The sequence below is a fragment of the Mastigoproctus giganteus genome, chromosome 3, assembly GCF_048544385.1.
Source record: "Mastigoproctus giganteus isolate SK-2022 chromosome 3, ASM4854438v1, whole genome shotgun sequence".
Lineage (NCBI taxonomy): Eukaryota > Metazoa > Arthropoda > Arachnida > Uropygi > Thelyphonidae > Mastigoproctus > Mastigoproctus giganteus.
Genome location: NC_143577.1, coordinates 234193515 through 234319797, shown reverse-complemented (window position 1 = coordinate 234319797; position 126283 = coordinate 234193515). Strand labels below are relative to the sequence as shown.

The window sequence follows — 126283 nt, the reverse complement described above, 5'->3', positions numbered from 1 at the left end:
TCTTAAAATGAATCTCTTCCAGTCATGCAATCAAATAATGACATCTATATTAGCCAATTTTCTGACTGTTCTTAGGTCATTTAAATTAACATCGCCATTTGTTTAGCTGCAGTCAGCATGAGGATGAAACTCCAAAAGCTCTTCAGTCAAGCCCCTGACTTTATTTCATGGTTTCAATTGGATGTTAGTGGAATGACAATCCACTGTGCAAAGGTGCACACTGTCCATGGAGGGAGAGGCTGGTTCTTGTTCTTTAATTCTCTACATTCTTGCATCAAACCAGGCCTTGTTTTAGAAAGTATTGACTGTGTTAGGGTTAGATTCTCACAAAACTTGAATCTTACAGCTAAAAACGATTTAAGTAATATTAAAAATTGACTAATAATAACCTCTTTAGAGCTGGATGTAAATTTAGGTGGTAATGCAAAGTTGTCATAAACTATTGGGAAAATGGCATAAATTGAACTATTAAATTGTAAAACAAAAAAATGCATAAAGAATGACTTTCACACACTACTGATCAGAATTCACATATTCAAGTCAAAAATGAATTAATTGAATTAAAAAGCAAGGCTAAATTTTTATAAAATACCATTGATTTGCAGCTTTCATTTACATTCTGTAAGAACACAAAGACAAAAGAAAATCAGCCACTATGGTATCAGCTGGCAAACTGTGACTGAATAAAACAAAACCAAGAAGTGGTAACAATATCATATTCTCAGGTCTACGTGCAAAGTTTAGGAATTCTGATTCTCTCTTTTGGTATAAAAGTGGGTGGTTGATAGTTGGAACAAACTTCCATCTGTTGTAGTGGAGGTCAACAACTTAAATAACTAGACAACAACTGGACAAACATTTGGAGAGTGAATGGATGGGTGAAATGGGAGTTTTTTTTTTTTTTTTTTTTTTTTTTTGGCTGATGCTATATAAGCTTGCTGTCTTGCATCATATGCCTCTACTAATGCTAACTTCAACTGTCAACCACCATAAGGGAAGAGTAACATTTCATTTTTGGAATACCTCCATTGAATACAACACACAAGATGTCATGATTGCTATTGCTTAAGAAATAAGGGTGTACTTTCAAGTTTCTCTGTATATATATTTGTATTTTATCAGTTTTTATTTTATAAAACTAACACTTTTTAATTCTATTTGTCACTATTCCTTGGTTTTGTTTCTGGCACTCACAGTCTATCAGCCAATATAGGAATATGAAAAGAATGAACTTCGATATGCTATGAATTATTTTTTGTTTGGTGTTTAACAAATGCCAGATGAGCAATAGCATCTACGTTTCTTGTCATCACCACCCACTCTCACATAGCATCTGTGAGATGCCAGGGACAGCTGTCTAATCTTTGGTTTTGCTAACTTCAGCAAAATGAACACAAGCAGCAGACAAAAACATGTCTAGCAGTATTTCAACCTGGGAGGGAGGAATGATCTAACATTCTAAGATATACAATGAAAAAGTTCTTTATTATTGGTTTTGCTCATGACTTTTTGTTTGATATTTTGTAATTGAGTTTTGCTAATCATATATTGACCAGTATAAAAATTAAAAATTTTTTTTATAATTAAAACAAAAAAGGTATCTGGGATGCCACATGAGTAATTTTTTAATATTAATATAGCATTAATATTAATTTGTAGATTTAATAATATTTTTCCTGTAGTATTTTTCCAATGGGTTATAACAAATAACCTGGTTACTATTAGAATTTATATCCAGCTAAGTTGCAAAGCATCCTATAAACAAAGCTATCATTAACCAGTTTTTAATAGTTAATCCAATTAAGTTAAGTGTTTACCCTATTAGCTCCACTGAGCTAATAGGGTAAACACTTCACTTTGGTCTAATGTTTTATGATATTTACTGTTTTGTATTATTACAGTTGATTAAAAAAAAAAAAAAAAAAAAAAAGTACATTTACTGAACTCTTTAAAAGCTCATTTTGTCTTTTTTCTTTTATGTAAAAAAATTAAAAGTGTTTTTGACCATTTAAGTGTATTTTATTTAATTACCACATTGGCAAATTAAAATATATTTTTGGAGAAACTTTAAATTATACACATTTCAAGTTGATACTGTAACCAATATACAGACACTTTTATTTATTAATATCACTGAGCCAAAAAATTTTTATTTTCCACTGAGTAACTGACAAATTGTTTTAGCACCCAAGCAAACTTGGGGTAGTTTTTTTTTTTTTTTTTAACTTTTTTTCTACTAAAAATGAAATAAAAATATATATATATTTTTAAGTGTACCTGTATAGAGCTACTCAAAAGATAGTACAGTCAGTCCTTGTATAACACGTGTTTACATTACACGAATTCGATCATACACAATTTATAAATAGGGGAACGATATCTTATATAACACGAACCGAATTCGCTTATGCACGATTCGCCTTTGTGTTTACAAGAAATGGCAGTCGAACGCAGAATCACCCCAGCTGAAAGCAACACAATAGGAATGAAGAGAAGATTCTGAAAATGTATTTGTGTTTTATACCAGTGAAGGGGAAACACATTTCACCATAATAACGTAAAAACCAACACAATTCCAGCTATCGGTATAATCGCAAATGCAATTAGATTGAGTTTACTACCAGTTTATAACAGATTCCACTAGCAGAAACGCAACTGGAAATTGTTTTTATTATTTTATGGTAGTAACCCCTAGAAATGTGCTTTAGTAAAATGTGAGGTGTTAATAGTGTATCTCTGCCTTTACGGTGTTGTTTATTCAGTTGCTACACGCGCGCAGCTTTGTTTGTGTATCAAGCATGCCTCCTCGTTTTGTAATTGTGCTTTATTCCCTAAAAATGAGTAAAATACTTAAAAGGTGTGAAAAGGAAGCATACTAGTGAAGACACTGCAGATTCAGAGAGAAAAAGAAATGCAATATCGATAAACAGAGGCGGACTGGATCAAAAATTCTTACCTGGGAAAATTTCTAGTGGCCTCATACTATGGTTTATGGCCAAAATCACACCGGGGTTTCCCCGGTAAGGCTTATGGCCAGTCCGCCACTGTCGATAGCGAAAAAATATGAAACTGTAAAACGCTTTGAGCGAAATGAAAGACCATGTGACATTGCACGTGCTACAGACCCAAATGAGGCAACGCCGAGAATTACAAAGAATGCAGAGAATATAAAAACAACTTTCATAGCAGGAACAACTCAAAGTGTAATTAAAATCCATTAGATTAAGACACAAAGAATTGGAAGAGATGCAACGGCTGTCAACTGTTTGGATAGAAAATCAAACAAAAAACAAGTTTGCTTACCATAGAAGCAAAAGCATTAGCAATATTTTATTACGTAATAGTCGTAATTAAAATACTTACGTATTTTATTACGATTATTTATTGTGTTTTGGTAATGTTCTGGTTACAAATGTGTTCAATCTTGGGTGGTCGGCACCTAACCCTATTTTTCCCATAGGGCCTGTTGTTTATATTGCACGATTTTGCATTGCACGAGGGTTTCTAGGAACACAACTATCGTGCTATACGAGGACTGACTGTATGCATAAAATTGTCCCCAAGCGGATCTGAAAATTGAACTGGTTACTACAAGTACTGGTGCTACAGATGTTTACTGTAACATCTAGTGGTATCCTCCATCACAACAGTAAGTTGAAGGGTAATATGATTAAGTCTAGGGCAGAAGCCTCAAGCTATGTAAAGCTATAAAAAAAAAGTTATTGTACTTATCAGTCAATCTCTGTACACAGCTTTGAGCAAACTAGGTCTGATCCTTAGTAGTTCATCAATCTCATATTGGAGGCCCTTCATCACGAATTACCTTAGTATTGCACTGCTCTAAATAAAAAGCAATTCTCCACAACTGATTTTCTTAAGTCCTTAAGTGTCAACTGCTTCCCCAATTGCTCTGATACTTGCTTTTTCCAAGCCTAAACAGGATTGTGGGTGTGACCTCCCTTGGGAAAGGATATACAAGTAAGTGACTCCTACAGTTGAAAGGATGCCAGTCAACCACTATGTTTAATGGTGAATTCCAAGGCATATGGGTCATTATGTGGGCCCCAAGTGAATTGTATGATCACAAACCATTACTAAGAAATACCAAGGTAAAATCAGACGGGTGAAAGGATGACTGGGAAACTCAAAATAAGTAACAGTCAGTGACCAAAAACATTCACTTGACTATGATACCAGTAGTGAATGTTTGAAATCAGGGAATCTGTGAAAGCTGTGCAATAAAGAATGATCATAATTTTTCATCAACAACTGTACTGTTTGCTATTTCTAGCTGAATTGTGGAATTTAAGACCAAACCAAGCTGCACTGCATAGCAACTGTGCAGTTGACTCATGCACACAGTGTGACCTTGGCAGGTGGTCAAGTTTATGCTTGTTCAGTTTCCCTACACAACAATGGACAAGACATGCAAGGAACAGTATGCTGATCTCAAAATTTGTTTCCATCTCGCAAAAACCAGTTGAAGCATATGAAATGTTAAAAGAGGCTTATGGTGAATCTGTGCTTCCATATAGTTCGCAGGTGGGTTAGAATGTTTAAAGATGAACATGGTTCGATGTTAAAATCAGCAGTACTGGAGCTCTAACCACTGCTGTCACCACAGAAACCATAAACACTGCTTTTGTAATCATGAGGAGAAGTCATATAACAGTAAGGAAGCTGGCAGAGATGTTGAGAATTTCAGTACTAAGCATGCACAGTATTCTCTGTGACCATTTGCATATGACACATGTTTGTGGTCAATGTTCCAAGACTACTCACACCTGAGCAGTGGCAAGTTAGCATGGAGATTTGTCAGCAGCTGCAACAAATGGTTACTGAATGTGGTGAGGTGATAACAGTGGATGAGACATGGCTTTATCGTTTCAATCCAGAGAATAAGCAACAAAGGTTGTGGCATCTGCAGGAAAGATTATGGTCATCTCTTTTTTGACATTCAAGGAATGGTTTGAGCATGCTGTGCTACATCATACAACTGTTAAGACATTGGAGGCGATTCTCAAACATGTCAAAAAAATGGCTTCCACCATGTTTTTGAAGAATGGCAGAATTGTTGGAGTAAGTGCATTTCTTCAAATGGAGACTTTGAAAGGGATCATCAAAACCTTCTTCTTTATCTTTGCCTTCTTCCCACGTTTATATGGGGTCGGCATTTCCATCCTTAATTCTTTTCCTCCATTCCTGCCTATCCTGGGCTTCCTCTCTCCTCCATCCTCTCTTTTAAATCCTCTGCCACCTTGTCCTTCCATCTCAGCTTAGGTCTCCCCCTCTTCTTCCCTATCACCTCCAACTTTTCACACCTCTTCCCCACATACTCCTCACTTCTTCGTTCCACATGTCCAAGCCACCTCAACCTAGATTCCTGCATTTTTTTACTCAGAGGCCCACCTTAACCATACCTCTGATGTAGTCATTTCTTATCCTGTAATTCCTCGTCACACCCCACACCCATCTTAGCATCCTCATCTCCACCACTTCCACCTTCTCCCGGGCCCTTGTAATCGCCCATGTCTCAGCACCGTACATCAATGCGGGTCTAACCAGTTTTATACACTCTTCCCTTCATTCTACAATTTACTTTCTTATCACACAGCACCCCACTCATCTTTCTCCAGTTCAACCATCCACATTGCACTCAATCCTCCATCCATCTCGACGTTCGATCCCAGATACTTAAATTTCGAAACTGATGGTAGCTTTTCCCCCTGCAGTTTTATAGAACTCTCATCTTCTCCATTCAATACCATATATTCTGTCTTTGTTCTACTTATCCTCATGCCTCTCTTCCATTGCTTTCCTCCAATTTATTCTCTACCTTTCTTTGGGATGGTTTGCACAGTACGATATCCGCGAACGGCATACTCCATGGTGCTACACTCTTCACTTCTCTCACCAACACATTCATTACCAGCTCACAGATATGGGCTAAGAGCTGATTCCTGGTGCTGTCCAACTTCTACAGAGAACCCCTCAGTCATACCTACGCTACTCTTAACCTGAGTCACCGCTCTCTCATACATTTCCTTCACAAGCCTTACGTACTTTTCTGATGCACCCTTCTCCTTCGTGCATCTCCATACTTCTTGTCTGGGCACTCTATCATATGCTTTTTCCAGGTCTATGGACACCATGTGCAACTCTACTTGCATCTCCCTGTATCTTTCCATCACCTGCCTTAAAGCAAAGACCGCATGTTGTTCCTCTTCCCGTCATGAAACCAAACTGTTCCTCTCCTATTTCCATCTCCTGCTGCCACAGTTTTTCCATAAAGTCCCATAGGATATTAATCCCTTCTTCTTCCTACCTCTACTGGTATCTGATCAACACCTACTGCTTCCCCCCCTCTTCATTTTTCTGAGTGTGCTTTCCACTTCTTTCCTGCTTTTGCCTTCCACTACTCTTTCATTCGTCTCTCCATCCTCGCATAATGCTCTTGGGTTTTCCTCATTTAATAACTTCTTAAAATAGTCTTTCCACCTTTCCTTAACCTTCTCCTGGTCCTGTATAACCACTCCCCTCTCATCTTTTATCTGTTTTATTGATGAAAGGTCCTTTGATGCCTTGTCTCACTTTGGCTATTCTCATCAATTGCCTATTTCCATCTTTCCTTTCCAGTTCCCCATAGGCCTCGTCCACTGCCCTTGCCTTTACTATTGCCACAGCCCTTTTTTCTTCCTTATTTGCTAATTTATATGCTACTTTATCTTCCTGGCTACCTGTTAAATCCCATCTTTTCTTCATCTCCTTTTGTTTTATCACCGATTGCACTTCCTCATTCCACCACCAAGCCTCCTTTCCTTCCGGCACCCCCTTTCCTGATGTTTTCCCCAACAACTCTTCACCACTCTTTAACTTTATTCCTTTTAGCACCTTTTCCCTAAACTCCTTCCTCAAACCCTCCTCTCAATCTCCACCATTTTATCCTTTTCTCCCTATGTCTTGAGTATTTCCTACTTTTGTCCACTGCAGTCTCCCAATCGACCACAAGCAATCTATGTTGTGCAGACACACTTTCTCCATTTATCACCTTGCTGTTCCTCATTTCCTTTAGATGCCTCCTATGGCACGTGATATAGTCAATCTGGCTTGTCCTTTCCCCACTCTTGTATGTTATCAGCTGGCTTTCTTTCTTTTCGAAATAGGTGTTAACTATCACCAGGTCAAATGCCACTGCATGTTCTACTATCTTCTCCCCTTCTCTGTTTCTTTCCCCAATACTCCACCTTCCATACACTCTTCCTTCTTCCCAAATGTCCATTTAAATCGCCCCAACAATCAACCTCTCTTTCTCGGGTATTGCCATGACCACTTGATCCATTTCCATCCAAAAACTGTCCTTTTTCTTCTTCCCCGCATCCTACTTGCAGAGCATAAGCACATACCATTGTGGTCAAGTGTCCACCCACTTCCAGTTTGATGCTCATAATCCTATCACTCCTCCTGTTAACCTCACACACTCCATCTTTTCTTTTAACTCCTTATCAACTACAATACTTACTCCATTTCTTCCTCCCTCATCTGCTCCCCTAAAGAACAACTTGTACCCTTCACCGAGCTGTTTTGCTTTATTTCCCTTCCACCTTGTCTTGTAGGCATAGGATCTTCACTCTTCTTCTTTGCATCAAATCCACAATCTCTCTACTCTTTCCATTCATCGTCCCAATGTTCCTATTCTAACACTTTTCATCCTCCTCTTCTTCTTCTTCTTCTCTAGCTGGACTAACTTCTTTAACCGAATCCATCCTTTGTTCGGTAGCCCTGACCCTTTTCTCACAGTTTTCGGACGACGTGACTGCGCGTCGCTTATTGGGTATGCCCTAGCCATTCCACATCTATTTTCCATCATTCTGTCATTTTCTTTTGTTTTGGCATAGTTTTTTTACGGCCGGATGCCCTTCCTGACGCCAACTCTCACCTACTGAGGCTGGCTTGCCCCCAGTAGGTGCCGGGGCAAGAGGACCATAAAAATATGGATGATTAATAAGGTATGTTGTAAAAATAAATAATTATGATCATTCTTTATTGAACAAGCCATCATAAATACCACTTGGTATAAAGGGAAAAAAAAAAAGCCAACTGCTGCTAAAGACATAGACCATGTTTAGTTCATTACATTACAAAAGTACCATAAAATCCCATTTCAATGAATGCCTTTTAATGAAAATTTCACTATAACAGAAATATTTCTGGTTTTCAGATGGAGTCCTTGTTTATGATTGGTCATTCAATAACCAAACAAATTTACTCACCTATGGTACCAATAATAAATGTTTGAAATCAAAGAGTCTGCGTACACAAAAATCACTGGCTATTAAAAACATGGAGACCATGTTTAGTTCAATACAAAAAGTGTAAAATCCATTGTGATGAATACCATTTTAATGAAAATTTCTATAACAAAAATATTTTTAGGTTTCAGATGACTTCTGAGTCCTTGTTTATGATTTAGTCAGTCATGATCAAATGACTAAAATCCTTGAGTCAATCATACTTTGCCCATTTCTAAAAAGTAAGAATCCAACTCCACCTTGAACCTTTCCAGGCCCTTTACCTTTGGAGACAACTTATTCCAGTGATTGGAAACACTCTCTTCAAACATGAACTTTATGAAATCTAACCTTTTGTTCCTTCCCAAAATTTTATTTGTATCCTCTTGTTTTTGTTTCAAATAGCAGAAGACTACTATAAAGAGTTATACAAGGAACGAGGGAATGATGCCAGCAGTGGGGAAGATGGATCGCAAATTAGTAACACATACAACATACCTGATATCCTTCCTGATGAGGTAGAACATGCGTTGAAGAAAATGAAGAATCAGAAATCTCCAGGGGAAGATGAAGTTACTGTAGAGTTGTTACAATTGGGAGGAAGAGACAACACAAAACTGGCAAGACTCTTCACAAAATGCATTTTTAGAAAAGGTGTAGAATAATGCAATCATTGTTTTTCTGCATAAGGAAGGAGATAAATCAGAAATTGGAAATTATAGACCAATTAGCTTGTTATCTCACATCTACAAGTTGTTCACAAGGGTCATTACTAACAGATTAGAAAGAATACTTGATGAGAATCAGCCAAAAGAGCAAGCTAGCTTTAGGACAGGATTCTTAACTATGGATTACCTTCACGTAATATCACAGCTAATGGAGAAAGCAAATGAATATAAAACACCATTATTGCTGGCATTTGTGGATTATGAAAAGGCATTTGACTCCATACAGCATAAGGCAATGGTTTGGGCACTGGAAAGACAAGGCATAGATACCCCATATATTATGATTGATTTTGAAGAAAATATATGAGAATGCTACCTCCTTTATCAGACTAGACAAAGACAGTAATAAATTTAAAATTGAGAAAAGAGTTCGACAAGGAGACACAATATCTCCGAAGCTGTTTACTGCTGCCCTTGAGGAAGCTTTCATAAGATTAGACTGGTCGCAGAAAGGAGTCAATGTAAATGGAGAGTATCTAAACCATTTATGATTTGCAGATGACATTGTGGTCATAAGCCACGATCCCAAAGAATTAGAGGAAAATCTTAACCAGTTATGCAGAGTTAGTAAGGATTTTGGACTAAAGATGAATATGGCTAAAACAAAAGTAATGGTGAACAAGTATGCCACAGAAAGGGATATAATGATACAGAAAATATAGATATAATGAGACAGAAAATATAATACAGAAAAATATAGATTGAAGGAGCAGTAATTGAAAAGGTGGAGTCATATACTTATCTGGGACAAGTCATTAGCTGTAATAATGATAAATGGATGGAAGACATGAGAAGAATAAATTTTGGATGGATAGCATTCAGGAAATATAGTCACATCTGAGGAGCAATATCCCAATTTGTCTGAAACGTAAAATAATGAGCCAATGTATACTCCCCACTATGACTTATGGAAGTGAAACTTGGATACTCACCAAAAGAATGGAAGAGAAGCTGAGAACTACAAAGCGAAGAATGGAACGAATTATATTGGGAATCAGACTGTTAGATAAGAAGAGAAACACATGGATTAGGCAGCAAACTCAAGTAAAGGACTACTTATCAAAACTAAAGAACTAAAATGGTCTTGGGCAGAACACATAGCTCGAAGACATGATGACAGATGGACTAAGAAAATAACAGAATGGTACCCAAGAGGAGTTAAGAGAAAACCTGGAAGACAACAACGGAGATGGACAGATGAAATTCGTGAGTTTTTGGGTAGTAAATGGATGGCATTGCACAAAACAGAAGGAACTGGAATGTTGCTGGAGAGGCCTTCATCCTGCAGTCAATTCAAAATGGCTGATGATGTTTTTGTTTCACCTCAACAAGAAAATACTTACCTCCAATTGCTTCTGCTTATTCCTTTAAAAGCTTGAAACACCTTTAGCAATCCAAACCAATCTAATTGCCCTTCTTTGACCCTGTCTAGAAGTTATGTCCTTGTTTAGGTAAGATCTCACCATTATTTTATAACAGGAATAACATCATTCTCCCTGTTAGTAAAGGTCCTATTGATCAGTGATAGTAAACCTTGAACCTCCTGGCTGCCTGTAGCTAAGAAGTAGCTTACACTTTAAGGAAAACTTCATATCTACTTGTTTTGTAACCTCTAAATCTTTCACATCCTGGACCACCTTTAATTCCTTGTCTCCTAGTTTGTATTCTGAGCAGCCCTGGATTTTTTTTTCCCCCCAATACAAAACCTTATATTAAGAAGGATCAAATTTAGTTACCTTCCCTCAGATCATATGTGTCACTGATCTAAATAATTCTGAAACAGCATACTCTGGTCCCAATTATTAACCATCCTGCTTATCCTGTATATCTTCATCAGTATCACTGAGGATTACTGGAAACAAGAGGGACCCCACTTGTTACATTGCCTTTTTCATAATGTGGCTGAGTTAGTCGTCTTGGGTGAGGGTAGCATGGTTTTTTCTCCAGCAAACACTCAGAACACACGCAATTTACAGACAATATACACAGAGCAATATGGCCTTAGTCGCTGATGCTCCTAAAACCCTATTCCAAAAACTTGTTACATTAGTCGAAGGATGCCTATTAATTTTTTTTTGTCCCCTTCCACTTGGCCAGCCTCTGATCTGCTGCACATTGTACAGTAGTCTCTGTTGGAGAATTGAATCAAAAAGTTTACTAAAATATAGATATACAATATCAAAATTGAGATGCTTTGATTTAAACTTAATAATTAACAAAGTTTGTTAGTCAAGACTTTCTCTTTGTAAAACCATGCTGTAATCAGGTTAAGTACTTCCTTCTTATAAAGATGGTTCTGTGTTGCATCATTAATCACATTGCATTCTTACCCACTGCAGAAGTCAAATTTGCCAACTATACTTACTCATTTCCTTCCTTAAGAATGGACCAGTCATTTGCACTTCTCCAGTTCAGAGGAATCACCCCAGTTAGTAGAAGCCCTAATTGTCATTATATGATACATGTGGAGAAAAATACTTATATACTTCCATAATAAAATATCAAATATACAATCTGAATTGCACCACCTACTATAGGAAGAAGCAACTGGCATATACACAAAACAAACCTACCTAAAAATTTCATTTAACTCAGCTGGACAGGTATTTTGAATGAAGTGGAAGTGGAAGTTTTTTTTTGGCTGATGCTACATAAGCTTGCTTTCTTGCATCATATGCCTCTACTAATGCTAACAACCAGATTAAAATCTATTTGCAATGATTTGGGGTGGAGCCTATGTCCTGGGACTCTAGAATGACAGTTTAGTCAAAAATATTGTGGTTTTTTAAAATTCTGCTTGTGCTATACTAATGTATGACATTTTGTGAATAGATTGTATTAATTATTATATGTAACTTTATTCCTTTTATTGAAAATTTTTGAATTTTATATTGTTTTCTTATATGTTATTTTCAATTACACTTTTATTAGTTCTGCTCAAAATAAAAAAAACTTCACATAAAATATAAGCATCAGTTAATTCCATTTTCCAGTTTATAAAACTGATAAGGGCACAAAATTTAAAAATTAAATTTCCCACCCTTATTTCTACTTTTATCTTATATACAGAATTTTTTATTAATCCTGCTGAAAATAAAAAACTGTATAAACAAACTATTAGGCACTTCAATTTTAGAGTTGATTAAAGTTAAGCATGCCAAATTTCTAAATTATGCATGTGCACATTTATGCTTATACAGTATGTATATAAGTATAAATATGCAGGAACTTTTAATTCTGCTGAAAATAAAAAAGAATGCTGGAAACAAGAGGGACCCCACTTGTTACATTGCCCCACTTTATAATTATACTTTATAATTATAAAGTATAGATATTTCTATTTTTGTGTTGCTAAAATCGTTAAATGTGCAAAATTTCAAAATTATGCACACGCACGTACAAGAAGTGGCACTGAAGTTCCTGGACCGGTGCAATCATGTTCAACGAGTTTGAAAGTAAATGGAAGTGGTATGTTAGTACAAACTTCCTCTGACAGATGGTGGTAGAGAGATTGTACAGGTTACAAGTAACAACCAGTTTTGTTAGTAGCATTAACGTTCCATGTAACGATTTTGCAATGGAGCAACAAATAAATATGAAATTTTGCTTTAAACTGGAAAAAATTTGCAACAAATGAAATGTTAAAAATTGCTCATGGTGATGAAATGTTAAATCATAACAGTGTGTTTGAATGGTATAAACAGTTCAAACACAGATGTGAGGATGTTTGCAAGGATGAGGATGACCCAAGAAGTGGGTATCCATCAACCTCTCAAAATGAGGACAGAGTTGGAAATTGTGGAAATCACAATTGACCCTCATCATCATTTGACCCTCAGAATGATGGCTGATGAGTTGGATATGAATAAGGAGATGATTTATTAAATTCTGCATGTAGATTTAGGGAAAAGGAAGGTCTGTGCAAAATTTATGCCATACGGCCTCACAGATGAGCAGAAGCAATGAAGAGCATCATCAAGACAATCCTAATTTTCTCAACCGTATTATTACTGAAGATGAGTGTTGAAAGTTTAAGTACAACCCAGAGACAAAGAATGAGAGCATTCGGTGGACTTCAAAATTATCACCAAAAGGCCCAAAACGTTTTGTTTACAGAATCCAGGATCAAGACAATGTCAATCACATTTTTTGACAAATGGTGTGATTCACAAGGAATGTGTACCTGAAGTCAATGCTGCATTCTACATACAGGTGTTTCAAAGACTACTGAAGTTCATTTCCTGGGTGAGGCTGTGACTTTAAAAGAAAGGTTCTTGTTGCACGACAATGCCCCCACATTTTGCACTTGCGAAGACATTTCTGATTAAATGTGGCATTGCACACATCAACTATCCACCCTACTCTCCTAATCCAGCACCAGCAGACTTCCTCTTTCCCAAAATGTGAAAACTGTGCTCAAAAGGAAAGATTTCAGGATGTTGAGGACACAAAGAAGAACATAACTGCCGAACTGAACATTCTGTTTGGATGCCTTTGCTAATTCTTTTCAAAAACTTTTAGAATGGTGTGATAAATAAATTCAATTAGATGGCGATTACTTTGAATAAAAATAAAACATTTTTGAGCTCCTTCAATTTGTGTTCTTTTTATTGCACCAGTCCGGAACTTATTGTTACATCTCGTATTTCTGCTTATATATTACTTATATACACTCAGTAATTGCTGAATTATGACCATCTCATCCATAATGGACTATGCCACATAGCTAACAGTATAAAAAGCCAAACAGTTTTATATGCTAGAGGAGTGATAATTTGCATTTGGTCATGCAAGTCTAAGTGATAATGTAATGGTTATGGAAGTTATTAGGACATTACAGTTTCGAAAGGCATGATTGTGGGTAGAGTTCTTGCATGTCTCGTCAGTTGCTCACAGCCCACTGTGGTTAAGGTGTACAAAGAATAGTGTCAAACCACCTCCAGCTGACAGAACTGTAAGGGATTGCACAAGGTGGATGTTTGTGGTGAGTGAAGGGTACGGTGCATCATACTGGCTCAACAACAGGTCATTGTGGAACAGCTAACATTGCAATACAATATGGGGAATAAAAGAATATCCTAAACGACTATGCACCACACACTGAGATATATGGAGTTCCACATCAGATATCCGAGAGACCCTCTCTTCATTGATGGAAAATCTTGCAGTGTCAACACATACACTGGTTGGAAACAAGTGTGCTGGTCCGATGAGTCCAAATACCTTGTGCAACATGACGATGGATGTCTTTGTGGGTGGTTCAAGCAACACTGGGGTTTGAGCCCATGCCCACCAAATACGGAGGATGCGAAAAGGTCAGGGAATGACCACCGCATATCCCCGGAGCAATATGGCCTTAGTTGCTAATGCTCCTAAAAACCAAATAACAAAACAAACAGTACCCCTGGGGGCATATGGACTAACATTTCACTTGTAAGGTCTATCAACAGCACTTTGGAGATCAAGTCCACCCTGCTATGTTGCATTTTTTTTTTCCCAGACAAACGGAATCTTCCAAGATGATAATGTGCTATCATCAGGCCTGCACTGTGCATGAGTGGTTTAAGGAACACAATGAAGATATAATCCATCCTGATTGGCCTCACCTCAATCCAATTGAACACCTGTGGGATGTTTTGGAACAAGAAGTGAGGTATAAGGACACACAACCATTATTTATTCTAGCACCGTGAAAAGCCTTAAATGCAACATGGCTGCTAATCCCTATGAACATCTTCAAACATAGAGTGGAATCTATGCCTAGGCAAATAGCAGCTGTTATCCAGGGGTCATTTCATGTCAAGTTGCTTAGGGATCCCTGCTCGATCATCTTCAATTTTGTTGAAACTTAGTGTGGATGTTTAAACAGGTTTCAAATGAAGCTGTGCAAAATTTCAGTTCAAAATATTGTATGCTTCAGGCGCCAGCACATTTTTTGTGGAGGTCACTTGTGTTATGCAGAATAAATCACAAAAAATTCAGTTTTAAGTGTTACTGTTGCACAACGGTGAGAGGTAGTGCTCTGAAACTTGGTATACCTAGTTAACTTTTGGTAGAGAATGCAAAACTTTTGGTGTCCAGGCTCAAAAATCTTCACATTTTTTACAATGCGGTCTAAAACTAGCACCAAAAACACAAATTTAAGCAAGACTTTTGAAAGTCATAACTTTGAAATAAAAACATTTGGTACTTTCTTCTTTGGACGTTCCACTTATCAACTGCATGAATTCAGCCCAACTAAATATCAGCTCTTATACTTGTTTTCTGGCTGAGATATTTTCCTTCGAAAATTGAAAGTCAATTTTGACCTATATTAAGGGACAAATATCTTAATGTGGGACACCTTCAATTCTCTCGTCTTTGCCACCATTGGAAAGAGCAGTTTCAGCTACAAGGATCATGGTTTATCTGTTTTGTGTCTTTGCACTTAAGGCCTTAAAATTAAGACCAGGCCACTTGACATGGAATCACCCACAGGCAAAAGGTGGCCCAACGTGGTATTAGGTAGGTAGTCATAATTCAGTGATCACTGAGTATGTGTCCCATATTTTATGCTAAATTCTTGCATTACTGCTGTATTTTCTTTGTTCTTACAATCCTCAATAGTCATACATGACCAAAAATATCATCAAGAATGTTTTTTCAAATAAATAAATGATAATTGAGACAAAACTATTTTGCATGTAATAAATCAAACAGAATCTGACTTTAGATTTAAAAAAAAAAAAAAAAACTGATAAAGCAGAGTGCTTATTCAACTAACCTTGCAAAACTCAATGTAAAAATAATTATAAGAGGAGCTACAAGGAACAAATCCTATCAAGAATTCCTGTGTTTTTAGCTTGAAAAGGTAACTGACAGGTAACCTTGAAATGGAATGTGCAGCAACTCACATGTGCTGCCCACCTGTGAGTTGCCTTTTGCCGGCACAGCAGGAAAAAAAAAAAACAGGCATGCAGAACATGTCCGGTTTTTGCAAAAGTCAAAAATATGTTCTGTAAAACTAGATCTGTATTTAAGAAGGTAGAGAAAGTTTGTCATTAATGTTGAACCAACAATTAATGCACAAAATGTTTTGTCATAAGGCACCCAACAGGTCCTGCAAGCATGCTTCTGGGTTAAGTCTACCACCAATAAGATACCTTCTCCACCAGAGAGAGAAAAGCAATTTTATGTACTGTGCCTGTCTCCAGAGGTAGATTTCACTACCGATAAGCATTTTCTAGTGTTTAATAATTCAAACAGCCTTAAGATTTGCCATTAATCTTTATTTAATATTTGATGGCACACAAAAAAGCTGCACAAAAAAAAAAAAAAAAGCTCCATTCTCCAAATACCTGAGCTTTGAGATACTTTACTTAATACACTGCAGTTGTAAATCTGCATTTGTAACACTACTCAGCTAAAATTAAAAAAAAAAAAAACATTTCACTGTACAAACTACTGTCCTAATTTCAGACATCTGTAAAACGTGCAGTAGATTATGTCTACATCCATCAAGAATATACAGAACTGTATATATACAATTATATGAATGTTTAAAAAAAATTTTTTTGTACTCTTACTAAAAGCATATGTAGAACAGGTGTAAACAACGCTGTCTACAAATACTTCCTCCTTACCCAAAACACAGTCATCATTTCACTTGACTAGGAATATAAAATATACATCTGTTGGATTTTGAGCATAAATGCACAATTTTCATGTTTATTTGTAAAAATTCTTTGGGAGTTGTATAATTAAATAATAAAAAACAATTTATAACAAAAAAAAAATTAAAAAGGTTGGAAAAGCAAAATTATTCTGTACATTCCATAAATAATTTTTTAACCTCCAACCCAATGGTAGGCATGCAGAAAGGGATGGTATTCAAGTCCATTATTTTTAACTCTTTTGCAATAAAAAAAAAAAAAAAAAAAAATCAATTATCCACCTGGTGGTAACTTGCTACCTATCAAGAAAAGTTTTTTCCCCTGATTAAAAAATTTTTGAAATTTCCTTTAAAAATGACCAGATGCAACATGCTTGTAAGCATGCCTACTAATGAGTTAAATGACACCTTTACTTTTATTTCACTGTTTACATTGGCATTCAAATTGCAAGTTACACTGGAAAAATCATATTCATATTACAGTCTATTGACAGTGTTATTTTGTTTTGTAAAACTATCTTCATTTGATAATAAATAAATCTAGAATGACGTACAACACTAATTCACAGAAGCAGTCTCGTTACCATTCCAAATTGTATAAATATGCACTTTAAAATACAATACTTAATTATTTCATACAAAATGCATTTGAAATACATCTAGTGAACAATGAAAACAATTAGATGAAATTCTTCTATGGCTAGATTTATTAATAGGTTACTTATGAATAACAGAAACTATGAACAGTTTCATATTTGGCAACATTAACACAAAAGAAACACTTAAGTTTTACTGAACACATTATGTAAATGAGGATTATCTCGTGATGGTGAATCACTATTCCTGATCCATGCAGTTTTAATACTTGCTTCCTGAACAGGAAACTTGTATCTCATGCCAGCTTTTTTTTTATACTGATATAAATATTGCATAAACATTTGTGGATACCATTCATTTTGAATAATCTGTCCCCATGTGATTACTCTTGTTACTAGCACTGAGGACCATATGACAATGTCCCTTCTAAAATTTCTCTATTTAATATAGGTAGGGAAGGACATTATGTGGTTGTCTGCCATGAAGATCAAGTACTATAATTAATAACCACTCTTATACCACATGAAATTAATAATACAGTTTATTAAACTTATAGCCCAAACCACTATACATTTAAGGTGACATTTCAGGCATCTTACTGATAGCCATCATCAGACCATGCTGCTGTCAAACTCCTGCTTGCCGATGCTACTAGAATATGTATGCACATCAGGTTCTGGCAGCATCAGCAAGCAGGAGTCTGACAACACTATGGTCTGATGATGGGTATCAGTAAGATGCCTGCAACGTTACCTTAAATGTAGTGGTTTGGCTATAAGCTTAATAAACTATATTATTAATTTCATGTAGTATAAGAGTGATTATTAATTATAATAATTAATTTTCTTAAGCAACCAACCAACATATTGTGGTTTTTATTACAGTCATTTTATTTCAGGGATGGGCAACTTGCAGACTATAGGCAGCTTTCGAGTTGTTTTTGTGCAGCCCACAAAAGCATTCTTCCAGTTCCCAAAAAAGACGACACATCTTATTGAAAATGATTTATGAAAAGTTTGAGCTTGAAAAATTTTACAAAGTGGAATGCTCATCAGGATAATACATGTTAAAGGCAGCTAACAAGTGTAAGTGATATTACAGATGTGTATGACAAACTGGATCAGCATTCTGAGCCTTGCTAAATGTTATAACTTTCAATTGGTTTCACAACTTCTCATAACTTTTTGTCAAAGCAAATTCATTAAATTTGTCTAATTTTGGTACAAATGATATTTAATTCAGTGAAATTTGAAGGGAAATTATGAAAAACCCTTTCCAACCCAACGAAAATCCATTGCACAATGAGGGAGCATCACCATTTGGAATCACAGGAAGGTAGATCAAATGGTAACAGTGAATGCATCATAATACATTCTTATTGATCAATTATTGCAGAAACTTTTACAAAATGAAGTACAAGACTAGGACTAAACCAGAATGGTGTTTATTTCCAATGAGACAATATATAACAGCCTACACTTCTTGTGCCAATATGCAAGTCTCACATAACACATTTCCCAATCTTGTTTCAAGATTTGGCCTCCTAGTTAGTTCTCCTAACCTCAATTAAAATGATTTTTACCTGTGGGGATATATGAAGGAAAGAATTTCTCACCCAACTGCCCTTCTACTATACATGAATTAAGAGGTTGCCACAGCTGAGTGGTCAGGTACGAATAGTAATAGAGACATGTGATGCAAGCACATGAGCTTATGTAGCATCAGCCAAAAAAAAAAAAAAAAAAAAAAAATTTTTTTTGTATATCAATTCCCTCTAAAAATTTGTCCAGTTCCTCCTTGAATTTATTTAAGCTATCAACTTGCACAACAACAGATGGAAGTTTGTTCCAGCAATTAACCACCCGCTGGCTAAAGACAACTTGAATTTATGCCCCATCGGGTTCATAATCTGAGCAAGGACAAGAATCCCATCACAATTCAGCATGCTCAACCCATTCAAGGCCTTATACACCTCAATCAGATCACCGCGCAGGTGCCTAGTCTCAAGCTGCTGCAGTTTGCAGAACTTAAGCCTTTCTTGGTAAGAAGACCCCTTCATTCCCCTCACCAATCATGTTGCCCTTCTCTGTACATGCTCAAGCAACTTTACATCCTTCCTAAAATGAGGCCTCCAGACTTGTATGCAGTACTCAAGACATGGCCTGACCATTGCCTTATACAAAGGGATAATCACCTCCTTTTTCCTACTAGCAAAATTCCTGTATATCATTGATAATACCCCATGACCTGCTCTGGCAGCCTGTCTGCATTGCTCAGAAAACTTCATATCTGACTGCACAATTATTCCCAGATCTTTTTCATTTTCTACCACCCTAAGTGTAGTATCACACAATTGGTATGTTCCTCTGGGGTTACTTCTACCCATATGCAGTACTTTGCATTTGTCAATGTTAAACTTCAGTTGCCACTTCTCAGCACATTTGCCCAAATTTTCTAGATCCTGTTGCAGTAGGTGGGAAGGTGTAAGGATGCCCCAACCACTCAGAGTACATGTGGTTTGAGTGACAATGGTTCAATCCTGCATGACTACCAAATGTGCTGTTTATTATATTATCTCTGTCTTGCAAACTCTTCAGATTGTGTGGTTATCCTAGAGTATAAACAGAAAATTTATTTATATATTTAAATTAAAGAAACTGACGAGAATTTGTCATGTCATGGAAAAGTTTCAGCATAGATTAGAAAGCTGTGTAATGAAAGAGAGAACACACTTACACGATCAGTTATTAAAAAATAAAACTGAATTATTCATACTATTAAAATTAAGTTTTTTGAACAAAGTTATGTTAATTTGCTCAAGCGATATTTCAAAATAGAAATCTCTAGAATGGTTCACAATTCTATATCCCATATAAAGAATTAATAGTTAAGTTTCATCCACAGGATAGCATCATCCAATTCATCCATTTGGGAAAGGTTGTATGAAGCTACTCTATAGAAATTATAAAACTACCATAAACTAATCCTGTTCATAAACAGGTAACAAAGCAGCGAACGTGTTGTTGCCATGTGAAAGCAGAGATATTAGCTTGTCCTCGAGTCAGAATAATGAAAACTAAATAACAGAACATAATGTAAATAGTTCTTAAATAATTTGTAAGTTAGTGACTTCTATCATAATTTCAATAAGTATAACTAGGAATGAATGCCTGGATGAAGTTAACGGGACAAATAAGAATGGCATCTACTGAAAAGTAACGAACTGTAGTATGAGGTTTCCAAATATATAGGCTATTTTTTTTTTTTTTTTTTTTTCATTGCATGACTTCAAAAAAGTTTCTTTAAAGGCTAATCATCAATGCTAGTAACACAGTAAATAATGATAAAAATGGAAAGAGGAGGATATCAGCCAAATCAGGAACTGTTCGAGAGGGATAAAACCAGTTCAACCTACATTTGGGTTGTTCAGTATATACTCTTAAATTACTCATTAAAATTAATCACATTTAATAAATTTTAATGACCCACAGCACAAAATGCATCAGTGACGTAAAACAATAGAAATAAACAATAAGCAAACCGAAAGAGAACAGAATTTTCTTGGATGAATGTACAGTTATTATTCTGCATGGAATTTAAAAAATGTCAGCAATTCAAATAAAAAAATAATTTGCAATTTTACCATTATAATTTGCAAATTAAGCACATAAATATCACATTATAGGCAATATTCAGCTTATGCAACTTTGCACGTGTCAGACATATATAAAACATATCAAGCTGATAACAAATCTGCTGCAGGAAGGTTTACAAAATGCTATACAAAGGACCTGTTCAGAATTTACCACATTATGAATTTGAAAAACTGCATTTCACATGCACATTAAACAGCATAAAAATCCTCTAACTTTAATAATGTTATATTACAGCAATAATAAGTCATTGATATCTACAGTTGGTTAAAGCAGATAAATAATTAGACAAAATAATTAACTAACATATCTTGATCAATATGGAAAGATCTGCTAATCTCTGTTTCCTAATTATTATATTAGGAATAATGGCCAAATAAAGAAATTTCAGTCCTGCTTTTTTGGGATTGGAGCCCAAGTAGTCCGAACCACCTTAGCTCCGGCCCAGTCACCATAAAGCTATGTATTCACAAATTAATACATAGTGTTTGTTTTCACATGAGAATTTCACCTACCTGTAAAAGTTAAGGATAGTTTTGTATTCACTATAAATAATCAATGTTGGTATTATGCAAGTGATTTTCTTTTCCATTTGCTTGTATATATGTAATTTACTCAACCAACCTTCATCTCCAAATCTTGAAGATACTTAAAATCTTTAAATGTAAAGTTTGATTTTTTTCTAACCACACATTTTTCATACTACTTATTCACTCTGTGCAACTACCCACCCTCTGAAGGGAAGATAAGCATAAGATTTTTGGAGGAAAAAGGTAAGGTAACAACAGTGGGTCTTCATAGTGTGATGCTGCTAAAATGTAGATGAAATAAAGCTGCACAGTATACAAAAGTTAACTATAAGGATGAAATTGTTGTTTCATTGGCTACAAATGCAAAGTGTTCAGTGTAAACAGGAGATTTTTTTATCTAGTTATGAATAATATTTGATAATTATCCAAGTATGTCTTTAAGACCCTAAATATCTTTCTGGATTTAAACATTTCACCAAAAGAGAATTGTTGGAAGCGATAATAAAGCATGGTTATTTTAATAATAATTAAAAATATATATAATAATAATAATAATAAAAAAAAAACCAAAAGCAAAGAGGCTATAGGTAAAGCAAGCATAACAGCTCCAGATGCCATCTCAACTGATTTCTTTATTTAGGCAATAGTGTAAAACAGAATCAGTTGTATTATTCTCCTAAGCAGCTGTCTACTTGGGGGGGGAGGGAGATACCCATACCAATAGGAACACTTGAATAGGTCAAAAGGGATATGTAGCATGAATGAGAAAAAAATTACAATAGACCCTTATAAATTTGGCAACCTTGCATAACACATAAGATTTTTTGAATGCCAGATTTGAGGTTCCACTGTACTTTGTTTTAAAATTAACTTTATTGCACAGTAGCACCTGATTATCCAAGGTAAAACTTTATCAGCTAAGAGAATCTCAACTTTTCTGCCTTTTTTTATAAGTTTTGGATACATTTATTACTATAATAATTGCAATAAAAAGTACTTACTAAACAAAATGCAACACATAAGATAAACAGTATATTTAGTATTCACTAAATTAATAAATTTGTAATTCTATAACATGTTTATTTTTTCTTTTAACTGAAGCACAAGATGTTCCAATTGTTACACTTGAAAAAAAAAAAAAATCCAAAACATGTTAAGGTGGCAAACTGCCAATTATAAGTTTAAGTGTGCACACAATTAATTGTGGCATCCAAATATCAACCAATGAGAGATTGTGTATATTTGCTTGTGCTGGATAAAATTTTGACAAAAAATATATTTAACCCTTTGCTGTCTGATGCTGTGGTTAGCTCATCAGACGTTTCTGATTATGGAATTTATTTTCCTACTGTGCTGGTGCGATTATTATACTACTATTTACATTTCATATAAACAATCTGAATAGCCAAATCAATGCTATATTCAATTGTGAACAGCAGGGTGTAGTTGTCTTTTTTTCAGTTCTTTCCTCGTCAGATGTTGTGGCACCATGATCTTCAGTTCCAATTGTAAAATTTGTTTACCCATAGTACTAGCTCAATTACTGTTCAGCCATTTATTTATACTTCATATAAACACTCTTAAAAACTAAATCAATGTTTACATTCTGTTAATGGCAAACAGTGTTTTTTTTAATTATTATTTTTTTGTCCACCTGAAATCAGGTGGACAAAAAATACTTCATATAAATGATCTGAAAAACTAAGTCAATGTTTACATTCAATTGTTATTGGCTGGTGGCACTGTTTTTTTTTTTGTGTAGAAGTCACAAAGTAACTTATACCCTGTGTCGGAGTATAGTATTTAGGCATGCCATCAAGATCTTGTACAGCAATTTCTGATGGCGAAATTGAGAAACTGTTAGACCTTTCTGAAGAAAGTGAAGGGCGAAGAAAGGAAACTCTTATAGATAAATGTTTCTAACTGTTCCTATGGTGTAACTGGGTTTGGTTTCATTAAATGAAAAAATGAGTTTTTTTGGAGTTATTATCAACATTTATATCAACTGATATAAAGAAATATTGGTCTGAAAAATGGACAGAGAGACTGGTCAGACAATGAACAGAGAGAATTCAATTTTTCAAGAATGTTTTTAGCAGGAAGAGACTTCTGCAGATATTCTGGTTTTTGCATCTCTGCCCACTCACCAAATTCAAAGTAGGTGCTCTTAAAGTAAATACAGTGCAACTACGATATAATGCACCTCTTCATACCGGTTCCCTGACAAAATTCCGCACAGAAAAAACCCCACCATCATAAATGCTCAAGAAAAATACCCATACGGAAGAATTCTCACATTATTTTTACAAATTATTTCATATTTCAAAACGAAACAAAATGTTGAATTTATATATTTTATTTCTACTTCTATACAATGTATTTTAATATAAAGTAGAATATTTGAATGTAAATGTTTGTAAGGCAAATTACAGGAAATAAAATGCTCTGTTTTTATTGCAACTAAAGCTTTTTATTTTATTTATAAAAATAAATCATTTTTTCTCTGTCTTACAAAGTGAACAGTCAACACTTTTTGGTTTTTTATCAACAAACAACTAATTCAGACATATTTCAGTGATTTATTTATTTGGTAAGGATTTGAATAGAATTTTCATTACTGTAAGTTAGCCAATCTCTGCAAGTATTTCAGTTTGTCTTCTACCTACTCATATTCCTGCACAAAAGTGGCAACCAAGTCATGCAATGCATCATATCTTCTCTTTTTCACCTCTAGATGGACCTGCCTGTGCATTACCAGTGGGAATTAAGTGCATTGTGAAACCCCTCACAGCAGTTTGTAGTTTTAGGCGACCGTTCAAGAGATGCATCATGATGATTCCATATTCTTATTGGAAACTGGGGATCTCTACCTGCTGCACCCTCAACTGTCATTCAGTTATGACAACAAAAGATAGCAACATAGTACAACAACAAATCGACATTGTCGTGATGCCTGTCCTCAAAAAGCAGAAGCCAACGTTGCCAAAAGAAAAATGAGGCAATACATGAGTAGTTAGTTCTACCCCTTGCAATGTGATGGGGAATATATTGTCAGAGTTGAGTAACAATGTCTGGCCCATATGCCCAAACGATCATCCCTTGCAAGAAATCTCAATCACAGAAAAGACAGTCATTTGCCTAATCCACAACAATAAATTTTGACATTCCTGAGAAGTACCATCAACTGATACTTCATGATTCAGACAGAATTCTGGTTTTAGGTGATAAAGAACTCTTGGTTGAATTGAACAAAGATACAATTTATGGAGATGGCACCTTTGATAAAGTTCCAAACATGTTTTACCAACTGTATACGTGACATGCCAAGGTGGGTAACTCATATCCACCATGTATTTACATTTTGTTACAGAAAAAGAACTTGGATACTTATAATAGAATGTTTGAAATCATGAAGCTGTTGGTTCCAATCTGGTGCCTCAAAAGGTTTTAGTGGATTTTGAGATGGTTTGCATGAATGCAGTGAGGATTGCCTTTCCACACACTGAGGTCAAAGGATGCTATTTCCATCTGTGTCAGAGTCTCATCAGGAAACTCAGCAATGTTGGCTTGAAGACTGAATTTGAAACTGATATAAGTATAAAACTCAAGCTGAAGTCTCTTGCTGCAGTCCCAGTCCATGATGTCAGGAGTGTCTTTGATGAGCTTCCTGCCATATTTCCAGACGAAGATAGCTATAATGAGGTGCTCGTGTACTTCTTTTCCACATACATTGAGGGTACAGCAAGTAGAGATCCCCAGTTTCCAATAAGAATATGGAATCATCATGATGCAGCTCTTGAACAGTCACCTAAAACTATAAACTGCTGTGAGAATTTCACAATGCACTTAATTCCCTATTCCACTGCAGTCATCCCAGCGTGTGGTTTTTGTTTGATGGACTGAAGAGGGACCTGGTTTGCCACAGATTGACACTGGCTAATGCACAGGCAGGTCATCCAGAGGTGAAAAGGAGAAGATATTATTCTATTTTATATTAAAATCAAAAGATATTAAAATACATCGTATAGAAGTAGAAATAAAATATACAAATTCAACATTTTGTTGCGTTTTGAAATATGAAATAATTTGTTTTTTGTAAACTAAAAATAATGTGAGCATTCTTCCATGTGAGTATTTATGACGGTGGACTTTTTTTCATGTGTGCATTTATCTGGTCACCCTTCATACCATGGTTATGATCACATCTCCCAAAACGAATTATGGAAAAAAATAATAATAAAAATAGTATGCAAATAACTAGCAATTTAATATGGGGAAACTGGAAAAAGTGAATACTGTATATACTAGTATCCCCTGTACATCCTACTACAGTATTTCCAAGAGGGGAAATTAGCTAAAAATTGGCTGTATTTCACTTCGACATATTCAGTATCCAGTTACACAGTAATTTTTGTAAACAGGACTAATTACTGTAGACACCCAGGTTTCTCCCCTCAGCTAAAGATACAATAAAAGAGTATATGAGTGGAATGCTAATTACAAACAGCTACCTCAGGAAGGGAATATGGCCACTGTTCATCAAGTGTGTTACATTAGTTATAAAGTAAATTTTTGTAAACAGCATATGACATCCTTTCTTCAACTAGAAGTTACACTTAGGATAGCAAAAAACTGACAAGGGCTAAACTAGACAAAAATATACACAAACTGACAATTTATGGAAAAATCACGTGACTTCACTTCAGCACTGATAGACTGGACAGTTTGGTTTTGATTTAGTTTTCCCAAAATAATGGTAAATTCTAGGCCATCAGAAATAGATACAAGGCAAATATTAGAAAATCAGTAGGACTGAAGTAATGGATGCCAAAAGAAAAAATAACAGTTGAAGAAAAGTTAAATATCATCAAAAGAGTTGAGAGTGGCAAAAAAATGCAGTATATTTCAGAATATGGAATTCCAGAAGGAATGATCCACAGTTGGATGAAAGAGGAAGAAAAATTACGCCAATTTGTAGACTCTGCAGAAGATGAAGTAGGCTGCCAAAGAAAGAAAAGTAGACTTTGTGAATACCAATAAATGGTAATTTTGAAATCACAGGCATTTAAATATCAGAAGCTACTTTGATGGAGATAATGATACATTTAAAGTTTCTGAAGGATGGCTTTGGAGATGGAAGGCTCACCAAGGTTAGCCCTGTAGACAAATCTGCATTTGGTGACATTACAAGAGCAGAAGTGTTCCCTGAAGTTCTGTGTAATTTTATTCAAGATGGTGAATTCACATATGAACAGTTGTACAACTGTGACAAAAGAGCACTTACTATAAACTTTTCCTCGACAAGTCGCTGTACATTAAAAAGGCACCCAAAAAAGTAGACATGAAAACTAACAGAAAATTACTGTGTTACTAATGTGAATTCTACCTGTGATTTATAAAAATAGTTCCAAGCTTGGAGATGACAAGTGATATTTTTGCTTCATAGTTTGAAAGTCGATTTGTACCATCGGTGAGATGCCACATGTTTTCCAAAAAACTTGAAGAAAAGGCTCTGCTACTGCTGGATCACTGCCCAGCTCATCCTTTAGCTGATATCTTGAAATTTAAAGATGAAAGATTAGTCGTGTTTCTGCCAAGGTACACAACTGCACTAATTCAAACTATGGATTGGGACATTATTCAAGCCTTCAAGGTTAATAATATTCAAGGTTATCACTAATAATAACCTTGAATTAGCAACATTTTCAGAACAAGAAACAAAGGCTGCTTGTAACACTTGGTAGTAGTAGTCTTAGAACAAATGATCTGGCTTCATGGATTCAGGTAGATTCGGAAGCTCCAATTGCACATTACCTGAGTAAGGAAGAAATTGCAGCATCTGTGAATGGTGGAAAGAATTGACAAACAGGTCAGTGACAGGGAGTGACTCAAAAGATAATGTGAATGATGCATGTAAGGAAAAAACACCAGAAATTAACAGTGTGCTTGAAAATATTAATGAGGTGATGGCATGGTTATCAGAATGATAGTGAACATCTTCATTTATTGCCCCTGACCACTATTAAAAGTTATGCACTGAAAAAATGCTGTCATCAGTTCCAGCAAACTAAATTACATGGCTATTTCAAAATGGATGCATAAAATGTAAATCCATAACAGCATTGTGTATTAGTAGAATGTAAAGGGAATGATATCGCCTGTAATACATTGTCTTTTGGTGTGTATATGCATAAAACATTAGTAAATAAGTTATTTATTTACTAAGTAAAGTGTACTTATGTTAAAAAACTGGGGGAAAATAGTAAAATTTTTTTTGGCTATAAAACACTTCACTAATAATACAGGTATTAAAGTCGTTGCCTGACATCCACATTATATCAAGGTTGCACTGTATTTTCAGTTATATGGATGGAAAGTTTTGTGAATATTTTCTTCCAGGAAGAAATATTGCATTAGAACTTTTAAACTGTTTTGTCATGCTGTTTTCTATATTAGATAATGGATAGGAAAAACAGTTTTTCTGCATGAGAAAGACAGTGAAAATAATGCTAGACTGCAAAGGGTTAATCTTGTTTTTATTGCCAAATAAAAATGGGTGGTCTGGCTGTTAATATTTTCCAATTCAAACACTAGTTAAGAATAACATAACTCACTGGCTCACGTTGGCTAATTCTTTAAACCATTTCAAAGCTGGCGCTATTGACTGCATAAAATCTCATTTCTGGCTTTAGTTGTACATTCTTTTAATTAACAATTCATATCATACTATTTTTTTTTTTTTTTTTTTTAGCTTTGGCCAGCTGGATATTGTTGGCATGTAATATATGATTTTAAATGAAAAAGAGCACAAAATAAAATAATATTTTAAAATGTTTCATGCTTTTTTCAAATAAATATTTAACACAAATAAGCATTCCTTGGGCCTTTGTGGCTTTTTTAATGATTTGCATTTAGAAAAAATTCTGCAGTGATCAGGTTCAGCTGGCTATGGAGAACTTCCTCCCCCAGCAGTTAGTACTCTTATTTAATTGAATGGCTTTACTTGCCTTAAATTATACAGCATTTGAATCTTTTAGCATAACAATCTTTGGATATCCTCATTAAAAATACTCGTGGCAGCTGAATTTTTGCTAATTATGTGGATAGCCAATAAAAATCAACTAAAAGAACACAAAATAAAATACTTCACTTTGTTATTGGAGAATCATTCATCTTGTGAAATCTGATAAATATCTGGTGAGGCAACTTCATAGGAGTTTAACAAAGTAATCCTGAATAAGTTTTAGAGCAATTTTATTAAACCCCAATCACAAGAAAATTATTTATATTTGTCAATTTTTATATAAGGAACTGATTTACACTTTGCAGATTGTGTGCTGGTTGGATGAGAATTCTTCAGTTGAAATGAAGGAAAAGGTTTGAACAGTTTAATGTCAATGATTATAACAAACAAAGAATGCCAAGTCAGAGTTTTATGTCTCAAATAACAATTTTATGATAACAGAAATCTAAAAACACCATCTTTTCATCAGACAGAACAAAATGAGTTATAAATTTTTTAACCAATGTCTAAGAACAGTGACACTGATTACATTAGATATCTAATGGAATTATCATGTGATATTGGGTAGATGTGATTTACGCATAGTACTTTGTCATAAATTGTTTGCCGAGACTAACTGAGGTAAGACATGATTAGTAACAATTAAATGTTAGATGATACAGAAGTTTCAGTTATGTTCTAGTTAAAATAGAGTAAGTGATCATCTTTTTATTTTTTGGAAGGGTATTAAAAAAACTGAATAATAATCAACTAATCATATAATAATAATAATAATTTCTAAATTTATTAGGAGACAACATGATGGGTAAATTCCCTTTACGGCATGGTGGCTGGGCAATCAGATATTAATTCCTGTTCCGTTTTTGAGGAGAAATTTATATATTAATTTGCTCCAATAGAAGAACTAAATGAGCTTAGTCTTACAGATCAAATAAAACTGTAAATCAGTGTGTCTATGTACACATATACAAAGTTTGATCAAATCGTCTGAAATTATTTTCTCCAACGATAAACATTTACGTTGTTATTCAGTAAAATCTCCTTCTGCAGCTATCCACTTTTTCCTTCATGCCTGATACTGATAAAAAGATTTTTGGAAGTGTTCTTTTCTGATTACTTTTAGGCAACCCATCATGTTTGACTGGATTTCTTGAACAGTTTTTCTTTCATGTCCTGTTTTAATTTTGGAAATAGCCAAAAGTCACATGATGCCAGATCAGGAAAATAAGGTGGGTGTGGCACAATGGAAATGTTTTTGTTGGTTAGAAGTTTCTGGCTGAGTGGCAAGTGACACATAAGGTGTACTGCCACATGTCATTGTGCAAGGTGGTGAAGAAGCCAACTATATTGCTACTTTTCAGGTTGTTTATGACAGATTGTGGCTCTTGACTGTGTTAAAATTTTTTGATAATACGCTGCATTAACAGTGACACCTCATAAAATAAATGCTAATATAATTTGGAAATGTTGCCAGGGGTACAGTTCATTTCAAAAGGGATGTACTTTATTTATTTCAAAATGAATCTATGAAATAAATTCTGATAACAACATCCATTCATTCTTTGTAAAAAAAATACGATCAACATGACCTTCACATGCGATTTTTCTGTTTTTTTGTTTTTTTTTGGCTTTCATAAACTGTAATGAGCATTTTACATTTCCATGTCTGAATTTCCAAGTTTACAACAAAATTAAATGTTTGCAAGTATACATGACAAATGGAAAAAACAAGTATTCACTCAAAGAAATTTTTCACTAGACTGGCATGTAACAAGTTAAAGCTTGGTGTGTGCATGCTCAAAAGAATGTCGTAAGCCCTGTTTGCAAATCTTTTAGTTACTTCTATGCATTCAAGAATTATTAAGTCACTCACCAAACTCTTTGACCAAATCTATATCTCAGAAGGATAGATAAAGAAAAGAGTTAAGCTGAAGCTTAGGACAGGCACTTTGTTTATAAAGAGAGTATTATTTTACCTGCAAAAATTGATGCTTTAATAAGCTGAAGCTTGCGAGAGTAGATTCCAAGGCTTTTTCTTACACTTAACGTAGAGAAATATAAAAATATTAAAGCAATAAATAAGAACCTAAAAGCATCATATAATCTTACAACCACAGAGGTAATACAGAAAATAAAAAATAAAATCAAATTGAAAAGTTCTAACATTAAAAAGAATCATGAGGATTAATTTTAAGAGAGATTCTTAAAACTAGAAAGAGGCAACAAAAAAAAATAATAAAATAAAATAAAAAAATCCAATAAGATGTTTTAAATGCACTGGACTGACCATTTTAAAAAGGAACTATCTGCACTATTACCACTTTCAAAATGGAAGAGAAAGTTATAGTAGTGCAAAGAACTGCTGTTTTATTCTTTTTACTAGTTATGCAAGTGAAAATTTAATCTTAGAATCATAAAAATCCTCACAATACACTCATATAGTGAAATCCAGAAGAAAGCACAATATATCTATAGTTATAAAACAAATACAAAAGCGTGAAGTATCAAAGTTCAATTAATATTTTATATGAATGCATTCTTGATTTAAAACTAAATGTTCCTTGTATACATATATGCATGCAGTTAACTACATAAAAAAAGAAAAACTATTTACGAATATACTATTTCATATGAAAAGGAGTTTGTAACTTCTTGTACATAACAGTTTATGTTGAGCTACTAAGAGATTAAACTTCAGTTACTAACTATTATACTACTTAAATATCAAAATATTTTCTTGCTACAATGTGCACAGCAAACCAGCAACCAATGTGATTTTTACACTGATCTTTACTGCATTAGAATTCTGATGCAGCAACATAAATTTCATTCAAAAGAACATTTACAATTTAGTTTTAAAAATTTAAATAATATTAATAGAAAGCAACAATTCTAAGTGAAAAACAATTTGGTTGGATTAGTTTCAAATCCAAATATCTTTTTCCTATAAATATAAAATGAAGGCAAGAGCTGGTATTCTAAGTCATACTGATGCATTTAAGTTCATAGAAATGCTGACATTGTCAACAATAATTCTAAATATTAAAATGTAACGAATTAGAATCAAACATGCTTCTATTTCCATCAATTATCTTCTATCCAAGTGGATAATTATCTGAAATGCATGTTACTAAAAACAGTATATATATACAAATTGTATAGACAGCTGTCTAACTTTATTTTTAATACAGTTAGGCAACTCCCTCCCACCAACTTCTCATGATCCAAGAGTCCAGACGCCCATAAATTTCTGGTTGGATGGAAAGTGATGTGTGGCAAGATAAACTGTCAACATACTATCGTGCAAGGTGGTGCTGGAGCCAACCATTTTGCCATTTTTCAGGCAGTTTATGCAGATTACAGCACTCAACTGTTTTAAAATTTCTTGTTGATTGACAAGACATTTTAAAATTTCTTGTTGCATTAACAGTGATGACTCAAAATAAATCCTGATAACACCATGCCATCACTCTCAAAAAATGTAACCAGCAAGACCTTTGTATGTGATTTTGCCATGCTTTTTTTGCCCTTTGAAACCGTTTTGTGTTCATAGTATCATCTCTGTAAATTGTAATGAACATTTCATATTTCCATGGCTGACTTCCAAGTTTACAACAAAATTAAATGTTCATACATTGTTCAAATTTTGTCATTTTCAGTATACATGACAAATGGGAAAAACAAGTATTCACTCACAGCGGCTTTCCACTAGACTTACAAGTAACAAGTTAAAACTTGGTGTGCACTCAAAAGATGTTGTTAGCCCTGTTCACAGTCCTGTACTTTTGACCTTGTAATATCATCATATGGTGTACATTTTAAAAGTAGTTATAGATCTTATCAGTGTTTACCTTAATCCTTTTCAGTTATTCAATAATTATTCTTAATACAATTTATCAAAACAATAACATACTCTCCTCCATATTATGCAAACTGAAATCATTAAATTTATACAGAGACTACAAAGTCAAAGAATCAGTAATTTTATACATTGCCACTGTTTGGATTTTTCTGAACTAGTTTTTACATAATAAATTACATATGTCTAAGTGTTATCATATATTATTTTCATGCATTTAATTATGTTATTAGTAGTTATTTTAATGTTTCAACCATGTATTTAAAATGCTTCTGTCTATCCACACTGCATTTAGAGCTAGCTTCCACACTACTGTAATGCAGTAATGATTAACCAACTGCTGATAATGACAATATTTAAACTTAACCTTCCACTTTCATGCAATTGCTACAAAAATCATACTACATCCCTACATATTGCATTATCCTTATCTTTCTCTAGTTTCCTTTCTGATATGTTAAATATCCATAAAAAATTCACACAGTACCATGCAAACTGGTATATTACATGAAATAAAAAAAATTTGGTGCACTATGCCTAGTGTAAAACAGCAGTTAAGAAATTAGTCCTGCAGTGAGTAGTGCTAATTACAGAAATCATCCTGTATCAAACTGAAATGAACTGATTCTGATGCTACTCATGGAATTGTTTAGTATGAAAAAAAGCCTTGAAAGTTGGGATTATATTTCAAAATATATTCTTCTAGACACCAATTAAACAGATGAATAAGAACTTTAATATAATATAAAAATTGCTGTATATATAAATTAAAATAAAATATACAAGTATAATATAAAATTTTGTATAAATAAAATAAACATAATATGAATAAGCATAAAATAAAGACAAATTATACAAATATCGTAGGCTTTCAGCAGCACACACTACCAAAAACTACCATACTTGTATGCGTATGTGTGGCACATATCTATTTTTTTGATATGTGGAACTTTTTTTTGTAATGTGCGGCCCACGTTTGTATATATGTATATACATACATACCAACACACAATGTATAGAACCCCCATAAACTGAAAAATTCCACAATCAGCACCAAGCTAGCTGCAAAATTACAGATCTGGGGTATCTAACTGCAGTAGTTTTGTTCATATGTCAATCCTGAAAAACAGTACATTGTTATATATTAATAATTATAATAGTGCTAAAATTATGGATCTGACATATTTAGAATTAGCTCTTTTTAAATTGAATCTTTATCAGCAATACAAAATTCCAACTACAGTTAATAGTTATTTGGATTTGATCTTTAACATTTAGATTATTTATAGATGTAGATTCATTAATATCATGGTTATCAAATGATAGATTTTTCAACTTTATGAACAACCAAATGAGTCCCATTACAGAGGCTACTTAAAAAGGACATGTAATATCAACATCACAAATATATATAGTAGATGCAAGACCTTCAAGAATCTCTGAATAAATTATATACAGGTTACAGATAATTTGAGATGAAAATTAGTTACACAAAAATAAAAGTTATAAAACTTGGAAGAAAAAGATAAAATTGGAACAAGTAATTTTGTATGCCTTTAGAACCGTGTTTAATAAAGATGGTAAGTTAGACATGGAAATATAAACAACAGAATAACCAAAGCAAAAACTGTAGGTCAGTCAGCCAAAGAAACAAAATTACTTGCTTATATATAATACATTTTCTAAGCTTACTGATCTGAGAGCTGGATAAGAATGGAACTGATCAAAAATTAGGATCTTCAGAAATGAGTTTTAAGAAAAATAAATGTAACTAATAAATGGAAACAACTGCAATACCATATTACAAATGAATAAATAAGAAAAAATCTTGGTGTAACGTCAAATCAAAGGTAAGTAAACATACTTAAGGTAGTATGGACATATAGAGAGGATGAGAGAATGGCATTTAGCTAAACAGATATTTGAAACAAAAATGAATGGTAATAGGCCTAAAGGCAGACCCAAGAGGAAGGTGTATTGGTGGTGTAAACCAAGCAGTAGAGAAAAGAAGGCTTAGTCTGACTAAGGCTAAATATCTAACAGGAAACAGAACAACATGGAGGAAAATGGGAAATGGAAGTCAGTTAGTCCAAAAAGACAGAATTTTGTTACTATAGTGACCAATACACCCATAGGTACAACAGATTTGGATGATGATGTGGCTGTTATTCTAAAAAACTGAAAATTTTGATTATAAGAAATGGGTACTATCTGCCAGTCAATCTCAAACAGCCAATAGTTTGCCATCACTACTAAAGGCCAATCCAGAAGTCCTAAATTTCAGTATGACAGTTGTGCTATCCTTTATATACGTTTGGAGCATTTTTTATGCTGTTCTCATACAATGAGAACATTGTATGAGAACAGCATTGTAATGTTATACAATGCATAACAGCATAAAAAAATCATTTTTTATGCTGTTCTGTTATACAGTTTTGCTGTTGTTCCGTACTTTCTGGCATATTTTATCACTTGTAGTTTCATCTCTACAGTTTAGGAAAACCACTTACATTTTGTGACCATATTTTTTTTTTTTGTTTTATGTAGGTAAATCATGGTAAAACAAAAAAAAAAAAATTATGGTCACAAAATGTAAGTGGTTTTCCTCAACTGTAGAGATGAAACTACAAGTGATAAAATATGCCAGAAAGTACGGAACAACAGCAAAACTGTATAACATAACAGCTACATGTGAACTTATATCATTTTATAACGCACCTCATTTATACCATTGTTCTGAAAGCACCAGAAAATTTTGTATGTATAAAGTATTTGGAATTAAAATGCTTTTCCTGAATTCTGTCTTTAGTTAGTATAATGAGGTTACTGTCCAAACAATACGGTATATTCCAATTAAATATATAGCATACTTAAATTCCTTTTCTATATGTGCAGATTATACCAAAATAAAAGTTAAATTTTTGAGATCACATTCAGATATCACTTGAAAGCAAGTACAGCAAATCCTGCTATAATGCAAGAGCATATCATTTGAAAACAAAACATAGCTGAAATGCACACAATAGCAAACACATTTTCATATAACAGTCAGGGATAGGTCCCATAAACATTATAAATTGTCATTACTTACCCAATTTTTAAATTTATGTTTATCAATACATATTGTGCTATGATTGGAAAATAACATTATTATTTACCAATCATAATAAGCTTGTTTTTTTTTTTTTTTTTTTTTCCTCTTTTAAAATAAATCTCTAACTGAATATCATCCAATTTTCTCTTGAATGTGCAACTTCCTTCAATGTCCAGATCCACATCAGAACCAATTTTTTGTAAAAACTTTATAAAACTTCTATTTTTATTTCAATATTTAATTCTTTTTGTTTCATTGAAACATTGTCATTTGCTTGCTTTTTCTTTTTGCACTCATTTATTTACAGTAAAGGTAGTAAGAATGCATAGTAGGAACACATTTTTCACAACTTTTCCTCCTGGCTGTGAAAGCTGCTGCAAAGGTTTTCTTAGAGATGTATTTAACCCACTGGTGGATAGCCAAAGCAGCTGCGTATCAGCTAAGAAGAGTTCTTGCTATGAAGAGTATCCTTCATGGTTATTTTTATCCTTTGATTGAAAACAACCAAAAATCCAAAAGTCACTAGGTACAAGGTCATGTGAGTATAGAGGAGAATGTGGAATAACTTCAGTTTTGTTTTCAGTAAAAAAAACTTTGCACCTTGGCAGCACAATGGAACAGAGCATTGTCATGGTGACATTGAATATGATTCAATCTGTGTGGACATTTCTTCTGAAATCCTGGGAGAAATTTTTCTTCAGAATCTCTTCATATAAGTCTCCTGGCACTCCAAGGATTGCCAGGATATACTGATAATCCTTGGAGTGCCAAAGATTATTCCATTGATATCCCAAAAAACAGCAACCATCATTTTCTCCACACCTGCAGCAACACAACTTTAGGCAGTGGTGACCCAGCAAGCTTCCACTGTGTGAACTCCATACCTTGCCCATCATTACAATTGAAGAGAAGAAGGATACTCTTCATGGAAGAAATTTTTCTAGCTGGCATGCAGCACCTTTGGCCATTCATCAGTGGGCTAAACACACCTGCAAACAAACTTTCATAACAGCCTTCACAGCTTGAAAGAAAAGGTGTGAAAAATGTGTGTTCCTTCTAGGAGATTATGTTGAAAAATGATATGCATCATTTCTGTACCTTGTTTATTTTATGAATAGTAAATTTGAGACCTTATAACTTGAATGTACCTTGTATATAAACTGTATATAAATTTTTACATACAAAATACACAACAAATCAAAATATGCAACGTATGCTCATTTATAGCAATAACTGAAATTATGATAGTGGAAAAGAGTGTAACATGGTGCTGCATGGGTTTTGTGTGCATGACTTTGAATTTTCGTGCGAATAATGGCAGATGAGATGCCAAATAAATATGCATGTAACTTAAAATGCATGCTATAAGATGGTGTGTTACAGCAAGATGAGCTGCATAGTTTGAACATACGAGAACATTTTGCTATTTCCAATCTAATAGCAAATAAAGAATTCTAATCCAACCAAACTATACCACCAGGATCTTGGGAGTAACTTTTTGATCCTATTCAGCTTCAACCAAAAAGCACTTAGCTTTGTATTCACTGGTGAACACTGAAACTGAAACAAGCACAAGGTAGTGGGACCCTCATATGAAACACAGAAAAAAAACTTCCCTTTAGAAAAGTTGAACCAAAAGCCACTCACTGTGCAACACCTATATACTCACAACTGAAGTTAAGCTGACAAAAATGTCAGAAAGGGAACAAAAGGCAAAATATTTGTTTTAGACACAAGTTGAAAGTGCATTTTTACATTTAGTTTAGAAAGAGACAAAAGATCCTCATCCAACCCAACTTTATTGTATCACTGACTGGAAGCATTTTTAGCACTTGGAACTATTTGAACATTTGAAATTTTGCAATATCAAATGTGGGCGGGGGAGGGAATGGTTAAAAAGAAACTAATAATACAGGGTGAGACACTGCAAACTAGCAGTTTTTATTTTGCAAACACCATTTGAAAAAAAATTAAAACTTCATGAAACACATGAAATAACACATGAAACTGTTATTTAACAGCATAAATAGTAGTTTCAGTTTTTAAAAATTAATTTCAGCAAGTGTGCACCTCTTTTAGTTACACAACTTTCTTTTCTATGCTAAAAATATTCAGTGACATGATGTAACAAGTTTTCATCAATCAATCCAATTTTTGCAGAATCTTCTCTTTTAACTCAGTGGTTTTCTCCCCAGAAAAAAGTTTTAAAATTAGGGAGCCTTAGAGGCCATGCCACCAAGTCTTGAAACAATGCAATTGTGAAACATGTTACATAACATGTAATAGCACTGGTTCTGGTTCTGAGTGTTGCTGCATCGTACTTAACCTTAGGACTATGCAACAGTTTTTCATATACACTTGGTCGTCGACTTACGACCGGCTGCACTTACGACCACAAAAAAAAAATAATAATAAAGGAAGTCACTAATGAGGACACCCATAACCCAGGTGAGGAGGCACATTGATGACGGGAGGCCTGAGGACAGCACCAGGCACATACACTCAGTCGCTCTCTCTCACATACACCCAGTCGCTTTCAAGCATCTGTTGCGTGTGGTGTATTAATTAAAATTCTACTGAAATACGCATAAAATGTTTAGTAAAAGGAAAATGCCTTCATCTACATATACGCCAGCTAAGAAGTCAAGAAAAACTATTGATTTACAGTGTAAAATGAAAATTATCCAGCAGTATGAAGGCGAAAAGAAAGTGAATACGATAGCACGTGACTTGAAGTTATCACATTCCACGGTATCGACGATACTTAAGGACAAAGAAAGAATTCGGGACGCTGTGAAAGGTTCTACACCTATTAAGTCTACAATTTTAACCAAACAATGACAGGAACCCATCCATGAAATGGAGAAACTGTTGTTTGTGTGGATGGAAGATTTAATACAAAAAAAAAAAAAAAAACCCATGAGTCTTTCACACAGTGCAAGCAAAGGCTGGAAGTTTGTTTCAGAGTTTAAAATCACGCGCCGGAGACGATTAGCAGAAGATTTTCAGGCTAGTACTGGGTGGTTTAAGCATTTTAAAAAAAGATTTGCTTTGCATAATGTCTCTTATAAATAAACAACTCCTACCTCAACCCAAGAACATGACCCTGACGATGCACAACCCAGCACGAGCAAAGATTAAAAATTGATTTACAGTACATTATGTACAGTATTATTTTTCACATTATGCACAATATAATTATAGATTGTAGTTTTGTTTTTTTATAAACAGTATGAATAATAAACCAATTAAAATGTAGAGAATATTTGAATTTAACCTCAGAGAGAGAGATAGCCTAGGCGTAGAAACGAAGTATCGAAACGAAGTATGTACAGTATCGCTAAATAAAAGATGAAAACATTACTGTATTTAAAATGAAAAATAAAAGATGATAAAAATTTAAAAGATTATAAAAATAAATTATAAAGATGATAAAAAGATTAGAAAGGTTAAAAAATACTGTTAATAAATATATGGCCGACATGCGACCATCTGGTCGTATGTCGACGTACGACCTGTCAGTCAGAACAGAAGTCGGTCGTAAGTCGACGACCAACTGTAGTTCTCTAGGGACTTCTTTGAGATCAAATGGAATGATGGGGATATTCAAAAGAAAAATTTTATATGACTGTCCTTCCAATTTTGCTGAATTAAAAGAGAATATTAAGAAGAAATAAAAGTGATTGGAAAAAATGTATTAAGCCATGTCATGGAAATCTTCAGCATATTAGAAAGCTGCATGGTTAACTTTTACTGTGTGATTAGTTTGAATGTATGAGAACATTTTGCTATTTGCAATCTAAAAGCAAATAAAGAATTCTAATCCAACCAAACTATACCACCAGGATCTTGGGAGTAACTTTTGATGCCTTTGTTTTTAACAATTAAAACTGCATTATTTATACTGTTAAATAAAATTATTTTTGCAAAGTTATGTCAAAATGTTCAAATGATGTGGCACCCTGCAGAAATATTTAGCTAAATAAATTGAATATCATTCTTACTACAGCAAACTACTCAGCAAAAAGAATCCATCTGTGCAAAATCTAACCCAGATTAATTCAAAAATTTTCCAGTTTCATTGTTAATTAATATAAGCATTATGTATATCCTTAAATATTATAAAAATAACAAAAGCCATATAAATAGATAGAAAATACAGAATATATTTGAACAGCTGCTTTTTTTATGAAAAATGTAAACTATTTTTTGGTAGCAATTCCATATCAAAATCAAGTGAAACAATTTTTTTTTTATTATAGTTTTGATGAAGTTTACTATGCAAACCTCATCAAGATTATTTCAAAATAAGATAATTAGCTGCAGTACAGAAATATTTCTGTACTGACTACAGCAAAAACTTTTGAAACATTTAATTCTCCCTACTTCCAATAAAAAATGGAAATTTATTTAATCAAGATGCTGATAAATCTCCCATATGAGTAACTAAAGCAAGTGCATTCAATATGATATGAAAATTTCTTAAGCAATTCAATAATTAACATTGGCTTAATGGTTTTTAATAAAGTTGAAATGACATAATAAAATTAATCCTTTGCATACCTTATTTATCACAGCATAAATCAAAATTTTCTATAAAATTTATAAATGAATCTACAAGTCTTTAAAGGAGAGAAATGGAAAACAATACTGTTTTATGCCTATTTAATAAGGGATTTATCAAACTCTATGCTGCAATGAAACAACTTCAATGAATAGCAAAGAGAAAAGAATCTTATATCCAAAGGAGACTTTTTCAACTAACCTGAATTTTGAATTCATGTGCTAGTTAAAAAGTTAAAGGGAGGGAAAAAAAAAAAAAAAATTGGAATTCTGTGATGAACAACTAAAAAAATTACAATACTAGCTAATAGCAGATGAAATTATAATAGTGAAATGTATAATATGGTGCACCTACAGAATCCACCTATGATGCATGCTACATAATAGAACAAACAAGGATGAAAGACAGTTGTGCCATGCATATTACGCAAATTAGATACATCTAAACATATATGACTCTAGAACAGAGGACAATAAGAAGCCATAAAAGTCTAATAAAAAGAGCTAACCTGTGGAAGAAAGTGGCAGAAACATGCTAGCACACATACACGTGCATACGCATAGAGCCAAACTGTCGTGAAGGTTTATATGGAAGTTAGGCTTATTAGTAAGTCACAATCAGGAAAGGTGCTGGTGGCCATCTGTGATTTGCTATCTGTTAAAGAGTAGGTTCACATCAGTTTAGATGCACTTGCTAAATGAAGAAACCAAGTTGGTTGGTTGGTTGTTGGGTTTTATTGGCACATTAGCAACTAAGGCTATAATGCGCCAAAACCAGGTGAAGAAACCAAGTATTCTGTAGTCAGTGACAAATTAATGGATGGAACTCTTGTTATCATATGTCAAATTATGTAACTGCAGCCTTGATAATATATCTACGTCCCAGTTATACCTATAGTAAAACTAAGAAAGACATATCAGAGCTGGAACGGAAGTTGACAGTCAAGTGAAAAGGCTCAACTGTGAAAACTGACAACCCACGTAGAAGAAGCCATACAATAATGCATGCAAACATGTAAAAACCATTGCCACATATATATGCACTCTCCTTTTATAGTAACCTTTATATTATATAATTGTAAAAATCACAATAAGAATTATTAAGCCTGTCAGTGTCAGTATGTACACATTCAGTCTACTATGGTTGCATCCAGATTTAGAGACAAAAAAAAATTATATGTCATGGTCTATCAGTTTTTTTCTGTTCAACTTTTAAGTATATTACAAAGCAGACAGATTTTCTAAGAAAAGCAGTAAGCATACGGTGTATATGGCCAGATGTGCTGCAGCCCTTACTATCACACTGTAGTGTTATTTAAATTTTTGAGATGTATTTAACAGTCTATAGAAGTCCTGATTAATAGTTAGCTTACATTCAGAGGTTAAACATCTTGCCACTGAAATGTTACCTAAATCTGGCTATGTAAGAACTATTATTGTGCTAAATTCATCAAAAATTGAAAATAAGAAAGTCAGGTCTAATCTGTGCTTAACCTTAATATATACATCTCTAGATTAATAAGTAGTATTCTGGACAGGACACTAATAAGATTGGGATGATAATAATAATAATAATTGAGTATGCAAAAGGTAATATAAAAAGTAGGCTAGAAAAACATAGAGGATAAATGTAAAAACAAGCAGGGATCATTCTGCATAAAGTGAAGTGAAAGTTTAAGGGATTATTTGTTCCATTAATTCAATTAAAAATAACAAAAATACAGAAATATTTATGTTTAGCATGAAACTTCACAGATATATGTGAAGTACAGATACCATTTAATGTCATAAATGTCCTTTTTTATGCAAAATATCAACTTCTATCACCAAAAAAATTTTTTAAAATACATGTATACCTAAGTAATCAAGTTATTTGCTTTTTATTTTAACTCTTGTGGTTTTTGATTATAGTCCAGTTCAACCAAACAATACAACAAATATCCAATACTGTACAGAGAAACTGTTACCTAACACTTAATATGTCAAGAACATCTAATTAAAAATATACAAGAATAAAATTGCAAACAAATATAATCTTAGCATATTTCTAAATTTCTTCCTGTTTTGCTAATAAAAATATTTCAGATAATGTGCGCATGCTACAAAAAAAAAAAAAAAGTGCTTGAATGCTGTAAATTATATAGCATTAAATAGAATAAAAGTGCTGTGTGTTATAAATTGCTGAATTTACAAGCAGCAATTTAATTTGTACGTCAAAGTGACTAGAAACTGAAATTTAAAAAAATAAAGAAATATTTTATACTCATGTGCAATAAGGTAAAATAATGCAGTAATTGAAGGTATGCTATATACTGCAATTGTAGCATTGTACAGTGAGCAAATAGCTGGGTAAATGTAAAATAATGTGATAATGCATACTTTGTTATTTGATCTTCACATTTGTTCTCTCCATCATACATACTATTGTAATACAGTTATAACTAAATCTCTAAAGGCCAGTAATAATACATAAAGCTTTACTTCACATTTCATCTGTTGTTAATTCAGTTGTTGTAGATATTGTTGTCCATAACATGGCTTATTTGTTACCATAATCTCAGGCAGTGTGACATTCCAATATAATAATATAGATTTGTAGATTATATGAGACACTGATGCAAACAACAATCTGTGACAGTCCAGACAATGCATGAAATGTTGGATCATGTTTTGGCAACTACAAGTAGTCTTACATAAGTATTCTTGCCATAGGCTCAGAGATATAGTCAAGATTTTTATACAGCAGTATCGACTTAAAACACACATACAATTAATAACTGATAATAAAGTACTGATCCAAGCAGTGAATGTGAATGGCACATTTGTGAAATCACTTAATATTAAGTTTGGATGGACTTAAAAGTTTTTTTGATAGTATAAGAGTTGTTATGCAATATTTAAATTATGCATACGACAGCACCATCAGTGCAAATTAATTATTGAATCACCCTGAAATGTGATCTAACTCTGCAGTTAGCAGAGATCTTAATGAAAAAACTACTTTATTAGTTCTAACTCTGATTCATTTGAAAAAGAAGAAAAAAGTTTTTTGATTTTCTGACAAACAAAGCAGAAACACATAGAATCTCAGATTAACATCTTTAAAAGTAACTTGAAATGCACTCATCTGTAAACATTCTGCTGATCAATGTGCAAAAGTAATTGTGAATGTATAAAAACAAAGAAATTAAGTGAGAATAAAGATTAAAAAAACTATGCATGCAAAGCTTAAGAATATTTTCTGCAAACTACATCACCCATCTTTTTTTGCTTTTAAAAGCAAACAAATTTTTAAAAAATCAGAAAAGTACTATATTGCATGCTCCCATAAACTACTCAATCAATAAATCTAAAAGACTATATAAGGAAGACAAGGATTTCCAAATGTTCTGAGATAATTCTATCTATATATCACATGTATAGAGATATATCACAATAAAAAATAAAAACTCGTCTAATTCTCTTTTAAGTAGAGAGTAGCTTATAATTACAATTTAAATGTGTTAATGCTATAAAATAATATATTATGTCTTATTTCAGACATAAATGGGTTACTGCCAAACATATACCTAGATAATTTCAGTTGTTGTAAACCATGCCTTTTTGCATAAAATTAATAAAAAACAAATGCTACAGAATACACAAAATATTTCATCACTACTTATCAGGGTTACAAACATATTAAACTTCTGCAATATCACTGCTACCAGCACTGATGCATTACTGACAACATTGCTCGCATCATCCAACTGAAGTAAAAATGTATAGGTTTCCCAACAGTCATCTTTTCAGTCATAACATTTCATGTTTAAATGGTTCTGCACTTCTTGGCTTATCATTTGAACCTCCTGCCTATAAGAAAAGTATAATAATATATCATAATAAAATATAAATAATGCATCACATAAATATTAAATGTAGTTGTTAATAAAGAGCAAACCTATAAGCAAATACATATTTCATATTTAAAGAAAATATTCCTTATAGATAGTATTCAGTTTAAAATAATTCACTTGAAAATTTTATGCATTTCTACATTCAATTTACTTTTTAGGAACAATTTGGCCCCTCTGATGGTGCTGGCCATCAAAAAATGGGCTTATAGTTACCTCAGGATTGTCATAAGCAGGTCAACCTAAGTTGCAATCTTGTAAACAAATAGCCTCACCAAAAAGAGGTTCCACCATTATTCTAAAAAAGCACCACTAATATTAACACAGCTGTTTCAAAACTCCTGGTTTCCCATCAAACGATGCAATGACTTCAAGGTAGTGAATTAAAGACGTGTCACACTGTCATGATAACTGCTTCAAAACTATAGATTTTCCTTTATGTCCCACTTATTTTCATCTTTTGGCTATTGCATCCATGACCAATAAAATAAACCAATACTCATATGTCCTTTTGTCTCGATATTATGTCTAAAGGTGGTGGTGCTGGTGGCACCAGCTGTATGCTAGCTAAATTTGTGCTCATATAAAGTTGATTAATAAAGAAGGTTTTAGGAAATGTTGCTCAAAAAGAAGTTATGTTTTAGATAAAATAAGTATTGTTGAGCAACAGGTTAAAAATTTGGGACCTAAGGGTGGTTTCATTTTCCAACTGTGAACGTTTTTCAAAATGGCTACCATATACTATTATCATCCTTGAATATAGAAAAACAGAAATTTTCAAGGTCGATAAATTTTTAAGGAACTATGATCAGTCACTGGGATGTCTTAACACGACAGTGCTGCTACTTGATAGCTTTGCTGTAGAGGTTTTTCAGGATACCAATTTGTATTTAAAAATATTCATTTGTTGCTGAGCTAATAATTTCTGTAAATTTCAAGGTCACGGTAATTCTACCGAGTCAGCCATTTGGATTTATCCTTCACAAGATAAAAGAACTACAGCAGTGCCACCTGCTTGTTCAGTGGTGCCTAGCAGTTGGACATAAATTGTGCAAAATTGTTTATTAATTTTCATCTTTTACAATAGACTGTAAAATCTATTGTAAATCCGGGAGGAAGGAGATAGAGAATATCAAGACATACGAGCTAAAGTTCTTGATTTAGTATATACATGGATAGAATTGCAACATCATGAGGAGGCTTCACCATTGAATAAGAGCTACCACAATCTATAAGGCTGCGACAGGTTTGGCAGATCAGCAGCTTAATTTTATTGCCTTCAACAGAAAAAGAAACCCAGATGTGACACACCTGATCTTATTGGTGGTATCTGTGACAGCAACAAGCCTGATGATGACATATATTAAACTAACTAGCCACACTCAATATATTATGACATTGTCAGGAAAAATTGAGGAGTGTGTGGACATATTAAAGGACAGAAAAATAAACGTACTTGGATTGGGTGAATCAAAATGGAAAGGAAATGAGTGTAGACAGTTACAAGGAGGCTATTACCTATATTGATCTGGGGGTGATGTGGTGAGGAAGGGTGTAGCCATCATTATAGATCACAGGATTAAGGAAAGGCTACTGGAGGTGAATAATATTAGTAAAAGACTCGTGTCAATTAAACTGCAAATGAATGACAGCGAAGCATCGAAGATAGTACAATGTTATGCACTGCAAACCAGTTGCGAAGAAATGGAGAAGCTGGGGTTTGAGGATAGGCTCGAAGACAACATCACAGGTGAACATATAGTCATCATGGGTGACCTGAACACAAAAGTCTGAGTGGAGAGACAAGGACTAGAATACATTATGGGTCCGCATGGTTGGGGATCTAGGAATGATGATGGTGACAGTGTTGGATTTCTGCTTACAGCTTGGTCATAGGAAACACCGGTTCAAGAAAAGAAAGAGTCACAAAGTGACAAGATATGGTGGGGACAGTCAACAGGAATCCCTCCTTGACTATATACTTGTGGATAAAGGAGCGACACAGAAGACTAGTGAACATCAAGGTCGTTCCAAGTGTCTCCCTGGGTAGCGATCACAGGTTAGTTGTTAGGGTTTTAAGGTTCCCTAAATTGAAGATGATCAAAATAACAGAAAGAATGTGAGAAAACTACGGGTGTGGAAGTTGAAAGAAGAGGAAAAAGGGATGTTCAGAAAGGTTGTACCTAAGACGGTGGTGAACAGCATGGAATCAGAATGGAAAGCATTCAAAGACTGCATAGCAGGACAGACAGAGCAGATATGCGGAAGGACAAGTAATAGAAGGAGATGAAAAGAAACCCCATGGTGGAATGGTGGGACGAGAGAGGCTTCACGATGGTGGGACTGTTAGTAATCCTGGGTATAACCTCCATGCACAAGTACATGGTGGGTAACCACCCAGGTGTGAACCAATGTAAGCAGGAGTTGAGATGTGGTGCCCACATCACATGGAGGAATGCCGCCCCTCTATGTTACCAGGCAATACTAGGCGGTAGATGACTCTCAGAGCAGATATGTGGAAGGACAAGTAATAGAAGGAGATGAAAAGAAACCCAATGGTGGAATGAGAGGACGAGAGAGGCTTCACAATGGTGGGACTGTTAGTAATCCTGGGTATAACCTCCATGCACAAGTACATGGTGGGTAACCACCCAGGTGTGAACCAATGTAAGCAGGGATTGAGGTGTGGTGCCCATGTTACATGGAGGAATGCCGTCCTTCTATGTTACCAGGCAATACCACCACTTTGCTTATTGGAGGCTTGAAGTGATGGAACCCATGTTTAGTCTCTAGAGCTAAGTTCCAGTCAACCCTTCCCCATCTCTTCCATCATGCAGTATGACGACTTTTGAGGTTATGATGAACATTGTGGCGACATCCAATATTCCTTACATTTCGAGGGTACAGCTCTAAAATGGTGTTTGCAGGTTGGCCACTAGTTAGTACACCGGACCAAACCTATTGGTAACTCTCTAGGAGGCTTCCGGATCAGCTAGTGTATAATCTTGCTACCTCTACTCTGCCAGACGGTGACTGGAGGAAGTCCGAGTAGTGTGTATGTGGGGAGCATTGTCGAGGCCATGTTATGTCAAGGATCTGGGTATATTCTTACCATGTGTACGCCATATCCAAAAATTTCATTACTTCATACAGCATGTCCCACCCATTTTTTCTTACCATTGAATACACCATGAATTGTCAAAATAATAGAGCAAGCTTATCTGCAAAAAGATCTAAACCTCCCAAACAGTTCCTAATTCATTTCACAAATATATGTAGTCTCAATTCTAATCTCAACGATGTCCATTTCCACTTGCAGTCTGCCAAACCCCATGTACTTTTTCTGACAGAATCTCAGTTATCGGTTGATTCAACTACTGCTCATCTCAGATGCCCAAATTATTCGCTGTATGATTCCTTTCACCTCAAAGGTGGTACTTGTGCATATGTCCGTTCTGATATTCCCTGTCAGAGACTTGGCAATTTGGAATCTCCTCTCTGATCTTCTCTGGCTTAAAATCTCTCTACCTCATTGTGCCAAATTCATCTGTTGTCTCTACCATTCTCCCAACTCCACTAATCACTTGGAGCTCTTTGACTTCCTCTCTTTGAAACTTGACTTTCTCCAGTCCAACTTTCCTAACAGTGAGATAATTTTCCTTGGCGATTTTAATGTTCACAACTCCAGCTGGCTTCCATTTTCTAGTCACACCGACCCAACTGGTCGAGATGCCGAGGCTTTTGCAATTACTAATGACCTAGCACAGATTGTTCATTTACCTACAAGAATACCGGACAACCCTAACCATACAGCCAACAAGCCAGATCTTTTTCTCACAAACAACCCATCTAAGTACACGGTCGAAATGAGAGGTGCTTTAGGCACTTCATATCACAACGTGGTGATTGTCTCTTCTCCAATGGAGCCTTTATCTCATGGCTATTCCCAACCTCATGTTCTTTGGCATTACAAGAATGCAAAATGCGATGACCTGAGAGATTTCTTTTCTTCTTTTCCTTGGTCGGATTACTGTTTCAAAACTTCTGATGTCAACGTCTGCTCAGATTGTGTCAGTGAAATTATTCTTGCAGGAATGGAATCCTTTATTCCACACTCCACTTTAAAATCTCGTCCTTTATCTAAATCTAAACCTTGGTTTTCCAATAAATGTGCTAAGGCTGTTCAAGAGAAGAATGTTGCATATCGTAATTGGCTTGTTTCTAATTCTTCAGTTTCATTTTCTGCCTACACCAAAGCTCGCAACAACTGTAAAGCAGTTATTAATCAGTCCAAACTAGAGTTTGAATAAACTAAGAGTAGAAAACTTGCTTCTTACCCTAATGGTAGCCGAGTCTGGTCTCTTGCCAAAGCTATTGGCCACAACTTTTGCCCATCTCTGCTCCCACCTCTGTCCAAACAAGATGATTCTGTTGTAACTTCAGCCAAAGATAAAGCTGACCTGCTAGCATCCCATTTTGATTCCAACTCATGTATTAATGATCTTGGTAAAACTCCTCCCACCATTTCCAGTATGCTCCATTCAATGTCTCCTGTGGTCTTCCGTCAAAAGGATGTCAGAAGGATTTTGACGAATCTAGATGCTAAGAAAGCTCCAGATTCCAATGGTATTTCTCCACTTATTCTCAAAACCTGTGCTCCTGAACTTACTCCTATTCTTTGCTGCCTTTTTTCACTTTATTATTCCAAAGGTCTTTTTCCTTCTGCTTGGAAATTTGCTCATAGTGACAAATCCCTCCCATCCAATTATCGTCCCATTGCAATTACTTCTACTCTTTCTAAAGTAATGGAGAAATCAATTATCCGCCAACTTTTAAACTACCTAGAAACTTTCCGTCTGATCAACGATCACCAATATGGATTCCATCAGTGTCGATCCACTGGTGATATTTTGGCTTATGTTACCCATTTATGGACTAATTCAATGGAAAGGTTCGGTGAAACAACAAGTAGTTGCTCTTGACATCTCAAAGGCTTTCGATTGAGTTTGGCATAAAGGTCTTCTAAACAAGCTTCCATCTTATGATTTGCCAACTGTTTTTAGTAATTGGTTATCCAGTTTTCTCTCTGATCGCTCACTGAGGGTGATGGTAAATGGTTCTCTAACTTCTCCAGTAATGCCGGTGTCCCCCAAGGTTCAGTTCTTTCCCCCACTCTTTTCCTCTTGTATATTAATGACCTTCTTCCATTGACTGGAAATCCTATCCATAGTTTTGCCGATGATAGCACATTGCATTCCACTTTCAATTTTGAGAAACCTTGCTCTGCTCAATCAGCTTCAACTTCTCGAAAATCTGTTACCAATTCCTTAAATACCGATCTTCAGGTAATTCTCCAGTGGGGCAAAGACAACTTAGTTCATTTCAACCCTACTAAAACTCAGTCTTGTCTTATATCTCACAAAAAGGATTCTTATGCTTATCTTTGGTGACACTCCGATTTCTAGGCAAAATTATATATCTATTTTGGGGATTACCCTGACTTCTAATCTCTCTCTGTCTTGGCACAAGCACATTACAAATATTGCTTCCTCTGCATCTAAAAAACGTGGTTTTCTCTTTCGCTCTCGGCGTTACATTTCTTCCAAACAGCTGCTCACTCCGTATAAATCACAAATCCGCCCTACAATCGAATATTGTTCCCACATCTGGGGTGGTACCCCCAAAACCTCTCTCAGGCTTCCTGATTCCATTCAGAAGAGGATAGTTGGACTAATTAATTATTCATCTCTAACAGAGTCTCTCCACTCGCTGTCTCATAGACGTACTGTTTCTGCTGCACGCCTTTTCTACAGATACTTCCATGGGCACTGTTCTTCTGAATTGAGTTCTATAATTCCTGCTCTCTCTTTCAAAATAGTCTGAACATGTGCAGCTACCAGCCAACATCCATTTACTGTCCAACTTCAAACTCACAGAAACAACTTTTCATCTTCCACATTTATTCATTCAACTGCTGTTTTCTGGAACAACCTTCATTCATATGTATTTCCTGAAAATTACAGTCTACAGAAGTTCAAGTCCAATGTCAACAAATATCTTCTTTCGTCCTCTCAACCTCCAATCCAAGCATGGTACTAAGTACTATAGGTTCTAATACCTTTCGTGTTTGGGGTTTACATAAGGGAAAAAAAAAAAAAAAAAAAAAGGCTGTGAAAAACAAGAATAATGCATTCAGAACCTACTTCCAGAACAGAAATGACAAGAATAAAGAGAGATATGAAACTGTGAAGAGAGAGGCCAAGAGGATAGTTAATGAGGAGGGAAGAATGGAGTGAAACTTTACGACAAGATATCGACGGTAATAAAAAGATGCTGTATGGTATGGCGAGGAATAGGAGAAGAGATGGTGAGCAGAGCAAATACTTTATGGATGAGAATGAGAACCTAATAACCAAGGATAAAGAGATAAAAGAAACATGGAAGAAGTATTTTGAAAATCTGTTGAATGTCCAGGACAGTCAGAAAAGGGGGCAAAGGCAGAGTGATCATAAAAGAGGAGATGAAAGAGAAGACACGAAGAAAGACCAGACAGACTTGACATGGAATGATTTAGTGCAGGCATGGAAATACATGAACACAGGTAAATCTGCTGGTATAGATGAGATAAACATAGAGATGTTTAAGGCTACAAGTGAGGCAGGGATAGCATGGAAATACAGACTGTTCCGCAAGATCTGCGATGAAAGACAGGTGCTGAAGGACTGGAAAAAAGGCTTCATCATCCCACTGTTCAAGAAGGGGAACAGGAAGAAGTGTTCCAATAATAGAGGCATCACGCTGACATCACATGTGAGTAAGCTGTACGAGAGAGTGTTAGAGCGGAATATAAGAGGAACGATTGAAAGTAGGATGGCTGAGGAACAGTATGGCTTTAGGCCTGGCAGATCGACAGTGGATCTAATTTTCTCTATCAGGTAACTGATGAAAAAATGTTATGAACACAATAAAGAATTATGGATAGCATTTTTGGACATAAAGAAAGCGTTTGATGCCGTGAAGAGAGAGAAAGTGTGGGAGATTTTAAGAAACTTGGGGATAGAGGAACATCTTGTGGAGAGAATTGAGAATGTGTACACTGACACAGGGAGCAAAGTAAGAACAGTGATGGGGTTGACGGAGAGTTTCGAAATAACATCAGGTCTAAGGCAAGGAGGCATCCTGTCACCACTATTTATAGCTGTTGTGAAGGATGTACAATGTACAGTGGTGAAACAACTTGGACAAGACCAGATGAAAGTCATGCTCTTCACAGATAATCTCTGCATATGGGGAGAGAGCAGGGAATGAGTGCAACGGCAAGTTGATATGTGGACTAGTATGGCCAATGAATTTGGACTGGTTTTCAGTCAAGAGAAGAGTGAAGTAATGGTTCTAAAGAGGAGTGGTGAGCCTAAAGGATACATTTTGTTTTCTGTATTTATAAATGATATTGATGATGGTATATCAAGCTTAATGTCCAAGTTTGCAGATGATACAAAGGTTGGCAGGGTTGTCAAGGACACTACTGACACTATGCTGCTGCAACAGGATCTGGAAAGGTTGAGCAGATGGGCTGAGAGGTGGCAAATGAAGTTTAACATTGACAAATGTAAAGTACTACACATGAGAAACAGCAACCCCAGAGCAACGTATCAACTCTGTGGTACTACACTGACAGCGGTAGAGAATGAAAGGGACTTGGGGGTAGTTGTGCAGGCAGATATGAAGTTCTCTGAGCAGTGCAGACGGGCTGCAAGAGTAGCTCGTGGAGTATTGTCAATGATATACAGGAATTTTTCCAGCAGGGATAAGGAGGTGATTATTCCATTGTATAAGGCAATGGTCAGGCCACACCTAGAGTACTGTATACAGGTCCGGAGGCCTCATTTCAAGAAGGATGTAGAGCTGCTGGAACGAGTACAGAGAAGGGCAACAAGATTAGTAAATGGAACAAAGGGGTGCTCTTACGAAGAAAGGCTTAAGTTTTGCAAATTACAGTGTCTGGAGACTAGGCACCAGCGAGGTGATCTGATAGAGGTGTATAAAGCCTTGAATGGTTTAAGCATGCTCAATGCTGATGGGATTCTTCCTCTAGCTCAGAAAAATCACCCGAGAGGGCATAAATTCAAGTTGAGGAAAGACAGATGTAGGATAGACGTGCGGAAATTTGCCTTTAGCCAGCGGGTGGTTGGTTGGTGGAACAGACTTCCATCCCTTGTGGTGGAGGTTGATAGCCTAAATAAGTTTAAGGCTCAGCTGGACAGGTATTTTGAACGAACAGAGGGGTGAAGTGGAAGTGGGTTTTTTTTTTTTTTTTTTTGGCTGATGCTGCATAAGCTTGCTTTCTTGCATCAAATGCCTCTACTAATGCTAATTACAATGGTAGGGAAAGAGCTAAAAATGGTTAGCAACTTCAAGTATCTAGGAAGCACCATTACAAAGACTGGAGTGATAGACAAAGAAATAAGTAGCAGTAGTGGCATGTGATGCAAGAAAGCAAGTGTATGCAGCATCAGCCAAATAAAAAAAAAAAAAAAAAAAAAAAAAATCACACCATTCCCTCCAAATGCTTGTCCAGTTCCTCCTTAAATTTATTTAACCTATCAACTTCCACAATGACAGATAGAAGTTTATTCCAGCAATTAACCACCTGCTGGCTAAAGGCAAATTTCCACACATCTATTCTATATCTGTCTTTTCTTAATTTGACTTTATCCCCCTTAGGTTCGTAATCTGAACAAGTGGAAGGATCCCATCAGAATTCAGCATGCTCAACCCATTCAAGGCCTTATACACCTCAATCAGATGACCATGCAGGTGCCTAGTCTTCAGCCACTGCAATTTGCAGAACTTAAGCCTCTCTTGGTAAGAGGATCCCTTCATTCCCCTCACCAATCTTGTTGCTCTTCTCTGTACACGCTCCAGCAAATCTACAGCCTTCCTAAAATGAGGCCTCCAGACCTGTATGCAGTACTCAAGGTGTGGCCTGACCATTGCCTTATACAGAGGGACAATCATCTCCTTTTCTCTGCTACCAAAATTCCTATATATCATTGACAAACCCCATGACCTGCCCTGACAGCCTGTCTACACTGCTCAGAAAACTTCATATCTGACTGCACAATTACTCCCAGGTCTTTTTCATTTTCTACCACCTTAAGTGTAGTACCACACAGTTGGTATGTTTCTCTGGGGTTACTTCTACCCCATATGCAGTACTTTGCATTTGTCAAGGTTAAACTTCAGTGGCCACTTCTTAGCCCATCTGCCCAAATTTTCTAGATCCTGTTGCATTAGCACACTGCCATTACTGTTATTAACAACCCTGCCAACCTTTGTATCATCTGCAAACTTCAACACTAAGCCTGATATACCTTCATCAATATCATTGATAAATACACAAAACAACAGTGGACCCAACACTGAACCCTGTGGGACTCTACTAATAATGTTAGTCCACGAAGAGCAGCACCCATTGATTACCACCCTCTGTCTTCTTCCACTCAACCATCCTTTTATCCATTGTAGCAATTTACCCTTAATACCATTCTGCTCCAATTTGTACAATAGTCTTCCATGTGCAACAGTGTCAAAAGCTTTCCTGAAATCCAAATGTATGATATCAAAATTATTTTTTGCATCCATTTCCTTTGTAACCACATCATAATAACCAATTAAATTTGTCAGACAAGACTTTTCCTTAACAAACCCATGCTGTGTCTGAATTACTGCTGCAGTCTTGTCTAGATGATCCTGCAATGCATCTTTAACCAGTGACTCCATTATTTTACCCGGAACAGAAGTTAAACTAACTGGTCTGTAATTACCCGTGTCACCCTACATTCCCTCTTTGTGAATTGGGTATATATTTGTACATCTCCAGTCAGTGGGGACCTGCCCTGAGTCCAAGGATGCTCTCATAATTATGGCTAAGGGTTTGCTTACTTCCTTTGCCACCTCCTTTAATATAACTGGATAGATCCCATCCACCCCAGATGCCTTTCTGATGTTTAACTTCAACAATTTCTCCTCCACTTTGCTCTCAGTTATTACAAAATCATTAAGCACCCTGCTACAATTTGATAACCTTCTGGCATTTTCAAACCTTAATAACTCCTCATGTGTGAATGTAGATGCAAAATATTCATTCAGTTTGTTTGCTATCTGTGCAGGATCATCAACAGTCGAACAATCGATATCAAGCGGACCAATCAGATTCATCCCCTTCCTTTTAGAGTTTATATAAGTAAAGAAATCCTTGCTGTTTTTCTTAGCATCCTTTGCCAAAGATATCTCGTAATCTGCCTTCACCTGCCTAACCTCCTTTGTGACCTGATTACAGACTAGCTTATATCTGCCATAGGCTTCTTAGTTGCTACAAGTAGGATAAAAGGATACAAGTGGGCTGGAATTTCTATAGGCAGACAAGAGATCTGATCTGGAACAGGAACATACCACTGAAGTCTAAGAAGGCTATATACCAGCCCTATTACGTACCAATTGTGACATATGCTTCTGAAACTTGGTCTATGAGGAAAAAGGATGAAAGCAGAATGTGGGGGGAGAAATGAGATTTGTGATAAGCACAGCTGAAAAGACAAGATGCAACAAAATCAGAAATGATGTGATTAGGGAGAGAATTAAGGTTTAAAAATTCCAGAATAGGTTTGAAATGGTTTGGACATGTCAAGAAGATGAACGGGAGGCGTTTGCCAAGAAGAATGTTTGATTTACAATTAAGGGACAAAAGACCAAGGGTCTTAATATAATAATAATAATACATAATAGGTCTGGTATATAGCCTTCTTAGACTTCAGTGGTGTGTTCCTGTTCCAGATCAGATCTCTCGTCTGCCTATAGAAATTCCAGCCCACTTGTATCCTTCTACTCATTTCTTTGTCTCTCACTCCAGCCTTTATAATGGTGCTTCCTAGATACTTGAAGTTGGCGCCTCCATAGCCAGGTGGGAAGGAGCAGCAGTGCGTAGCACACGCTTCTTGATTAGACCAGGGTTCGAGTCCGTCACCACCAAATACGGAGGATGCAGAAAAGGTCAGGGAATGACCACCGCATATCCCGGAGCAATATGGCCTTAGTTGCTAATGCTCCTAAAAACCAAATAACAAACAAACATACTTGAAGTTGCTAACCATTTTTAGCTCTTTCCCTACCATCATAATAATCAACATAACCAAGACCTGCCACCTGCAGGACATGATAAAGACTGATGTCATTAAGAGAGGAGGAAACTGGACTGAAATCAACGATAGAGAGAAGTACATGGACAGGGCATGGTGACGACGCTTCATATTAACCCCGGAGGCTCACATCTGGTGAGTATGGGCTTGGCACACCCAGGGTCCTGAGTTGAATATCATCATTCTTCTCTTTCTTGGTGATTCCTCTCTACTTTTGCCACTCTCTCTCTCTCTCTCTCTCTCAGGGTAACTCGGGAGCTTTTTTTTTTCCTGGTGCAGCATAAGCCTCAGGCTTCCTTGCATTATATGGCTATTAATAATAATAATAATAATAATAATAATAATAATGTCGACCCGTGGAATAGCAGAATGATGACAGTTGATGATGATTGTCTAAAGAAATAATTTAACAATAAAAGAAAGGTTTAACAATAACTCATCACATATAATACTCAGGTTGCTCATAAAAGCAAATAAAATAATTAAATATGTAAGAGTAAATATCCTTACTTTGTGACAGTGAAAATTAATACATAATTAATAGCAAATGAAAACATGCCATCATAATGATTTCATCAACATGTAATCATTTTGTCATCAACATGTAATCGTTTCATCAACATGTTCAGGAATCGTTTCAGTATTAGTTAAGCCACAAACTTCTGCCATTGTTCATTCTGCCCTAGTTTCAACGCTATTCTTCTATTATTGATTGCAATCATGAGCTTTGCATTCATGATTAATTTATTGTGTCTTGCTTTATCAAAGTGGTCTGATTTTGGATGTCTAGGAACAAATTAAGAATTTGCTAACATAATGCTAATAGTAAAATTAACATACAGTCTCTGCAGAACCAATTAAGGATGCATATAGAGTAAGTTTATATTGGTCCCTTTCCAGATGACAGGGCCTTGATTAGCAAAGTTCACTAATCAAAGTCACCCTTTGTCTGATGAGAGACTAGTCTTTAGCATTAGCAGAGGCATATGATGCAAGAAAGCAAGCTTATGCAGCATCAGCCAAAAAAAAAAAAAAAAAAACCACTCCCATTTCACCCCTCCATTCGTTCGAAATACCTATCCAGCTGAGCCTTAAATTTATTTAGGCTATCAACTTCCACAACAAGGGATGGAAGTCTGTTCCACCAACCAACTACCCGCTGGCTAAAGGCAAATTTCCGCACATCTATCCTACATCTGTCTTTCCTCGATTTGAATTTATGCCCTCTCAGATGATTATTCTGAGCAAGAGGAAGAATCCCATTGGCATTGAGCATGCTCAAACCATTCAAGGCTTTATACACCTCTATCAGATCACCTTGCCGGTGCATAGTCTCCAGACACTGTAATTTGCAAAACTTAAGCCTTTGTTTCATTCACTAATCTTGTTGCCGTTCTCTGTACTCATTCCAGCAGCTCTACATCCTTCTTGAAATGAGGCCTCCAGACCTGTATACAGTACTCAAGGTGTGGCCTGACCATTGCCTTATACAAGGGAATAATCACCTCCTTATCCCTGCTAGAAAAATTCCTGTATATCATTGACAAGACACTATGAGCTACTCTTGCAGCCTGTCTGCACTGCTCAGAGAACTTCATATCTGCCTGCACAATTGCTCTGGGGTTACTGTTTCCCCATATGTATTACTTTACATTTGTCAATGTTAAACTTCATTTGCCACCTCTCAGCCCATTTGCTCAACCTTTCCAGATCCTGTTGCAGCAGCATAGCATCTTGAAATAACTCTCACAATGGTACCATCTTTAAACAAGTGAAATAGTGAGACCACCTATTTAACCATTCAACAAGTACATGGGAAATCAAAAATGACCCCAGTATGCTTTAGCACTTACCCCATTCAAAAAAAAAAAAAAAAAGTCCAGTCACATGGACAGCAGTGAATTTTGTTAATGTTTTCAGTTAATAAAATTTCACTACTATTAATTTTTCAGTCAACAGTGAATTTTTTGTTTGTTTGGCCAACATATACAGATGGGGGGAAGGTGAAATGTATCAGAACTATACAAATTGTCCCCCCCCCCCAAAGTATCCAAAAGGTTTGGATACTTTGGGGGGGGGGGAGTGCAGAGCATATTTCTAAGGTATGTGACTGTTACTTCTCTCTTAACATCTTTATTAATATATTTTCTCTTAACATCTATATTTCAAGGAATAAAGTGAGAGCAAAATATATAAGTCACAGTTTCTTGGCCCTGTTCAATATGATTTTTAAATATCAATCCTCTTACCAAGTTTTTTATTGACTTCATATTTTAATTTAATTTAAACAAATATGGAAACAAATGGAATATATTTTAATGAGTATACGAGAAGTGCATAATTTTTAAAGTAACCATTCTCCTATTAAAACCAAAACAGTATTTAAGGTAAGTCAGCACAATAATAATATTTTTACTAGTATGCTGTAATCGCCAATGGCTCAAACTAATCTTACTCTAATACTTTCTTTAACCCCACTTCCAGTTCTAAAAGTCTTTAAATTCAACATAGCTACTACTTGTTTTTGTTTTGAAATGCTAGACCATAAAACTATAATAGTAAAATAATTAAAAGCTATAAAATCATTAAAATGTTCATGATATCTAAGCTTTTAGATAGAAAATATACATGAAAAAAACTTACATGGCTGTTCCAAGTATCCTTCTTATTACTCTCTACTTCCAAGTCATCCTCTTCAGACAATTCAGAGTAATCATCTTCATTGAGCAATAAATTATCTCGGGATGGGTTGATACCATCACCCAAACAATGTTTGTTAAGGAATAAGCATGTAATAAAAAACAAAATACAAAACTGTTGTCCATTTAAAATATTTTTTTCTTTATTTAGTTATCAGTATACTCCATTCTGTTTTTGTTACTGACAAAATATTAGGTTATGATTTTTTTACACAAGCTGACCATTTAATTTATGGAATGATAGTTCCACCATACAAATGCTCAAGATTTGGCAAACTGCCAGTAGATGGAAGACGAGTGCATTCAAGAATATGCCAACACAGCTGCAAGTTCTGATATGTTGTCAAGTAGTTGCAAAGCAACCCTAAGTTACATGCTGTAAGTGTAACCCATTTTGTGAGATGCTGCTGGATTATAATGACTGATCAATATCTTATCATCAACCACTATGTGCCTAAGAAATAATTCACCATTTCTATCAAACTGAGTTAGCATTTCTCTACACACTTTCATATTGTTTTGTTTCTGATCTGGTGTCAATGGTGTGGAATACAGCAATCAGAAATTCACAACATTTTAAGGTGCTCTGTAACAAATGTGCACTGCTGTGTGAGACTGATATCCTGCTACTTAGCTGATCAAGTGTGTCTCCTGACTTTATCTAGAATCTCCTGGACCTTTGTAAATTGCTCTGGAGTGGTGGAAGTCCTCAGCTGTCCAGGCCACAGATTCAAGGTCTTCTTTAAATGTACCAGTGCCACTTAAAAATTATTTGCAGATTTCTTCAAACACTTGTTTCCATAAACCTCTGCCATTTCTCTCATAGTCTCTGTAGCAATCATACCACATCAAACAAAATAGTATATAACAAAACATTGATCGGTCTTTGAATCTTCCATTATGCAGCTCACAAAATGGTTCACACTTACAGCATGTAACTTAAGGCCACTTTGCAACTGTATTGATATATTTTCAGGCATACACTCTCCTGCCATCTACTATCAATTTGATGAAACTTGAGTGGTTGTATAGGGGTGAGATCATTCCACAAATCAAATGGTCAGTTGTGTAATCACTGTCACGATGAGTGTGATATTTTGCTTTCAGAGTACTTAGAAAAGTACTAATTAAGAAAAAGATTAATTCAATGAGAAATATTCATAAATGCCTTCAGTTTTAAAGGTGATTTAATGATTTAAAGGTGATTACCACTCTTCCCAGACAACCATTTTCATTATAAAATGGAGCCAGATTGGAGTAAAGAATACAGGCAGTTCTCGCTTTATGAGTTCCTGGGTTTATGAGTTTTTTCCCCCAAGTATCAACAAAATCGAAAATATGAACATTAATTGCAAAAAATGAATGTTAAACATTCATAAATACCGCTGTTGTTATTTGGTTTTTAGGAGCATTAGCAACTAAGGCCATATTGCTCCAATGTGGGATGTGGGGTGGTCATTCCCTGACCTTTCCACATCCTCCATATTTGGTGGTCACGGGCTCGAACCCCAGTCTAATCAAAAAGCATGTGCTACACACTGCTGCTCCTGCCCACTTGGCTACGGAGGCACCCATAAATACCACATTCCAAACCACGTGCATAGCTATACAATACAGTGTACCCCACTTTACAATATTAATCAGTTCCAGAGACACCATTGTATCATTAAAATATCATAATGTGAACCCAGTAACACATTGTTTTTTGGTAATTCGTTTCAAGATCTCGGAAGTTGAAATTTTCGCTGTATAACTAAGCTATTTATCTCTCTAAAATGTTTTAAGGTCACAGTGTGACCTTAAGGCCATATAAAAGGTCATGAGCGTGGTTTGAAAATTGTATTAGTTACCAATTCAAATCATTAAAATGCACTACTCTTTCATCGTTATCATATGTTCCATTATAAGAATCAATTTTAAACAACTTTGTGATATTTTTCTAAAGCACATTTCTGGAGGTCATGACCATAAAACAATAAAAACAATTTGCACTTTCCGGAAAGGTTTATTGGGCTTTTCTGTTACTGCAAGCAATTATAAACGGGTAGTAAACTCGATCTTCTTGAATTTGCAAAAATACCGATAGCTGTAATTGTGTGGTTTTTTACGTTATTATGGTGAAATGTGTTTCCCTTTTACCGAAATCTTCAATCGTATAAAAAACATAAATAAATTTTCAGAATCTTCTCTTCATTCCTTTTTTTTTTTAAGCTTTGTAAACTTGTTACTCCATGTGAATTGTGTTAGTTGCAATTTGTGTGTTCTGTTAAAAAACGCTTATGCACGCAATCATGAAATTTATAAAGAAAAGAGAAGTTTATCTTGGAAACAAATACCTCTTGAAGCTATTTTTTTGTTATTTTGGTTTTTTTTTTAGGAGCATTAGCAACTAAGGCCATATTGCTCCGGAATATGCGGTGGTCATTCCCTGACCTTTCCGCATCCTCCACCTCTTGAAGCATTTCTGAAGACAACGACTCCTTGTACAACAAACCAACGAGTGCCGATCCAATAACGAGTGATCAACGAGTGTGCATATAGTTGATGATGATGAAGAATAAACATTCTTTAACATTTGTAAGTCATAAATAATTTCACTATTATTATAATTTGCTTGATTTTACAGGCTACGTTTTCATTTCTTTCGATAAATCATTCATTGTTTAAACATAAACTAATTTCATTGTTGAGAACGTAACCCACATTTTTAACCATATGTGTACGGGAAATAAATTCCCACTTTACGAGCACGCGCTAGGAACAAATTAACTCATAAAGTCGAGAACTACCTGTAACTGCAAAATAAATCAGGTGTGAGCTAAATTAAGTAAAATGTAAACTAAATTATTCAAACATTAAAAATTTATTTGATAAATGATTTTAAAACTGGACTACTTTTGGGACTAATATTTTGGGAATACTTTAAACATTTTAAAGTCAATCAATTAAATGGCCTATTTAGACAGCAGAGTATATCCTAATTAATTCAATATCGAGTTATTTGAAATGTTTTCAATGAGTAGTAGTAGTGGTGGTGGTGGAAAATAATGCAAGAAAGCATGCTTTTAGCATCATCCAAAAAAAAAAAAAAAAAACCTACACCCATCCATATCCATCCAACAATTTGTCTAGTTCTTCCTTGAATTTATTCAAATCACCTACTTCCACAACAAATGGAAGCCTGTTCCAACAATCAAACACCCACTGACTGAAGGCAAACTTACACATAAACATGATATTTCAGGTTGGTATTTACTCTTACCTGGTTAACAACAAGGTTATATGTATGTTAGTATGGATAATTTGAAATTACAAGTACATTCAGAGCTAAATTGGGTCCCACAACTTGTGAGCAGCTTGTCTGATTCATAAAAAAAAAAAAAAAAAAAAAACACACACACCCCGAAACCAACTACAGTCAACACCATTATAATGAAATTGAATGGAGTTATAATGAAAATTTGATACTAGTAAACAGCATCATTATATGATATTTGTCACCTTTAAAGTTTACATTTCTATCTGTTTCCCTAAGAAATGCATCCACTGTCTTTCATTTAGCACTGTTACTTATTCAATAAACTTTGTAATTTAGCATGAGCTGCTCCTACCAATTACAGCTTTGTAATTGGTAGGAGCTGGTCACAGAGTGCTTGTGTGAACTAGTGACCAGTTTGATGTTACTTTAAGAAGAGCCAAGAGTAAAATACTCTGTGTTGGTACAGCTGGCAAAGTGTACATTTGAGTGCAATTGTGAAATTTTATCTTGGTTACATCAGATCTATTTTTTGCATGGATAAATTGATTTGCTATTTAAGAAGAGATTAACCATGGAAGCTGCTTCAGAAGATTTCCTCCAATTTTCAATACTACTTTGCTAAGCCGAGTTAAAAGACAAAAAATATAAAAATTTTATCACATAACTCCATGTTCAAATTGGACAATTCTAATATATATATATAGATAGTATGAATCAGAGCTGTAATACTCAATATGTTCTACGTTGATAATAATATTAGTAAATTAATAAGAGGAGTTTACCTCAATATAGTATGTGGAACACTTCCGTATGATACCCTCCAGAAATTAAAACGGAAAAAACGAAAAAATCGACAACTTACCGGTCCATTAAAGTAAAATATAAATAATTAAAGTAAAATATAAATAATCAATTTAACACAATTCAAAATCAATTCAAAACAATTAAAATTCAAATTAACGCAATTAAAAGAATAACGAAAATATTCAAAACGATCTTCCTTCCTGAAGCTGACAATGCTTTTCGACCGACTGTCGTGATCACAGGAATGAAAATCACCGAATCAGGCTAAACCTGCAACTTAAATAGTGATTATGTGTCTTCGCGCATGCGCGTAAAGGTCCACGCATCGGAGATCAAATATGGCCGCCGAACATTAACAGAATTCTCGTGTAATTTAATTTCAATGGTTTCTGCAATTAATAGTCGCGTATAATTACGTTGAACGTTAAGTATTTTGGCCTCGTTAAATAAAAAAGTATGTTTTTCGTTAATGGCATGAAAGGCTAATTCTGACGCTGCTGAACGAGAAGCACGAACTGAGGCTTCGTGTTGATTTACACGAATATTAAGAGAAAACCGCGTCGAACCCTGATAAGACGAGTCGCAATCACCGCAAGAAATGTTGTATACTAGATCATTAATTTGTGTTGCGAACGCGGAAAGAACCGAGCGATTGTTCAGTATAGTGTGTAACTTCCGTATAGGCCTAGCTATAATTTTAAATTCGGTATCTTTAAAGAATCTGTTAAGCTGTTTGTGCCACTGTTCAACGTATGGGACAGAAATAAAGTATTTTTTGATATTACTATTGTTGATTGGTGCAGTATTTTGTATCCTATCCTTAGCTTGTACCCTAATTCGATTTATTGTGTTAATGGGATAACCCCTGTTCAAGAATCTGCTAGTTAATATTTGTATTTCTGAGTCCAAAGCAGAATCCGTCGTTGAATATTTATAGGCATTTAGAAATTGATTAAAGATAATCGATCTTTTGTAGGTGAACGGGTGGTAGCTATTATAATGTAGAAGCATACCGGTGTTTGTGGGTTTTCGATAGATGCTAAATTGTATTTTGTTCGAGTCCCGGGTAAGCGTGAAATTTAGAAAGTTTAATGATTTAGTATCCGTATCTTCCCTTTCCAATGTAAATTTGAGTCTAGAATGAATATTATTAAACGAATGTAAAATGTCTTGGATAGTACTACTATCGGTAATAACTAGAACATCGTCTAAATACCTCCCATAGTATGTGATACGGGGACGAAAAGGTGTCAAATGTATCTGCTCAATCGTTGAGAGATAGATCTCTGACATTAAGCCACTCAGGCTCAAACCCATTGGTAATCCAAAAATTTGTTTGTACACCTTGTCTCGAAAGGTGATGTAGTTAGCCTCAACTAATAGTTTAATTAAGTGAAAAATTTCCTTAATAGGCAGCTTCGTATAATTAATCGGTGTCGAGTTTTTATTTAACATATCCCAAATAATATCTAATGCGTATTCAACGTTTACATTCGTATATAATGAGGTAACATCTAATGAGAATAAATTGTCATTGTCGCCGAGTCTACAGTCTTTAAGATTATTAAATAATGTATCGTAATTCTTAATCCCAAATTGTATAACCTGTCTAAAAGGTTTTATAATGTTATATACATATGTGGCTAAGGCTGAAAATGCCGAGTTCCTGTAGGAAACAATAGGTCGAATCGGAAATCCAGGCTTGTGTAATTTTACCTGACCAAAAAGTGCAGGAATATTGTATGTTCTGGACTTCAATTCCTTCAACTTGGAATTTGCCTGATTTAGCCTGATTCGGTGATTTTCATTCCTGTGATCACGACAGTCGGTCGAAAAGCATTGTCAGCTTCAGGAAGGAAGATCGTTTTGAATATTTTCGTTATTCTTTTAATTGCCTTAATTTGAATTTTAATTGTTTTGAATTGATTTTGAATTGTGTTAAATTGATTATTTATATTTTACTTTAATTATTTATATTTTACTTTAATGGACCGGTAAGTTGTCGATTTTTTCGTTTTTTCTGTTTTAATTTCTGGAGGGTATCATACGGAAGTGTTCCACATACTATATTGAGGTAAACTCCTCTTATTAATTTACTAATATATATATATATATATATGTGTGTGTGTGTGTGTGTGTGTGTGTGTGTTATGACCGAAGTGATTAATTGGGCATTATTATACTGCCCAGATACTATATATAAGGACTGGAGATATTGGGCAGAGTGATGTTTGTTGTTGTTGTTTGTTATTTGGTTTTTAAGAGCATTAGCAACTAAGGCCATATTGCTCCGGGATATGCGGTGGTCATTCCCTGACCTTTCCGCATCCTCCGTATTTGGTGGTGACGGGCTCGAAACCCGGTCTAATCCAGAAGCGTGTGCTACGCACTGCTGCTCCTGCCCACCTGGCTACGGAGGCGCCGGGCAGAGTGATAAATAATGTGTTCATTTATTACTTTGACCAGGCATTATAAATAATGTTTCATGATCTCTGGGCAATATGTGTAGTCCTGTGTAATAGATGTCAATTTAAATACATGTGTCAGTCAGTACGAACTCATAATTAGTGTGCATTTTTGCTCTTGATTTTTTTTGTTTTTTCATAAAATAATATTTAAATATTTAATGAATACCTTCAAAATTTTAAAGATATGGAGCATTCTGTTAGTGATACAAAAAAACGATTTAATAACTGATTATACGAGTCGTTAGCAAATAAACAGTTTTTTGTAAACAATTTGTCTTTGGTTTTCTCTATTCCCGCTCTTTAAAACCGCTTCTGTCCCTATTGGTCCGTTGACTATTAAAGAATGCAAGACCATTAGCTATTAAATAATCACACCACTCAATCAGATGGTGTGTGGTCCTGTGTAGTAGAAGTGAGATGTCCGTTTAAATGCATGTGTCGATCAGTATGAACTCATAATTAGTGTGCATTTTTGCTCTTGATTTTGTTTTGTGAAATAATATTTAAATTTTTCACGAATACCGTCAAAATTTTAAAGATGCAGAGCTTTCTGCAAGTGATACAAAAAACTGATTCAATAACCGATTATATGAGTCGTTAGTGAATAAACACTATAACACCCAAATTCTTACCAAATCCGAATACTTTAATCTCGTCAAATGCCATCAAAGTCATATATATATATATATATATATATATATATATATATGTTATGGACCAAGTATATATGTTATGGACCAAGTGATTAATTGGGCATTATTCATACTGCCCGGGCACTATATATAAGGACTGGAGATATTGGGCAGAGTGATAAATAATGCATTAATTTATTACACTTTGACCAGACACTATAAATAATGTTTCCTGATCTCCGGGCAATGTGATATCCTATAAAGTTACAAAATATTTTTCAACGATTTTAACTAACTATGTTGGTCTGAAGGTTTGTTGCCTTCAGTAAAGATTATGTGCGCTAATTAACAATGAAACAAACTATAAACTCTTAACATATTAAACAGCTATTTGTTCTGAAAAATCATCTGAAAAATTCAAGTATGATATTTTGAATATTCAAACAAAAAAAACAACACCTTCTAATCCAGTATTTTTTTTTAATTTTATATAGAATTTGTTTTAGAAAATTGTATATAAATAAAACATTATCCTAACATTAAATTAACAAGCCTTCTTAAAATGAACACAAAAATAATACATAACAGCATTGAACAAAACAGCTTTAGTTACAAACAAAAAATCAAAAGCAAAATGAATTAAAAACAAATAAAGCTAATTTTTATTTTTAATGAACCGAGAAATTTGTCATATCATTTTTCCTATTTGTTCGAATAATTGAGACTTTGATGGCATTTGGAATTACATATTTTTTTTATCTTTCCAACATTTACATCTATCAGGATTACAGCCGCCTTTGCGGTTACATTTATTGTAACCTTGCCCTCCTGAAACCAATGACATTCTTGAGCATTCTCTCAGTGAAATTTCCATAATACCAGTATGATGAGGTCTATTTTTCATGATTTGCACAAACTTTAAGCCTTCTGACCATTTGGTGGTATTGTTAGTCTCTAGCTAAGAACTGAGGATGTTCTCGATATCTTGATTTGCCCTTTCTACCAAACCTTGACTCTGTGAATGTCTAAGGTTTTCCATGAACCATTTTAAGTTCGTCCCACATACTGCACATTTCCTTAATAATTTTGTTGCAAAATTCCCTACCATTAATCACTGTGTAAAATATTTGGCACTCCAAAAATCGTGAATATGTCTAAGAGAACATATGCTACTTTTTCGGCCCTTTTTGTTTTTAAAGGACAAAGCTGTACAAATTTTGTTAGATCTTGATAAATGAGAATAAATTTATATTCTCCATCTCCTTGACTTTGCATGTCTATCAGGTCAACTTGACAACTGGAATTCATTTCATTGCAGATAATTGGCCTTTCTACTAAACCCTTTTTGGAAACCTTCTGTTTCTTTTGACAAATTTCACATAAAGTTAGGTAAATCACAATCATTTCCTACGTTATGTTTTTATACTTTTTATTTAATTCTTTTTCATGCAATTTCTACCACCACGAACGATCGAAATATGAGTTTTGTGAAGTATTTGAAATGTCTCATCTATATGCACATAATATTTAATAGAACAATTACCTTCCTTCACTGGAATAATCAACTTTTCCAAGTCTCCTATAGAGACAACGTCATATCTACGCAAATGTTGGTGTTCTTCAGGTGACTTTGATGATTTTTTAATTTTTGTCTCTTAACTTTTTTGACGAGATTAAAGTATTCGGCTTTGGTAAGAATTTGGGTGTTATAGTGTTTATTCGCTAACACCTAGTATAATCGGTTATTGAATCGGTTTTTCGTATCACTTGCAGAAAGCTCTGCATCTTTAAAATTTTGAGGGTATTCGTGAAAATATTATTTCATGACAAAACAAAATAAAGAGCAAAAACAAACACTAATTATGAGTTCGTACTGGCCGACACGTGCATTTAAACGGCCATCTCACTTTTACTACACAGGACCACACACCATCTGATTGAATGGCATGATTATTTAATAGCTAACAGTCTCGCATTCTTTAATAGTCAACGGACCAATAGAGACAGAAGCAGTTTTAAAGAGCGGGAATAGAAATTGTTATGTTTGTTATTTGGTTTTTAGGAGCATTAGCAACTAAGGCCATATTGCTCTGGGAATATGCGGTGGTCATTCCCTTGACCTTTCCGCATCCTCCGTATTTGGTGGTGACGGGCTCGAACCCCGGTCTAATCAAGAAGTGTGTGCTACGCACTGCTGCTCCTTCCCACCATGGGAATAGAGAAAACCAAAGACAAATTATTTACAAAAAACTGTTTTTATTCACTAACGACCCATATAATCGGTTATTGAATTGGTTTTTCGTATCACTTGCAGAATGCTCCATATCTTTAAAATTTTGAGGGTATTCGTCAAATATTTAAATATTATTTCATGAAAAAACAAAAAATCAAGAGCAAAAACGCACACTGATTATGAGTTCGTACTGACTGACACACATACATTTAAATGGACATCTCACTTTTACTACACAGGACCACACACATCGCCCGGAGATCATGAAACTATCTATAATGCCCGGTCAAAGTAATAAATTAACACGTTATTATCACTCTGCCCAATATCTCCAGTCCTTATATATAGTGCCTGGGCAGTATGAATAATGCCCAATTAATCACTTTGTACATAACATATATATATATTTTTTTTTTTTTTTTTTTTTTGTGCTTTATTTTAATGTATAGTTGCAAGTAATCTTTTCCTTTCTTTCTATCACCTTCTCTTCTGTAAATTCAGACTTCTTTATGAACACAAACAAATTTAATTCCACACAACCAAAGTAAAATTTCACAATTGTAATCAAACACACATTTTTCAGCTGATCTTAAAGTAAAGTTGGACTGGTCACTAGCTCATGCAAGTTTTGTATGACCAGCTTTACACAGTTTTAATTAAGCAGTTAATGCTAAGTTAAAGTTCACTTAACAAGCAAAAACACTAGAAGAAAGAAATGTCACCAATTTTTGCAAGGATTACAAATATTAAACATCATCCTTAGGTATGAATATTCTCTCTTTAGTAGGTATATAAAATTATACATAATAAACACTCAGATTTCTAGACAAGATCACATATCTCTATTATGGATTACCCTGACTTCTAATCTCTCTTGGCATAAGCACATCACAAATATGCTGCTCACTCTGTACAAATCTGAAATCCACCCTACCATTGAATATTGTTCTTGCATCTGGGGCAGTGCCCCCCAAAACCTCTCTCAGTCTTTTAGACTCCATTCAAAAGAAGGCAGTTAGGTTAATTAATAACTCACCTCTAACAAAGTCTCTCCACTCTTTATCTCATAGACATTCTGTTTCTGCTACATGCCTTTTCTATAGATATTCCCATGGGCACTTTTACTGTCCAACTTCAAACTCATAGAACCAACATTTCTTCTTTCTCTGATTGCAATAACGATACTCATTCCTTCAACTTCCATTTTCTAGAAAACAACCTCCCTTCACATGAATTCCCTGAAAATTACAATTGTTGACATTAGACTTGAATAGTCAAGTCTAATGAAAACAATTGTAATTCACTACTTTTCAAGCTACTGTCAACATAAAGGATACATTGGTCTGAAGGGTCGACGTTTTCTCCTTGAAAACAATCTTGCAAGCTGGGCAAATTTCTTTCGGGACACTGAAAATATAAAAATACACAGTGCAAAAATTTCTGGGGTATAAAAACTTCTGCAGTTCAACTTCATTTACATATTTGCACTGTAACTGACTGTGTGCATTAAATAAGCTATAAAAATATGCAAGCACTTCTTGCTCTAATATATTAAGCAAATAAATTACTATTATAATGCAGTTTTTTCCACTGAAAATCTGAGCGCGCTCTCTCTCTCTCTCTCTCTCTCTCTCTCTCTCTCTCTCTCTCTCTCTCTCTCTCTCTCTCTCTCTCTGAAAAACATCACTTAACAATCAACAAGGTATACCCAAAAAAAAAAAAAAAAATATATATATGTATATTTTTTTTTTTTACACACACACACACACACACACACACACACTTTTTTTAAAGCAGATATTTCCTTATTTCCACATACAAACATTCTTACATGTTCATTCCTGCCAAGGCATTCACAATATGTTTTCCCATTGACATCTTCACACTGTCTTGTTTTGGTTGGTGTTGTGTGGAGATGCACAAAGAATGAGCGAACATTAAATTTTACTGAAAACTGGCCAAAAGTACCACAAAGACACATAATATGTTGCAATAAACTTGCATTAATGAATCTTTATTACATTCTCATACTTTTAAGGGGTACCGATATTTTCAAGGAGGAGGAGTGGGTCAGGGTATTGAAGATGATCCTAAATTGGATCACTCTTATTGTATAGTTGGATGAAAACACACTGCAAGGGTTCAGGAATTTCTACAGCATGATCACACCCTAACAGTTCTGATATTAGCAGAAAAGTTGAATATAAACAAAAAAATCTGTTGCTGAATTCTGATTGAGAATTTAGAAAAAAAATTGTGTGCAAGGTTGCAAGAAAAAATAAAACTGTCTGCAACGTACCAACTTTCTGCAAACTGCACTTACTAACAACACCATTATTGTTGGAGATGACAGCTAATGCTTCTAATTATCATCAGCTGTTTTGAATCCACTGCAGGATGAAGGCCTCTCCAGCAACTTTCCAGTTTCTTCTGTTTTGTGCAATGGCCATCCATTTACTACCTACGATCTAGTGAATTTCATCTGTCTATCTGTTGCTGTCTTCCAGGTTTTCTTTTAGCTCCTCTTGGGTACCATTCTGTTATTTTCTTAGTCCATTTGTCATCGTGTCTTCGAGCTATGTGTCTTGTCCAAGTCCATTTCAGTTCTTTATTTTTGATAAGAATGTCCTTTACTTGAGTTTGCTCCCTAATCCAGGAGGATATTTTGAATATAATATAATTCGTTCCATTCTTTGCTGTGTAGTTTTCAGCTTCTCTCCCCTTCTTTTGGTGAGTGCCCAAGTTTCACTTCCATAAGTCATGGTGGGGAGTATACATTGGTTCATTATTTTACATTTCAGACAAATTGAGATATTGTTCCTCAGTATGGAACTATATTTCCTGAATGCTATCCATCCAAAATTTATCCTTCTCTTGACTTTCAGCCATTTATCATTATTACAGCTAATGGCTTATCCCAGATAAGTATATAAATCAACCTTTTCAATTACTGCTCCTTCAATGATTACATCCCTTTCTGTGGTATACTTGTTCATTATTACTTTTGTTTTAGCCATATTCATCAATACTCTGCATAACTGATTAAGATTTTCCTCTAATTCTTTGGGATCATGGCTTATGATCACAGTGTCATCTGCAAATCGTAAATGGTTTAGATACTCCCCGTTCACATTGGCTCCTTTCTGCAACCAGTCTAATCTGAAAGCTTCCTCAAGAGCAACAGTAAACAACTTCGGAGATATTGTGTTCTCCTTGTCGAACTCCTTTTCCAATTTTAAATTTGCTACTGTCTTTGTCTAGTCTAATACAGGTGGTAGTGTTCTCATATATTTTCTTCAAAATCATAATGTATGGGATGTATGTGCCCAAAACATTGCCTTATGCTGTATGGAGTCAAATGCCTTTTCATAATCCACAAATTCCAGGCATAATGGTGTTTTATATTCATTTGTTTTCTCCATTAATTGCACTATTTCATGAAGGTAATCCATAGTTGAGAATCCTGTCCTAAAGCCAGCTTGCTCTTTTGGTTGATTCTCATCAAGTATTCTTTCTAATCTGTTAGTAATGACCCTTGTGAACAACTTGTAGATGTGGGACAACAAGCCAATCTATGGTTTCCAATTTCTGATTTATCTCCTTTCTTATGCAGCAAAATTATGATTGCATTATTTCACTCTTTAGGCGTCATGCCTTTCCTAATGTATTTTGTGAGAGTCTTGCCAGTGTCTGTGTCATGTGCCTAATGTATTTTGTGAGAGTCTTGCCAGTGTCTATGTAAAACCTTCTAATTTTGACAACTCTACAGTAACTTCATCTTCACACGGGGCTTTCTGATTATTCATTTTCTTCAAATGTAAATGTGCTTCTAATGTAATCAGAGTAATAATGAAAAAAAAAAAAAAAAAAGCAGGCATGAATACAACGGGAAAACAAACTGCATGCACCCTAACAGAATGAGCATGTACGAATTTTCATGGGGTAGGGAACTGAGTCTGCTTCATACATACACACACAAAAGAAATTCTGAGTTACTATTGATCATTTAAAAAAAATATATATCAGTCCTGGAACTTCTGGACATACCATGTATAAGACTAATTCTAGTTTATAATAGTTTGTAAATTTTTCATGTTTAGGGTTGGATTAACAAATAGGATGCTATATATCTTTAGGTATATAGCAATCTACAGATAGGTATATATGCTATATATCCTCAGGTACTCAATTCCATACCAAGGTATGCTAACTCATGTAGTATTCCTCAATATATTTGAATATTCAAAATATATTGAAGAATACTATAAGCACATATACTCTGATTTCCAAAAAAAAACTTAAGCCACACTTATTCTGTATCTATTTTCCTAATATGAAATGTACACATCAACGCATACCCAAAAAATGGCAAGGATTTCATTTACTGTATGAATAACATGGCCTAACTCCACAGGGAATCACAGCCTATCCATCAATTAGTTTATAAGAAAGCAGGAAGGAAAGTGAGTTTATTTCTTGCTCAATGAGCCAACAAGTTATGCAACACTGCCAATGCATTAGGAATGTCTGAAAAGAATCACTCAGCTGAATGTTTATGATAGAAAGTTATTGAAAGGCTATTGGTTTTAAGCAGATACTACCAGGTGGCTAAATGTTAATTGTTTATGGTAATAAGTGATCAACATTTAGTTAGTGGCAAGGTAAGTTTTGGCTAAAAAATTTAATCCTCTCAGACATGCCTACACCTGTAAGGTATTCAACGTAACAGAAAAGCGGTTAGGCCAAATTCATGTTTGGTTTAATATATATTCTTTCATACCTTTTTTTTTTTTATATATATACACTGTAGTATTCTTCTTCTTTGCTTATAGAAACCAAGTACCTTGCCTCTATCTTCTTCAACAGTAGCAAAAATTAACTTTTGGAAAGTGTCAGTGTGTATGTCAGGGTTTCTTTACTAGAATTAGCTAGTATGTAAAATATTGTTCTTCCTTCAAACATCCAAAATATAGCTTTTGAGATTGGCAGAAAGTTTACAGATTCATTGATCATACCTTCTTTATAAAGAAAACATTTCACAAATAAAACCAGATAAATCCAGCACAACTATGTGATCCTGTAAAAAAATTATTATGATATAAGTTTTGCATCTTTTCTTATTCTGCTGTGAGTAATTAAGATTAATTCTTTACTGAAAATTCTTATTGGTTTATTTACTAAACCTTCCCTCTTTAGCACTCTGTACCCATAACAAATAACTAGGCAACCAGCTATTAAGCACCTTAAACAACCATATAATTGAAGGATATTGTGTCACATGTCATGTGTAAACTGCCTTCTGTTTTACAATTACAGCAGCCAATTTGTTTTGATGCATCAAAGAAAAAATAGTTTAATATTAAATTTTTGCTTAAAATACAATATGACAAGGTTACAATATCAGAATTCAGAAAAGGCATGACCAAAGATAAGTACAGTCTATTTTTATGACATTTTCTCTGCTCTTAGAACTTGAACCTTATATTGCAATGATGGCATGTAGCAGCAGTTACAAGCCAAAACAATGTGTTTATTTACTAACAGTTATGATCAATCTCTTTTTCTCTCTAACCTTAGAAATTATTCATCTGTAAGCAATAATTATTACATAAATGAATATTTCAATGTAGGGACTCTTAGGGACTTCTACATTACACACATAAAAACAATTATAAACACCAAATATAAGATTTTTTTTTTTTTTTTTTTTTTTTATGAAAACCCCAAACACGAAGGGTATCAAAACCTATAGTACTTAGTACCGTGCATGGGTTGAAGGACAAGTATGGGGGGAGGGGGATGCCGGAAACTTTGCTCTAGAGACTAAACGTGGGTTTCACCACTTCAAGCCTCCAATAAGCAAAGTGGTGGTATTTCACCGGCTGATGAAAGTCATCTACCACCTATTTTACTCAGCTCTACAGTTTTTCATCTTTAGAAATTAATCTTATTGCATTTCCAAAATCAAACTGACATTAAGAGAGCATATTGAGCCATTAAGGCTAATTATAAGGACATCACTGAACTCTGGAGATGATTCCCTTGGATTGAAGATGTGCTAACATAATGTCAATATATAAAGGTAGTGCCTTTATATATTGGCATAAAGAATAAATACTGACCAATCAGTCTGACTTCAGTGATAGGGAAAAATCATGGAATTGATGATCAAAGTACAAGATCATTGGGATAAAGATGGAATTTTTAAGGAAACACAGCATAGTTTTGTAAAGAGAAAATCAGGTTTAACAAGCCTTGTTAACTATTTTGATAGGGTCACTCATGAACTGAATGTACTAAATAATTTCAACATTGTTAATTTGGATTTCAGCAAAGCATATGACTCAATCATACATGAGTGATTACTGTATAAACTGGAAGATGTTGGAATCATGATAAAAATCCTTAGATGGACTGCAGGGTAATAAGGTTGGTCCAATCTGAAGATTCAACCAACATAAGAAGTGAGGTTCCCAAAGGACTGGTAGTGGGACCATTGTTTTTGATTTTCTTAAATGATATTGACCAAGGGATACAGGGTGTAATACCAAAATTTGCAGATGATGTCAAGATTGATAGAGTAGTTAATGATTGGTGCTTCTAAGGATAACTAAGATAGTCTTAAGGGACGGTCAGAAAAAGTGGCAGCTAAGTTTTAATGCAATATCTCACACTTGGGGAACAGCACCCCCAAAATAATTTATACATTTGGTGGGGATGAATTAAAAACAACAAGAGGAAGAAAAGGATTTGGAAATTATAGTTCAGTAGGACATGAAGTTCTCTGACCAGTGTAAGCAGGTGGCCAGGAAAGCCTGTGATGTCTTATCAATGATTTATCAAACAACAGCTTGTAGATATAGGGCGGTCATAATCCCACTGTATAAGGCAATTATAAGATTGCACTTGGAATCCTGTGTCCAAAGATGGACAAGCCACTTGATGAGATCTGTAAGAGAGCACCACTATGAGAAAAGACTTCGAATATGTGGGCTACAGATCTTAGTAACTAGATACTTTAGAGGAGACTTGATTGAAGTGTATAAGACTCTAAGAGGACAAAAAATAAAATGAATGAAAGTGTTTCACTAATATAAAATATGATTCCAGAACTAGGGTCCATAAATTGAAATTACTGGTACAGGTTTAGACTAGACTGCAGGAAGTTTTTTTTTAGCCAGCAATAAATGAAATAAGTTGCCTCTATGTTGCCTCTATCAGTCTCAACTGATAGCCTGGGAAGATTCAAATGTCAGCTGGGTAGGTAGCTATATGAGGAGGGAATCAAATAGGCAGTTTTATTTTATTATTTATTTATTTATTTATTATAGTACAAGGAAGTCTGAGGCTTCCTTACACCATATGACTAATACTAATACTATTACATATTCAAAATATATTAAAATAACCAGCATTATCTAATTATAAATCAAGGAAAATTTAATCCAAGAGAGATCACTGTATCATGTCCATAAACTGTATACACATTTTAAAACTTATCCATCTACAAGAAGTCTCAAGTTATAATTTTGGGACTCAGGATAGATACACTTATGGTTCAAAAGCACCCCCTTTTTCTGACAAAAAGAAAATGATACAAGTAAATAAAGAACTGATGACATAGTCAGAGCTTGAATCCCACCACCTCCAAAAGAAAACCAGCTTTGGGGAGAGGAGATCCAAGATTGTAAAAGTTTCAATAAAGTCCTTTCTATCATAGACAGGAATTGAATCTACATCCCTTCTAATATGTGAAAGTGATAAATGGCTCTTACAGTTATGCATGCTTCAACAAGTGGCTAAGCTATTGATCTCCCTAAAAAAAAAATACTCTTGTCTTCCTACTATCATGCCATGTTTCAGCAATCCTTGCCTTCATAAAGAGTAACACTAGTCTTAACAGTGGAATTGATGAAAATGTAATGTCAAAAATAAAACTCATTTAAGAGCATATTGGAAGTTATACACTTAATTACAAATTAGCACACATACACCACTGCATATTGAAACATTAGTTAGTTAGTTATTTTGGTTTTTAGGAGCATTAGCAACTAAGGCCATATTGCTCCGGGAATATGCGGTGATCATTCCCGCATCCTCCGTATTTAGTGGTGACGGGCTCGAACCCTGGTCTAACCAAGAAGCGTGTGCTATGCACTGCTGCTCCTTCCCACCTGGCTACGGAGGCGACATTGAAACATTAGAAGTTTATTAACTACAGGTTAAGAGAAAGGTAGATAAATTTAATATACTAATGAAATTGAGGAAGAGATGACAGCTAAAAGGGGGGGGGGTTAATAATGTGAAAATTTTAATGACAACTCTCTTGAGACTAAAACATTCAGTTCAAAAAGAGAAAATCTTTATTGCAACTAAATGAACACAATGTACATATACAGATTTAAGTGAAGTTGTAATTGTCCCGCAAAAAACCCCATTGTTGTATTGTTTTATACAGAAAGAATGCCATGAAAAGATTATGATGATACACTAACAACATTACTAACTACCTAGCAGAACTTTTTATATCATACCAAAAGAAAAACAAGTCTAAGGCCTATAAGTATATCAACCTTCTTATACTTGTAGGTATGTAAATCTTACAATTATCATATGCTCTCAAAAATTTTCCAGATTCCGTGTAACCGGACAGTATGTCAATATAACATGCACATAACATAATTTTAGCTTTCCTGTAACTTGTTAGGTATGTCATCAACTCTGACCAATAAACAGGAAAGTAGAGAAGAGTTTTTTTTATATTTTTTTTCCCTTCAGAAATGAAGGGGAAAAAAAAATAACATTTCATATTCAAAATAATCACCATTATCTAATTTATTTCAATTGAAAATAATGTATGTACAAAGAGAGCGAAAAATTATCCTTCCTTACATATATGCAAAATATACTTATTCTCTCTTACATTTGCCCATATTTCGTAGCTTTTCTCTGAAGGCTGCATCAGTGTCATCATTAGCTGCCACATGATGATATGGAATACCAAGGATGCCAGAGGGCATGGGATGTTGATCACCTTCTCCATCTCGAGATGATGTATCTGGAAAAAAACAATAATAAATAAATAAATTTACAAATTTTGTGTAATTAAAGAGAAATTATTTTGTGACAAATGGGCCTGGAGTACTGGGGTCCATAGTTTAACAAATAGATATTTATTTACAGTATACCCAGTATAAAATAAAATAAAATAAAATATTTCAGTAGCTTTCGGAACTCGTGTCCCTTTATCAACTGACAAATTTGAATACATTACAAGCAAAGTGTGGCACGTTACTCATTCGTCATTGTTGTAGCACGGACGTGTGCTGCCTTGCGCCAGTGATCATCCATCAATAAAACGGTTGTCTCCAGGATTGGATGTATACGCATGCCTTTCTGGCGATTTAATGCCTTAGGGTTGTTCATTATGTTTAGTGACTCTAGCCATAGGCGGTGGCGAAAGTGTCGCGCGTGGTCCACTATCTCAAAGTCGCGCTTGGGGTCAAGATCGTGGTTGGTAGCCCAAAAATGTTCTGCAAGCGCGGACTGGTCAGTTTCGGCAAGCCGGATTGCTCTGTCGTGTTCCGTGAGGCGATCCTGGAGACGTCTCGATGTCTCACCTACGTAGCAACTGTTACAGGCCCTACAGGTGATACGGTACACTACATTGCTGCGTAAGACAGGTGTGACAGGGGTCTTCACACTGGTGGTGCGGTCAATTCACCAACTACGGGTCCGGCCACGCTCCAAGCCATCTCAATAGCACTGCCCGCACCCTGTTCTCCAGGGCCTGGAGCCATTCCAGCACCGACACAATTAGACGTAACGAGATCTCCCGTGTGAAGGCGGACCTAACCAGATGCGGTTATCCATCCCATGTACTAAACAGATGCTTGTTACAGGCACAAGAACTTACTTCCAACCCAAGACCTCCGAAGCAAGTCGGCATATCATCCGCCTACATTCCGTACTATCCAGGAGTGTCAGGACGTATCTCGAAGATCCTGAGAAGTTACAACATCAAATGTGTACAATTACCAGGTAGGAACCTACGTTCACTTGTCTCCAGTGTGAAGACCCCTGTCACACCTGTCTTACGCAGCAATGTAGTGTACCGTATCACCTGTAGGGCCTGTAACAGTTGCTACGTAGGTGAGACATCGAGACGTGTCTCCAGGATCGCCTCACGGAACACGACAGAGCAATCCGGCTTGCCGAAACTGACCAGTCCGCGCTTGCAGAACATTTTTGGGCTACCAACCACGATCTTGACCCCAAGCGCGACTTTGAGATAGTGGACCACGCGCGACACTTTCGCCACCGCCTATGGCTAGAGTCACTAAACATAATGAACAACCCTAAGGCATTAAATCGCCAGAAAGGCATGCGTATACATCCAATCCTGGAGACAACCGTTTTATTGATGGATGATCACTGGCGCAAGGCAGCACACGTCCGTGCTACAACAATGACGAATGAGTAACGTGCCACACTTTGCTTGTAATGTATTCAAATTTGTCAGTTGATAAAGGGACACGAGTTCCGAAAGCTACTGAAATATTTTATTTTATTTTATTTTATACTGGGTATACTGTAAATAAATATCTATTTGTTAGAAATTATTTTTTAACTCATATTTATATATGATAGAATCAATGACAATATTAATTTATTAAATTTTTATTTTATATACAGCATGGTACTGATTATCCACTGTTTATATGGGAGAGAGCTAAGTGAGCAATCAATTTTGGATGACATTCAGTCTTTCTACCATATAGATAATGACTATCAAGCTATCAATTAATAAAAAAAAGTGTTATATAATGCTGAAAAGTATAATTACTGAACTTCCACCGCATGTAATGCACACTACCATAGTATCAGTATTAGCCATATAGTTAAGGATGTCAAAGGTTTCTGCCAGCAATGGTATCTGCACTGGCCAAAAAAAAAAAAAAAAAAAAAAGTAGATAAGAAAATACAAATTATGCACTTCCTTCCTCGCATAGTTAACTATCCAGTTGACCTTTGAATTTCTTCAAACTGACAGCCTGAACTAACTGCAGAGGCAACTTGTTTCAGTAATCAATGACTCACTGGGTAAAAGAAAACTTCTTACAATCTAGACTAAACTTCTTCACCTGTAATTTGAATTTATGGCCCCTAGTTGTGGAATTATTTATAACAGTGAAAATTCTGCCTTCAATCATTTTACTAACCCCTCTCAGAACCTTATAAACCTCTAAGGTGCCTTGTTGGCAAGCTCTATAAGCCCACATAATCAAAGTCTTTCCTCATACGGTTGCCCCCTTTTGCTGATCTCACCATGCAAGTTGTCCATCTTGGACCTTCTCAAGAAGCTCGATGTCCTTTTACAGATGAGGTTTCCATAGTTGGAAATCTATAAATAGACTTTGTAGTGATAATTCAAAGCAATCTAAAATATGTGACTTGTATGTATATTAATTAAGCTATGTATGTAAGCATAGATTTATTTTTATTTTGCTAACCTGTGGATTAAGCTATGTATGTAGGCATAAATTTATTTTGCTAACCTGTGGATTAAGCTATGTATGTAAGCATAAATTTATTTTTATTTTGCTAACCTGTGGATTAAGCTATATATGTAAGTATAACATGTTTGTTTTGCTAACCAGTAGATAATATTCTTCCAATTTTCACATATCATTTAATTTTGTTAATTGTTAAAGTAATAAAGTGTAAATTTATATCTTAATTTTTATTTTTCTAGCCTTTGGATAATATTCTTCTGATTTTCACTTATTACAATTGCCATTTAACAGAATCAAAATTCAATTTACAGAAGTGATGACATTAAGCAGTGCCTATACTGTATTTATCTGTACAAATTTATGCTTTTATTTGCACAAGTAAACAGCAGCATGCTTATGTTTCTCCTTATGTAACAGCGCTATTTATTTGAAGTGCAAGATTATGGCGATTTGTGGTCATTAGCTTTACAACAAAACTGATGTATTTCAGAGAAAGAGCTTGATGTGCACTTCTAAAAGCCAACTTAGTTTCCCTTTATTTACATATACACTACACATTTGCCAACTAATGTGCATTAATGTGTCATAGCTTTCACATGCAAAAAGTTTTTGCCCTAAATTTCCTTCAGTTTTGGTCTAATTCCTGGGGGGGGGGAGCCTGACATAGCAAAGTGGTCAGGAGTGAGAGGACAGTAGTCAAACTACTTAAATGTTGTTCTCCAGATTATTCTCCACTCAAGACGGATTAAACTTTCTTTGCAGAAATAACAATTATTACTTTCTCTGAATCAAAAAACCTAGGCTTGCACTTTTATTCACAGTGTTACTTTTGTTTTGAGCAACAACTCAGTACAAATCTCAAATACATTATAACACAGAATACCATTTCTATATCTGGGGGTGTTCCCAAAATCTCAGACTCCATCCAAAAGTTTGTTCGTGTTTTCTCTCACTCACTCTCACACTCTCTCTCTCTCTCTCTCTCTCTCTCTCTCTCTCTCTCTCTCTCTCTCTCTCTCTCTCACACATACATTCAGTTAGTTTCTATTGCAAACCTTTTCTACTGATATTTCCACAAGCATTGCGGTTCTGAATTACCATCTATAGACTGCCACTTATTTATGCTATTTATCTGTGCAACAAAAAGCATATTTTATTGATCTAAACCAGTAAGAAAACACACTGCAACCAGTCAGCATCTGGTCATAGCTCTACTCCAAGTACAAACTTTTATTCTTTTTTCATTCCTCCTCTCAACTTCAATTTTATCGAGCAATTTCCTTTGTATATTAAGTAATTCTTGAAAATTACTACTTAAAGAAATTCAACCCCAACAAGTGTCACCTTGAGAGCTCAAAAAACATCACTACCAACTATTAACTTTGATAAGTAGCCGGCTGTGATGTTTGATTGGCAGAAATCCCACGGTGTGTATTTAAGTAATATACTTGATTTAAAAGCAACAGCTTCGATAGAAATCCCTTGAGAAAAACATTTTATATGGAGATGATTTTTTAGATTGAACTCCATTTTTTTTTCTTTTTCAAGATAACATACATCTAATAATATTAAAAAAAACTTTGTTCATATGCTGGCATGACCACCAGGTCAGAGGAGTTTACAACAGATCATGAACACAATCATTAACTATATTTAGCAGACATGTGGGCTTAGACCATTATAAACTCAAAGAGAGTATACTACTGCACTCTTGCTTTGACCACTCAGCTATGTCAGGCTACACCTTTCATCTAAAATACATACTTTCAATCAACATAGATGTTGATTAAATGTACTGAAGATTTATCAATAATTTTTATTTTAATTCTACTGATAAAAAATGTAAAATGAATATGGGCATGTCATGAACGTTTTTATCTATCTGAATTTTATTGAAATTAAACCATATACAGAATATCAAAAATCAATTTAAAAAAAAAAATTATAACCTGCATTAGTTTATAAGCACTCATAAAAGCCCCAAGAATCATTTTGTAGACATCAATTAATATGCAAACCCTTGCTATGCTTTGTCCAATGGCTTCTTGCATGATAGATAAGTTATAGAATTCCAAAACTTACTTTGATTATTATTAAAGTCATCCTTATAATCTAAAGTAGTTATGTTTCAGTAAACTGAAATTAATATACATACCACTATGATGAGATGATGTGGAGTGTGATGGAAGACCAGAATTTGCATCTGCAAAATAATAAAACTTCAAGTTTTTACAAGATATATCACTCTAAATGTTAAGATTATTTAATTGGATGTGTTGCATTATGGTGTTCAAAAAATAAAAACAGCTGATAATTGGAATGACTAAATACAAAGCATGAACTAACTTGTATACAAAGTCAACAAACAATAATGCTCTACTTTGAACTGTCAATATTATTTAAGAATTTTATTTTCAGAAATCATTTGGTGTCATAGAAAATGTAAAATTTGCTATTTAAAACTTGGCTTGTGAAAATTTGTAGTCCCCTGTCACAAATTATCTTAAGAAATTGTGAAAAACAATGGCATACACTACCGAGCAATATTTGAAAATGCTTTATCAGAGCGAAGATGCTATTGAGGCAGCACAAGTTTTCAGTAAGATTTGACAGAAGAGAATGTTCAAAAAAAATTACTAACAGAACAAGTGAAGCATCACCTGTTCAGATGATGCTGTACGACTTAAAAAAATAATAGCAACTTAGACAGAACCATAAAAAATGGTAATTGTCTATGGTTGAACTTAAGTCCAAGCCTCAATACAGTGTACTTGACCTTGGTCCTCAGTAGAAGCAGAATGATCTGCACAATCAAAAATCAAATGCAATAAAGCAAAACACTTTTACTTGATTTCAACTACTGCACTGAAACACCCCCTGCAATCATTTAGTACTATCCCTATTAAACAGAATTCAAATAATGCCCAAGGACATCAATTTCTCTTATGAAGATTAAAATCCTTCCCAACACTTCTCTTCAGAAATGTCAAACAATAATTGTGGTCACTACCTAATAGTTACTTAATGCAAAAATTCTCAATATCATTTGAATACTTGTTGAAAATGTTATCAAGAATATTGTTCCCTGTGCAATATCTCTAATATGTTAATATAAGCAGTCATCTAATCAATCAAGAAACATATTGCTGCTTAAAAGTAACCTACCCACCAGTCTATATTCAAAAATCAATTTCCACAATAAGACATTCATATCTGCTTGCCAACTACAACTAACTGTATAAATTGTTATATTCATCACACTCATTTGGTCTTCAGCACACCGCCTATCCCATTTTTATTTGCATGACTATTGTCACACCAGACAGGCTATATATATTAACAGTTCTCATCCACTGGAATGAAACTCTTTTTGAATCAATGCATTTTGCAATTAAAAGCATATTGCTTTCTCCCCCTTATCGTTTCTGCCTTTTCAATATACATCATATTTATCATATGCAGAATCCAGTATATCAAAATGGCACCACATTTCTGACATGTCCATTATGGTGGCATTAGTTGATTTAATCAGTACTACAAATTTATAAACTACCATATTTCCCCATGTATAAGACGCACCCTTTTTCGAAAAATTTGGGGTCTAAAAACTGGGTGCGTCTTATACAGTGGTTGTAGATTTTTTTACTTGCATTTCCCACTTTTTCACGCTTGTTGTCTTTGCACTCATTGTTTTGCACTTGTTACTGGTATATCAGGTTACGTTTTGCCACATTCTGCCCAGAAATGGCTCAGAAAAGATTTTCGTACAGTGCTGAATTCAAGTTAAAAGTGATCCAGTTTGCAAAAGTGAATGGAAATCGTGCTGCTGAACATAAGTTTGGTTCTCCTCCAACTGAGAAAACAATCCGAGACTGGCTACGGGAAGAAGAAACCCTACTGAAAACGCCACGGCAGAAGAAGGCCATAAGAGGCAAGTCGGCAAAATGGCCTGATTTAGAGAGAGAATTGAAGATATGGATTGAAGAGCAGCAAAGGGCGATTGGAATTTCTGTGTCCAAAAAGATGGTTCAGCATGAGGCAAGAATTGCTGATGAAAAAGAAGTTACTGACTTCAAAGGAGGACACAATTGGTGCTTCAGGTTCACGGAATCTGGAATGGACTAAGCACGCATACATGCACCAGACTTGCCCAAAACATGCCTGAAAGCTATGAGCAGAAGGTCCTTGAATTTCATCATTTTGTCATTCAATGTCGGAAGACACATCAATTTGAGTGGTTGGCCCTGGTCCTGTTCCACTTATCACTGTTTCTCTGAATCACTCAACATTACAACTTTCTGTCAGATTAGCACCCTCCACTCTTGATGATCCATCCTTCCAGCCAGATCCATGGGAGCAGGTAAAGCTGTGATGGACCTCTGAGTACCTAATGAGTCCCCTGACTGATCTGTCTCCAAAGTATCAACTCTTTTCCTCGTATGCTCATTCTCATCCATTAAAATGCAAAATTTGATCATTTACTCTTTTAGCATCTAGCAAGCACAAAGGGGTCATCTGTGAACCTATTAATCATGCTAGAGTTAAAGTGAGTCAAAGCCTTGTTTTGCAAAAGCAATAAGACTGTGACTCATAGAAGGACTGCCTGAAGCAATTCTCCTACATCATGCCACTGCAAGTTATGCCTTCCTGAGTCATGCTAATTTTACTGGATTTCATTTTAATGACAAGTTTGACTAAAAAAAAAAAAATTAACTAAATTTAGAAAATATTACAATAGACTACTCTATGATGCAATATATGCTCGATAAAATACTATGTATAATACAATGAAGTACTTCTTAAAACAATAGTTTTAAGATAAAAAAAAATTCAAAACAATAGTTTTAAACACAGAAGTGTGACACTTAGACTAAATTGCAACCTACAGATTCCCAGTATTAACCTAACTTTTGAATTACTGCCCCAATTAACTGTTCTAAAGTACAATATAAAAAAAAAATCTATAAAATAAGCTACAAACTACAATGCTATTTACAGCAAGTTATATGTACATACTTTTATAATTCCTTAAAAAATGACAAGCAACTGTTTTACCCTGCAATGCCAGCAAACCTCAGCTGGTATGCTGACATTGTTTTTGGAAAACAATCCAATTCACAAACATGGAAAATACCCATATAGTCATGGCAATGACCAAACAGATAAACTGAGCAATATGGCATGATGTTTCAGCTGCAAGAACAGTCACACCAATTCAACATTCATGATGGCACATGAATGTTGAATCATTCATGTGCAAGCCCTTCAAAGACCACATTAATTCAAATCTTCAAGGCATGGGCAATTTTTCAAAAAGCTGAGCCAAGACTACATTCGATAAATGTGGTTCTCGATTGCTATGCTGAAGATTTTCACGATAGATGCTTTACAGTTGGGTGATAATGGTCTCTTTATTCACCAGATTTCAATCCATGTAAATATTCCTTATGAAAAATGCATGCAGGAATAATCCATTTTGGCTTCAGAGGTGAAAGCTGAAACAAGTTACCATGGAGAGCATCAGTGAACAAAATATTAGCTGCAGTTATGAAAAATTTCTAAGTTTTTTCAAAAGCTATTGGATGCACTGAGAAAACACATTGGAAATGTTTTAGCATGAATAAAATCTCTTGTGCTTCATGGATATTGTGACAACATTTTAAGTGAAATACAGTCAGTCCTCATATAACACGTGTTTACACTACACAAATTCGATCATACACGATTTATAAATAGGATAGGGGAAACGATATCGTATATAACATGAACCGAATTCGCTTATGCATGATTCGCCTTTGTATTTACAAGAAATGGCAGTCGAATGTGGAATCACCCCAACTGAACGTAACACGATAGGAATGAAGAGAAGATTCTGAAAATGTATTTATCTTTTTTTATATCAGTGAAGGGGAAACAGATTTCACCATAATAAGGTAAAAACCCACATAATTCCAGCTATCGGTATTATCGCAAATGCCATTAGATCGAGTTTACTACCAGTTTATAACAGATTCCACTAGCAGAAACGCAAGTGGAAATTGTTTTTAGTTTTATGGTAGTAACCCCCAGAAATGTGCTTTAGTAAAATGTGAGGTGCTAATAGTGTATCTCTGCCTTTACGGTGTTGTTTATTCAGTTACTAAATGTGAACAGCTTTGTTTATGTGTATCAAGCGTATCTTCTCATTTTGTAATTGTGCTTTATTCCCTAAAAATCAGTAAAATACTTAAAAAGGTGTGAAAAGGAAGCGTCCTGGTAAAGACACTGCAGATTCAGAGAGAAAAAGAAAAGCAATATCGATAAACAGAGGCAGACTGGGTCAAAAATTCTTACCCGGGAAAATTTGTAGTGGCCTCATACTATGGTTTACAGCCAACATCACACTAGCCTCCGGCCCACCTGGATTTCCCCAGTAAGGCTTATGGCCAGTCTGCCTCTGTCAATAGAGAAAAAATATGAAATTGTGAAACGCTTTGAGTGAAATTAAAGACCATGTGATATTGCACGTGCCACAGGCCTAAATGAGGCAACACCGAGAATTAGAAAGAATGCAGAGAAAATAAAAACAACTTTCATAGCAGGAACAACTCAAAATGTAAAATCCATTAAATCAAGACACAAAGAATTGGAAGAGATGGAATGGCTGTCATCTGTTTGGATAGAAAATCAAACAAAAAACAAGTCTGCTTACGATAGAAGCAAAAGCATTAGCAATATTTTATTACATAATAGTTGTAATAAAATACGTAAGCATTTTATTACGATTATTTATTGTGTTTGGTAATGTTTTGGTTACAGATGTGTGTTCAATCTTCAGTGGTCGGCACCTAACCCTATTTTTCCCATAGGGCCTGTTGTTTATATTGCACGATTTTGCATTGCACGAAGGTTTCTAGGAACACAACAATCGTGCTACACGAGGACTGACTGTACTTAAATAAATGAAAACAATTCAAATTATAGAGTTATTTTTGATGATTGTACATACAAACAAACATAGACATAGCACCCACATGCATATACAAACAAGCATACACACTTGCAAAGGAACCATACCTTTTTCTAAAGTAGACATGAATTCCTTGTTTCCTCTCAGCTCTTGAACAAATTCTTCATTTTGGAGAAAAATTGCAATTCGTTCATCTTCTAAGTATTGGGCTAAATCAGGATCATCAGCACCTATTGTGTTCTGCCTCTGACGCTCATTTTCCACCATCCTCTGCTTAAGCATGGCAGAACTGAGAACTGTAACACTCTACAAGAAGTATAATTAAAGCAATTTAATTATTTTTAGAGATAATATCTCATTAAAAGCAAACAATTTTAAAAACAATGTATAAAGTTTAGTTTAATTTATATTTCAAGAATGAACAAAGAACTACAGTGTTAATAAAATATACATAAAGTAATCTCACTAGAAGGTTCATTCATTAAGCATATTTAATTTACAAATTTAGAAGTTCAGTGAAAAGAAAAATTTTTACTTCCCATCATTCAAACTTCTCTCTTTCTTGCAGAATTGCCACTATTGCTTTCATCAACCATTGTCATTAAACTTCTTTAATTACTCATTCTATTATTTCTTCTATTTCAGAAATGCAATTTATGCATACATCTGGTCTAATACACAGACCACATGTACGCATAAAATGCATAAATACCAAACACTGACCAACTTAGGAACTCCAATTTTTGACTTTCTTTAATCATCATCATCAGCCATTTTCAATCCCCTGCAGGATGAAGGCCTCTCCAGCAACTTTTCAGTTTCTTCTGTTTTGTGCAATGGCCATCCATTTACTACCCATTTCTCTTGAATTTCATCTGCTCTCTGTTGTTGTCTTCCAGGTTTTCTTTTAGCTCCTCTTAGGTACTATTATTTTCTTAGTCCATCTACCATCATGTCTTCGAGGAATGTGTTCTGCCCAAGTCCATTTCAGTTCTTTAGTTTTGATAAGAATGTCCTGTACTTGAGTTTTCTGCCTAATCCATGTGTTTCTCTTCTTATCTAACAGTCTGATTCCAAATATAATTTGTTCCATTCTTAGCTGTGTTGTTCTCAGCTTCTCTTCCATTCTTTTGGTGAGAGCCCAAATTTCACTTCCATAAGATGTAGTGGAAGTATACATTGGTTCATTACTTTACGTTTCAGACAAATTAAGATATTCCTCCCAATTTGTCTGAATATATGTGACTATATTTCCTGAATACTATCCATCCAAAATTTATTCTTCTCTTTACTTCCATCCATTTATCATTATTACAGCTAATGACTTGTCCAAGGTAAGTATATGAATCCACCTTTTCCATTTCTGCTCCTTCGATGATTATATCCCTTCCTGTGGCACAGTGCCGTGCCGAGGATGAGGCGAACGAGGCTCTTGCCTCAGGTTAAAAGCTGAAAAGGGCGCCAAAAGCAAGATTAAATAATTTCCGACATTTTCGATTTTATGTTTTGATTATTCCAATTCGTTTATCATCTAAAACTACGAAAATCTTTGTTGCACCAATGTACTGATACCGAGCTCTGTGCGTCACCATGGTTGTTGCCCCACTGGTTGTCATACCTCAATTTTAATTTTTTTATTAAAATATGTACCAGAAATGTATTTTAAATAAGTCATTTTTTTTAATTGGCACAGCCCTGCTGTGGCATACTTGTTCATCATTACTTTTGTTTTAACCATATTGATCTTTAGTCCAAAATCCTTACTAACTATGCATAACTGATTAAGATTTTCCTCTAATTCTTCGCAATTGTGGCTTATGATCACAATGTCATCTGCAAATCGTAAATGATTTAGGTACGCTCCATTCATTAAATTTTGGACACAGTACAATCGTCTGAAAGCTTCTTCAAGGGCAGCAGTAAACTACTTTGGAGATATTGTCTCCTTGTCAAACTACTTTCCCAATTTTAAATTTGCTACTGTCTTTGTCTAGTCTAATAAAGGAGGTAGTGTTCTCATATATTTTCTTCTAAATCATAATGTATGGAGTATCTATATCTTGCCTTTCCAGTGCTCAAAACATTGCCTTATGCTGTAAGGAGTCAAAAGCCTTTTCATAATCCACAAATGCCAGGCATAATGGCATTTTATATTCATTTGCTTTCTCCATTAGCTCTGATATTATGTGAAGGTGATCCATAGTTGAGAATCTTGTCCTAAAACCAGCTTGCTCTTTTGGTTGGTTCTCATTAAGTATTCTTTCTAATCTGTTAGTAATGACCCTTGCGAACAACTTGTAGATGTGGGACAACAAGCTAATTGGTCTATAATTTCCAATTTCTGATTTATCTCCTTTCTTATGCAGCAAAATTGTGATTGCATTATTCCACTCCTTAGGCATCACACCTTTCCTAATGTATTTTGTGAAGAGTTGCCAGTGTCTGTGTCATGTCTCTTCCTCCTAATTTTAACAACTCTACAGTGACTTCATCTTCACATGGGGCTTTCTGATTTTTCATTTTCTTCAATGCATGTTCTACTTCATCAGGAAGGATATCAGCAGTGGTGAGCTGTGAATATTTTAACAATGGGCTCACAGTTTTTCCGACTTTCTATCGAGTAAATTTGATCAGTCACGGAAATGACATCATTCGCAGCTTCCACTAGAGGTGCTTCCCACGCTTGTGCTACTAGTAGTGTGATTAGAGCATATGACGCATTTTTCGTGACTGGTATGATATCTTGAGTCAGGGGCGGATTTGGGGGGGTGGACAGATGCGGCTTCTTACCCTCTTAACCATTCGTACAAGTGAATGTGTAAAACGTTCCTAGATCTATCTAAAAAAAAAAAAAAAAAACAAACTTAAAAACCTGGTCATCATGCCTCGCCTTATGATGATAACTGGATATGACAGTGGAATTCTAACTTTTTAGAATTTTTGAATAGCATGACGTTGCAATCATGCTTCCTGAAGTTACTACTGCAGTAAGTATGATTGCAGCTATACAAATATTTGTCAGCAATTTCTTTTTTTGTCTTGCATTTTCATTACATTCCATTGTTAGGTTCTCCTAACAGTTGCATATATCGCTTCAACTACAAGATCAGTACATCAATGGGTGCTATTTTACAGAGATATTTAGATACGTTGCACTCGCAAGTATACATCTCTTACTTTAGTTATAAATCCATTGTATCTTGTCTTCCAGAAATTAAGAAAATCTTTGAATGATCAATAAAATAATTACAATAAAAAAGTTCTTATATTTCGTAATCAATATATACAAATCAAAATACCTAAAAGAAATGCGAAGGAAGTTTCGCATAAACCATCTACTGCGCGTGCTTGGCACATGCGCAACTTTTTTTTTAAAAACTAGGGAAATATAATGGATACATTTTTTTCATGATAAACTTTTAATATTGCAAATAAAAAATAACATGAAATATTTCCCATATCACAAATAACAAAAACTATCACAAAAAATGCCACAATATAAAAACGAATATTACATAAAAAACAAACACTAGAAAACGTACACTAAAAATCGCAGATTACATGAAAAAAAATTATTTCACAAATATTCAAGAAAAATTTATTCTAAAAATTGCCATATAGAATTCACTTCTTTATTAATATTTGTTGTCGATCTTCTGCTTTGCTCAATAGCTGAGCGATGATTTGACATAACGATCCAGATCAAATTGAAGCAATGGTTTTCCATTTAGATGTCATAATCTGCAACGTGTTTTATTGTCAACATTATTCATTCATTCATTCACTCAATATTACGCTGAAAGCTCGCTCAGCTTCAGCTCTGCTAATCGCAATGGTTTCAAAGATATTTCTGGATTTCTTAATTGAAAAGGGAATTTCACTCGATTTTAAAGATAAACTGCCTTCGACAAAATCTCTAAAATTATTAATTTTTATTTCATATTTTATCAGAAAACAAATTTCTTATTCGGTTTTCAACGTCTTGCCACCGAGACGAAATTTCTTTAACATTCCAGGATTTCGGGTAGCATGTGTTTAAAATTTCTTTCAATGGTATCGTTATTTCTTTTATTTAATTTAAAATCCCTGTTGCATTAATAATTTATCCTTTAAGGATAAAACAATGCATTTAATAACTTGTCATGAGGTAATTTTTTTACTTTCGATTTTGATTCCTTCAAATTCTTTCAACTTCAACATGCACTCAATTTTAGCTTCATAATTCCTTTAGAATTTTTCAAATTAGCAATAGCATGATAATTTGAATAATTAATTTATATGTTTTACCATAGTGATTCTTTAACGCTTCTGAAAGGTAAGAGAGTTCCTACAGGATGTCGACCATTAGTGCTAAATGGGTAAGAAATTCAAAATTTAAAAGTAAATTTAATAAACCGGAATATTTAACTTCTGATTCAAAATGTTTGCACAAAGCGGGATAATACCTCTAACCCACAATTGCTGTCCGCAAGCTAAAAGCTGCTCATCGTGGCCCAAACACACGACCGATCTTTATAGTTTCCACATATAATAATAGATATAATTATCATCAGGAGTAAAGGAAAGGGTTTTTGCTTCTGTAAAGGTGACTACAGTGGTCTCAGACAATTTTTATATTCTCTACAGTGAGATCAACTGTTGATGTTACCAACAGCAGATTCTAAGTGGGAAGCATTCAAGGAATTAATCATGGAAGCTACTAAAAGTTTCATACCTATTAAGAAATATTGTTCAAGGTTTAGGCCTAAATGGTTATCAAATGAACTAATGAGACTCGTGACAGAGAAGAAAAATGCATGGGATGCATATAAATTATCAGGCAAAACAGAAGCCTATGGCAGATATAAGCTAGTCTGTAATCAGGTCACAAAGGAGGTTAGGCAGGCGAAGGCAGATTACGAGAAATCTTTGGCAAAGGATGCTAAGAAAAACAGCAAGGATTTCTTTACTTATATAAACTCTAAAAGGAAGGGGATGAATCTGATTGGTCCACTTGATATCGATGGTTCGACGGTTGACAATCCTGCTCAGATAGCAAACAAACAATGAGTATTTTGCATCTACATTCACACATGAGGAGTTATTAAGGTTTGAAAATGCCAGAAGGTTATCAAATTGTAGCAGGGTGCTTAATGAGTTTGTAATAACTGAGAGCAAAGTGGAGGAGAAATTGTTGAAGTTAAACATTAGAAAGGCACCTGGGGTGGATGGGATCTATCCAGTTATATTAAAGGAGGCGGCAAAGGAAGTAAGCAAACCCTTAGCCATAATTATGAGAGCATCCTTGGACTCAGGGGAGGTCCCCACAGACTGGAGATGTGCAAATATATATCCAATTCACAAAGGGGGAACGAAGGGTGACACGAGTAATTACAGACCAGTTAGTTTAACTTCTCTTCCGGGTAAAATAATGGAGTCACTGGTTAAAGATGCATTGCAGGATCATCTAGACAAGACTGCAGCAATAATTGAGACACAACATGGGTTTGTTAAGGGAAAATCTTGTCTGACAACTTTGATTGGTTATTATGATGTGGTTACAAAGGAACTGAAATGCAAAAAATAATTTTTATATCATATACTTGCACTGTTGCACATGGAAGACTACTATACAAATTGGAGCAGAATGGTATTAAGGGTAAATTGCTACAATGGATAAAAGGATGGTTGAGTGGAAGAAGACGAGGGTGGTAATCAATGGGTGCCGCTCTTTGTGGACTAATATTATTAGTGGAGTCCCACAGGGTTTGGTGTTGGGTCCTCTGTTGTTTTGTATATTTATCAATGATATTGATGAAGGTATATCAGGCTTAGTGTCGAAGTTTGCAGATGATACAAAGGTTGGCAGGGTTGTTAATGACAGTAATGGCAGTGTGCTACTGCAACAGGGTCTAGAAAATTTGGGCAGATGGGCTGAGAAGTGGGAACTGAAGTTTAACATTGACAAATGCAAAGTACTGCATAAAGGTAGAAGTAATCCCAGAGAAACGTACCAACTGGTTGGTACTACGCTTAAGGTGGTAGAAAATGAAAAAGACCTGGGAGTAATTGTGCAGTCAGATATGAAGTTTTCTGAGCAGTGTAGACAGGCTATCAGGGCAGGTCATGGGGTTTTGTCAATGATATATAGGAATTTTGGTAGCAGAGAAAAGGAGATGATTGTCCCTCTGTATCGGGGAATGGTAAGGCCACGCCTTGAGTACTGCGTACAGGTCTGGAGGCCTCATTTTAGGAAGGATGTAGATTTGCTTGAGGGGGTACAGAGAAGGGCAACAAGATTGGTGAGGGGAATGAAGGGATCCTCTTACCAAGAGAGGCTTAACTTCTGCAAATTGCAATGGCTGGAGACTAGGCACCTGCGTGGTGATCTGATTGAGGTATATAAGGCCTTGAACGGGTTGAGCACGCTGAATTCTGATGGGATTCTTCCACTTGTTTAGATTACAAACCTAAGGGGGCAAAATTCAAATTAAGAAAAGACAGATGTAGAATAGATGTGCAGAAATTTGCCTTTAGCCAGAGAGTGGTTAATTGCTGGAACAAACTTCCATCTGTCGTTGTGGAAGTTGATAGGTTAAATAAATTTGAGGAGGAAGTGGACAAACATTTAGAGGGAATGGTTGTGTAAATTTTTTTTTTTTCTTTGGCTGATGCTGCATAAGCTCATACACTTGCTTTCTTGCACTACTACTTTTTTTTGCACTACTTTCTTTCCACTACTACTACATCAAGTTCTTTAGCAATCATCCTTAATTCGCACTAGTTTTTTGGAGATTGATGATACAGTTTTTTGTTTAATTATTGCCTGTATGCCTTTATATTTTAGAACATTTTCTACACAGTGAAAGGCTCGACAAAGTTTCAAAATCTGCCAACATTTCATCTTTGTAAAGTTTATATAATATCTTAGTTGCCTCAATCCCCATCCCCTACGTTGCTACTCTCACTAGTTCTTTGAATATAGTGAAAATGTCAGAATCACACGGATATTCAGCTACTGTGACCATGTAAACTAGTCAGCAAAAATTTACTGGAAGGCATGGATCACTCACTTCTCCAAAAAACATATGCCCGTTTGTCGGAGTAAAAGGGAACCACAACACACATTGACCAGAGGCTATAAACAGTGTCGAGAATCTTCTTAATCCTCTGACCGGCTATGGAAAGCATATTGACTAGCGCAACTTCTCGGATCTATGGTGCATAGGTTTTACGGACACCACTAACATTGTGAAACGGTAATCCCTTTCGCCCTTAATTTGTTACCCTTATCTAAATTGCCTAAAGGCCAGAGGTCAGAACAATGCATACAAAGTTGTCTCTCCTAATCCGTTTGTTACATGGAAATTTTTTTCGTTCAACGTAAACTATTTTAAATGTAATTAACAAGGGGGAATCAAAAAAATTCGCTATAAAGAAGTTCGTTAAACAGAGGTCCGACTAATTAAATCAAAAATGAAGCAATTTTAAAATACATAACCGATCGATTGCATCATGAAAATGCTGGGAATGGGGCCCCGCTCGCCCCACCGTAGTTTCGGCTCTGGATACTCAATAATTGCATTCAGGATTTCATTTGTAAAATAAATGATTGTCTTAACAATGGGCTTGCAAATTTTAAAAAAAAATAACAATGGGCTCTTGCGAGCCCACTATAGCTCGCCACTAGATATCAGGTATGCATATGTGTTACTATTTTGTGATCCATCTTCTCCACTGCTGATATCATTCCTTTGCTCCTTATATAACTTTATATTAGTCTTCTGCTATTTATAAGTACACCATCACTATTCTTCAGATTCAATATCATTTTGTCTTTCTATATTACTGCTGATTCAAGTCCTTTGTTTTTCCTTAATGATTGTTCTACTTTTCTTGTGTTAATTCTTCTTATGAGTCTCTTTCTAATGGCATATACATACATACTAATGCAAAATTCATTTTCTTATTCTCTTAACTCTACAAACTGTTCAGAAGGTTCAACTTATTCTTTTCTTAAATCTCCAATCTTAACTTCCCCAATCATGAAATTATTTTTCCTGGTGACCTTAACATTTAATAATTTTCACTTGCATCGTTTCAGTAAGAAAACCTTTGGTAATGACCAATTCAGGGGAACAATACACAGGAATTAGAATAAAACTCATTTTACACCACATTGAGAATTGAGATTTTAAAACAACTGCATTCAGATTTTAAAGAAATTTTAGGAAGCACTTATGAAGGTACAACAAGAATTGATGAAACAGTTTTATCTCCTCTGAAGCTTAGTTAATGTCCACTGTGTTACATTTCAGGCATGTTAATTTTTTTCTTAAATTAACTGAACTTCTGTTCTTTTTCTGCAATTAACAGAAGTTAAGTAAATGTAAATATCTCCTTATCAATTAATTACTAAGACTATAACTTGATAGAACATTTAATAAAGCTCTATAGTTTTACGTTCTCTAAACATGGCCATTCAATTTAATTACGACTATATAATATTTATTACTCTTCTCCCATATACTTTTAAGTCTCTTTTCTCTACATATATATGTATCACTTCACAAGCAAAACACTGTGTTCATGAGTCATGTATAATAATACATGAAAATATGCACAGACTATCTAAAGCTAACAAATACTGCATTAAAACTACATTTAAGCTATGAATTTCTTTTTTACACACAAATTATAATTGCTGAATTTCTATTTTTCTGATTTTCATGAAAATTTTGAATCACTGGACAGAAATTATTAAGTCCAAATATAAAATTCCATGAAAATCCATCCACTAAGAATCCCTCTGTTGCATGTGGATGGATAGATGGACAATAGGCATATATGCATGCTTTGCATTAGGGACATATATGTGCATATATATATGATTTGCATTAGGAACATATATATGCATATATATATATATATATATATATATGCTTTGCATTAGGAACTGAAATTTGCTTTGCATTAGGAACTCCTAATAAAGAAACTGAAAAAAAAAAAAAAACCCTAAGGGGCATGATATTTCAATAACCTCTAAACCCACCAGGGGTTTAGAGGTTATTGAAAAGCTGTAATCCTATGCCATGAAAACCACAATCACACAATACTTAAAACTGAAGAGCCAAAGAAAGAATGCCTTGTAACTCCACCAATAAATACTCCCGATAGTACCCTCTTGATGCAAAAATTAATAAGTATGTTATAACAAATGCAACTTGGCAAGCAGGCCTATTTATGAAGGGGATGGTGGGGATAATGGCCTAAAGATACTCTCCAAAATAGAAACATTAACTGATGAAATGGTGTAACAGTGATTGAGAATTAAATGAATTGCATTTAGAGGGCAAGTTCACTGGCTGGCTGGTTGACCAATTAATTTAATGAAAAAAGAAGCTAGAACCATTACACTTGTGTGTGAGTATTATATCTGTAAACTGGGTAAATTTTTTTTCCATAATGTATTTCCTGAAAATAAGGGTAAAATAAATTGCTAAAGAATTTAAAAAACATTTTAGCAATTTATCTGAAGGGCAATTTGGTGAGATCACTTTTTATCTCTACTATAGCTGTGACCAGAGATAGCATGCCAATTTCATATGGCAGCACTGAATGAAAAACCTGCACACCCTTTGCAACAAAAAAAAAAAAAAAAAATGTACAGGTTTTTTTCTGTCTTCAACCAATAGCTCTCCCCCACCTCCACTTAACAAAGTTCAGTTCGAATCAGCTAATCCACTGGTTACTCAAAATACCCAGGTGAATTTCTATTATAAACTTCACATAAATCAATTTATTTTTTATTAAATCGAGAAAAGGAAAACACGCAAAAAAATTCAGTATTATTTTTTCGTGCAGTCCTCTTGCTTCTCCAACACTTCGTAAATTGGTTCAGAAACTTCTTAATGGAAAAAGAAAAGAAAAAGGTTTACAATTATTCATAAAGCTACTTGTACAGTGTTTCTTTGATTTTATTTGAAAATTAACATCCACGTAATGTTTTTCAGGAGCCCAAAAAAAGGTGAAGTTCAAAATTAAGTTCTTGAATCATTTCAGTGGTTGCAGTAGCTGAATGAGCAGCTGAGTGACAAGCACTGTCACTCTGCAGCAGAACTTTTTGACAGCAAATCACTGTATTTATAATGAATAGCAGGTAAGATTCTCTTCCAACATGGCACAATATCTTGCATGACTGATAATCTTTTCACATTCCTGATAATGTTCCAAAATAAGCTTGCTCATATCCCAAATAATGTCAAAATAACCTTGTCGAAAGACGGTACACTTCTGAAAATTTGTTGGTGGGGATTACAAATGTCTCTACTCCATGCTTTGCTGCTTGCTTTCAGGCTTGTAGTGGTGTGCCCATGTTTTTGAAAAGAGTATTAGTCTTTGACTGGTAACTTTTCTCCATATTGTGCTAACATTCTTCTATGAATATGGAAGGGATTGACCCCTTCTGACTACAAAAATCCAACAACATCACACTATTCACTAACAGTGCAAATGGAAAGTGGAGCCAACGTGATTACACCAAGATTGTATAAAACAGACTAAATGCAGGCAACTGGCAACACTCGTACAGATTTGTCTAACCGTGCAGTAAGTATGATGACCTTGGGAGCATGTCCTGACATGGGGTATTAGTTTCACATACAAATTTCTGTTACTTTTTGATTTGCCCTTGTATTTTATCATCTTATTTTATTATCAATTTTTTTTTGTAAGAATTATTTTCTGTTCCAATTTTCTAACCAGGCTGGTCAATATAATATTCAGGTTTTACAATCTTTTATTACAGATTTGGTTCTTTATTTTTTTATTTTCTCCACCTTCCATAAACAGCCCTCTCTGACAATGTACCAACATTATGATTAATTTTTCTCATCAAGAAGGTGCTATCCAGGGGTATTTATTGACAGAGTTTCAAGTCTTTCATCCTTTGGCTCTTGAGACCAAACTATCTCATCAAGTTTTGTTGTCCTTTTGCAAGTGCTTCTAAAAATTTCTGTTAAATCTCAATGTGCATAGTATAAAAATGAATACAAATACAGTAAATTATCAATTACAACAAAAAAAAAAAAAAAAAACACCTTACCTCTACTCTAGTATGATCTGTTCCATGAGGCTCTTTAATTTCTAACCTCAGAAATGAATGTGGAAGGGGACCAAGAAGTGGTGGATTCCAACAGTGCAATGTTTTCAAGGGTACATCTGTACTGGTGGTCACAGCAGGACTAGCAGTTATATCAGAACTTTTATTTCCTTTTGTTTCACTTTTTTGAATTGACTGACCTGTAGATGTCTGTGATGGCACCACCTTGTGAAGAGAATGATGCTGAGGATATGGGAGACGTAGTAAAGAGGGAGTGAAAGTAGGAACAAAACGGGAGCGTGAGATTGAGGTAGACGGGGAATGGGAGGGACTGTGGGCATATGGCACTGCTTGGTGGTATGATGGGGGTGGTGTTGCCGGTGAATAGCATGGAGGCAGTTCATCATTTTCTGTAGCATCTAATTCTGCTCGCAAACGTTCATTTTCATTGTCAGTACTCATTGTAAGTAACTGATCAATAGTTGCATCAACAGCTCCATTATTAGCTCGCAATACTACTTCAATAACATCTTCATCCATTTCAGGAAACATCGTTTTGAAATCTTTCATAGCTTGATGAAATTCTAACTGAGTGACAGGGTGTCTTCCTTGGCCGTCCTGCTGATGCTGCTTCTGTTGATGTTGTGTTTGTTGCTGCTGCTGTTGTTGTCCAATAGCAGCCATTATCATATGACTGATAAGAGGTGGAGTTTTAATTTCTAGGGAAAGAAAAAAGCAAAATGGAAGAAAGAATTTATGAAGTAATATAATATATTATTATTTAAAAATTATACAAGTATAGCACAAAAAATTAAAAATATATACGTAGAATGAAAACATTTTTATACAACATCCATATCTTATGAAATCTAGCTATAAAAGAAAAATCTAATATAACAAGAAGTCCTTGTTACTCATCCTCAATAAAAATGGTAATTATTTTAATTCATTATTAGCTATTCTGTATAAAAATTATTCATAATATAGAAAAGTTTCTGTATACATTAATAAAAAAAAAAAAAAAAACAGATGAAAATTAAATAGGATTAAATGAATTCATTTATAGGTTCATCGGCTGAATGACTACATGATTAATTTTATCCAAAAGAAAACTAAGGCCATAATACTTGTGTGAGTATTATATCTGTAAATTGGGCAATTTTTTTTTTTTCTAGAACATATTTCCTGAAAATTAGGGCAATATAAATTGCTAAAGCATTAAGAAATTCTTGGAATATCCAAATTTCAACAAATTCAACATTTTGTAATTTTTAAGCTCCATCTGCAATCAACAATAAAATTACAACCAAACAGAGTCAACCACCATCTTCAGTATAATATATCAATTATTCATCTCGTCAAGCTTTGGTATCAGTAGTGCAAATGATTCAAGAAAGCACACTTATAAATCACAAACCAAAAAAAAAAAAAATGTTCCCACATCACCTGCCCATCCTTTCCAATAATCTACCTAGTTCTTTGAACTTATTTAAACTACTCACTTTGGTCATATCTGTAGTCTGTTCCGACAATCAACCACCTGCTCATTGAAGGAAAACTTCTGCATATCTATCCTACAGTTATATACTCTTCATATAAACTGAAATATGCTTTGCATTAGGAACACCTGTAACTGCACAGAATCTGCTGCTACTACTGCCAAGTAGAACACACTATATACAAAGGCAGCATCTGCTGATACTGCATTTGTAAACTAGTGTTCTGTGTGAAGAACAGACTACAGATATGACCAAAATTCCACAGGGAATGATTGCTGAGACAAGTATTTCAGACTTCACCACCTTTGTCAGTGGGAAGTTTCTATACAGCCATGTCTTGTGTATATCAAGAGTACAACCAACTGTGAAAGAATCACCAGTCGGAGGTTCCATGCAGGCCAGCCATGCATTTTTGACCAATGAGACAAGAAGAGGACCCAAATGCTGCTCAGAGGAACAAGACAAATTCACAGTAGAGCAACTAATAATGCAATACAACACAGGAGTAGAAAGACCCATTTCAACATGGACTTTTGCAGCTAATAGTCCACCAAGTATCTCTGCTGACAGCTTGTCACATGCAAATACACCTATAATAAGCAAAACAGCAAAGCCATTGGATAACAGATGACTGGAAACAGGTTGTCTTGTCTGAATAATTCAGTTTCCAATTGCTTCATGATGACATATAGGAGTGGGTGTGGCATATTCAACGTGAAGTTATTAAACCCTGCTGCACAGAGGAAATTGTGCAGGCCATCATGGGAAAGGAGGCAGCATAATTGTCTGAAGCACATTTAGATTTAATCAGTGCCTGAGTGGACTTCTACAGGCCTATTTATGACCATGTGGTCAGAAATAGACTGTTTAAAAGTAACCAACTACCCAGATCACCTAGGCATCTTTCAAAAACAATACGCTATTCACAGAGCTATAACAGTGTTCAACTGGTTAACAAGCATTCCATCCTCCCATGGCTGCCAGAATCTCAGCCCAGTTGTGAACACATATGTAGGATGTCATAGAATGAGCCTGTTTGGCACCCAGATCCAGTAAAATCAAATACCTGTCAAACTGTACGATGCATTATGGTGCACATGGATTACCATACCTGTAGACAACTTCCAGCACCACATGGATTCTATGCCATGACATATTTAGACACATTACACACTAAAGGTGGTGCAACCAGGTACTAATTAGTTCCCCTGATAAAAAGGTATCTCAGCATACAAAATATATAATAGTGCTCACTATGAGGCACACTCAGAATGTTTTGGGGTCTGAACTCATATTTGGGAAATACAAAGCTTACTTGTTATTCAGATGGATCTCTTCTGAAGTAGTCTCTCTGACTCTGGGTGACTGATTCAACATTTCTGCAACTTTTGGAAACATCCTGATAGACTTCTCATGGAAATGCCAATAGCTCCTATGTCACATTCTGAATAATTTCCTCAGCTGCTGCAAATATGTGACATTTCAAGAGGCTTTAAACAAGGGGAAGGGAGAAACTAAAGAGAGCAGCTAAATCCAGGGAGTATGGCAGATGGGGGACAACAATGATGGAGAGTTTTGCAAGAAATTCTTGAATGGAAAGTGCCAGGTAGGTAAAGGTGTTTTAAGATGCAAGCACCAATTTCCTGAAGCCCAAGTTTCTAAAGCCATTTTTCTCTAAACAGCACCACACAATCACCTCAGAACTGCTGTTTTTTGTAGTATTCCTGGTTCACTGTTTCACCATGTGGGCCAATTTCATAATGAACAATATTGAGAATATATCATTGCAACAGCAATGTTATATTCTCTTTTATTTTCACAACACTGCACTTTTTTCCACTCTGTTCAATGCTATGTTGTCTGTAAATCTATAAGAACCTGCATTTTTAATCAACCTATTTTCTGCCATGCTGTCTGTAAGTCTCTCAGTTTGTCTGCCTAAATCAGTGACATACAAAGTGTGCTCCATGGGCTCTTGGGGCAGGGGCAATTAGAAGGTAGATTCTTTATTCATCATGTGCACCACGAAGTGTTGATAGTGAAAAGATATGCACAAATCACACTACATCCTATCCTCTGTATTCACAAGTGATACATTGCTGGGATGATCACAATAAGGTGATGGACTCAAACATATCCTTTTAATGAATTACATACAAACTATATGCAAATGATACCCAAAAATCCACATGAACAATGGTGGCTTCCCTTTGGAAAGCAATATGTAACTTAAAAGATAGTTTTTGCTCCACTGGATATTTCCAGTGGACCAATCTGATTCATCCCTTTCCTTCTAGAGTTTACATAGGTAAAGAACTCTTTTCTGTTTTTCTTTGCATCCTTTGCCAAGGATTTCTCATAATCTGCCTTTGCCTGCCTAACCTCCTTTGTGGCTTTGTTACAGACCAGCTTATATCTATCATAGGCTTCCATGTCACCCATTAATTTATATGTATCCCATGCATTTTTCTTCTCTGCCATATATCTCATTAGTTCATCTGACATCCATTTAGGCCTAAACCTTGAACAATATTTCTTAGTTGGTTTGTAAAGCCTAGTAGCTTCCAAGATAAATTCTTTGAATGCTTCCCATTTTGAATTTGCTGTTGGTAACCTCATCAGTTTGTCCCACTGTATAGAATTTAAATACTGTCTCAGACCTCCATAGTCACCTTTACAAAAGCAAAAACCCTCCCCTTTACCCCTGATGGTAGTTACCTCTTTGAGTAAATCCCACTCAGCACACTGCCACCTAGTGGTTCCTTTATCTGCAGATTCTTAATGCATGAAGAATCACTACTGATAATCATATCAAAAGTATTACTCCCTCTAGTTGCCTCCCGAACATGCTGATGTGGAAAACAATCATCCAATAATTCCACAAAAGCCTTGTTAGTGTGTGAGTGACCAACCCACAAATTCCAGTCAATATCTGGAAAATTAAAATCCCCCATTATAAGACTCTCTGATTTACTGGCCCACTCTATTTCCCTGCACAGTTTCTTATTATACTCATCAGAGTCATTAGGCCTATAGCACACTCCTACTCTCAATTTTGATCTTATGTCACACCAAACTGACTCGACACTGCACTGTCCAGAGATGTTGACTGGCTTCACTTCCTTGGATTTTATGTTTCTTAACTAATAACATAACCCCTCCTCCCTTCCTATCCTGTCCTTCCTTTCTGTACACATTGTACTCCCCAAATTCCAGTTCTGCCTTCCTTATATCTGTGTGACACCACATCTCTGATATCCCAACAATATCTGCCTTTGATGTTTTGAGCAATACCTCAAATTCATCAAGTCATCACAAACAGCAAAACAAGCTCTTCCTTCACAATAAGTTGCCCTGGTACTGCACTATTTTCAATTGACTATCTGATAGGGCATTAAAAAACCATGAAACACCTGTCATAGCTGCCCCTCTTTTAAATAAATCACAGATAACCTTCTGACCTTGCCATATATTCAAAAGTAGTGCAGTATCTGGGCAACTCATGAGGTGGTTGATTGCTGGAACAAACTTCCATTGGTCATTGTGGAAGTTGATAGCTTAAATAAATAATTTCAAGGAAGAACTGGACAAACTTTTGGAGCGAATGAATGGATGGATAAAATGGGAAGTTTTTTTTTTTTTTTTTTTTTTGGCTGATGCTGTATAAGCTTGCATTCTCGCATCAGATTCCTCTACTAATGCTAAAAAGTCAGGAAGCAAAAGTGGTTCAAACCAAAAAAGTGTATGTGCCACTGGTCACAATTATACTGAATATTTCCTGAGGATCAAATACCTTTGACAGATTTCACAGTAGACTGCCATGTTTCTAAACAAGGTATACAGTTGTTTATATAGTCTATTTCAACAGATATGACAGCTTCCACTTCTGTGGCAAACTCTATATTTTTTTGAATTTTAATAAAGTTAATATAACAAACTCCTGTTAATAGTGCCTTTGAAAGGTTTGATCCTAAAGAGCATGATAAACACAAGCCCTCCTCTTTTTTTGGAGGCTATTTTTCATCAATATTTTTGTAGGTAACATTGATTTTTTTAATTTTTTTTGTAATATTTAGAAAACAATGGTTTATATTAAGTTGAAAACCTGCATATGTAATATACTACACTTGCTTTTACGACACCCCAACTTTTTTTTTTTTTATGCTGAAAAAGAATGAAAAATTTTTAAACAATTTTATTAAAAAAACTAAACATATCTCTGGAGTATGTGTGTAAACATGATGAGTAATAAATATTTTTTTTTTTTTTTTTTTTTTTTATGAAAACCCCAAACACGAAAGGTATCAAAACCTATAGTACTTAGTACCGTGCATGGGTTGAAGGAGAAGTATGGGGGGAGGGAGATGCAGGAAACTTTGCTCTAGAGACTAAACATGGGTTTCACCACTTCAGGCCTCCAATAAGCAAAGGGGTGGTATTTCACCGGTTGATGAAAGTCATCTACCATATAGAATTAACATAATAATAATGCTGTTATTAAAGAAATTTATTGATGCATGTTGAACATACACACACATAAAAGGCACTAATTACAGTAAAAGCAAGAAAAATTAATGAATAATGAAGAATTAAAAAAAAAAAAAAAAAAAAAAAGCTGAGGGGAGAGTGCAAACGTAACAATGAATAGCCAGACTAAGTTGTAAAGAGTGACCCATTTACCTCCAAAGATTCAAGTTAAATATAAAATAAACATCATTGTACCATGAACAAATTGTATGAAGTAAACATAACCAATTTAAAGAGCTAAAAGTGGTAGTAGTAGGTAGGAGTGTCATAAGAGTTTATTTCATATTGCCTATAAAATAAGGAAATTAACAATTTTAGGTATTAAAATATGAGGACTCAAAAAATGGCTCATCATATTAGTCTTAACAATTGAGTATCTGAACAACTAATTATTAAAATTGGTCAATTCAATTAGTATGGATAACAGATTTCCTATTATAGTACAGTGTTGTATTTTGAGAATATCACAAGCTTTAGAGCAAAACAAATTTGAGAGTGCAGCTTTAAAATGGACCTGTAATATACACACCAGTTGCAAAAATGACTAGTACAATAAACTCACTCCCACTATTCTGTTAGGTCATGCCTGGAGAGGAAAGAAATAATGTTATGAAATTAGGAACAATGCTAGGACCATAGTTTGTTAAGCAGTAGAGTGTACTTTCTCCCTGTGTGCAGGGTAAATAAAAATTATCAGTCTGTATTTCAAAAAAATTGCCCAGCTTTTATTTTAATGAGCTATGAAAGGTAATTAACAGAACAAGCTTACCCATACAAAACCAAACTTCCTATAAACATTAATTCATTTAATTTTTTAAAAAATTAAGTTATACATATTTTATATGAATGTGCTAAAATGAAAATAAAGTTTAACTTGATTGTTGGAGGTTTGATAGTTTACTATCAAACCTCCAACATAGTTTGATAGTTTACTATCAAACTATGCCGAACTCAAAAAATATCGAACAAAAATAAATGAGAGAAACCAATAAAAATAATAACATTTTTATAGTGACAAATGGGCCTGGAGTACTGGGGTCCATAGTTTAACAGATATTTATTTAAAGTATACCCAGTAAAATAAAATAAAATAAAATATTTCCAGAAGCTTTCGGAACTCGTGTCCCTTTCTCAACTGACAGAATTTTTTTTAAATACATTACAAGCAAACTGTGGCACGTTACTCATTCGTCATTGTTGTAGCACGGACGTGTGCTGCCTTGCGCCAGTGATCATCCATCAATAAAACGGTTGTCTCCAGGATTGGATGTATACGCATGCCTTTCTGGCGATTTAATGCCTTAGGGTTGTTCATTATGTTTAGTGACTCTAGCCATAGGCGGTGGCGAAAGTGTCGCGCGTGGTCCACTATCTCAAAGTCGCGCTTGGGGTCAAGATCGTGGTTGGTAGCCCAAAAATGTTCTGCAAGCGCGGACTGGTCAGTTTCGGCAAGCCGGATTGCTCTGTCGTGTTCCGTGAGGCGATCCTGGAGACGTCTCGATGTCTCACCTACGTAGCAACTGTTACAGGCCCTACAGGTGATACGGTACACTACATTGCTGCGTAAGACAGGTGTGACAGGGGTCTTCACACTGGAGACAAGTGAACGTAGGTTCCTACCTGGTAATTGTACACATTTTATGTTGTAACTTCTCAGGATCTTCGAGATACGTCCTGACACTCCTGGATAGTACGGAATGTAGGCGGATGATATGCCGACTTGCTTCGGAGGTCTTGGGTTGGAAGTAAGCTCTTGTGCCTGTAACAAGCATCTGTTTAGTACATGGGATGGATAACCGCATCTGGTTAAGTCCGCCTTCACACGGGAGATCTCGTTACGTCTAATTGTGTCGGTGCTGGAATGGCTCCAGGCCCTGGAGAACAGGGTGCGGGCAGTGCTATTGAGATGGCTTGGAGCGTGGCCGGACCCGTAGTTGGTGAATTGACCGCACCACATGGGTTTGCGGTATACTGAGGTCTCTAGATGTGGGCCTACGCGATGCACTAGCACGTCCAGAAACGGGAGCGAACCGTCCACCTCTGATTCTACGGTAAACTTGATGAAATTGGATAGAGAGTTGAGGTATTCTAGTAGTACCGTTTCAGAACCACGTGGTATTATGGTAAAAATATCGTCGACATATCTACACCACGTTGTAATAGGTGTAGGTGGGTTCTGGTGTATCTGCTTCTCCAGATCTTCCATGGCGATGTTAGCTACTACGGAACTGACAGGGGCACCCATAGCAGTGCCATGTACTTGTTTGTAGAGTGAGTCTTCAAAGGTGAAGATGCTGCTAGAGAGGCATAGGTTGAGGGCGGTACAGATGTCATCAGTGGATAGTGACGTCCTGGATTGGAGGCTTAAGTCGCTCTCAAGGAGCCTTCTGGCGCAGTGCGTGCACTGCGCCAGAAGGCTCCTTGAGAGCGACTTAAGCCTCCAATCCAGGACGTCACTATCCACTGATGACATCTGTACCGCCCTCAACCTATGCCTCTCTAGCAGCATCTTCACCTTTGAAGACTCACTCTACAAACAAGTACATGGCACTGCTATGGGTGCCCCTGTCAGTTCCGTAGTAGCTAACATCGCCATGGAAGATCTGGAGAAGCAGATACACCAGAACCCACCTACACCTATTACAACGTGGTGTAGATATGTCGACGATATTTTTACCATAATACCACGTGGTTCTGAAACGGTACTACTAGAATACCTCAACTCTCTATCCAATTTCATCAAGTTTACCGTAGAATCAGAGGTGGACGGTTCGCTCCCGTTTCTGGACGTGCTAGTGCATCGCGTAGGCCCACATCTAGAGACCTCAGTATACCGCAAACCCATGTGGTGCGGTCAATTCACCAACTACGGGTCCGGCCACGCTCCAAGCCATCTCAATAGCACTGCCCGCACCCTGTTCTCCAGGGCCTGGAGCCATTCCAGCACCGACACAATTAGACGTAACGAGATCTCCCGTGTGAAGGCGGACTTAACCAGATGCGGTTATCCATCCCATGTACTAAACAGATGCTTGTTACAGGCACAAGAGCTTACTTCCAACCCAAGACCTCCGAAGCAAGTCGGCATATCATCCGCCTACATTCCGTACTATCCAGGAGTGTCAGGACGTATCTCGAAGATCCTGAGAAGTTACAACATAAAATGTGTACAATTACCAGGTAGGAACCTACGTTCACTTGTCTCCAGTGTGAAGACCCCTGTCACACCTGTCTTACGCAGCAATGTAGTGTACCGTATCACCTGTAGGGCCTGTAACAGTTGCTACGTAGGTGAGACATCGAGACGTCTCCAGGATCGCCTCACGGAACACGACAGAGCAATCCGGCTTGCCGAAACTGACCAGTCCGCGCTTGCAGAACATTTTTGGGCTACCAACCACGATCTTGACCCCAAGCGCGACTTTGAGATAGTGGACCACGCGCGACACTTTCGCCACCGCCTATGGCTAGAGTCACTAAACATAATGAACAACCCTAAGGCATTAAATCGCCAGAAAGGCATGCGTATACATCCAATCCTGGAGACAACCGTTTTATTGATGGATGATCACTGGCGCAAGGCAGCACACGTCCGTGCTACAACAATGACGAATGAGTAACGTGCCACAGTTTGCTTGTAATGTATTTAAAAAATTCTGTCAGTTGAGAAAGGGACACGAGTTCCGAAAGCTTCTGGAAATATTTTATTTTATTTTATTTTACTGGGTATACTTTAAATAAATATCTGTTATAACATTTTTATGTTATTCTTTAGAATTTTCAATGTTGCTCATTTCTCATATTGAAACCTAGACACTTGCATGGCATCTGGCAAACACAACGTAAAAGCCTGTAGTTCTGTAAGCTGTTTGTTTAGCCAGCAAAATCAAAGCTCTACAACAAGATTAGACCTCTGTCACTAGCATCTCACAGATGCCACATGGAAATGGGAATTGCCAAGACGATTTTGCTTGTCTAGCATCTGTAAATGCCATACAAAAAAAAAAAAAAAAATTAATGTCTCATAATTCATATTACACCAAAATGAAAACAGAAAATACTGTATAACCAGTTGGAGAATATTGGTGGGCAAAGGTACAAAGGATAATCTGATTCATTTACAAAAAAAAAAAAAAAAAAATGAGCAGCATCTATTAAATGCCATACTAGCAAAACAAAATGATTAATATAAAAAATATTGAGTGATTCACTTGGCATTCTTTTAATAATTTAACAATTCTTTTAACAATAGAAACCAAGTAAATCATTTACAATTTTTTTTTATATTAATCATTTTGTTTTGCTAGTATGGCATTTAATAGATGTTTTTTTTTTTTTTTTTGTAAATGAAATATAAAATATTTATGTTAACTTTTGGTCTCTGGTAAACTACCAAACCTTCGACAGTCAGAGAAACATGTTTGTTTTAATTTTAGAGTGATAATACAAAATTTGTATGACTTTAAAAAATTTAGTTTATTCATTGTAGTCTAATAAATTTAAACAAAACTTTAATCTCAAACTCATTAAAACAAGTTATAACACTGCATTTTGAAATAGTCATTTTTTTTTTTTTTTAATAACCAAGCAAAATTGAGATGAAAAGAACAGAAACTGAAAGTTTCCACAAAATCTTTTCATCTATAAAAAAATATGAAAACAGAGTGCATTTTCTATATATGGAAGTACCTGAAAAGTTTTTGGCTTACAATATTTTTCACTATTTCATAATAAAAATAAATATGATAATATTAAATTACAAACTTTTTTTGAGTAATATCTTAATTTTTTTTTAATTTAAAGTTGCATCCATCAAAACCAATAATTTCACATAATAAGAGAGTAGTGAAACTTCTGAAACAGCTGTATAGGAAGAAAATCCATGAGTACATGTATATGGAGACTAACACAGTGATTGACTACCATGCAATACCATCAAAAACTGGATTGCTGAATTCAAACGGGGAATGAAGATTCACCAAAGATGAAACTCAGGTCTGGACACCCCATGACTGTCAACCATGGTCTAATTTTGAAAGAGCACTGGACTGGGTTCACAATATGTCACAAAGACACTAAATAACTCTTGTAAAATTTTCCCAGGATTTAAACGAGTTGATGATCATGGATGAAAGCTGAATTCTTTACTGTTATCCAGAGACCAAACAACAGTCCATGTAGTGGCATCATGAAGGATCTATGATCTCTAAAAGGTAAATCCATTATGGGTGAATATTATTCTTCCTTGATACTGAAATTTCATGAGTAATTAAAGGCCAAATGTTGGAAACTCTATAGAGAGACCCTCTACCTACATGATAATGCTCCCAAGTCACAACGCCTGAGAAATCATGGAGACAATCAGAGATTTTGGTTATTAATTATTAGCACACTCACACTATTCTCCAAATATGACTCCTTTAGATTAGCATCTATATCCTGAACTGAAACAACAATTAAAAGGGTAACACTTTGGGATAAATATGATGTAAATTATGTTTTCAAGGAATGGTTATAGGGCCATGACAGTAGGTTTTTATTATTTTTTTTTTTAAATGAAAAACCACAAAAGGTATTAGGACCTATGGTGCTTAGTAACATACATGGGATAAAGGCTGAGAAGAAAATACTTGTTGACATCAGACTTGAATTTCTGTAGACTGCAATTTTCAGGATATACATGCAAAAGAAGGTTGTTCCAGAAAACAGAAGTAGAAGGGATAAATGATGAAGAGAAAAAGTTCAATCTATGAGTTTGAAGTTGGACAGTGAATGGATGCTGACTGGCTGTAGCACATGTCTGGGCTGGTTTGGAAGGAAGTGAGGGAATTACAGATGCAAATTCATTAGAATAGTGCCCATGGAAGTATCTATAGAAAAAGCATGTAGCAGAAACTGAACATCTGAGACAGAGTGCAGAGGCTTTGCAAAAGATGGGGCATTAATTAACCTGACTGCTCTCTTTTGAATAAAGACAAGCCTGAGAGCAGCTTCAAGGGCACCATGCCAGATATGGGAATGATCTGCCCTACCTTCCATATCTGAGATTTTTTTTTTATAGAGTAGCTGTTTAGAGAAAAAGTAACACCAAGACCAAAAAAGAAAGCTGAGTTTTTTGAATGGAAGAAACAATATTTATGATGTGCTTATGCCAAAAAAGGTTAGAACTCAGAGTAATCCCTAATAGAGATATGTGATCTTGTCTAGAAATCTGAGTCACTAAAGAAGAGCATAGAATCACTAGACTCTTTAGCATTAGTATTAGTAGAGGCATATGATGCAAGAAAGCAAGTTTATTCAGCATCAGCCAAAAAAAAAAAAAAAAAACACACCACTCCCATTTCACCCCTCCGTTCATTCGAAATACCTGCCCAGTTGAGCCTTAAATTTGTTTAGGCTATCAACTTCAACAACAAGTGATGGAAGTCGGTTCCACCAACCAACCACCCGCTGGCCAAAGGCAAATTTCCGCACATCTATCCGACATCCATCCTTCCTCAATTTGAATTTATGCCCTCTGAGGTGATTATTCTGAGCAAGATGAAGAATCCCACTGGCATTGAGCATGCTCAAACCATTCAAAGCCTTATACACCTCTATCAGATCACCTCACCGGTGCCTAGTCTCCAGACTCTGTAATTTGCAAAACTTAAGCCTTTCTTTGCAAGAGCAACCCTTTGTTCCATTCACTAATCTTGTTGCCCTTCTCTGTACCCGTTCCAGCAGCTCTACATCCTTCTTGAAATGAGGCCTCCAGACCTGTATACAGTACTCAAGATGTGGCCTAACCATTGCCTTATACAAGGGAATAATCACCTCCTTATCACTGCTAGAAAAATTCCTGTATATCACTGACAAGACACCGTGAGCTATTCTTGCAGCTCGTCTGCACTGCTCAGAGAACTTCATATCTGCCTGCACAATTACCCCCAGGTCCTTTTCATTCTCCACCACTGTCAGTGTAGTACCGCAGAGTTGATACGTTGCTCTGTGGTTACTGTTTCCCATATGTAGTACTTTACATTTGTCAATGTTAAACTTCATTTGCCACCTCTCAGCCCATCTGTTCAACCTTTCCAGATCCTGTTGCAGCAGCATAGCGTCAGTAATGTCCTTAACAACCCTGCCAACCTTTGTATCATCTGCAAACTTGGACATTAAACTTGATATACCATCATCAATATCATTCATAAACACCGAAAACAACAACGGACCCAACACTGAACCCTGAGGAACTCCACTAATAACATTAGTCCACGTTGAGCAGTGTCCATTGATTACCACCCTCTGTCTTTTGCCACTCAACCATCCCCTTATCCATAGCAGCAATTTGCCTCCAATGCCACACTGCTCCAATTTGTGCAGCAGTCTTCCATGTGCAACAGCATCAAAAGCCTTTCTAAGATCCAAATATATAATATCAAAGTTATTCCCTGCATCCAGTTCTTTTGTGACTACATCATAGTATCCAATCAAATTGGTCAGGCAAGACCTGCCCTTAACAAAACCATGCTGCGTCTGAGCTATAACTGAATTCTTGTCTAGATGATCCTGCAGTGCTTCTTTAACCAGTGCCTCCATTAATTTACCTGGAACAGAAGTTAAACTAACAGGTCTATAATTACTTGTGTCAGCCTTTGATCCTCCTTTGTGAATTGGGGTTACATTTGCACATCTCCAGTCTATGGGTACCTCCCCTGAGTCCAAAGCAGCTCTCATAATTATAGCTAGGGGTTTGCTTACTTCCTTTGCTGCCTCCTTTAATATAACTGGATAGATCCCATCCACCCCAGGTGCCTTTTTTTATGTTTATCCTCAACAATCTCTCCTCCACTTTCCTCTCAGTTATTACAAAATCATCTAGCTCACTGCCAATGTTTACTTTACCTACGTCATTCTCCTTCCTGAATAACTCCTCGTGCGTGAATGTAGATGCAAAATACTCGTTTAGATTGTTAGCCACCTGAGCAGGATCTTCAACTGTTGAACCATCAATATCCAGTGTACCAATCTGATTCATTCCTTTCCTTCTTGAGTTTAAATAGGTAAAGAATTCTTTTCTGTTTTTCTTTGCATCCTTTGCCAAGGATTTTTCGTAGTCTGCCTTTGCCTGCCTAATCTCCTTTGTGACTTGGTTACAGACCAACTTATATCTATCATAGGCTTCCATGTCACCCATTAATTTGTATGTATTCCATGCATTTTTCTTCTCTGCCACATGTCTCATTAGTTCATCTGACAACCATTTAGGCCTAAACCTTGAACAACATTTCTTAGTTGGTATGTAAAGCCTGATAGCTTCCAAGATTAGTTCCTTGAATGCTTCCCATTTTGAGTTTGCTGTTGGTAACATCATCAGTTGGTCCCACTGTATAGAATTTAAATACTGTCTCAGACCATCATAGTTGCCTTTACGAAAACAAAAACCCTTCCCTTTACCTCTGATGGTAGTTACCTCCTTGAGTAAATCCCACTTCAACACACTGTGATCACTGCCTCCTAGTGGTTCATTTATCTGCAGATTCTTAATGCATGAAGAATCACTACTGATAATCAGATCAAGAGTATTGCTCCCTCTTGTTGCCTCACGAACATGCTGATGTAGAAAACAATCATCCAATAAATCCACAAAAGCCTTGCTAGTGTGTGAGTGACCAGCCCCCAAATTCCAGTCAATATCTGGGAAATTAAAATCTCCCATTATAAGACTCTCTGATTTACTAGCCCACTCTATTTCGCTGTACAATATCTTATTATACTCATCAGAGTCATTAGGCCTATAGCACACTCCTACTCTCAATTTTGATTTCCCTATGCTTATGTCACACCAAACTGACTCGACACTGCCCTGTCCATCGATGTCGACTGGCTTCACTTCCTTGGATTTTATGTGTTTCTTAACTAATAGCATAACCCCTCCTCCCCTCCTGTCCTGTCTATCCTTTCTATACACATTGTATTCCCCAAATTCCAGTTCTGCATTCCTTATATCTGTGTGACACCACGTCTCTGATATCCCAACAATATCTGCCTTTGATGTTTTGAGCAATACCTCAAATTCATCAAATTTATTTACCAAACTCCTAGCATTGGTGTACACGCAGGTATACATGCACCTGTTTCTATTCCTAGCTACCCTAACACAACCCATGTGTTTACTTGTACTGCAATGACTCCCAGCAGTTTCTGAAATATCCTGCATCTTGTTTTTCAGGCTTCTGCTCATTTCAATAGAAGCAGTGCAAGAATCACTTCCACCTCTGCCAGTGGCTACTGTTAATTTATTAGTCCTTGTATCCCCCACAACTAGCAGTTTTCCGATGCAAGATAGCAAGCTTATACAACTCATTCAGCCAAAAAAAAAAAAAAAAAAAATTACCCATTTTGCCTATTCATTTCCTCCAATAGTTTGTCTAGTTCTTCCTTGAATTTATTTAAGCTATCAACTTCCACAACATATCGAAATTTGTTCCAGCACTCAACCACCTGCTGGCTAAAGGCAAATTTCTACACATCTATTCTACAACTGTCCTTCCTCAATTTGAATTTGGGTCCCCTCATGTGATTGGTCTGAGCAAGAGGAAGAATCCCACCAGCACTGAGCTTGCTCAATCCATTCAAAGCCTTAAACACCTCAATCAGATCATCTTGCAGGTGCCTAGTCTACAGATGCTGTAATTTGCAGAATTGAAGCCTGTCTTGGTAAGACCACCCTTTCTTTCTCGTCACCAATCTTGTTGCCAACCTCTACACCCATTTCAGCAGATTCTTCCTTCCTTCCTAAAATGAAGCCTCAGACCTGTATGCAGTACTCAAGATGCAGCCTAACCATTACCTTATACAGTGGGATAATCACTTCCTTATCCCTACTAGCAAAGTTCCTTTATATCATACAGAAGACCACATGAACCATCTTAGCAGCCTGTCTGCATTTCTCAGAGAACTTCATATCTGACTGCACAATTACCCACAGGCTTTTTCATTCACCACCACTCTGAGTGTAGTACCACATAGTTGGTATGTTAATCTGGGATTATTGCTACCCACATGCAGCACCTTGCATTTGTTAATGTTAAATTTCAGTTGCCATTTCTCAGCCCATCCGCCTAATTTTTTAGATCTTGTTGCACCAGCTTACCTTGATTACCATCATTAAACACCCTGCCAACCTTTGTATTATCTGTAAATTTAGAAATTAAGCTTGTCATACCGTCATCAATAAATATAGAAAACAACAGGCCCAGCACTGAACCCTGGAAGTCCACCAATAATATTAGTCTACGAACAGCAGTGTCTATTAATAACCATCTTCACCCAGATCAGTAACTTGCTGTTAATGCCACACTCTTGTGCAGCAATCTTATGTGCAACAGTATTGAACGCTTTCCTGAATTCCAAGTATACGATATCAAAATTATTTTTTGCTCCAGTTCCTTTGTTACTACATCATAATATCCAATCAGATTGGTTACAAGAGAGTGTCACTTAACAAATCCATGCTGTGACTGCAGTATAAGTGCATTCCTGTCCAGATGTTCCTGCATTACTTCTTTAACCAGCTCCATTATTTTCCCCAGAACATAAGTAAAGCTAACAGGTTTATAATTACTCATGTCACCCTTTAATCCTCCTTTGTGAATTGGCAATATATTTGCATATCTCCAGTCCATTGGGAAACCTCCTGAATCCAAAGATGTTCTCATAATTATGGCTAAGGGTTTGCTTACCTCCTTCACTGCCTCCCTTAATATAAATGAATAGAACCCATCCACCCCAAGTGGCTTTTTTTTTTATGTTAAGCTTCAACAATTTCTCTTCCACTTTCCTCTCAATTATCACAAAATCATTTTGCACCTCATTATATTTTGATCAGCTTCTAGAATTCCTCTCCAAAAAGAACTCTTCATGCATGAATATAGATGCAAAATACCTATTCGGTCTGTCAGCTACCTAAGCAAGATCATCTACAGTTAAATCATTGACATGAAGTAGCCCAATTGATTCAACCCCATTCTTCTACTGTTAATATAAGTAAAGAAGATGTTGTTTTTCTTGGCATGTGACATGATTACAGACTAGTTTATATCTACTATAGGCTTCTGTATCACCTGATAATTTATATGTATCCCATGCAATTTTCTTCTCTGCCACAAGTCATATCAATTCACCTGACATCCATTTAGTTCAAACCTTGGAATGGTATTTCTTAGTTGGTATGAAAAGCCTAGCAGCTTCTACAATTACTTGCCTGAATACTTCCCATTTAGAATTTGCTATTGATAACATCATCAACCAATCTCACTGTATAGAATTTAAAAATTGTCTGAGACCACTGAATCACCCTTATGAAGACAAATGCCCATCTCTTTACCCTTGACAGTAATAGCCATATGGTGCAAGGAAGCCACAGATGCTGCACTGGCAAAAAAAAAAAACAAGTAGATAAGAAAATACAAATTATATGCTTCCCTCCTCAGATAGGTAACTATCCAGTTGACCTTTGAATTTATTCAAACTGCCAGCCTAAAATACCTGTGAAGGCAACCTGTTCCAGCAATCAATGACTTGCTGGCTAAAAGAAAACTTCCTACAAATAGTCTAAATCTCTTACCCTGTAATTTGAACTTATGCCCCCAAGTTCTGGAATTCTCTATAACAGTGAAAATTAAGCCTTTGTTCATTTTACTAACCCTCCCAGAGCCTTATAAACCTTAATCAACCTCTGAGATGCTTGGTTGTCAAACTCTGTAGCCCACATATATGGAATCTTTCCTCATACGGTCACCCTTTTTCTGATCTTATCATGCGAGTTGCCAGCCTTAGAATCCTTTCAAGAAGCTCAATATCTTTTTCAGATGAGGTGTCCATACTTGAACACAGTTGTTATGTCTTTAAGTAAATCCCACATTAGCATATTGTGATCACTGCCACCCAGAGGGTCTTTTACTTGCAGGTTCTTAATGATGAAGAATTTCTTCTGATAATCAGATCACGGATATTACTTCCTCTTATTGCTTCTCTAACATGCTGTTTGCTGCAGAAAACAGTCATCCAATAAATCCACAAAGATCTTGCTAGTGCGTGAGTGACCAATCCACATGTTCCAATCAATATCTAGAAAGTTAAAATCCCCTATTATAAGACTGATTTATGGGCCAACTCTACTTCTCCATATAGTTGTTTGTTATACTCATCACCATCATTATGCCTATAACACAGTTCTACTCTCATTTTTGTTCTCCCAGTGCTTATGTTACACCAAACTGTCTCAACATTGCACTGGCCACCCATGTCAACTGGATGCACTTTCTTAGATTTAATATGCTTCTTAACTAACAGCATAATCCCCCCCCTTTCCTGTGCTGTCTGTCATTTCTGGATATACATTGTACTCTCCATAATCAAATTCCGCATTCCTTATATCTGAGTGACACCACGTCTCTGATATCCCCACAATGTCTGCATTTGATGACTTTACCAGCACTTCAAATTTATTTTATATGATCCCAGCACTGGTGTACCTGCAAGTATACATGCACCTTTCTCACTCTTAATTACCCTAACACAGCCCATGTGTATTTGATTGTTTCATTATGACCCACAGCAGGGTTTGAAATACAGTACCTGACACCTTGCTTTCCAGTCTGCTGCATTTTCCAATAAAAGCAGTGCAAGAATCATTTTCACATCTGGCTGTGGCTCTAGTAAATCTATTAGGCTGTGTATATCCCACCAGGCTATCAGTTTTCTGACCTGTCTAACACTGCCTCAATAGCATCAGGAAATATTCTAGCACTCCTCCTATTTAAGTGTATTCCATCCCTGTAAAAACAGTCTCTCCTGTTAATAAGCACAGACCACACTGAGTAAAATTCTACCTCAGCTAATTACAGCTGTGTAGGAACAGAACTCAAAAACCTGGAGCAAATGAAAAATTAAAACCTGTCAAAATGACCAGTCCGGTGTTAAAGCCAAAAAAGACATTTTTCCAGCACTGTGGCCTTCTTGCCAATTAATACACAAATTACAAAAACATTCTTGTAGTAGTCGGATGTAATGCTGGCAACCTCTTCTTTGAAGCTGACTCAGACTAAGCTAACCTTTAATATTAATCTTTATAAAAAGAACAACTTAATATTAACATATGTGTTGAGTAACAGGAAACAGGCTAAATTGGAAGCTCTTTTTTCTGAATCATTCAGACCCAGGCTTACAATCTGATATGATCAAATTTGCAGTATGTTGGGGGGGGGGGGAGATTCTGATAAGAATGTCTTTATTTTGGTCTTTAACATGCTTGTTTAACATGCAGACCAGCACGTTAAACAAGGTTGAAATGGGCTCAATACTCATCATGTTGAAAGATGTGGAAAGTAGATTTGATTAGTTCTGCCACTGCTCTACCAAAATGCCGAGTTAATGGCAAATTGATTCTTTAGCATTAGTATTAACCCTCGGTCACTCACACCCTCAATTTCATAAAGACACTCACATATGACATCTGCATGATACCCTTTTTTTTTTTTGTTTTAATTATAAAAAAATAATTTTTAACTTTTTTATTAAATTTAAAATGGTGATCTATTAATTATAATTCACTAAATCCAATTAAAAAATAATGAAATCAAAATCAGATTCACTAAATCCAATTAAAAAATAATGAAATCAAAATCAGAGAAAGCAATAATAACAATAATAATAAAGAAAGTTTTTAGCGATTTTTTTTAGAATTTAAGGTAACTGATCCCCTGGGTTGAAACCCAGAAGCTTGCATGGCATCTGGCAGATGCAATGCGAATGTCTGTATTTTTGTCAGCTGTTTGCATTTAACTGAAGAAATCAAAGCTCTATGGCAAGATTAGAAACCTGTCATTGACATCTCACAGACATCACGTAGGAATGGGAATTACTTACAAGAAAAATTATATGCTTTTTCTCACCTGGTGTCTATTAAACACTACACAAAAAATTAAATGTCTCATAATTCATAGTATATCAAAATGAAAACAGAAAATGCTGTAACCAGCTAGAGGATATTGGTGGGGTACACAGGAAGATCCAATTTCATTTACAAATTTAAAACAAGCTAGTTGATGTACACAGTGAATTACATTGCAGGCACATTAGCAAATAGTAATAATTCGTGATTTATAATAAAAAATAAATAAATAAAAAAAAATTTTTCTTTTGTTTCGGCAAATCTGCCACACTGCCCATTCATTCCCACAACTACCACATGACAAGCAATAAACATAATAGCAGTGCTTCATCAACAATGTATAGTATATGGATAGCCTATATAATATGTATGTATGAAACAATAAATCAGTGTATTTCAACTGGGGTGCCATGGCATCAACATTCCAGGGATGCCATGTAATTTGGGTTTAAGTTATTTAAAGTTTTTTTTTTTAATTTATATATTTATTTCATTATAAAAAGATGTATGGTATCCATTGTACCATATCTTTTTAATTCTGTGGTGATCTAAAATTGATGTTTATTTAGTACCTCTATATAAAGAATAAAATAATTATATAAATATATATAATTTGCATTATGAATTGTAATTTTGTTTATAATTATATTATTATAATAACTATCATATAACATATTTTTTAAATATTATACATATATATATATATATATATATATATATTAAATGTAATTTTAAAAAAAAAATTTGGTGTGGATGAAAAAAGGTTTCAGTTGATGAAAAATTAATAAGTCAGGCCATTTCACCTCCATCTAAGCATACTTTATCTAATATATCTATTCATACATACTGGCCACAGAAGCCGATGCGCCAACAACTAACAAAATTCATACATATATATATATATATATATACTGTATATAAAATACACACACACACACACACACAGAGAATCGGATTATTAAAAGGTTGAAAACCATTGTGTTAGGTATTTCTTTAGGGGCGCCGTGAACCGAGAAAGTTTGAGAACCTCTGCAATAAATGGTATTGCAGAGGTTCTGCAATACCATTTATTGCAGATAAATGTTATCTGCAATAAATGGTATTGTTTCTAATCGTTTTTGAGAGAGAGAGATCATCTTTGCATTATTCATATATCTTTAACAATACTATATGAGATATTTCCTCTCTCTCTCTTACTGTCTATCAATTTCACGCGTTTTTCTCTCATTTTTCTCTGTGATTTTTTTCCCTTTTAACTCTTTCTTTTTTTCTCGCATTCTTTTATTTGATTCCCTTCTCTCTCTCTCTCTCAGGGTAACTCAGAATTTTTTTTTTTTTGACTGGTGCAGCATAAGCCTTGGGCTTCCTTGCACCATATGGCTAATAATAGTAATAGTAATAATAATAGTAATAACATGGGTACCACTTTGCTGGCATGGCTTCTTTTGCTTGAATCCATCCTGAATTAGTGGCATAAACTAACCTAATCTCTTTTCACTAGCCAAAAATGAAAATCAATTAAAAAATCCAAAGTCAATTAAAAACAACTAGCTTGTTGTCCCACATCTACAAGTTGTTCATAACGGTCATTACTAACAGATTAGAAATACTTGATGAGAATCGACCGAAAGAGCAAGCTGGCTTTAGGATAGGATTCTCAACTATGGATCACGTAATATCACAGCTAATGGAGAAAGCAAATTAATATAAAACACCATTATGCCTGGAATTTGTGGATTATGAAAAGGCATTTGACTCCATACAGCATAAGGCAATGTTTCGACACCCCATACATTATGATTCTGAAGAAAATATATGAGAACACTACCTCCTTTATTAGACTAGACAAAGACAGTAGAAAATTTAAAATTGAGAAAGGAGTTCAACAAGGAGACACAATATCTCCAAGGTTGTTTACTACTGCCCTTGAAGAAGCTTTCGGAAGACTGGACTGGTTGCTGAAATGAGTAATATGAATGGAGAGTACCTAAACCATTTACAGTTTGCAGATCACATTATGATCATACGCCACAATCCCAAAGAATTAGAAGAGTTATGCAGAGACTTAGTGTGCATCATCCAAGAAATAGTAAAGATTCCATTAGAACTGTTTACTCAACCCATTTAAGACTTAAACCATTTCAATTAGGTCTTCTTGCACGTGTCTAGTTTCCAGATGCTGCAATTCACAGAATTCAAGTCTTTCTTGGTACAAGTACCTATTAGTGCCCTTGACTAATCTTGCTCTTTTCTGCACCTGTTCCAACAGATCCACAGCCTTCCTAAGATGACGTTTCCAAACCTGTATGCAGTACCCAAGATGTACCCTAATAACCTGTTTGTCTCTGTTGACAAAAATTCCTGTAATATCATTGACAGGACTGCACTCACATCTATGAGAAGCTAGCAAGAAATGTCTAATCTTACCACAGAATTTTCATTTTTCCAGCTTTGCAGAAACTAAAGCAACCAGTTGACAAAACACAAGCCATTCATGTGGCATCTACCAGATACTACATGAATGACTTTGAAAATTCTAAGAAATACAACAAAAACATTATTATTATTACTGGTTTCTTAATAAAACATTATTATTTTATTTTTGTTTCATATATTTTTAAATTTAGTTTAGCAAATCATAATTAATGTAACATTGTTTTCAATTCTGTAAAAAAGTTAAAAATTACTTGTTAATGAATCCACGCTGTGATTGCCACATAACTTTATTCCTGTCAAGGTGATCCTGCATTTCTTCTTTGACAATGAACTCCATTGTCTTTCCTGGCACAGAAGTCAAGCTTACAAGTCTGTAATTACTTCAAACTTTGATCTCTTCCTTTTTGTGATAGGAAAGACCAATGTACATCTTCGGTATGTAAGGGCAGCCCCTGAATCCTAGGACATTTTCATAATTATGGCTAAAGGTTAGTTTACCTCTTTTACTGCTTCTTTTAATATAACTGGGTAAATTCCATCAGTTCCAGGTACCTTATTTACTTTTAGTTTCAACAATTTCTCTCTTGAGAAATCAAGAGAGAAATTATTGAAACTAATCCTCTCAGTATCATCATTTAACTTCTAATCACCTGATCATCAGTAATGACAACAACAATCCACCTTGACACTAATTTTAAAGGTGCGAACAAGCATCTGCGGTGATAATAGATTAATCCTGTAAGAATACACTCTTCAGGTTTCTCACATTCATTAGCAGCAGTTTGTTCTCTAATGATTCTGCAATTTCTCAAATCAAAACATGCCTAGCAACTTACATACAAAATAACATTTTGCTAGAAGAGTGCAATTTGACTGGTCTCCATCTGAAGTAAGGGAGACAAATCAAATGACAGATCACTTACAGATCCAACCCCGACACACATATATCTATTTTGTATGCAGCAAAGCAGGCATGTATGTGTATGTTGTTGCAGTTGAGGTGGGCCTTAAGAATTGAGAAAAATATATATTTTTTTAATTTTCATCTGGTCCCTATACCCTATCAGGGAAGAGGGGGGGGTGATTTATTTTGATACCAAGATAAATTTTCTCTAGTCACACCACTGGGTGTATGCCAAGTTGTCAGGACTTAATCCACTCTGCTTCACCTTGTCTCTTCTGAAATACAGCCATATGTTCACATGGTCTAATGCAGGGGTGGTCAACGAATCGATCGCAATCTACCAGTCGATTGCGGATTTAATTTCGGTTGATCACGACAAATTTTAAATATACAGTCATCCTCCATTTGTGCACCTTGTGCAATGAAATTTTTGGTATGGTAGATTGCAGCACATTTTGAAGGAAAAAAAGTAGATTGCATCACAAATTAAGTTGGCCACTCCTGGTCTAATGGATGCGAAATACAGTTAACTTTGCCAATTAAAATTTTACCATTTATTAACTGCAAATGCCTCTAATCTAGTGGTCATGCCAGAATATTTATTTATTTTACATTTTCATATGAATAATATAATTATTTCTAATGCCAGGTGATGTACTGATTTTATCCAAAAGTCTGGAGACTACATAAATTTTGCACTATACTTAAATAATCTGCAATTAATTACATTTCATATTATTTGTAATTGCACAGTACTGCACTAATTACTCCAACTGAACATAAATTGTCTTCAATTGCATTTATTTCTTTACAAATATGAATTAAACATGTTTTCCCTTACTTTATCATGCTATGCCAGCTGTACTGGGATTTGACAACAAATATACCTATTGTTATGGAATGTTTCTTCACTATAGCAACATTCTTCCTGTAGTGCTAGACCTTAGGGGAGCTGATTTTATAAAAATAATAAACTGTTTTAATTATTAAGTTTTATATGCTTGATTTATTTTGCAGTAAATTTTATTCTAATGTGAATTAATTATTTTTTTAATTGTTATTAAAAAGTATAATGTCTTTAATACACTCCCTCTGCCTAATATGTTGGTACTGCCTCAAAAATCGAGTGGTACCAACATGTTATAAGTTGGTACTATCCGATTTTTGAAAACGCGGCGCCAAGAGTCAAGATAATGATATGATATGGCTACTTAAAAACTATATTTCTCACTAAAAGTACTTTTCTCTTTTTCAACTGAAAGGAGAAAAGTACCACTACTACGATTAGTAGAAAATATCTATGGCCATGCCTTGGAATTAAAGCATCAATTTTGGGGAAAAGCAATAATAAAAAATAACCAAGTTACATTATGAATCAGTATTGCCAGTAAATATCTCATAACTCGCTAGTTATTCCTTAAACAATAAGTGCCAAATATAAAACTAACTGCATCCTTATTTTATTATAAATTTCATTTATTCAAGCACCATTAACTAACGTACCTTTATAAAATTAACATTAATCACACATTCCAAAAAGTGTTCCTATGATTATAGATGTCAAAATCAACTTCGGCCGGTGGTCAAGAAAGAAATACAATTATCGAGATGTTCAAAATAACTACATTTTTCTTTCAAAGTTACTGTAACAGTGAGAAAATATAAGATAAATAAGTCCAAACTTACTTGATCTTGTCTGCGTGTACAGAATTAGTTCAACACAGAAAATTACATTAACTTAATTAATATCCCCACTGTTGGATGGGGGGGGGAAATTACAGGGCAGCAGAAATGGGTTCTCCTTTGATCAAAAAGGCATAAATGGTTTATGTAGTTGTTAAGAAATTAAAAAAAAAAAAAAAAAAAACATCATTCAACAATCAAATCTAACTTATATAACAAATCCAACATCTGTAGAGTAATTATTCTGGGAAAGAGCACATCATAGTAAACAACACCATCTGATGATCATCAGGATTTCCAGTAGAAGATGAGTAAACAAGTCGACAGTGATGCAACAGTACAGTTCTTATTTTTTTATTTATTTTTTCTTAGGGGGTGTTAAATTAAAGTAACGTTTTCTGACCAACATTATTTGCTGTTTGTTTGTTTATTTATTTATTTTTTCGAGGTACACGACATCTTCAAGAACTAAAATAAATTTAAAATTGGACTCCAAATTTAAACCTTCCAGATACGATTTTTTTTTTTTGGAAAATGCCAGTCCAATTATTCAAACGAGGAAATTTTAATTGCGCTTTCCTGCCCCCTCCCCCCCCCCTCCTTGGCTCTTTTTAAAATTTCTGTTCATATTTAAAATAAAAATTTAGAAAAAAAAACATGATGCACAGTCATGGGGTTTTTTTTGGCATGACTAATGTGATTCTTTCTAATGATTATATTAACCTCAAGAATACTTACATAACACCATTAAGAACATAAGTCAGTGATGCCGAAGGGTGAAACAGAATAGAAGAGGATAAGAATAATTTCAAAAAAAAAAAAAAAAAGTGCAAAAAGAGGGAAAAAACTTAAATAGAGAAAAGTTAGATGTTTAAAAATACGAAGGTTATTCAAAATTCCTCACTTCTTTTTTTTTTTTTTACAGAACTATGTTTATTTTACAGCATCGTTATTTGTACACTGTAGAGGTACATCCTTCCAGACTCTTATTATAATTCAAGTGTAGTTGTTGCGGTCCCCAGGGTTCCCCCATTAGCCACTCTTCAAAAATATTTAATTATTATGAAAATTATGATAATGGTTTACGATAATAGAAAACTCTTATTATGATAATGGAATCGTCTCTCCATAGGCGAGGTTGCTGCAGCAGTCGAAAAACATGGCTACCACCACGACTGTATGCCAGAAGCAGTACACTGTTATTAAATTCTTTGTGTATATGAAAGACTATTAGAAACATTCAGGTGTATGGATAACGTCATAAGACGGGAACGCTGGTCCCCGCGACTGCCTATCCATTATTCGAACAGTAAAGAAACTGAAGAAGATTGAGCATGGATAAAAAGCACTCCAGAAATGTGATGAACAATGAAAAACACTAGCTAATTTCGATCATAATTTTTCCAAAACTAGAAATATGTCATGGACAAATTATAGTCGAATTTGCTTTATTTTTGCTGATGAAAAATAACTTTGCCATCTTACATAGTTTGTTCTGGTTAATTACAGATATTAATACTAATACAAATCTCCTCAAATCAAACAGTATCGTTAGCAAGCCTACTTCGACTCTTAACTCTTCTATCTTCTGCTGAAGCCTTCTTTCCCAATCTGGTGGTTCCTTCTTTTTGCATCTCTTGTTCTGCTGGTCCTTGGTTACTCTCCCCTTAATTGCCCTCATGGGTAGCACAGTTGGTAGCATCGCGCCCTCCCCACACCAGGTAAAAAGGATCTCAGTTTGAATCCCGTCAATCATGTGAGCAGAGCCGGACCAAGGTATTTCTGCACCCCGGGCAGAAAACATTTCGGTGCCCTTTACTAAGAATATATTTTTTTGCTCATTGTTTTTCTGTTTTTAGCGCCCTGGGAAAGGGCCCTGCTAGCCCGTACTTTAATCCGGCACTGGATGTGAGAAATTTTTCTGGGCCTTTTTTCATGACGTGGCTGAATTAGTCGACCACAGGTGACGGTAGCATGGTTTTTCTCCCCCAGACTCAGGTTTTTCATACAGCCAACAGAAAATTGACCTCAGAATACAAGCAATTGACAGCCAATACACACGGAGTAATATGGTTTTGGTCGCTGATGCTCCTGAAACCCAACTACAACAACAATAAATTCCGTTAATCCTGGTGGCTACTATGGCTGCTCAGTACACAGCAATGCGGATGACGTCCATCGTTACTTCGTTGCTTTTGAGGTATTCAAGTATTATTTGTCGATTGAGATGATCTATGACTTACCACAGGATTCTATTGGGTCTCTGTTTCCGTATACTGTGAGTCTTTGTGGAGTCAATTCCCTCAAATTCTGCTAGGAAGCCTTCCTCTCGAAGCCTTCCTTCTGCAACCAGTTAATACAGTTCTGGCCTTGCCACACAGCACATCGTGTTGGGGGAACTTATTCTTAGATAGACACAATGTAATCATGAAGGGATGCATCTGATCATATACAGCTGTGGCATCCAAGTCTTGCTCTCCACTGGTGTCAAGGGGTGTTATTTGGGTTATGACACCTGGTTCGATGGGTAGATGGACTCGAATTGTTTCCGTGTATTCTGGTCCTCTCATCGGCACGAAACAGCATTAATCATGATTCGTCAGAAAAGGCAGTTTTACCAATCCTCTACTTCCCAGTGATGAAGCGAGACAAAATTTGGTATGGTTGTATATCAAAGAAGAATGGTGAAATGAGGAGACAGCGAGAAACTTCAGACAGCTATAAGGAACTTTTATCGGGGTTGTATAAGAATTACCAAAAAGATCACATTACAGAAGTAAATACAAGATGCTCGAAAATATGGCCACATGATATCAGTACGGCGTACGATCCCCTCCAACGGCTAAACAGGCCTGACAGCGGTGGACCATGCTCGATATAAGAGTGTCTATAAAATTCTCTGGCAACAAATCCCATTCTTCCACCAGTGCAGACCTTAGCTCGGCAAGTGACCAAGGAGTTGGCTGTTGGCATGCTATGAGACGCCCAAGGGCATCCCACGCATGTTCGATCGGATTGAAGTCTGGTGATAATTTTATTTGATACTCGGAATTTGCATGCCAGAATGCCTATTATTTCAAATATTCGCCATTGGTGACGCTGTTCACAATAAAGTATTCATGAAAAAACATTTTCTGTTAATTTTGTCGAGCACTGTATTTTGGTCAGTGTAGGTTTACTATTTAATAAACTTCAGCATTTCTGCCTTCCATTGGATGTTGTTCGATTATATGAACCAATAATTCATACTTCTCAGATACAGTCATACATAAAATAAAAAAAAAACTGTACTGGAGGTGTCTCTTCAGCTAGTATATACTACCAGTGGTGGATCCAGAAAAAAATGACAGGAGTCGCCCCATTTGTGACAGAGGGGGGCACCATTTTGTGCACTAGAATATCGAGCACATTAGCATCAGTGTTGCCAACTGTGGTCAGTTGAAAATAGCTGAGCCACAATGCAAAAATAGACAAAATCCTATGTTGACAATGAAAAAAAACTTTTTTGTAGCTAAAAGCAATTTAAACAATTGGTGTATGTTTTCCGAAAAATGACAAGGGGGCACGGTCCCCGGTGCCCCTACCCTGAATTCGCCACTGTATACTACCATGCCATTAATTTTTCACATTGCCCATTCTTGTCCTGGCTTTTGATACACGTGATGTTAATGAAGGAACGCGATTATTTCGTGAAATTAATAGATGTACCTAATAGAGTTTCCACAGAGGGTGTATTAGTTTTATGTAGCTTGCTGTTTGGTCTACAAAAATTTGGTCAGAGTTTATTTTCTCATATAATTTAATTTAAAAATGCTGCTGCGTGTCAGAAAAATATTTTAATTCTGATGAAAGGCGTTATTTTTTTTTTTTAATTGAAACACCATGTATATCACAAAAATCCGGCATACCATTAACACTACACAATATCAAACCCCACCACTTCCAACCCATTGCATTTCGGTTTTTCGATCAGCTTATAAGGCATAATCAACCACTCTATCAATGCTCATCCTCTTCGCTTCCTAACAGGACCATCCACCAACCAAGCTTAAAACTTTCACGGAGGGCGCAGGGGGATCAATCCCTGCTTTCCGACGTAACTCCGCTTATATTCCCACATACAGAGATGTTGTTTCCATTGAAACTTCATCTGTATGGGAGGATGAAATTTTCTCTTTAGAATAGAACTGGCGTGAAACCACAGATACTCTTGAAGTCAATGGCTCCTCATGCTTGCCTCAACAACTGCATTCACCTTCTATTTTACAAATCACAGATCTCAATTAACTTTATTAGTTAATTCCGATCCGCAGCACCAAAATACCGGTCCTTTCACAGAGTCTACCAACCCATATATAATTACTTCAAGAAGTTATTTATTCAAGAAGTATATTTTACTTATATATTATTATTATTATTTATATATTATATAAATTATTTATATATTATATAAATTATTTATATATTATATAAATTATTTATTACCTACTTATTTAGCTAATTATAAGTAGGTAATAATTCTAATTATACTTGAAGTATATATACTTCAAGAAGTGTATCACTTCAAGAAGTAATTT

At 35.4% G+C, this 126283-nt stretch overlaps 1 protein-coding gene across 1 annotated transcript; it reads right to left on the bottom strand.

Annotated features, from left to right (window-relative positions):
• Window positions 1-68494: 68494 nt before the first annotated feature.
• On the bottom strand, window positions 68495-121821 carry LOC150088855 (CUE domain-containing protein 1-like). The gene is made up of 6 exons (XM_090370344.1): window positions 121710-121821; window positions 96722-97437; window positions 85746-85944; window positions 80845-80892; window positions 76097-76231; window positions 68495-68580 (listed from the first exon to the last, which is right to left on the bottom strand). The coding sequence occupies exons 2-6, from the start codon at window positions 97406-97408 to the stop codon at window positions 68495-68497; spliced, it is 1155 nt and encodes a 384-aa protein (XP_090226470.1). The 5' UTR covers window positions 97409-97437; window positions 121710-121821.
• Window positions 121822-126283: the final 4462 nt, after the last annotated feature.

What these genes read in the sequence shown, in the direction of transcription:
- LOC150088855 (XM_090370344.1), bottom strand. Translation starts at nt 97,408, where the DNA reads ATGATAATGGCTGCTATTGGACAACAACAGCAGCAGCAACAAACACAA. An exon ending in CATGTCTACTTTAGAAAAAG is followed by an intron (nt 80,893 to 85,745) that starts GTATGGTTCCTT and finishes ATTATTTTGCAG; the next exon opens with ATGCAAATTCTGGTCTTCCA. An exon ending in CACATCATCTCATCATAGTG is followed by an intron (nt 76,232 to 80,844) that starts GTATGTATATTA and finishes GTTTTTTTCCAG; the next exon opens with ATACATCATCTCGAGATGGA.